Raw genomic sequence first — 119372 nt, 5'->3', positions numbered from 1 at the left:
TCAATAATAGATTAAGTTAAGTAGACTATATAGGTAGACATTCATAGGTTGGGAAGAAAGAAAAATTCTTTTTATAGATTTGTTCGATTAAATATGTTATTTTTTGAAGTAAAATTTTAATATGAGGTGTTATCTGAACATTTCTGGACTGTACTCTCAGCAACTGTACAGTTCTGTATGGGAACAGGAAGTCTTTACTTCCAAGCCTGCTGCTATGTCACTTTTCAGAGTGGTATCATATTGTGTGTCTGTGCTTAGTCTAGAGATTTGTGGTCAGTAAATTTGGACAGTAGGCCTGCAAAAAATTTTGTTTTAAATTTGGTTAATTAGCTACAGGTATGAGACTTCTGAAATCCTCTGTGAGGCTTTTAAAAAAGATTCACAAGATCAGACTAAGTTTTTTGAATCACATGCTCATTTCAAATCCAGCAGACTATTACAAAGATGATAATTGTTATGAAAAAAACATTGTCTGCAAATGACATAACAGTCTTTATAGTAATAACTTTAGTTGAACATCGGGTTATAACTATAATCTACAAGATAAAAAAACAGTCATCACAGTAGAAAAGTCCACATTAACAAAACCAAAGATGTGGCAGATTAGAAGGGCAGAAAGATGCATGATTGTATGTTCTTTGACTTCAAATTACATACAATTGGTCATTGTTCACTGAGAATTTGTTCCTGCTGGTGGTATGGTGAATTTTGACTTTCATTGTAATGTATCAAGGTTCTTGAGTAAAGATATATGGTGAAAATAAGTGGACTAAACATATTTTGGCTGTTGCACTGTAACACTGCCCACACTAGACCTTCCCAAAACTATACAATTATTTATGATTAACAAAATGGTAATCAGTCAATCCACACCTATACTTTCCAGATTTTTTGCATGCAATGTTGGTCTGTTTCTCAAACTAAAATTAAACCCACCATTGAAGACATCAAAAAATAATTACAAGGTGTGCTGGATAGCCTCCAATAAAGGATTTTTTTGAATGGTTTTGAGGGTTGGAATGCACTGAAATTTATTTTCACTCCCAAGAAGGCTATGGGCATTTGAAAAAAAGGTAAGTAAATTTTTTTAGGCTTGTTCCAGAAAATTTCCGATAACACCTTATATACGAACTGTCATTATATATTTTTTTAACTATCCACAATAAGTAACAAAATTTAAGAATAATGTAATTAAACAATTACTTTATGTAAGATAAACAATATAAATTGCATAAAATATGAAATATCTGTACCACATGTCAATTTTACTGTAATTTTTTTCTTTTTTTAAATAGTGAATAGTGTAGAGATGTTTTAAATATTCCATCAAAATTTTATTAAAATTACATTTATGTAATTTATCTTAAAACATTGGAGATTAAAGATTATGAGCAACTTCTTTTTCAGTTGTAAATTTAATTATGCAAGTGATAAAAAATCATAAACTCTGGTAAAATAATATTTCTTGTAGATTTATAACCAGTGTTACAAGTGCTGGAAGTGTCTTAAGTGCTATCTCACTGCATGCTATTATGTATTTGTAATTCTATTTGAGACTAATAGAAATACGGTTTCAAATTTTTTTACACAATTATTTTAGTTTATGAATATAATTTTAACAAATTCTTTTTTTCAAAAAGTTTCATTAACAAAAACTGGTATGAGTAATAACATTGAGATGTGCCACTAGAAACTTTTATAGGTCTTTGGTATTTCCAGAAACAAGTTTTGTAAAATTATTACTGAATTTTCTCTATGGGCTATTTCTCTGACTTGTTTCATTCAATTTGCAATTTCCTGATAGTCGGGTTAATTTGTTTATCTTTTAGAATAAAATTAAAACTGATAATTTTTTAGTCACGCAAAGAACATGTATATATTCTTCATTTACACTAATTGCAGTAGTTATTCATAGAGATATATGGATCTGAGAACTTATATATTATATGGCTTCTGTATCTATTACTTTTTTATTTTTTTACTTGTATGAAAGTTTTATAAATGGCGGCAGTTGGATTTGGCATTGGTTATAAATACAAACTGAAAACCTTTGTATTAGTAGTAGTAGTAAAAGTATTATATTGGTATAAATGTAAAATAATATATATAACTTATAGTACGTATTCTATAAACTTTTTTTATAAATTGTGTGAATTGTAAATTTAAGTGTAATTCATTAAATAATAATATGTGATTAGAACTCTCTGCACTATAACTTTCCTGTAACTGCTACAAGAAATTTCATCAAATCGGCTGATTTACCATATTTCTTACTTACTTTTATATTTACTTACTTAATACTTTTCGTGTATTTTGTTAATTGGAACCCAAGCTTCATTGGTAAAATAAATTTCATTAAAGTAGATATATCTATTAAACTATTCTCAATATTGTAGTTGTTTTTCATTAACGATTCCTGTAATAATAAATCATTGTATATATCTGTTGGATATGGATAAGTTTTACAGTATCTGTTTATACTTTTGTAAGTCATATTTATCTAAAATATTTTCAAGGAGACTTTAGGAGAACACAACTTGAGCAGAGTTTCATTATTTAAATGTTTATTTGAACAAATATGAGCCGAGGCATTTCCTTTCTCCCAAATATGGATTATTTAATGATATGTGGGTTTTTTTAGTGTATTAACTTGCCTTGAAACATATAAGTTTGTTTTTGTAATATTATGATTTTAAAAATAATTTTTAGTTGAATGTGCTTAGTTTTATGTTAAGACATTATTCTAATATGCATCTCATTGGCTAGTAAGATATACATTTTCTGACAATAATACCATGTATTCTTTCAATTCAGTTTTCCTGTTTAAAAACTAAATAAATGTATAAAATGATAAGTTTTTAAGGGTTGAAATATTTGGGCATCATTGACTTTTGTGTTACCATACATTTGTGATAATCCTGCTATACATACATTATTACTGATTTGAAGTACATTGTTGCAGTCATAACTACTTCTTCAATTTCAGCTCTTAGTATTACAGGGCTGAAGGACAAGGAATATTGTAAAAAAAGAGTTTTGTTTTTAGTTCATATTTAGGAAATTAAGAAATGTTATAACAATTATTATTTTGCAGCTAAATTTGACAACTCCAAGCTAAATTTGACAACTCCATTAATAAATGAAAGTCAGCCTGAATAGTTTTTGAAGTAGATTATTGGATTACATTTATATTTCTGGCCAAAATTTGGTAAGAAGAAAACATTTGCCAATCCATTTTAATGGCAATTGTATTGTGTACAAATATTTGTTTTATTTCTTTTTTTCTTACCAATGATGGGTTTTTGTTTCTATTAATTCCACTGAATGTAAGAGGTTGGTAGGATTGTAGATGTAGTGAAGGAATTGAATCTTATATATTCATGTTAGTCACTGTCAAGAACTCATTGTTGCACAAAATTATACCATCTAATATATATATATTAAATAAATATATATATATATAAATATATATATATTTAATATATATATATATAATATATATTTATTTAATATATATATATTAAATAAATATATATATATATTTATTTATATATAATCCAATAAGGTGAGCACTAATCATCTGTACCATATGACACTCAATTAACAGGGATTATGTTTATTGTGAAAAATCTTAACGTAGCCAATCAAATATTTGTTACTGTTTAAAATTTTATGAAAAATATGAGTAAGAATAGCTAGTAAAAAGTGCAGTTGAGAAGCTGGTTAAATATTTTTATGAAAAAGGTTCAATCTGATTAGAAACTTACCTCTAATAGACCTTGTATTCAGTTAGTTACAAAATCATCTCATAAGCTTTTGATGAAATTAAGTCAATTATTCTAAGTGGGGGTTCGTACCAAAACTACTTATGTTCCAACAGTATTCAACATATTTTTGTGCCTATAGCTCTTAAAATTGATTTTGCAAAAGTGTTTGAAATTGACAAAACTATTTAGCTTCATTGTAATCAATCAATTAAACTTAAAAATAATGAAATTCATGCCTACAGCACACAGTTGACAAATTCTATTTCTGTATAACTTAGACTAATTACTATTGCCAAATGGTTGATCCAGCATGTCGTATGTCCTGGAATAGCTACATAACCAGGTATCTTTCACAGATTATAATAAAAGAAGGTTTTAAATATTAAAAATGATTAGGTTTGGTTGACTCTGACCAAAGAAGCATACTAATAAGAAAGTAACCTTATAATATTTTGCAGTTCTTTCTTTAACTGCATTAACATGGTTGTCTGTACTGACCTAGTAAAGTAGGAGAAAAGAATTAAGTGTAGTACCTTGTTGGTAATAAAACACCTTGTCAAACTGCAAGGTGCATTCCACTGTCTATTGTGACATCTATCAGTAAAGTTACAGTGCTGTATTTCTGGAAAATATAATTTTTACATGCCCATGAATTCATTACTTTTAAATCTTAAAATCTTGAATTCTATAAATTCATGCACTCTTTTTCAATTACAACTTTCCAATAATAAATCATTTTCAATTTCTTATTACTAAAATTCTTTTAGTAAACCTACCTTGTCTTGTACCTGCTAATACAATTAGTCAATGGCATCTCAATTTAATGAAAGAAAAATTAGATTTTTTTAAAAATGTGTTCATTACATATGGATAGTGAGTGGTATTTGGTTTTAGAGAGTAGTTAAGTGTTTTTCTTAGAATTGGTGTTAGCATGTGTTGTAACATAAGCTAAAATTATACTTGTAATAAGGTTTATCATTAGTTTTACATTACTGGTAGTAATGTGTGACTGATAAAAATTGAAGGAAAATGGTTGAGCTGGTAGATATGTGCAATATAGAAAACAGATTAGTGAAATCTTGAAATTGTTGTAAATAACATATAAGAATTAATTAGTAATAAACTTTATTTGTATCTCATAAATCTCTAGAAGCTATTGTTGTTACTGTAGGTGTTCTTAGTTATCATCTATACATATTGAAATTAACTGAAGAACAAATTATTTTAATAATTCCTCTTAGCTTTACTAATGCTCATTTATTGATTTATAAGATTATTGTATTATTTTTTATGCAAATCAGAATTATAAATTTGTTATTTTCTAAAAGAATTTTATTTTTATTATGTTGATATAATAAAATATGTATTTTATTTGATCAAATATATTGTGTGATATAATTTTGTAGTGTAAATTTTTGTTTTTTAAATTGTTATATTTAATCAAAACATGATCATACCTAGAACTGTTTAAAAGATTAATGAATAATTGTAACTTTTTTCATTTGTATGATTTATTTTAATTTACGTTTCAATATTTGTTTTGTATGAATTTGATTTTAATGTATATCTATGACAAAGATAATGTCAACCATTCTTATAAAATTTTTTATTTATAATCTGATATCCACTCTTGTTTTACTGATTATGAATATTGGAAAGTGAACTGCCTATTAAAATAATAAAATTATTTTACCAAATTACATTGGACATCTTTTGGCTCTTAGTTTATCTTTCATTTTGATTCCTAATTATAAATCAGATTAAATAATTAAATTATTAGTACAATAATAATATTTTGTGTAAGAAGGAAAAAGAGAATGGAAACAAATTGCAGCTGTGACATCTCTACATATACTGAGAATTGTTACTTTTTTCATGGTTTGATTTTCAGATTTAAAAATTTAAAATAAATACATATGTTAGCTTTTTATTTCTAACTATACAGCTTTTTTTTTCACTACATACCTTTTTAATTTTAGCCATTATGGAGTAGGTTATTTCAACTAATTCACTTTGGAGTTTATTTTTCTTCCACCTCTCCTTCATTATTACCTGGTGTTTTTCTTTACTTCTTCTTTCCTAGTAACTTCTGTTGTTTTTGTTTTTTCCTGGTAATCTATGATATTTTGCATCTTTTTCTCAGTGGTGAGTGTTCTTTGACATCTTCTCGCGTTATTTTCAGTTCTTTCATGTGTTTCAGTTTATCTGATTCTGTTATTGGTTTTTAAATGTTTAATGTGTGTAAATAGCCTGTTTGCCAGTCCTGTTAGGATTCATTCTACAGGACTGGCAAACACAGTATAGTATTTATGCTTTGAACCTGGAATATTGAGAAAAAATTGAACCTTGAAAAAATTGGTTAAAAATCACGAAATTGATAACCCATGTTACACAAGCATGTGTAGATTTCTGATCTTAGTCTTTCATTTGTTAAGGTTCTGGCTATGAAAACCCAATCAGCTTTGAAACTTTTTTCACATGCTTCAAAAATTATTCCTTATTACAGAAAAATAGGAGTAGGGAATGTAGGTACAAAAATATAGGAATAGGCCTGAAGTTACTGGAGTAAGATAAGTGATTCACATGAAAATGTTTTTTCTTTATTTTTTTGATTTTGTTCCAGTCTCATAGGATAACATATAAAGCTTGCAGTTACAATTTCTTCTTGTGATATTGTACCTTTTATCTTTCTTCCCAATATTATCTCATTCCAAGTGCACGTGCTTTCTTTCTCTTTCTTGAATGTTGTTGATATTTTTTCTATTTTTTTATATAGGTCTTTATTGCTTCTTAATTAATTTCTCTTTGTTATTAACACTTTTTTAATGAAAGTTGTAAATAATATTAAAGATTATTGAAGAACTAAAAGATGTCACTCATTTGGTGAAATTTGTTTTTGCGAATGTATTCATTTATTAATACACTTACCAAAGTAGAAAATATAAAATTGTTAGTTTTTTGTACCTTAACTTTCTAAGAACTGATTTCATGTACTTTATATATTCTAAATAATGTGTAATATAGCTTTAGTTGTTATTTATTTAGTACTAGTTATTAAATTATTGTTTTATAAATTGTATTTGTTTTCTAAATTCTTTATTTCTTATGGTTATCGTACTTAATATAAGATCACAATTCAAATTAAGAGGTAAGTACAGTAAAAATCCCATCATTTAGGCTGCCAATCAAGATTAAGCATTATCCATTGCAGGAATAACTTTATGTGCTTTGTCATTATGTTGTGTGAATCAGACATCACTCTTTTAAGAGTGGTGTTTGTTTTTTATATAACTTAAGAAATACAAAGAACAGATGAAACACTTGAATTTTATTGAATAATATAAGCTCATTGCATGTATTGTGATATTATTCTCTACTTATGTGTAAGTACTAACTCAAACTCTTATTAAGCCATTTTATCATGCATTTTTACAACAAAGAAAGAAATGGTGGGCCTTATACTATTTCAGAAGCATATTTTTATGAATAGTTGGTTTAAATATAGATTAATTAAAAAATAATGATGCAGAAAACTTACAGCTGAAGATTGTTTTCTTATCTAAAGTGCATTTATGTGAGTAATTCTGGATGATTCTGATCCATTTTCAAATATTTTTAAATTCCAAAGATGTCTAATTAGCATTTCACATAATAAAAGTTTACACAAGTAACAAAGTATTATTTAAATGAGTAAAGCAAAGTTACAAAAAAAATTAATTAGTTTTTACTGCCATCAAAAGAAATGTAACCCTAATTGCTGCTATATATAAATCATTGTGCATTATTGCTTCAAAAATAGTTAGAGAATTAAAAATTGCTACAGTGACTTTTTAAAGTACATTTTAAAAATATCATACATAAACAAGTATTTGTGTATAAAAATTGCACTAAATTCAGTGATAGAGAAATGTTCCAAAGAGTAAAAGTTGTGCCATAATATTAGAATAACTTGAAGTAATGAAGTGTAAAGTTTATCTTCATTACAAATGAAAGTGGCATAACCTGTTGCTAGTGGATTGGATAATCATTAAACGTATTCATTATTATAGCATATCAATCTCTCATTTAATCGTGTTTTTGGTCATAATTTTTTTTTTACTCGAATAGATCGTAAAAATTTTCCCAGAACTCTTTTTTTAAGATTAACTGTTTTTTGGATTTTTTCTTTATTCAAATGCAGAAATTTATAACAAGGACAAATCAAAGATAACGATTTTAGGTCTTTTGGATTGTTCATGTATTTGTATAATATATTATATATATATATATATATATTAAAGTAAATAGAAAGATACATTGATCAACTTTTCAGTTATGTAAAAAGCTGATGGGCAGAAAAATAGACATAATGAAGAGCTATTCTTTTGGACTCTACGATCTCCAGTACATCAAAATTTGAAATTTATACCTTGTAAGATCACATTACTTTGTTACATAATTTGTGATAGAAAGTCATTTAGTAATGTAATAAACAATCATGACTTTGCTACACTGTGATCAAAAAGTAGTTATAGTATACTTGTATCAGACGAAGAAAATTCTGTATTATTGAAGAAACTGTTGGAAGGCAAAGTTATCTTAGTGATAAATTCATTTATCAGTTGGTAATTTACACTCCTGAATTTAATTTTATTGACAATTTTTTTTAATTTAATCATAATTGTTTAATTATCTGTCATTAATGGATAACAAAAATAATGAACGTAGTTATTTCTTTAAATTTTTATAATTATTTATTTTATAAATTAATGTGCATCTATTTCCGAATTGTATTTTTTTTGTTGTAATATCTATTAGTTAACCAAATTGGCCATCAGGTTTACCTATAATAATAAAATCCTTTTTAATAGCCAAATCATATGATTATGAGCAGTTGTTATCAGTTGTATTTTATGACTGAAAAGCAATTTTTTATACAGAATTTGCCATTGATTTTGTTTTGTATTTTATTGTTAAATGACTGTTTCCTACAGCTTCGCTTGTGTGAATTTTAGATTTATACCTAAAATAAGTTTTCAAAAAAAATTTTTATTAAATAAAATAATTTTTGAGCTTATTGGTCTGTTTACTTTGGTGAGGATTTTTTCTTGACGGATTATTTCTAAGGGTTGGGAATATTCATACATTGCAGCCTTTGTTGACCTATGATGTTTAGCATATGCAGGTGATGTGTTCTTTCAGGCAAGCAGAGAACGTTACAAAAAATAAGCACTTCATTGTAAATTTTATTAGCAATTTCCCCTTCAGGTACAAGAATGGTAAGAGTGTTAGTTGAGTTTACTTTGGAACAGACCATATAACTGTCCATAAAGAAGCAAAATTCCTGTAGAGCAATTCCTGCCATCTTCAGAGTTTGCCCTGTTAGACTTTTTGATAGGTGTGGTGAAACACAACTGTGGGGGAAATGAAATCTGTTAAAATCAAAAAGATATTATGGTTGTGTAAGAGCTATTTTTACAGCAAGTTAAATGACTAACTAACAACACTTTGCATTGAATTTAAACAATAAAACAATGGAAAAAGTGAACCAGAGTTGTCTTCTTGAATAGAATCATTTTTCATTTCATATTATTGGAATTTTAAATTTTCATAAAAAGTCTTGATCTACCTCCAGGCCCCCCAAACTTGATTTTTTAACTATCAATTTGTTTTTAAAGAAGTGTCTACAATTTTCACAATTGTAACATGTTAGATATAGAATCTATTTTTATTAAACAAATTTGCCCCTCCTTTCACCCCCTTATAGATGGAAATTTATTTAACTGGGTGTCTAATTTATAAAACCAATAGCCCTAAAAATTCACCTACCTAGGTTAAGCAGTTTGAGTTGTGTATCGAGTCAGTCAGGACATTATTAATATTAAAGCTTTCTGTCTAAATACTAGGCAGTTGTAAATATGCTTGATTATTTAGTATGCAGTGTATTTATTATCTGCTGTCTAATTATTCCCAGGATAAATGCAGTATGCTATATGACTGTTGCAATATGCTGTGTGCATTGCTGGTTAAGATATACTTAGGATGTATGGTATAGTATATTGCCAATTTATTAGTAATTATAGTGGGGGTGGCATTTTATATAAACACACTACAGTTTCAAGTGATTTTTACTTTTGAATTTTTACAATTTGTTCCATAGACTTCTGCAATATGTTCAAGGATATGTAGTTTCAAAATATTGCTAAATATAGTTTATTGTGACTTTTTATTGTCTAATGAATTTCAGTATTGCATTTTTTACGTCCTTGTACAAAGTAAAGAAAGTACTGTGATAGCGAAACATTTTGGTTTTCAGATTTCAACAGAAATATCCATTTTGACTAGTTTCGACGTGATGCCTATATATACATATGTATCTTGCATAACTCAAAAACGATTAGCCATAGGATGTTGAAATCTTGGATTTAGGACTGTTGTAACATCTATTTGTGAACCTCCCCTTCTGATAATAATCAACTGGAACAGAAGTGTCCAAAAAAATCCAAAACCCAAAAAAATTTGGATTTAACTTTGACTGCAGTAATAAGCCCTCATTGTAAGCTTTTCAACGATATTCATAAGTGGTACTTATTTTCATTGGTTTCAGAGTTATAGCCAAATAAAATTTTAATTAATGAAATATTTGGATCCTACAAGGGGAAGGCATATCGGTTCAAATCAGACTTCATCTCCTCTTTTTTTTAACTTTTTTTTTAAATTTAAATATATTGATTTATTAATAATTATTAACCTCTGAATGTAAAAAGATTTACAATAAATAATTCAACTGAAGAAAATATGAAAAAATATTTTAAGTTATTAATTAAATAAAATTTTATGTTCTTTTCATTTTAAAAAAATGTGCAAATGTTAATTTAATATGCGTGCAAGGAAGTCATGTGGTGTCCACAACAGATTTTTTTAATAATTAATTCAAAACTTAACTGATAAACATAACCTGAAAGAAATGTTTGCTGGGATTCAAACCCAAGATCTTCCAAATACAAGACAAAGACCCTACTACTACTATGCCATGGATATCAGCAATATTCCTTCATAAAAAATTTTTTTCTCCCTTTGATGCACTTGTATGGTGTAAAATAATTTAGAGTGTGGTAAACAATCATTTGTTGACTAACTCTTTATAATACAGTACTTACATAATTTATATATATATACAAAACAGGTTAGTCAGAACTAAAAAAGCACAATATGAAAAATGTAATGTAATATCAATTGAAGCAATTTTACTTTGCTATTCTTCATTTTATTTATTGTTACAATGTTATAAAAACACATTTCCCTATTTACAGTGTATTTAATTACACGTTCAAAATAATTATTCAAAACATGCTAACTGCATTGAATAGTTTTTTTGGCACAAGATTTTTAAAAAATTGTTTTTATCTTAGTTAATTATTAGGTTGTATATATTTTTTTTACAAATAATGAAACCCACAGTAACCAATCAAAATTTTAATTGCAGATTTAACGGTTAAATTTTTTAATATTGAAATCAAATATTCATCTGTCAAAACAAAAACATGTTATGTCCAAACAGTAAAAAATGTCCATAATTCTTCATTTTAAGGGTGATATTGATTAGAGACTAGGTGTTAACTAATGCAAAGCAAACAAAGGTAGAATTCAGAAGCAAGCTCTTCAAACCACTTGAAATCAAAACAGGACTGTGCCAAGGCGATGGACTCTCACTGCTGTTATTCAACTTCTCTCTACAAATATTAATGAGAGAATGGCTCAAAAAATGCCTCCTAAAGTAAAAATTTGTCAAAAAATCAAAAACTGTTTCGGTTTCACTAATGACTTGGCATTGCTTGCAAACTGCATCGATAACCTAAATCACAGTTATTAGAACTTCAAAACATTGCAACTAAAACTGGCCTCAAAATATCATTCAAAAGACAGAAATTATGTCCCCAAAACAAACACAATTATAAAAGTAAACATAAATGGTAATAAAATAAAAATAGTAACCCAGTTTAAATACCTCTGAGAAATGATAAATACCCTAATCGAAAAAACCTCAATCCAAATAAGAAAAAACTGGCTAAAGCTCAAAAATTGACCTGATATGCTTACAGTAAAAAATGCCTATCAAGAAACGCAAAAATAAGACACTACAATACAGTTATAAAACCAGAAGCCACTTATGCAGCAGAAACAAACTTCCACCTCCGTGAATAATCTCTAAGGCAGACTCCAGAAAATTGAAAGAACCCGCATCAATAAAAAGTACCAGAAAGGCGGGCAGTGGTGGATTGTGCCTAACGAAGTCGTGTACAAAGAGTTAGAACCCATCACTGACACCATCCATAAGGGAGGACTAGGATTCTTTGGATGTATGAGGATGGAAGATTCAAGACTTCTGAAATAGCTAGTACAGTACAATCTCGATTCAAAAAACACCAAACCAAGATGCTAATGGATCAGAAAAATAAGAAAAGATCTGAAGGAAATTGCCCTTACACCACAGATAAGATAAAATTGAACAGGAAAATTAAGAACAAATTCACTCAAAAGAAAAAACTCAACACAAAGTGATCCTGTGGAGTCATAAAAGATAATAATAATAAACAACTTTTTAAAACATTTAAATAATTTATTGTAAAATAATATTGATGTATATATAAAATATTAAATAATATCAACATATAAAAACAGAATTTGTTAACATTTTAAGAAATACATGGACCACTTATATTAATGCTTATCTATGTCGTGATGAAATACTGCACAAATCTTTTTTACCTGTAACAGAAAATCATTTGTTTAATGAACTTTTTCATTTTCAATTTTACCTTCAACATGTTTTTATTCTTTAATTTGATTTAAACAATTTAATAAAATTAAGAACTCGTAATGGTTGTAGGTAAAAATAATGAGCCACAAGTTGCTCCCAAAAACAATGTAGCTTTTCTAAAGAACAACAAACCTCTCATGCTTAGCTTACTAAGGAAAATTAGGTATTAAGTGGTTCCTGTTCCCATCTTTGTTGAGCTTAATATAATTTACTAATCTGCACAATAAGCCCACCAAAATTAAAGTGCTATTCAGCTGTATGTATGACATCATTCTGTACACCAAAGAAACTGGCTGTATAGCATATGCAACAAATTAGTATTGCTTTTTATCGTGAAACAATCAGTTGTAAGAAATGCTTTCAAAGAGTGTAATTTATAAAAACCTTAAACAACAGTAAAAATTTGGACAAAATTAAAACAAAAAATTGTTGTACAAATAATGAAGCATCAGCTCTTTTATTTTCTGGTCTTAAAAAAAAATGTACATCAATTTGTAGTAAATTATACGACATTTGGTTATTTAAAAATTACATTATTAAAAATATCAAAGAAAATGTATGGACACTGAAATTGGTCATTGGATTGACTATGACTACTAGGACCAAAGTTCCTTATTTAGTTCTAAAGGTACTAGTAGTGAGTATATTCCTCATTCAGAATTGAATAATGGAGAGAATTAACTTTTTAAATCAATAATTATAGATTTTGGAGTAGGCCTAAATCCAAATAGCCCCATGCCAGATGATTTAGATTTTGAGTTTGAAGTAAAAAATGATGACAGTGAATATCAAAAACATTGCTAATAATCAAAACATTCTGTTTGTTGTGGAACACATTATGATAATTACCAGAATTAACAAGCAATTTGATACAAATTGTGCTCCTCTCATCCACATTCTTTGCTGGACAACAAGAGGTACATTTTCAATCCTCAGATCCTATTGAAACTTTTTACAGTATTTTGATGAGCCCTTTTAACAAAATTTTAGCCTGATTAAATATTCTTGCCTTTTTAATCAAACATTCGATTATATGATTGTGGAAGCCTGTTACATCAGATGAGGTCAAAAAGTTCTTAAGCTTTTGCATGCTCATGGGCAACTTACATTTCCCCAGCATAAAAAAATCATGTCCAGAAATAGGTTTGAGACAATAGTCAGGTATCTCTGTTTTTATGATCCTGAGACTGATCCTCTAGATGAAAATTACACAAAGTAAATAATAATCTCCTGATGTATTTATTGGGAAATTTTACTAAATCTTATTGCCCTAGAAAGAATCTGTTTAGACGAGGCTATGGTTTTTTTAATAACTTCCACAATACTGTAGACCTAGCAGAGCACCTCATGCAAAACCAAATGAATATGTGTGGGACCTTACCGACAAATCAAGCTGGAAAACAGAAATGGTTATTAGCGCAAAGCTAAAGAAAAGAGAATTCATGAGCTACCACAAAAACTTTGTAACAATCATGCAGTGGAAAAGTAAGGGAAATGTTCTCACAACCCACAGACCTGGAATAGAAGAAGTAACTAACAAAAGAGGCCAAGTTGTAACTAAGCTCTCCATGGTTATTGCTTACAACAAAAACATGAGTGGAATTGATTGTAGTGATCAAATGATTTCTTACTGTACCATTCCTACAAAGTCACTTCAATGGGACACAAGATTGATGTTGCAGTTTTGAATAGTAAATTTTTATAGTCCAAGAATGTGGTAAATAAATGCACTTATTTGAAATTCAGAGATGTCATTATAGCACACTTACTTCAGGTGCCTAGACCTATAAATCCCCACCCTGTTCGGCCGAGGCAGGAGCAGCAACAACATGGACTCGTGAAGGGGAACTGAAGAGTAAGGTGTCGCCACTGCTACAAGATGAAAAAAAAAAGAAAAGCAACATATTAATATTATGTCACTTGCACAGGTGAGAAAGACAACAAGACTGGTCTTTGTTCAGCGCCATGTTTAAGATTGATACAAGGAATAATTAAGACCTGAAATAGACTTGTTTGTGTTTGATGTTTTAACAAACTGGGTTGTGTTTTTTTATCTTTCTGACACTTTGTTTATCCAATTTCAGGCTATGTTTGAAAAATTTTGGAAAACTGACCCCCAAAATTTTACCAAAAAATTGTTCTATATACAAGAGTAAAATTAGGGGGGGGGGGGTACAGAGAACTCTCACTTTTTTATTTTTTGAGATCCGATAGAAAAACCCATATCCTATTTTTTGACTGATTACCATTCTTTGCTTCTTACAGCATAGGTCTTGAGCTATGACACTAGGGAACTGACACTTAAATGTTTCAAATTTTAATAAAAGTGCTCAAATTTTCCTTAAAGTTTAGGTGCCACTAATTTCAGTTAATTTTGCTATTTATTACAAACTTATTAATCACAGACTTAAAAAAATAAAATCCAATAAAGTTAATTAATTAGTACTGGTATGTTATTATTAAATGACAAATATTATATTGGTTACATTCTCTTTTTATCTTTAAAGAATGGATCAAATCAGTAACTGGAGTCATATTTAACCAATTAATTATGTTGAACATAAAATTAACATTATGTACTTACACAACACTGAATGAAAAAATTATTAGTTTACTCTGGTTACTTGACTTGAAGCATGTTGTATTTATCTTTTAAGTCATTTACCTGGAAAAATTATTTATTAAAATTATCAAATTAAAAATTTAACAAAATTCATTAAATAAATTAATCTTTGCAAATCACTTCATAGAATTAGTACATATGCAAAGAAATGAACTGAAACAAATTTTATGTGTAAAATCAGCACTCTGTAGCAAAGTGGGGTAGTATCAGGCTTTATATTTTTACACCCTAAACAATACGAAGCATATTCATAAAATAAAGACCGTCGGCTTAATCTAAATATTAGTGGGTCTGAACGCAATTTCACAAATGCAGGGCCATCTTTCGGCTATTTATGAAGTCACTGAAGTTGTGGTTTTGATTTGAGTCATTTGTCTGCCGGTGAGGGAAGATCGCAATGTCCACGACAATCGTTTCTCTCGCCAGTTTTGAAGTGCGCGCCGTTATTTGATTTTTGTATGCAAAAATAAATTTTCTGCTGAAATTCATCGGGAGTTGTGCCCAGTGTATGGACCTACAGTAATAAGTAAAGGAAAGGTTAACAGTGGTGTCGAGACTTTAAAAATAGCCGTACAAATGTGCATAACGAAGAGCGGAGTGACAGGCCCAGTATTCAGAGCGATGAAATAGTTGAACAAGTGAACCGAAAACTGTGATGTGATCGGCGATTAGTGCTCTAGCTGATGAATTTCCGCATGTTAGATGTACCTCTATCTACACGTTTGTCACAGAAAAGCTCAGATGTCACAAATTATGTGCAAAGTGAGTACCGAAATTGCTCATGACCAACATAAAGAGCAAAGAATGTGCAGTAGACGAGTGTTTTTGGACTGCTATCCACAAGATGGAGATGATACATTGTTACCAGCGACGAGATATGGATATCCTACACCAACGCAGAATTGAAACAACAGTCAATGCAGTGGGGCCATACAAGTTCTCCAAAACCAAAAAAGTTTAAGCAATCTCCGTACTTGGGTCGAAAAATGTTAGCTACTGTTTTTGGGACGAAAAGGCCGTCATTTTGGTTGATTTCATGAAACGTGGATCAACAATTACAGCTGACTTGTACTGCGAAATGCTCACCAAACTGAGTCAGTGTGATCCAAAATCGACGACGCGGGAAACTGTCGTCCGTCGTAATCCTCCTTCACAACACGTCCTCACACCACTGCCTTGACCAAGAAGAAGATTCAAGATTTTCGTTGGGAACTTTTTGTTGACCATCCTCCATATAGTCCTGACCTTGCAACTAGCAACTACTTCCTCTTCTTGCATTTCAAAATGTGGGTTGGTGGACATTGGTTTGAAAATGATGATCTCAAGACTGTTATTGTCAACTGGTTCAATTCCCAGGTGGCAAACTTCTATGCAGAGGAGTAAAGAAACTGATGCAGTGTTGCAAAAAGTGCTTACAATTGAATGGCGATTATGAGGAAAAGTAAAGTAGATATGTAGTAAACTAAAACTGTAAGTAAAAAACTTTTCTCATGAGTTATGTTATGTTGCTTGTTTATTTCTTTTTGTTCATATTTTATTTGTGGTATGAAAATTGCAGTTTTGTATTTGTTAAGCAAAGTAATCTTTGCGTGTTATTTGATTGAAAACATACTACACCATACTATATGGAATTACCTGGAATGTAATTAGTAGTTTAATTTATACATTAGGTCAATTGTAGCTGTTTATAATGGGTCTTATAATGAGTTCATTTTACTCACTTAACATAGTTTTTTGTTTCTTCTTTTAGTATTATGTTGCATCAGGTTTTTTTCTTAACTAGACTATGAGCACTATAATCTTTTTTCCAATTTCCTATCTGAAAGTATAATAGCTTAAAAAGAGAATAGTGACCTTTAAGAGAAAATTACATGTAATTATTATAACTCTTACACCAAATGCTACAGTTTTAATCTTACCAAAAAAACAAGAAATCTGGAGGTGCATGAGGAGCACAATACCAGAGACTATTACCTTTCATTTTGATTCCCAATACCCAACATTACCAAAAAACTAAAGTTTTAGGGGAGTTTCATGTCATTGATACCTTGCTGGCAGTATCTCCAATACCCCCATGATAACTGGCAACACAATAATGTCTGTAGCTGATAAGAAGTAAAAGTAAAATTGACGCCAAGTATGATGAAACTAACAACCATATAAAAAAACAAAAAAAAATTGCTAAAAGTTTAACAAAATGGAGAGTTGGGAGAAAGAGAAATTTTAGTTATAGAAGCTAATGTAATTAGTAATTACTTGGATAAATAGAACTGGTTTTAGATTAAAAATGTTTTAAGGGAGGCAGCTGAATTATCACAGATTTATAACAGCTATTGATAGTATACAAAAATTTGTGAATCAAAGATGTCAGAAAAAAATACCATCTTGTATTTTAATTGTTGATTGACAACATTGCATTATGCAAAAAAGGAGTTTAGAATTAAGAAATTTAAAAAAAAGAATGAAGATTGGCCCAGTGAGAAGAAACAGGCATCAGAGCAACAGAAAACCATGTAAGAGAAGAACTAGAACTGGTTAAAGAATTCACATATTCGGGAACAGTGATAGCAGAAGTCTGTAGAATATATTAAGTTATGAGTGAAGATACAAAAGATAAGCCAGTTCAGACATTTTGTAAAAGGGTTGTTATGAGTAGGGAAAATCTTTAAGACAGAATGTAGTTTCTGAATATCAGATGCTATCTGGTTATCTTGACATGGGCTCTCTGAGATAGAAATTAGCTACAAGGAGCACAGACAAAATTTTTAAGTACTATTGAAAAAGTCAAAGTAATAAAATCAGAAATTAAAAGATGAGAGAGAAGTTGGATAATATCCATGTGTAGATTAATTATGTGTATCCAAAATTATGTATAGTTTGCTGGAGGGTATAGCAAGATCAAAATTTATGTGGTTTGGCACCAATGAACTAGGAGCGACAGAAACTGTGGTAACAAAAAAGAATCTGGGGTTAGAATAACAAGGCAAGAATAAGAATTATGAAGAGGATGGACTCATTCAAGGAAGAAGTAGGCAGAAGTGACTTTGAAAGACTATTTCAGAAGAAGAGGTTTCTTCACAGCAAACATGGAAGCACATTGGTGACAGGCTTACATGAGGATTTCAGAGAAAAAGAGAGACTGATAAAGAAGAAGGAATTCATCTTAGTTAACTACACTTATTGATCTCCATTTATAGCGAAAGTTTTGTAAAATATTTTTACCTTTGCCCAAACTAATTTTTTTTTATCATCACTGAATAACTGTACATTTTGCATGTATATAGTATAATCTATGTAAACTCATCTAAACTATGTTTCTATATAAAATTACTGATTGGATTTTGTTTAATTATTTGACTGGATGTAAATGATGCAATGGAATGACATGATGGTTGTATGAATTTACTAATGACTATAACAATTGTGTTTTATGTTTAAATGTTATGCAGTATGGAAGGAGAGCAGCATTCTCAGAAGCCCAATATTATTATTATTATTAGGAGAATTGGTGCACAGGACACTTACTGAAAAAAGTCAAGACAGAAATTGTATTAACCTTCTGATGCAGAGCAGTTATAATTCAAAGAAGAAATTACCTGGATTAATACTAAGTCCCAAAATCCTTCAAGATCATCTGATGTGATATTAACATCTCCTCTGCCACTTTCATAGTTTTTCAGTAGATCTCTAAATTGTTTCAATTTTTCATTCAGCAATAATTTTGTTTGCCCTGTGAATAGAGATTTCTAGTTTTTAAAAATAAAGTTACAATTTTTTTTATATTTATCATAGGATGAACACTTTTATCATAGGATAATAAAACTTATGTGGCACTGATGATTCTGGAAAGGTTTATAAGAATTGATCAAAACTATTTGCACTTAATAAAAGATTGGGTAGGCACCAACAGGTTGGTTTTTAGTGAATTTAGGAAATCCCCCAATCAACCAGTAACAGAACTGGGGATGGCTCGTAGAAAATATATCTTGTTTTATTTTTCTCATAAGAAAATGATTATAAAGTTAATTTTGATCTTGGAATACCAAAATGAATTATCCAATATAATCAATTTATTTTATTCCCGGTCCACTCATAGACTTGATTTTTGTTTGTCTTTATAAGCATAAATATAGTTTTTGTTTGTATTAGCTGATGATTTTCAATTTCACTAATAAAAGGAAGTGCATTATATAAACAGAATTTTTTTTTTAAAGTAGTTTTGCTGTTGATATAGATAATCTTTTAGTCATTTTTCTTGATAAAGTATGGGAACAGTTAACATATATGCTTTTTAATAAATTAATATTAGTTTTCTAAAGAAAAAATTTCAGGTGGCCTTTATGAAACTGTCAAAAATGGAGAGAAAAGTGGAGTTAAGATAAAACAGTAATAATATGCAATTATTAAATAATTACACTGAAATAAAATAAGTAACATATTAAATACTGAAATTATATAAATAATATTATTTAGGCTTGAGATTTTTCATATGCTACAAATCATATATTCCCAGCCTTGAATTTATAGGGTAAATAAATCATTGAAATAATAAAATAAACTATAATTACATCTGGGTATTAATACTACTCAACTGATAATGTAAATTATAGATTTTAATACTTTTTACTTTTAGAATAAAAATTCACTGAGAAGGCAGATTTTCAATTATCTTGAACACTTACCAACAACTGATCTTATTTGGTCTTTAATGTCTTCTGGAACATGTTTTGAGTTTTCAAGTATATTTTGCCATCTATTACTTAAAATTTCTAACTTGCTGACTTCTTCATTAAGTGCTATCTTAAAATGTTTTGCTATTTCCATTATAATTTGAATATTTTGTAGTAATTATGAATAAAAATTGATAACCGAGTTAGGATGGTGATCTGTAAAAATTACAAAATTATTTTTTTATGAAATGGTTACATATAAACTTAAAAAAAATTGTTTTTAACTTTTTAAAAATTGGAACCAAAAAATGGTTCAGAACTTATCTTTAAAATTGCCTCATAAACAATGGTAATACCAATCAACAACATTTACCTTCTTCTTGCTATGATAGAGGTGTCATGTTTGTAAAATGTGTTTTGACGAATGATAGTGGTAGAATAAAAATAATTAGGCATTCATATCAAATAAAATCTATGGTTAAATAAGGGTTACAATGAATGTTAAAATAAAATGTGAGGTTAGAATTTGTGAGATCAAGTAACGATATTTAGTCATCACTTAACAGCTGGTCGTAATTATGATTCGTTTATAACCTCTTTTAAACTGCGTGTTCGTTACACTTTTAAAGAAAAGTTCTGGTCTGGAATTAAATAAACATATTACAGTTTTTACATTAGTGTCAAATATTGTTTATGTGAGGTGTGTAGGTATAATAATGGGAAATATTCATTCGTATTATAGTTTGCATTTGCTGTAAAATAAGTTTTCAAACTTGTAAGGTACGTAGTGTATTTCTTGTACTATGGCTTTATTATTAATACAGACACTATATTAGCGACGCTCCTTTTTTGTAGTTATTTGTGCAATTACTTTGAGATAATAATAATAATGAATAACTGAGAAGATGAGAATTATTATTAAGTAATTTTATTCAAACAGAATTGCAAAAAATAATTATCTGTTATTTAAACAGAATTTATTTGGCAAAATTGAAACATATTACTCGTAATACCTTCTTAAAATGGACCCTTAACAAAACTGAACTGTGGTTAAACCCAAAAACATTATGAGAATTGGTAGTTATTTTGCATCTGTATTGTTTGTGTGTAGATTTTCTGGGGCAGATAAGTCTGTTGACTTGTAGGGGTATTGTTTTTTAGTTTGTTTACAAGGTCTGCACTTTTTACATCAGTTTAAAAGCCATCTATATTTCAAAATAAATAATACCTACAGCCTGATGGCTTTCCTTTGGGCTTCCCTGTTTATGAAATACTAACACAAATCTTTCTGAACGTAAATTAAAAAAATGCTCATCAAACAATACTGACAAAAATATATTAATGTTACCATCTTGTACCAAGGTAGCACAAGATAATTTGACCTTGGTTTTCTAATAGGTTTTTACCCCAAAACCTTGCCCTCAAATATATTTGTTAAGAACTGGTCATGTCATATTACATGTCCTATCAATTTCGCTCTTTTTCTTCTTATAACATTTAGTAAGTACCTCCTCTCACTCACTTCTGCTAACACTTGATCATTTCTTTTTTCATACACCCAGTTTGTTCTGTTATTCTCCTCCAAATTCACATTTCCATTGCTTCCAGTCTTCTTTCTGCTTTCTCAAGCATCCATGTTTCACACCCATAAGTTAGAACACTCCAGACAAGTTTTAGTGAACTGTTTCCTTATTTGCATACTCATATGATTGTCAGTCAGTATATTCTTTTTATCCAGGAAAGCTTGTTTTGCCAGCGCTATTCTTCTTTTTACTTCTGTGGCACATTTATTATCGTTAGATAACGAAAAATAACAAAAACTGTCAACCTTCTCTACCACAGTACCGTCTAATTTAAAAAAAACCTTTGTACCTTCCTCTGTTTTTTCTACAGTCATAATCTTTGTCTTCTCCTTATTAATTTTCAGTTTAAGTTTTGTTAGTACTTTAGATAATGTTTCTAACATAATCTCCATTCCTCTTGCTGATTCCGCCAGTAATACAATATCATCTGCAAAGTGGATACAATGTATGGATATTCCATTGATCCGGATTCCTTTTGTTTTTTCTTTCATTTCTACAATAGCTTTTTCAATAAACAAACTTTTTGACTTTATTTTATTCTCCTGACGATGGTCTAAAGAGTGAAAGATCTAGAGAGACATGTTTAATTTGCTGGTAAGGTGAATTTTCACTTTTTTAATAATTTATTAGATATATCAGCCACGTTTGAGAAATTGAAATACTTTTTACTGCCATGCACAAGGTACTAATCATTAAGTTACATTAGTCCTTCATTCATGACTACATTAATCACAGCATAGCTTTTACATATGAACATAAAGAAGCCATAAATGTAACTTTATTACATGATTCTTGAGCATTGACTTTTTCAGTACATTAGTCTGGTTGCCATCAATCAGCCTACCCTTATTATATTTTCTATGACCAATTTATTATAATTTCTATGGCAATATATATTATATCTTGCTTTGTCTATTTTTCTACAATTACTCCTATACCAATAATCACTGAAGACTCCTGTAATACAATGTTCACAAACTTCACAAAGGTATGAACTCCACACATTTAGTCTATGATGTCCTACACTATGATGTCCACAAATCTACAAGAAGATATGTCACTCTCATTTCATAGTAAATTTTTATGTGGTAGTCTTACTGTAATCCAAAATCCAAAAAATCAACAAACCTGTGTTTTAGTTAAATTATGATAGAAAATCCAAATATATTTATTTTGTGAGATTGTTTTTCTCACTTTTTTGTAATTGTTTTCTAGCGAGAATCAAGTGTATTAATTATTTTGTGACAATGAAATACAGACATTTCTTAGATTTTGGTAAAATACTGTGGTCATACAAAAACCTACATGAGGATTCACTATGATCCAATCATATCATAATGATATGATCATAAACGCAAGTATATTATCTTGAACATTAACAAATCTAGAGGTCATCTCATCTTGTGAGAAACTTCCAAAAACATGATTCAATAAAATGAAATTATTTTAAAGCAAGAAAAAATCTGGTTCCATATTGTACAATGAATTATTCGTAATATTTTTTTTCCAACCAAATTTAGTGTGATTCCATTAGCCAGTGACTCCAATAATTTTAATTTATAAAATAAATACCCAATTATATAGCTGATAGTGATAATCTATATAATCCATTCCCTTTCTGACTCTCAAGACCTCTTTCCTTATCGTTAGCAAATACTATATCATTAGCCTACTATATCATTCATACCTCCTTTCTGTCAACATTTCATCAAATATATTTCAATATCAAAGAGTTTTATAGCAACGGGGAGTGTTAAACAATTATAGACTCTATAAGCAAATACATTTTCTTGACCTCACCACCACAAAAATCTGCCAACAAAATCATTCTTTAAACACCCATTCACAACATTCCAAATCATTTAATCGCAATCTCAGATAAACTATCTGTTTTTATTTAAAAGTATAATCATTAGACTGGTTAACTCATTGATTTTACCTGAAGACTGAATGAAGAACTCAACACTAAAACACCTAGCACCCACAAGCAGATTAATAGTAAAATTTGGTTTGGATTGCCTTTTCAAAAGTTTACGGTTCAATACAAAAGTAATATGTATATATGTTACAAATTCAAATTATTGAAATCACTGGCTAATGGAATCACATTGAATTTAGTTGGAAAAAAATATGAATAATTTATTGTACAATACAGAACCAGAAATTCTCATGCTTTGAAATAATTTCTTCATTTTACTGAATCATATTTTTGGGAAGTTTTTCACAAGATGAGATCATAAATTTTTTGTTTTTTAACATTTTAAAGACTTCTTTATGAACAGTGTAAACATTTAATGATGTTGTGCCTAGTTAATGAACCAAGGTGTTAAGCACATGTGTTATAAACATTGCTTCTTTTATTGTAATGTAATTTTGTCATGATATCAGTCTGCATAATAATGCTGGTATTGTGGTTAGTAGATATATTTGTTATAGTAATTGGCTTCTTGATCAGCTAGCCTTTGTTGGTTAATTCTAGACAAGGGTCATAATTTTAAAACAATTTGTTGTGATATATTTTTTAACCACTCATTCATTTGTTTTTTCTGTTTTTTAGAAAATGTCATCTAATGTTATAACATGTTGCCAAAGGCTTTTAGGAAGTATTTTAAGATCACATATTTCATATAAACCACACGTTTTCCATCTGAATAAAAATGGACTTAACCTTTTTTTAAGGACAGTGTCAGATTCAGTAAACACTGATAAAGAAATGGTTAACAAAGTTGATGATAAGGGAAAAAATAAATATAATAAGTATTTTAAGGGAAAGAATGACTTCATTAAAGATGTAGAATTAAAGGAAAACCAAGATCCAGATGTCTTTGGTACTTTAAATAAAGATCTTGATCTTCAGAAAAAACTAGAGGAAATGCCAGAAGAGGAGGATGATGTTCATGAAACAGTAATATATAATGATACAGGAGGTAGAAGGCAATTAACTATTAATCAGTATGGAAAAATTATTAAGCGCTTTCTTGAAAAAAAGAAGGTGAGTAAAACGTTTTTGTTTCTTTGGTTGCAAATTTCTTGTTATAGATAAACATTAAGTGACATGCATATTTGTGGCTATTAATCTATGTTTATGTAAATACCAGCAATTACAAATCTGATTTGATTGACTTTATTGTTTTTCTCATTATACTTAATGAACTTTGGAGAAGGTTTAAGTATAAGTTTGTCTGGTAACTCCATTATTTGGATAATGATTATGATTTAAATCAGGAATTTGTCATATTTTATATTGATATTTCCTTTATAATATAGTGTTGAGCATCTAAAAAACAGTTATAGACTTCTGTAGGAGGTAACTCTAAGCCTCTTGTGAATTTATACTATGTATATATATATATATATATATGTAGGGGCTAATCACTCTTCATTTATCGATCTGGGGTCTCTCTTCTGAAGATAATGGGACTGTAATTCAATAAAAAATTATGTTATTTCATCTGTATTTTTTGTTCTCTTTGACTAATTTGCTTTATGATTTACCTAGTCAGGTTATTGTTGACAAGTAATTTCAGCAGACAAAATTAAAGGACATAAAATTTAATTAATTAGAAGCATTTAAAAAATAAATAATTAAAAATATTATTCAAGGGCTCCATCCCATTAAGGGAATCAGTTTTGTACAAAAGTTTATATGTGTATCAAATCATATGAAAATATTTATTGGAAACCTAGAAAGTGCTTAAAAAACATAACCTTTTTAATTCTTAAATAATTATCATTAGTAAACCCTGAGGAATTAATGTGTAAAAAATGATGAAAATAAAATTCATTTTCATACGAGAGCCATGAAGACACATATGAAAATTCCTTTTTATTGCTTTCTTATACTTTTATATTTTGATATTTTAGATTTCTAATTACAAATAAGTCTTTTTGAGATATTATTGGACTATTTATTACTTTAATAATATACATTTTTGATAAAAGTTACTTGTTGCATAATTTAATCATGCATTCATGATTTACACATTCATAATTGATGCTACTGCCCCTGGATTACATCTGGAATCCTAATAATGGGCATATTTTCAGTTTATTAAATGAAATAAAAAAAGAAAATTGTGACTTTTAGCAAAAAATAAATAAATATATGTTACATTGAATAAAATATCATCCCCTTTCTTATTATGTGTGCAGATACAATTCTTGTTTGAAATTATTAATAAATAAAAATCATAAGAAATTATTAATTACATACTCACAACCATGGTGTACACATCATGGTGTACACACCATGGTGTGTACAAAGCTCTTGAAGTTCAACGGACTTATTTTATCTGAGGTTAATGATGAGAGTCATTATGTACTACGATAATACATCATACATTCGGCTCGGTGATGAAGTTATGAAATCATTTCTCTTCCTACTTTCTATCCTATTCCTAGCATGGTATATTATGTTACTGAGTAAGCATTTTTAAGTGTGACATTTGTCACTTGTCAGGCTGCGTACAGTGGTGGTTGTAAATTATTATAATATATTATTAAGCAAACTAATATACTTGTATATTGTTTTCAGCTATGATTGGATTAATGAATCCTATCACTCTAAAAGTTATTTCGGTTTTGGCTTGATGAAGTAAGATTCAAAATTAATAACAAAGGATCCCTCATTACATAATAATTTAAAGGTACTTTTGCCTATTCAGTAAAGGGATGGGAGCTGGTGTGGTTTCGCGAGCTAAAGCACCAGTTACCTGACATACTGGCCGATCCAGTTTGAAACCTAGCCAATCTTGAGTTATTTTGCTGGTCTCCATGGTGCAAGTGTTAGCCTCGGCCTTTCATTTAGAGGTCCTGTGTTTGAATCCCAGTTAGGCGTGGCATTTTCACACGCTACAAAATTGTAATTTCATCTCATCCTCTGAAGCAGTGCCTAACGGTGGTCCTTGAGGCAAAAAAAAAAAAAAAATAATAATAATAATAATATTAATAATAAAAGGATGAGGTAGTTGAATGTAAGTTTACTTTGCAAGGATTTCTTTATGTAGTTTTTCACTTTGGTGCAGACCTGTGAGCTTCTTAATCTACTCTGAAGTTTGGTCTTGAATTGAGTAAAACGTTTCTTACAATGAATACTTATGGTTATGGATAAAATTTTAAACTATCTGATATTCTGAATCATCCCTCCATGGATCATGCTTTCCTATATATCCTTTGTCTTTCTTTATTATCCCTTCTCAGAATAATCTTGACATGATCTATATAATGTATTCTTATGTGCTAAATCAGATTAAAATATGTATTTAAATACCACAGAATTTTTTTTTCAGTAGCTACACATGTAATTTGTGCCATTATGCTGATAGTGTTTGGTATTTTGCTTCCTTAGTGGGATGATGATTCTTTCAGAATCATCATCAGATTTCAGAATCATTTGATACAGAATTGAATGGGGATGGAACTGTGTTTCTGGGAGTTGCACAGAAAATTAAGTATAATAATTGATATTCTTGTCAGTTAAAGTTAGCTCTCCAACTCTACCTGTAATCAATGAAATACTTTGTGTTCATGTTACAGTGTTCTCAATTAAAATTTTTTAATGTAATTGCCACCAATATTAAGAAAAATTTTACTTTTGGAATTTTTAATAGGTCTTTTAAAAAGTGAAAATTTACCCCTTCTTCTTCAGAAATAGATCACACAGTTTACTGTGTGGATTGATATATATATACTCGTGCGTGCACGTGTGTGTATAAATGAAGAGGAGACAATCCTCCTCTTCATTTAATACTCTGAAAATCTTCTACCATTTATTTGATATGGGTGATGAATCCAACATGCATTTAGTTCTAGCACTGTGTTTGTTTGTAGTAATTTCTTGGAAATTTTGATGTTTTAGATTAAAAAATGTTTGCGTCGAAGAAAAGTAGAAATAAATTTGTTAGTCTTTATTTTCCTCAGTGTCTTATTGTCACCTAAATTTTATTTCTTAATATTATAGTATGGGAAAATTACTGGGAAAATAAATGAAGTGACCATTTCATTTATATATATGACTTGTAGTTAATGATTTGATACCACACTAATAATAATTTTACTTAGTATAATACCGTTACGAAAAAGAAAATATGTGATAATAAAAATAATTAAATCCATATGATTTGTAAAATAGCAGAATTTTTATAAGATTTATTATAATGATTGTACATAATTAATTTTTTTTAATATAAAAATAAATGGTGGTTTAAAATTTACTTTAAATCTTCAGGAAGTTATTGTTTTATAGATAGATATTCATTTTATCATCTCTCCAAATTCAGAAAGTTGCAGTATTTATTCTTTTTTACTGAAAGATTTCCTTGGTATTGTTGTGGATAATTCAGTTTTATTGTTTATCTTTCAATTTTTTTTATTTTTTTTTTATATTTGGTAATTAAATTTTGTTCTTATTTTTAGCTAGGAAATGCTATTGCAGTACTTGAAAAAAGGATGCTTAAAGAAGATAAGGCTATGCCTGATAAGTATATTTATAATCTTCTTATTACTGGTTGTGCACATGCAGGATATACAAAAAAGGCATTTCAGCTTTATAATCAGGTAAGAAGTAGTTTTTTTGTGGGCGGTATTGGTGATATAAATTTATTATTATTTGTTGTATTGTTGAAAATCTTCTTTTTTTGTTTATCTTCAATATTTTATGTAGGATGTTAAACCATTACCTTTTTAAAATTTCATTTTTATTTGGTATTTTTTGTTATTAACTTAAAAACAACAAAAAGAGGTTAATTTTTATAAATGAGTTCTTGGTTTCTGTGATTATTTTTGAATAACTACTTCATAAAAAAATAATTCCAAAATTCCTGTAGATGTAGCAAGTTCAGAAAAATTTGTAATAGGTCATTAATAGTTTTGGTCAATGAATGGAAATATTTTCATTATAAATTATTTAATAAATGTGTACAGGTGATTAAAAATTGCACAAAAATCCTTCTGGTTTGAGAGATTAATATAGATTAAATTCCTATAAACATATGTCTGGAAATATTTTGTTTTCAAGTTACAGCAAACAAGATATTTGTCCTCATTGCTGCTTCAAGTGTATAATCAAGCCATAAAATAACTCAAACCAAGAGGAAAATTTGGTTGTTTTGTATGTCCCTTGACATGAAAAATATAATAAAACAGGTCCCAGGAGTCTGTATGTAGTGGTGAACTCGAAGTAGTAAACTCATCGCAATTATGCATATTTTGAAGTTGAGAGTTATCCTAGTAACGGCAGTTACTCTTATATTGATTTGAGTATTAGATCATGGATACCGATGTTCTTTAGTGGCTGGGTTTCAATTAATCATACATCTCAGGAATGTTCTAAAACTTCATTTATATTTGTAGATATCATCCTCTGAAGTAATACCTTAACATTGGTTCCAGAGGCTAAACAGAAAAAAAACAAAAAAGAAGAAATAGAAGTTTCAAAAATTTTATTTCAATGTAAAACAAAGCAGAGAGTTCCCGGAGGATCTCGCAGTATATATTTTTTCTTTTGGAGCTATTTTAAGAGGTAGAGTATTCAGTGAGTCACTCCCACAAATATTTAACAACTTAGTGGAAAAACTTGTCAGCAAGTTACTATAATCCTTGTCGATGTGTTACATCATATGATGGAAAACCTAAATATAGAATATATGAGTGGAAATGTTGGCCATCTTCAGGGTCTAGTATTCAGAACTTTGTGTGTTTTAAAGTTGAATTAAATGCTATTAAATCAACTGCCAATTTATAGTAAAAGTTCTTTTATAGATGTATAGATAAAAATATCACATTTTTAAAATGGCCAATTTTATTAGTTCACCTTTTATAAACTTATCATATTATATGGTTTAGATCTGAAACTATCTGGAGATTAGAGGAATCTGTTGGAATCCTGAGATCACAGAAAATAGAAATTTCTTAAAATTATTAATAAAAAAATTGTTAGTTTTGGATGATCAAAAATTTTGCTTGGGTGTTTTGTGGATATTTTATATTCATGTACCTGTTGCTTTAGAGTGACTATAATAATGTTATTTTTGATTGATTGTAGTAGAGAAAACTTAATGCTGCATCAGTATTAAATCTTTAAGACCAATGTTTTTAAAATGGTAGTTGATAATGTAAAGTTTAAAACATTGTTTCACTACAGAAAGGAGTAGATTAATTTATTGTTTACATGATCTACTTCAGTTTTTCTTGTGATTGTGTGCATGTGAACCATGTAAGGTTATGAGGCACTAATCAGAGTGGGTTTCTCTGAAAGTAAAGATGTTTATTATATAGCAACTCCTTTAGTGAACTGAGTGATTGTGTTATTTGCAGAACTGAATATTATCTGCATTGTAGTAGGCTAGACATGTCAGTTTACATCTGTATATTTGATTCAGTGAAGAAAGCAGTGCAACACTCTTCACTTTCTCTGATAAGTTTAGCAGTTTATTTATTCTGGTAAATGACTGTCTGGTGAACTGGAAGGTTTTTAAATTTCACTTTAGAGCAGGCACAGCCATTAAAAAAAGTTGGTAAAAATTATTTGGTGGTTTTAAAAATTTACAAATTTATTTTTAAACTTTATTTTTTAGTAAATCTGTAACAAGCAGTATTAAAAATATACCTTTTCTGTTATTCTTTATGTGCAGCATCAGAAGGAAATTGTAACCTTTTCTGCTATGCTTAAGACATTAACAAGGAAAAGGAGTAAGGACAGAGTTTTATTTAATTATTAATTCACTTGTTCACTTACTTGTTCAAAGTATAAATAAACTCACTGAAATTTAATGTGTAACTTCACTAGATTAAATAAATTCTTGATTTTATTAAAATATATGCTTAATTTATTTATTTATTTACAAGATAAAAAGTCACATAACATTTATTTCATAATTATTTTAAAAATTACAAAAAAAAATTACACTGTAAATCCTTGAACAGAGTGTGAAACTCTTGAATCTGGAGGTGTTAAATGACAACATGCTGATGTTAAAAATCCTAAGGTTGCCAATACAATTGATAAGGCTGCTAAACCACACACAGCTCCGCCTGCTACATCAACTACGTCTTTATCTATTTGTTTCATGTCCGATGCTAGTACTGCCAATACTCCACATTGTAACAGGCTAAATGTACTCAGTAGTATATAACCTGAAACAATATTTGCATTATTTTTTTATTTTTTACATTTATTTGCTTCATTAAAAACATAGATAAATATTTGTGTGTGATATCACTATTGAGAATAAAGTTAACATTTTATGGTTCTTTGATTACAATTAATAAACAATTTTTATTGTTAATGTTTATCATAATTTTTAATGTTATGCAGTAAATTGTTATTTGTAATCTGTATTTCTGTTTTTAGTTTCTTAATAGACCAAGTGAAAAATAACAATATTTAAAGAAATAAAGTATCATAATAAAATGTTTAACTTTTTTTTTTTTAAATTAAAATCTGAAAAAAGTTAGAGATATTAATGATTTAAAAATTAATATGGCTACCATTTTAAAATTTACTATTGAAAAATGTTCATTTTTATTATATATATATATATTTCACTTTCTTGTGGACAAGACAACTGCTGTAATTTTGTGTCAATCACTTTCAAATTGTTTCCTAAAAATAACTCAACCCAAAATCACAGTTGAGTTCATTTACAGCTAAAATCAGACCATGGGGTTGGAAATGGGATGGTTTTTTCGAAAAACAAAATATTGCTATAACTTTCTTATTAAGTAGAATATTGATTTCATTTAAAGTTCCTACTATTCTTTGGATAAGGGCCTAAAATTTATATAAGTAAAGTTTTTTTTTGATATAACCAACCATTGGCCCAGGGGGTGGAAAAAATAGGGTTTCAAAAAATATCATACCTTAAAAAAAACAAAACTTCATACTTAATAGGCACAGTATCGAATCATTTTAGTTTTAGTCCTCTAAACACTACTTAAAACCTTTGTCTATAACAATTTTTTAAATGACTGATCCTTATGGCAAGGGATGACCTAAACCAAAAAACAGAGAAAACAAAATATCACTACAACTTTCTTATTAAGTAAAATATCGAATTTGTTTAAAGTTATTATTATTCTTTTGATATAGGCCTAAAACTTATCAAAGTAAAGTTTTTTGATATAACCAACCATTGGCCCAGAGGATGAAAAATGGGATTTCAAAGACAAAAAAACCATACCTACCTTAATACGCACAGTATCAAATTGGTATAAGTTGGTCATTTTACTTCTAACTCTAAACATTACCTAAAGCTTTTGCGTGATACAACTTTTGATATGACCAACCCTTATGGCAAGGGATGACCAAAACATTGCTGGAATTGTAAGATGGGGCTTGTTATATGCTAAACATGTGAAACTTTTATTCATGTGCAACCATTTTCATATTGAGTAAATTTGAAGTTTTTCTTAACTTTAAGGTCAACATTTTTTTTATCCCCCTACATAGTACTGGTGAAATCTTCCTCCACCTTCTGGTGTGCCAAAAAGGATTTTTTTATCTTTATGAATGTCATCATACATACCAAATCTTATTAAAATATTTCATTCTGTTTTCGAGGTATGAATTTATATTTGTTGTAGGAAATTTTTTCTTATTTTAATGCGAGTTATTTTCTACCAGAATTTCTTCATGTATTTTATATATACAAAAAGGTATATATTTATATATACTATACTATATACTAGCATCTCCTTTGCAGCTTAGCCCACTCTATAAGATTACTTGTGTTTCCCTTTGAAGATTATTTCCAAGCCCAAATCTATTGAATATCTCATTTAGTATAGTTAGAAATGGGGAAATTTGCAGTCATTGTTTAAAATTTTTTTACCTTTCTTCAACTCGTTTAAGGTCGAATTTCAGAAAATCTAGAAATTATATTTAGGTATTCACATGAAGATTACACACCGCAAAAATCAAGTTGATATCTACATTTATTACCAAGAAATTAAAAAAAAATGTTAATTTAATTGTTACTTTGTTTTAACCCTTTAAACTCAGAATTTCAAAAAATCCTTTCTTATTGTGTGCATACATCATAAGAAGAATGTGTGTACAAATTTTCATCAATTTATCTTCATTCGTTTTTTGGGAATTGATTATGAATTGGTCACTGCATGTTATTTTATACATATTAAGGCAGTGTCTTGAGAGACAATTCTATAGACAAAAATACTTTTAAAAAAAAAAGTACATATAAACTTGGGTCAGAGAAGATTTGTTAGCGAGTTTTGACTCATGAAACATTTATCCCTGCTTTCTGCTCCCTCTGTGAAATTAAACCATACTAAAATTCTTTGGGTACAAATTGAGGGGTAAATAATGGGATAAAACATGTCGCAGACATGACCCTTTTTTAGGTTTGGAATAAAGTAACTTTGTTAATTTACAAATAAACAAATAAAAATTTCTATTTAACTTCGTAGAGAATTTAATTCTGAGAAAACTGATGTAAATAACATCTATTAAAATAAACTAAAATTTTAGAAGTTCATCTTTAATTAGTAATAAAACACATAAATTGGATCGGAAAAGTTATACAATTTTAAACAGAACAATTTTCACGAGTGTTTGACCAACATAATGTAAATGTAAACAAATAGAAAACTTATCAGTTACAGAAAAAAATGAATAAAACATAGATTTAAAAAAAATGAAAATCACGCAATTTTTGGTTTTTTTTTCTATAATTTATTAAGTACCAAAATGGTTACTTAATAAAGCTGCAAATATTTCTTCAAAGCAGTTTTTCAATGTGATCGCCATTCTGTTCAATGCATAGTTCAGCTTGGCAATTGCATACTAGCCGGGCACGTCTAATAGCATCATTATTACTCCTAATAGTAGCTCCAGCTTCCATTATACGATGTTTCAGTTCTTGTCTGCCAATGTGAGCAGAATAGACTAAAGTCTTCATCCTACCCCAAAGGTAAAAGTCCATTGGCATGAGAGTGGGACATCAAGGTGGCCATTTTATTGGTCCATTTTGACCATTCCATTGCTTACTAAATATGTTATTTAAATGTTTTACAATCCGATATGGTTCGATCTGAATAATTTTCCTAGAATTCATGCACAGCATCCAATTAATTTTTATTTACTTCATCATAAATTAACATGTCCATCAACTTTCAAAATGAAAACAAATTTGTGGTATCACCCACTGTGAATGACTGATGGAACAATAACAGCACAAACACCGCTCAAACAAATATTCAAGTGCTAGACACCAAACTTAAATCAGCTGTTATTGCTGACCTTTGAAAAAATAAAAATTTTTATGTTTTAGAAAGATGTCTTTCAGGTTTATTTTTATAATTTTTAGCATTTGTGTGTAAATTGCTCTGTTTATAATCATATCATTTTTCCGATCCAGTTTATGTTTTGTTTTTAATTAAAGTTGAACTTCTCAAATTTATTTTTAATTTTAGTAGATGTTATTTGCGTTGGTTTTCTCAGAATTAAATTCTCTACAAAGTTAACTAGAAATTTTTATTTATTTATTAGTAAATTAAAAAGTTATTTTATTGCAAATGTAAAATATGTATTTTCCATCAAAATGTTTTCATGTTTTACCCCATTTTTTAAAACCTAAGTGAGATAGAGGTCTGGCACCACTTTTATTCAATTTCTTAGATCAAGAACTCTAAGGAAGCACCAAATTTACCCCTCAAATTGTACCCTAAGAATTTTAGTATGGTTTAATTTCACACAGGGAGCAGAAAGCAGGGCTAATAAATGTTTTGTGTGCTGAAACTCAGTAACAAACTGTTTTCTGACCTATGTTTATATGAACTTTTTTCTTATTTTTGGTTAGAATCATCTCCTGAGAGATTGATGTGCAATTTAGAACCAACTGTTTATATATATATATATATATATATGTATATATTTTTTTTTAAATTTAAACTAATTCAATAACATATTGACCGCTGCTAATAAAATTGAAGATTAAATGAAATTGAAACCGCCAAAACACAGTAATTAGATAAGTTAAATTTATTATATTAATTTTCAACAATCGGTTTTTGTGGTATCCCGCATCTTCATTGGTGTTAAATTCTATATTTATTATATAAAAGTTGTTATTTTTAAGGATTTGTTATTTTTTCTGGAATTACAGTGTTTTCTATTTTCAAATTTTAAGACATTATATATTTATAAAATCATAAAAAAGTACCCGATAAAAAATTAAAATAAATAAAAAATTTATTTTTTTTATGATTAAATGAAAAATTAACATTTTCTCTTCTATCAATGTGCTGGCGTACATGTCATGTGTTTTACCTTGAGCTTACTGTATTGTTACTGCATAGCACACACCCATATGTGTACTTAAATTCATTGTTGCAAGTAATTGTTTAATATAAAGTTATTAAACATTTTCAAAGTGCTATCATAACTGGTGTTTTGGTTTTTCCTATTTCATTTGCTTTTTAATAAATTTAATTAAAGTCAATGTGTGTGGTCATTAGCTGCTAATAAACGCCAACAGTATGGAGGAAAACTAGATCCAATGTGTTTAATATTGGTAATTTTCAGCAAATCTTTCTGTTAAATATGATTTCAGATACTGGCATTTTGACAATCATTAGTTTCCACGGTGCTATTTCATTGAGATATTCTAGCTATTTGTTAAATGGAACCAGCAGTTTTTTTTAATTAATGCAGTTTAATATTTTATCCAGATTACACAGAATCTGATTTGATTAATAACCAGATAATCACCTGTAATATATATAAATTGTCAAATAATTTCAATTTTAATTTTTGTGTTCTGTAAGCAATTATCTATGTTATATTAGTAGAGTTTTAGGTTCTCTTTCTTATAAATTTATAATCAGCTAATTTACTTTTTCTAAGTGGTATATGTAAAAAAATAATTACCTGTAACGTAATGCCTGTGTGGTAACCACCTTGAAGTTCTGCAGCCTATCATACCAAGTATTAAACAAACAAATCCAGATATTGCTCCAAAATCCAGGTAATACTGTCGGCCATTCTGAAAATGTAATAGTATTATTTATATCACAGAAGGTAAAATATTCTGCATGCCATAAATTATCTGATTGATTTGCAATTTTTTTTTATTGTTATAAAAAATTTCTCAGTTTTTAGTTGTTATCTCATATTTTTGATTAATATTCTTTAAATGTTTTATTGTCAGTAATTTTTGTTTTAATATAATAGTCTGACAATTATTATGTAGTTGGAGAGGGTTGTTGAATTATAGTTTGTTTTTTCTATTTAAACTTTGAAATATGTATGATAAAGATAGTCTTAGCTTTTTTTTATTCATTTATTAAAATTATTAGATATCTAGAAACAGGATGCCCATTGCTTGCTTGAGTGGTTTCAAAATAGTGTATAAAGAAATAACTTACAATTCATTAGGTTTTATTTGTATATGTCTGTAAAATATTTGTTATAACAGTCGCATAACTTATCTGTTATGAAAAAAGTTTAACTGTGAAAACATTTATTTACCATTTGAATAAAGTTTTTTACTCTGGTAACTAAGGTCTTTGTCCTTGCAGACTATTATTTGATTGATGGAACATTAAAGTCGGTAAGTGTGCAAGTAAACAATTTATTCTTTTAGTAAAATTTTAAGATACAAGACACATGATTGTATCTCACCCACCCTGCTGACCAATTGCAACTAAAATTAAATATCAATGGCTCATATTCAGAAGTTATATAAAATTTCATAAAAATCATTCCATTTTTAAGATATCAAGCAAAACGATAACTGATGGAAAAAACAATAAAAAATTAGCTTGTTATTTCTCTACCTGAATGAAATCACCCAAATACATAACCTTAGTGATAACTAATGTAATGGAATTACCTAATTAGTACAAGAATGTGACTAGTCCATAAACAAAAAAAAAAAAAAATATGAAAGGATACTTGGATCATTCTTTTATGGAAGTTTTAATAAGATCAAACGCCATCAGAATGTGAAAACATTATTTATCTATACTTTGAGTAAAATTTTGAAATATAAGACACAAGTCTGTATCTCCCTGCCCTCTTGACGTTGACCAAATATAATGTCATCACTGTCCATGTATAGAAATCATCATGCTAATTTCTGCATATGGACTACCAGAATTTCCATCCATCCTGGAAATATTGAATAAAAATGAGACTAACATATGTACAGCCAAGACTAACATATAGCCAAGAAAGTAAAGATTATTATTTATTATTTAAAATATTAAATATTGTCATCAGTTTAGTTATTACAAGTTAATGTTAGTGTAAAATAATATTAAATGATGCCAAGAAAATCATTTTATAATAGATATAAAACAATTTGTCTCAGTCATCAGTTGACACTTGCTCTTGTAATGACTTTGAGAAAAGTCAGTTTTAATGGCAAATACGAAAAAAATGCAACCAGAATTATTTGAAAATCATCAAACAGGATATGAAACAAAATTGTACAGTTTATTAAAAATATTAGTAGAAATAAATTAAATAAATGTTCATGTAAAAGAGTAATAAATATGAATAGAAAGTTAGAAATATATTAAACCATTAAATTGATAAAAAAAAAAATAATTTTAAATTACTTCTATAAAAAAGGAAGACTACATTTATAAATTAAATTAATAAATATGATTAGAATATAAGTTTCATAATCTTTAAAAAAAATGTTTAATTGTTGTATCTTAAACTCTTTGTGTGTGTCATATGAGTAACAATGGGTAACGTTCCAATTAGAAAAATAAATATACATTGTTTATTTAGTATTAGCGAAGCTTATATCCATTTTCTTTTTGAAGAATTCCACTAACAGAAATTTTGTGTTTTACTAATTTTTTTTGTAATATAAATATATTTTCACCCCTTTGATTGATATATTAATGTAATTTTGGATAAATCTAATTTATTGTGGGATTTTATAGATATTTTTACAACATATTATATTGATATTCCTTTTTGTTAATTTTTAAGAACTAATTTGTTTTATATTTTCTCCGGATTCTAACATATGTAACATTGCATTGGTTTTAACTATTTCTATAATGTTTTACTTAAATTGTGCCTTACATACCTTTGATAATATATATAGACAAAGAAGGCAGGTGCCACCTCCACTAAAAAGAAGTATTAATCCTGCAAACCATAGCGGTTCTGATGGTAACCTTTGGCTGCTTATATTCATCCAAGAATTTGATTTATTTGGTGAATTACTCATAAATTGTAGTTTTACTGGAGAATTTGCCAGAAGTGGTATCGCAGATTGATTATCTTGTCTGTAGTTTGGTGAGATTATTGCAGTGTTTCTTTGGTTTGCTAGTGATTCGTTCTCTGTTAGGCTTGTCTCAGCTGGTGACATGAAGTGTGAATATGATTTTAATCTTATTGGAGCTGTATTCTGTCGTTGTATTCTGGGTGTTGAACATAATTGTGCTGTTCTTCGAAAATCTCTTACCTATGTAAATAAAAAAAAATTTTATTTCTTTTAAGTAAATTACAAAATGATTTTTAAAAAAATAAACATCTTATAGATTTATTTTCTTTTTAGTGATGATAATAATAAAAAAAAACCTCTATTTACAAACAATATAAAAAAATAGTTCTTATGGACACTTAAGTAAAGATATTATTGAATATTTATAGAAGGTTGAGTGCCTGATTAAGTGTTAATTAATCAGAACTTTTATTATAAATTAGATTAATATATTTTACTAGAGATTTTGAATTTGGGAATTTATTTCTTTGTAACTTTTTTCTATTTACTACTTCTGCTATCTTTAGTGACAGTTTCTAAAATTAGTTTCTTAAAATTTCAAAAATTTAGTAATCATCTAAAAGAAAAATCTAGTTTTGTTTAATTTAACTGGTTAATAGGAATCATTTTATTGAGACTGTTGTGATGATAGATGTTAGGTGATAGAAAAGCTAGAAAGAAATATGAATAACAGAGGGGTTTGAAAATTTTTGTCACAGGATAATGATGAGAATTGGAAGTTAATTAAAGTTAGAAGTCAAGTGTTTTTAAAATAAGTCAGAAAGAAATATTTATGGAAAAATATATTTTTTTTAAACACTAGAATTAGAATGTTTGAAGTAAATATTCAGATTTGTTGAATGTAGTAAATACATTAAGATAAGCAGATGGGCAGGAAGGAATTAAAAAATGTATCAAATCAGTCAAATATGTATTCAAACATTTTGATTAAAGCAAGCTTGATTTTTAAAACTATTCTGTAATGTTATATGGTTAAATCTGTATATTCTTATAATATTGAAATTTAGAATGTATATGAATGTTTTATAACTTAATTTGATTTAATTTTAATACTTACATTGTCAGCTTGTCGATGTCTGTTTGGTGGTAGTATTGTTGAATAAGATCTCCTTAATGTTTGTTGTCTGTCTACTTGGGCCATCATTGGTGCTAATACATTTGCAGCATGGGCATTACGTCGTCTTGATGGTACACTTGATGATCTTTGACGTGCTCTTATTACTTCGTAACGTTTTGATGGTTGCTGTTGCTGCTGCTGCTGTTGTTGTTGGTGGTAACGATCTCGGGAAAGATTATTTGGTGCTGTTGATTCAATATGCCTGTATGTTGGTCCCTCACCAATTGGTGATTCCCTCATAGATAAATTTAGATAATCAAGCCTATCATCATATCTGTCAGTACTTTGATAGTATCTTTGGTTATCATCACATCGTTCTGGATATTGTTGTTCTTCAATATTATCATTATTATCATCGACATCATCGTGCTGATTTTGAAAATATTGTGATGATTTTAACTCATTTTTGTATAATTGTAAACCTTCATCATCTACAAATGTTTCATTATATGCATAGTATGGATTATTTGGGTATTCGTAACGTGACATTCCAAATAATTTATTGTTAGAATATTTATTAAAAATATTACTAGACTGTTTTTAATTAAAATAAGAAATATTTTTCATTACTTTTAAACAGGTTTTTTCATTCAATTTAATATTATTTTAAATTTATTTTTCTGTTATATGAAATTGAATTATATACCAATAAATGTTAATATTTTACAAAATTTTCAGTTTTATAATTTTTTGTCAGTTGTATCTCTTTTATTAATTTTTGATCTATGCATCATATAAAATAAATGTGTCGATATTTTGTTTTATTTCTGTAGTAGGTCTTTTCTAATTCCTGTATAAAAAAAAAAATACTTTTATAATATTCTTATTATATCAGTATTAATGATGTAGTTATTTAGTAAATAGTAATAGATAGGACTATAAATAAGATTAATGAATTTTAACAAAAATATTTAATTCTCATGTCCCATACATGTGAAATGAAGTTGCATTCGTTATTATAATTATTGTTGATGTTATTAATAATAATAAAATAATATTGTACAGAAATAATATTGCAATGAAATTAAAAAAAAAAAAAAGACAATATATTAGTTTAGATTCATCAGTTTGACTGATAAAACGTAAACAAATAAGTTGTCTTATCAGTTTTATTTAGAATAGCTAGTTTGTACCTTTCAGTTTTATTAAACTTTTAAATTATATAATTGTAATAATACATAAGCAGTTAAAAAATAAACCATAGTTTTGTTTCCTTCCTTTTAATATATCTATAAAGCTGGTGCTTGTGAATATGTTAAGATATGTTGTTTGAAAGAGTGAGTCTCAGTCAGTGTTATTTGCACGGACAAAAAGTACCTAATAGTGTGGCATAAAAAAGGGGGTTCAAGGTGTCTTGAAACTTTCATTAAAGTTATAGCACAGTTCGGGGATGAATTTTTATCTTAAGGAATTAGAGTACTATCAGGAAAAATCGTTTTCTAAAAATAACATGTAGACTACTATATGTTATGAGGGCAAGTTAAAAATTATCTACACTTTTTATTCTATAATTTATTTACAGAAAGGTAGGGGTTCAACATGTACGTCATTTTTCTACATAGTCACCTGCCTTGTCAATGCACTCTGTCCAGCGGCCCACAAGCTGTTTGCGTATTCCTTCCAAGAACAAGATTTTTGGTTGGTCTCAAAGCCCTCTTGCGCCTGTTCCTGCACTTCTAAGTCTGTGGAAAATCAGCGACCTTGCTAAGCATCCTTGAGTGGCCCAAATAGATGAAAGTCAGATGGAGCAAGAGTTAGGCTTTAGGGAAGGTGTTCCAGCACCTCAAAATTCAATTTATTGATGGTTTGGACGTGTGGTGAACCACATGTGGATGAGCATTGTCGTGCAACACACTTTCTTTGACAATAGACTTTGGCAATTGTTATGAATTGCTGACTTCAGCTTGTTTTCCAACATTTCAGTTGCACTGTTGATTGAGGTCTCTTTTTCCATGAAGTCTTCCAGTGTCGGCCTTTTACGTTCCAAAAAAACAGTTATTGCCGATGGCTCAGTCTTGAAGTTTTTCTTCATCAGATATCCTGGGTGTTCCCACTCCATACTCTGCCAATTTGATTTTGGCTCATAAACCCGTGCTTCATCACCGGTGACTATTCTGCTCAAAAATATGTTGTCTCCCTTGTTGAAGTAATCAAGTAAGCGTTGGCAGATGTCAACACATATGAGCTTGTGTTCTGCAGTAAGCTATCCTGGTATCCATCGCGTACAGACTTTACGGAAGCCTAGATTGATGTGCAAAATCATGACTGGCGTTCAAAGAAGATGCTACTTCATCAGCGGTAACTTGCCAGAATAGCCGATCTCTCGAGCTTGCTGAATCTTGTATTTTTTTTGCAAAAAAATACTTTTGCATGATAAAACACTGTCTGTATTGTGATAAAAGTCTACATTGAATCTCAGTCCCTTTCACACTCTCTGACCAGAGAAATTAGATTACTGCTTACTGTTCCTTCTTGGTGCAAACTGCTAGCAGAGCAAACATGTGTACGCTGTTATAGCTGGAAGGTAAATGAGGCGATCGGGATCAAATTTTGCACACGTGACTGTAATCATACCAACTCTAAGCACGCATGTGCAGAAGGCAGTAAGACAACCTTGAAGGTGTGTTATGTAGAAGTGTAGATAATTTTTGACTCGTCCTTATATATTTCAAATTTAATATCTGTTTTTTTAATTAATGAAAAGACACCGTTAAAAAGCATTTGCCACACTCATATACAGATACATAGTAAAACTAAATTATATATCCAGATGACTAACAGAACATTGATTCTGTGAGGAATAGTCGTATAAAGAATGATACAGTTGCTTGTACTGCATGTGTATGGTGTATGAATTAGTTACATCATTATTGTTATTGCGTAGTAAAAACTATCCAAATTACTGTAATAAATGAAAATGTTATTATTATATTGAATTGATGATTAGAAAGTTGTAAATGATTAAATGTGAAAAGAACATACATTTCATAATATTAATACATGTTATATGTAATAGTACCAGTGACCATAAGGCCTGAGTGCGTGGAGCTCTTACTCTATGAATATTTTATTTTTATCAGTTCATAAATATGCATTATTTGAATAATGTCTTCATTTTAAGAAGTAAACATTCAAATTAGAACAAAAACAGTAATTTTTAATACTTGAATAGAACAGCACAATATTCAACAGTAACTAACATACCTCATTTTGTCATCTGGAAGTAGCTGTACTTGAAAACAGAGTAATAGCAGGTTGTATGTCTTGGGGAGAATTGCTGTTGTAGGTGGCAACATGGGTTGTAGTCAATACAGATTGTTTGAGCTTTTTTTCTGTATCCATGCATTTACCGTATGTTTTGAATTCATTGCACTACCGATTGATTGTTCATTTACCTTCTATGTCGTGAGGTTGTTTTAATTTTGTTTTATTTAAAGATTTATTTTATACAACAGATAAATAGTTATTACTTCCAAACGTTTCAGATTTTTTAAATTTTACATTTTTGTATTAATCATGTGGTACGTTACTTTTGAAACAAAGCTAGAATAAATTATATCCTAATTAAACGTTTACGGCTGGTTAGAGGTACTTTTACATTGTACACCTTTCATTGAGAAGCCAAAATGTAGTATTTCAGAGATAGAAAAACCCTGCAGGTTTTGAAGAAGTGTATGCAATGAATTGTTTCACTACAGAATGGGTATTGTGCAGTTTTGTTACTATATAACTACCTCCATTTTTTTACTTCTTTGTGTGAAGTAAAGGAAGTAGTATTGTGATCGCGAAAAATTTCGATTTTCAGATTTCAACGGAAATATTCATTTTGACCATCCCTGAATCCATTTTGACCAGTTTCGGCGTGACGTTTGTACGTACGTATCTCGCGTAATTCAAAAACGATTAGCCGTAGGATGTTGAAATTTTGGATTTAGGACTGTAGTAACGTCTAGTAGTACACCTCCCCTTTTCATTGCAATTGACCAAACCAAAAGTGTCCAAAAACGCCAAAAATCCAGAAAAAACTTGGATTTTGGCCTTTGAAAAAATATTAAAGATTATTAATGAAATACAATTTTATGTACTTTTCATTAAAAAAATGTGTATATGTAATTAAATAGGCGTACAGGGAATTCATGTGGTGTCCACATCAGTTTTTTTTAAAGAATGTGTAACTATTCTTTTTGGCAAAGATTTTACTTTAATGTATGTAAAAACAAGTATAAATTAACGTTTTTAATGTTCTAAATATAGATCTGTATGGTTCCTACTAATGGATGTCAAAAAAAAAATAATCTGACACCTCGTTTTTATAGCTTGAAAAGTCGTTCTGATTTTTTGAGTTATCCTCAGTTGATATATTTTAGACTGGAATATACGTAAGCATAATAAATATTTAATAATAATTACAAGAATAGTGTTTTATTAAGATGCTTTAAAGAGAACTGTGCGGTTTAGTCTTGTTGCAATTGATCATCCCGGAAAAAAATGTTATAAAGTACTTAAGAAAAATTTAGAAAAAAGTCTATAATTATATCCTTTCAATGGCTTTGGAACTAATCTTTTCTCTTTGGATCAGTGATTTTGCAGTTATTTATCATTTTTTAAGTAATAACGTGTTACAATTGGAAAACATATTTTTTGAAGTTAAAAAAAAAACTGGATTTGAGTAAAAATTAATATTGGCTTAAAACTATTTTCTGTAAAAAATAAAAATCCTATGACTTTTGATATTTTTTTTTGTAAGGGGGATAAAAATGTTACCTTTTTATTAAAAGTAGAGCGTTTTACATCTTTTTTACCCCTATTCTATTCGCCAAGGACCGAATATTTTTAAAGTTAATATTATCAAAAAGAAATAATTTATCTTTTGTTTATTAAGTTATTTAGTATTCAGTTTATAGTAAAGTTATTTTTTAAGTAAATATTTTTATCTACCTTAGTTTACGCGAAGTTTGTGTATTACGCAAAAGTTACAAAATTGCTTTGTTTCCGTATCGGTGTGCGCAGGATTATGAATAATCATTAAAGTAGGTGTTTGAAAAAAAAAAATTATAATAATTGAATATACAAGTAATAATTAGTTATAGTAATTGTAATTGAAAGCATTTTTAATTACACCGTTTACAAAACCTTTTACAGAATGGTATAAGATTGTTATCCGAGTTTATTTCGCATGGTACATTTTTTTTAGCGGCAATTCGTTTTTGCTTATTGTTTACAGTTTTGAAAATGTACGTTTAAACTATTTTACCAACTACTGTATTAAATTGTTTTTTAAGTTACTGCTGCGGTTATTTCTTTGTACTGTTTGTACTGTTAACAATATTATTATTGACTAATTAATTAATTATTGACTAATAGTAGTAAATAAAATATTTTATAGAAAATTTTAATTTTATTTTTTTCGTAAAATAACATCAATTATAAATATATATGTATGTATATATTTAATGAAATTTTATAATAAATTTTGCAGACTTACATAAAACGATATAAATGTATGTATATATATTTGACGTCGACTTGTGTTATTCCGACAGGATGTGAAGTTTAAAAGGCACTAGCTGAACTGCACTCTAACACACCTCTCTTTAGACTTACAGAAGTTTTTTATTCGTAAGAATCATGTTTCGATAGCTGACTGGGAAGGGGTTCTCTTGTAGGGAGGAAGTGGGTTTAACCGTCAGTTGTAAAGTCCTGTACGGGGGGAGGGGCTCTAACTCTACTGTTCTATTGTATATATAGTGAAACAAGGTGGTACTAGGTATGACGTCGGATTTGGGGGGGGGGGGGGACTACGAGCTTTTCAACGGCACGCGCCAAACGGTCGTGATGGCTGTAAGGTATAATGCAGGTCCGAACATCTGCTCTTATTGCTCATTTTGGCGATTTAAATGTAAACCAGTTGCTTCACAAAAATAATAGAATGCTTTTATATTTATTCCGTTTTTATCTAATTTTTTTAATATTTGGAAGCTATAAATATTACGTTTCCTGCCTTTTTTAACCGTGGAAAAATAATTAAAAAGACTCAGAACAATAGATTTTTATTACAGTAGTTAACAATAAAAACGGGTGAAATTTGCATACGTATGCATTAAATAATATGTATTATTTAATAAAAAGAATCGTTCCTATACAACTAAGAACCGTGCTTATATATAGTGAATTCCGGTTAATAGGACCTCCGGCTATTCAGGCCAAGCGTTTAATCGGGTCATTTTTGTAAAATTAGAAACATATTGGTATAATTGATGTAAACTTACGCCAGTTTAACGGTTTAAAATGCCATTATAATGCCTAATAGTTCGTTTATTTTTTTATTTTAAAAGTAAAATAACACAATTTTATTAGTGATGTAAGTCGTTTAACCGTTGTTTAAACGCTATAGGGAGGGAGTAATTCTCTTTAACTACTAGGAGAAAACTTTTGTTGGTTCTGCATTTTTCTGCATTGTACTTAATTCTTTGAAGTTGTTTGAAAGTGATGACAATACAATCGAAAAGCTTAATCACAACCGAACGAAGTTGAAGACGAACCGAAGTCAAACGCGTATCTATACACGATGCAAAAAGTTCATTGACGGACGTTAGCAGAATTTTATGCAAGAGGTAGTGAAAGAAGCCCGCTAGCGGAACTGCGAGTCTGTGCCAAATTTGTTGAACGCTAGGTAATGAAAGAACACGACAGAGCAAAGTAGAAAATTTGTTTTCAAGAAGTTTAACCAAGTAAGAGACATTAAAGGAGGAGATATTTTTGTATTTTACTGACCATAAAAGGCATTCATTATTTTGAGTTTCGTTTTGTTGATCAAGCTTTCTTTTTATTAAATATTTAAGACAGCGAAAACAATTTAATCCTTTTTTATTTAAAAAATGTCTTTTAAATAATTTTATATTGTTTTATAAATAACATTCCTAATAATAAGACGTTAAATCCTTTTTAATATTTAGTATGTACTTTACTGTACTTATGCATTTTTCGTTAATATCGCTTAATAGGGCCATATGATCCCAGTTACGATAATACGATAGTTATGTGTGTGTGTGTGCGCCCACACACGCACACACACAACACACCTATATACAGGTTTCCCGAAGAAAAACCTCAAACATCTGAAGGGAAAAATTGTTAGAAGTAAGGAAAAGCCTTTCCGAACGTATACGAGAACAATTACTGGAGAAAAATTGAAGGGAACAAAAAGAAAAAGAAATAGTCTATCTTTTTGTGGTCCATAATTGGCCGGCAATGAAAATAAATCAAAAAGATTGATAATTGTTTTTTTGAGTTTGGAAATTCCAACTTTACCTAAAATATTTATCGTGGTAGAGTTTTGTGTGTTAAGGACGGCTTGTTAAAAGAAAAAAAATCGTGTGATCTGGTAAAGATGTATTGAGGTGTGCTGTACCTAAAAAAGAATTGAAATTAATTTAAATTTGACTCGTGGCTGTTTTTAGTTTGTCATAAAAAATATACTTAAAAATATCACTGGAAATAAAACGAAAAAACTTTCAAAAGTAGTTTCATTAAGCCGCAAATCTTTAAACTGTGTCATTTTTAATTCTTTTAATTCTGTACTTTTTCAAATATCGATTTGACATGTATTCTTATTATGATTTTTAAATGAGGCTTCAGGGTGGAAGAAATAATTATTTCAGAAATAGAACAATTTTTAATTGCACCTCTTTAAAAATATACTTATGTGCAAATAACCAAAAATATTATTTGAGTTGATTTAAATTCTGCAGTTGGTTTAACAAGTAATTAAACATTTTTAAAAATTATTTTTCAGTTTATGAGAAAATAAGTATATAAAGTAGAAAGTGAGGCGATATAGTAATTTTCAATTTTATTACTTTAGGGATGGTTTAAAACTTTTAAGTTGTATGTAAATTTCGGGAAAATTCTGCAACCGTTACGAGTTTTATTTATTAATCTTTTCTTCCTTTTTCCGATAAGAAATTTACATCGTAAGCAGTAACAAATGATGTGTGAAGAATTGATGCGTTCAGGTATTCCAAATGGTTGGACAGACACACACACACACACACACACACACACCACAACATAGCATTACTAAAATAAATTTGTATCATGTTTTGTGACATTTTAAAAATTTTATTTTAATTTTACTTTCTCGTCTAGGTAGCGCTATAGTAGAGCTATTCCTGTAGAAGGGAAAGTATTGTAATCGATTCAATTTGGGCATATGCGGTTTTCACCGGATCTTGATGTTTTGACACCCCCTAAGGAACCCAAAAAACCGGATGGAAATTTTCCAGATGTTAATGTTCGGTTTCTGTATGACCTCTGATTGTTAATGTTAATGGCCAATGTTAGTTTAATGTTAACGGCCTCTAAATCATCTTATATCTCCAGAACTACTGGGCCGATGGTTCATTACTCCTTTGATATTGTCGGACAGTATTCTTCACAAGTCGGAGTTGATGATCGTTTCGTTTTTTTGTTTTTTGTTGCCAATCATTTAATCGCTGTTTGGTTCGATATAATTCTTTTGATCTTAATTTGTGCACACGTTGTCTAGTTTCAACAATCGTAACTGTCCACTTTATTAAAGAATTGGAGGATCGTATCTCACTTTCAAATGAAATAAGTTTAAATGAAGTGCAGTAAAAAATGTGTATGTAATTTAATAGGCGTACAAGGTAGTCATGTGGTGTACACATTAGATTTTTTCTATTGTATTTATTGATTTTCCTGCTTTTTCAATTTAAGTTTTTTTCATCCTTTTTTAATGATCTTTTTTTGGCGAATACTCGAATTTTTAATTTATTTTTGAAAATACTGTACTTGAAATGGTATAATGTAATCATTTTCTAATCAACATGATTCTCTGTTGTAGATAATTTATTCGTTAAGTAATATATTTGTTAAGAGTTTTTATTAATGTTTACTATTTATTTATCGATTAAGTTTATATTATTACTATTTCAAAATTTTGTAGACCCAACCGAAAAATTTTTAAATACTGCATGAACGCTATATTTATAATAACTAGAAATTATAGTGTATGATTTTTATCTATGTCCTTATGAGTTTCGTATTGTCTGGCAAATAAACATTTCCGTTAATTTCAATATAAGTATACATTGATGTATATTTTATTTAGAAAAGTAACATTCTTTCTGTGATATTTCCTTTCTTTTATTTAATTTAAAGATCTAATGATGTTGAAAGGTTTTTCGTCGAATGATATGTCCTAAAAGAATTTTGTATATATAATAGCGAGATGATTTGGTATTCTATGTAATATGTTAATAGTCGGTCGACTTGTGATCTGAAATACGCCGATGAGCAGCTGCTCTCTATCTGGCTTCTGGCAAACACAGCTGCTCCTTGTGTTCTTTCGCTCTCCAATAATTTCTCTCTTTCTTCTCCTACAATTTTTTTCTTTATATCGTTTTCTATTGAAACCACTCCTGAATATGCAACGGTATCGGAATCAATGGTAAACAAGTGTAAGGGTCATCAGGAAAAAAAAGACAAATGAAATACGTTTATATTTTCAACTTGTAATCTTTTATAATTCTAAAACGAGTTGAAAATTATTATCGGTGAATTTGGTTATATGTATATTAATTGAACTATTGTTATTTCTATTTCGTAATTCAACAGTTAATTATTAAATTTTATGATTTTATTTGAAACATTTAATTAAATTATATTTAGATTTTAGTAGTGATCTTCAAGTTATAAGATTTTATCAGTTTTATACAGTTTGGTATTTTTAGTATTTTGATCGATTGTCTTCTATTGAAAACTAAACAACTGAAGTGATTTTCATGAAATTTTATCTTTGTCGTTTTTCAAATTACGGGAATGTTTTAAAAAAGTCATCAAATTCAGATTGTTGAAACTTTAAAGTGTTGAAATTGATTGCAAAATTAACTGCAATAATTTTGCATCAAGGATTTGAAAACGATGTTTTTTTTTTATTTATATTAATTATTCACAATAATAATAAATGAACATTAATAAATTAATGTTAATTTATATATATATTTATTTACTTGTAAAAATAATTTATGAGGAGAATATATTTCTTGATCCTACAATATTTTTTTAGACTATGCTGGTTTTACGAATAGAATGGTTTGATTATTATCAGGTAATTTCATTTTAGAACTGGCTATTTAGAAATAGCTGTATGAAAAACCGTCTTAAACGTTTTTAACTTTAACTTTCCTAAGAAACGTTTTATTGTACATTTGAATAGGAAGTTATAGTTTTAAAAATATTTCATCGTACATTATTATTGTACATTATTAACATCGTACATCTGATTAACATCGTACATTATTATTGTACATTATTAATCAGACGCCTTATATGGAATACTTTGAAAAATTTCTCTTTTGTAGAATTAGGTTAGGGTGGTGTTTGGATTCTTGCTATTTCGTGTTATTGTACTTTTAAAGATTTTCGGTTGTAACGTTTTATTGAACGAAAGTTTTGTCGTTTTAAATTTTTTCTATATATCTTAGGATTGACAAAACTTGGCAAAAGATTTTCAGTTTTAAAGCGGGTAAGAAATGTGGAGCTTTTATTGCGAGGAGTTCAACCGGCCTTAAATTCTCTAGATATAGTTACTTACAATTATCCTTACAGAATAGTAACTGAATTGCACGATTTATATCTTCTGGTGAATGGGAGAATTCTTAATAATTCGATCAATCATTTTAACCCTTGTTTTTCATTCTTTGAAGAGTGACGATTTTCAAAGGTACCTGTTGAATCCTAGAAAAATTCCAGTTCTAGAACCAAGAGTATAGCAGAGTAATGAGTATAGTATTTTGCATATATATATATATGCAAAATATATATATATATACATAATATATATAAATATATATAAATATATATATATATATATATATATATATATATATATATATATATATATATATATAGTAAAGTAATCGGAGGCAGGTACAACCAGTTGCGTCGTACATACAGTAACAATGGCAATGGCTGTGTTGGTTGAGCCGTCGCGCCGTATACAATCGCACCCCTTAAAAATTGGAAATTCAAAAAACCTTGGTGTTTTGATGTTTATTTAAAGAGTATTTGCAAGCCCAAATCTACTGAATATCTCATTTAATGTAGTGGGAAACGGGGAAAAGTTGCAGTCATTTTCCAAAATTTTTTTACCTTTCTTCACCCCTTTCAAGGTTGAATTTCGAAAAGTCTAGATATTGGTTTTTGGATATTCACAAGAACATTACACATACCAAAAATCAGGTTGCTATCTTTATCAACCTGTTATTGAGAAATTAAAAAAAAAAAATAGTAAACTTCATTGTTACTCCATTTTAACCTTTGAACTTGGAATTACAAAAATCCCTTCCTTAGTGTGCACTTACACCGGAAGAAGAACGTGTATACAAAATTTCATCAATTTATCTTCAGTAGTTTTTGGTGGGCGTTGATTATCAATAGGTCACGACCTGTTGTTTTTTATCCTACCCTACTAAAGGGCATTTGTATGTGTGTGTGTGTGTGTGTGTGCATCCCCTTAGCTGAGAACATGCTTACATGATTATACATACTGCCCGTCAAAAAATCATTAGACTTTTTCTTAAATGTTTATAAACAATAAATAACAACAGTAATAATAAATTAAATTAATACATTTTGCTAAACTCATTCATTCAATATCGTAGTAGATCTTAAAACACAACTATTTTCAATAAAAATAAACCGATACTGAAAATACTATCGATTATCCATTTAGAATGCATTGGTATTTTGTTGGAAGGTTAGGTTTTTATTACGATAATTTGTTTCGTAAGAGGTTTCGCCTGGGTGATCCTATTAAATATCAAGAAATGCATTGGACGGAAGGTTATCTGCTTTCGCAACCAGCAAATTTTAGCCTCTTCTAAGCAAGGTGAGTATTCAGCGTCTTCCAAATTCATCCTTGCTCGGATACGGGTACAGCAGCAGATGGATACGTGGTCCACCTTGAATCGGAATGGTTTGTTGTAGAGTTGATGGCATCGTGCAGTAGAATTCCTATGATTGAAAACCCCGTAAATAAGGACAGCATCGATGAATACAGAATTGGATGTAAAAAAAAAAGACTTTTAAGGAAAATTACATAAATTTATCCAAGAATTTAGAAATAAACGAATGAGGCGTCAGATGAAGAAATCAAGGATAAAAAAAAGTATGGTTTCATGATAACTAACAACGCCGGGTACGTGGAGTAGCAAAGAAGTGGAAACAAATTGTTACATTCTATGTATAAAGTAAAAATTAAAAATAATACCGCGTAAATAGTTATTCTTAATTTGGTCACTACTTAAGAAAGTCAAAATTTTGAGAATAGAAAGAATACTTTATTGGCCGGATTTTGAAATTTGATTTATCCAAAATAAAATTTATTTTATTTTACATTTTTTTTGTATTATATTTATTTAAAATACGGTTAGGCCTAAAAAAGCTGACAGAAGAAAGTAAATTCTCAAGAAACGCAAATGAATCTTTGTTAAAAGTGAACCGAGAAACGACGAAAGGCTTCCGAGTGTGTGCTACGGCTCTCTGAAATAAAAGAACATGTATTATTTTATATAATAACTAACTATTGTTCACTTTGGTTTTGCTAATAATTTTGTTGAGTTCGTGTGAAAATACTTTGCAAATCGGATTAACATTATAATATCATTACGCTACAGCAATATCCAAGATGGTTTATGTAAAAAAAATATATTTTTAAATCGTTTATTTAGGTAATACACATTTTTGGTTAAAAAAAATTATTTAAAAATTAGTTTACGTTACTACATTTACATACGTTACTGTTTACATACTTTACGTTTAAAGTACGTTGTTTTTTTGCCAGACTAGTAAATGAATAATATAATAAGAAAAAGCTTTTGTTCGCATGAATTAATGGAGTTTTTTAAAAGTTACGATTTTCAGATATTTTTTATTTGTCGTTCCATTTCTAATTCATTATTTTTGTATTTTTAACGCTCATTTTTTTCGTTGTTGACTAGGTGTTTTGTTAAAAATAGTTCAAAAGTTTAAAATTTAAACCTTTAACTTAAAAATCTTGATTTTTAACTAATTTATAATGTTTGGAAATTCAAATTTTTTGGATTTCTTGATTGAAAAATTCGAAGTATGAATTTTATATTTTTGATCCGTTTGGAACAAAGGTTTGCCTTTAAAAGTTGGAAATCTGTTTTAAATTACCTCAGGAAGTGTTGCATTTATTTTCAGGGTTTTTTTTGTAGAGAAACGCAGGGCGTTTCTTGGCCTTTAAGTTTGCTGTGAACGGCATGCATTTTAACTTCTTTTAAAATATATTTTAGATAAAAATTAAAACCCTTTTAATAAAATAAACTTAAAAGTTATAAAAACTGCTTGTAAAAATTTACTAAAGAAAAAACTAATGCCATTCGTTTCTATAAATATTCAGTTTCTGAAGTCGTCGCGTAATTTAGATTAAAAGTTGCCGGTAATTTGTTTTTAATTTGGCACAATTTTTTTAAAAGAATTTATAGAGTAAATTTTACATGCTAGTGCGTTTTAGAAGTCCGTATTTTATTTTTAAAATACTTCGTCTATTCTTTTGTAATTTTGTTAGTTTTTAAAAATTGCAATCTATTTTTAATTTCAGTTATATAAATTTACCCTTGTTAATGATTAAATTTCCGTTAGTAAGTTTTATCTTTAAATATTTATTACACTTTAAACTCAAGACTTTTAAATATACGTTTTTACGGTTCTCTTTAAACAACAATGCATTACGTATTCAATCGAGGGGGGAGCTCTTTATGCTTTATGATTATAACCGTCGTTTTAATATTAGTCGTGGAGAGGGGAGAAAATTGTAACGGCCAGCACGCGTCAAATGAGTCATGGAGAGTTTCAACTGTAATGGTAGTTTACCACTTTACAAATACCAGGTGGTTCCCCTTCTCCTGTTACCCCTCTTATAAGAAGTAGCGATAATTTTATGAAAACTTTCTTTATTTGCTTGTCTTATTATTTGAACTGCCCAATGCCATTTATTATTTTTTTTAATTTTAGGGTCATGACTATTGTGGTCATTAGCTCCTTTCCAAAAAAAAAAAAAAAAATGTATATATCTCTAAAAGTATATTTTCCCTTGCTAATGAAAAACACAAGCGACTTAGTCAAAACACTAGTCTTGTCAGATAAATCATCCTTTAAAAAAAACTTGTCAAAGAATATTAAAACCTTGAAAGAAAATACAGGATGCCAAGGACGTAAAGGGCCATTGCCACTTAAAACATTTCAAACAAAATGTTCACATGTATCAAAGCAACTGCAAAGTCATACAATTACCAAAAATTTATCTTTCATTAAATTCGTCAAAATTTCTTAAAACTTATTACATTATTTATATTTATCGCCTAGTTTGCCCTTAGGCCATCCTTTCTTTCTTCTTTTTCCATCTTCCTGAAGTCCTCAATGTCGAATTCCATGGTATCTGAGGCCTCGGAGATGGAATATTATGATCCTTCGCAGTAAATTACGGAGGATGTCTTGCTGCCGGCATATGATAATGGCTCTGATAGTGCGGTTAGCAGTGCGTCTGAATCAAGACTCGGTACCTTCCCCGCTAATGCATGTGGGGCGGCTGAAGTGCTCGCCCTTTCATTTAATGGCCTCCGCGCTGCACGGTTGTTCTTTCAAAATCCTGTTCTTCTAGCATCTTTACTTCAGGCTTTACAGTTCCTCGAGAGGGAATTTTCTATATTTCAATAATATCAAGTGAAAACAGGGGGTGCTGCAGTTCCACAGTGCCTATACGCGAGCCGCCACTGCATTTAATAATAAAATCAGGGGTCTGATCCTCCGAGCTGGATATTCAGTTTGGTATTAATTACTTGATTGAATTAAAAGAAACTGACAACACAGTTGTAGGACTTTCCCGTTACGCGGCTAAAGCCGCGATCCTGGAAAGCCCTACTAGTGTGTTTTTTTTTTTTTTGATGGACGGCTTACACGCACTACTGATTTTAAAATATTTAAATATTTAATATTTTATTTAAATACAATACTTTTTGTTGTCAATTCAATGATTCTAACTAAAGCGCGCGCGCATACCGTATTTAATTCACGGGGGTGTGGCGTACTAGTGGCGACCGTCGACAGGCTGGTGTAGCCGCGAGGGTTAACCAGGTACCAAGTCAAACTGGCGATCGAGTTCGAGACCCAGCCAGACCGAGTACTTTTTTACACGTTAAATATTATTCATATATTTAATTCTACCGCTCACCTGTGACTTCACAACATAGTAGACGACTACAACATTTTTTGGGGTGGGGGTGCGATTTTGCGAAAACGTTTTTTGCAGATATTGTTATTTTTTAATCATTAACAAATGCGGCTAAGAAAAATATAACCTTAATTAGGCGAAATCTTGAGATACTGAGGGTGATATTTCTCTACAGCCTTACTACCTTGACCTTTTAAGTTAAAAATTTAATAGCATCAATGGCTCATATTGAAGTAATATGACAAAGTTTGGTCAAAATCGGTCCAGTAGTTCTGGAGATATAAGATGATTTAGAAGCCAACACTGAACACACACACACACACATACATGTGAACATTAACATCCAAAAAATTTCCATACATTTTTTTGGGTTCCTTAGGTGTCAAAACATCTAGATCCGTGAAAACTACATATGTTCAAATTGGACCGACTACAATACTTCCCCTTCTAGACTTACAGTGCTCTCTAGATGAGAAAGTAATTATCTACTTCAGATCAAAAATATACATGCCTCAGGTTTTAGATAGATATAAAGATAACAGTATTGAAATGAAACATTGAAATGGTCTTTGGGAACTGAATAAAATTTTGAAATTAAAATATATATATATATATATATATATATATATATATAACGTTCAAGTTATTACAGCCCAGAAAAATGACAGAGGTAGCAAACAAATGTAATAAATGTGAATATTTATGCTTTACAAAATGGCTGGGGGATAGAAGATTGTTACAGGATGTGAAGGAAGACCTGAACTATGTGTTTGAGAGATTGGAAAGGAGTTGTAGATGGGAGAGAAGAATGGAGACGTGTTATATAGGAACTGAAGGACCAGTAAAAAATATTGTAGTGGAATTATATATATATATTTGGAAAGTCGTGCAGTATGCTTAGAATTATGTGTGGTGCATTCTGTTTTTTTGGGATAGGGTTGGTTGCCCTGTGGGTTTGCTGGGGATTGCTCAATAATAAACCATGACATCAGATGTTGAATTGTGATTGAATGTGCTTCGTTTTGTTTCATCTCATTTCATTTATCGGAATCAGTATTTGGGAGAAACGTAATAGTTCTTACAGTAGATGAACTCATTTTCCTCGTTAAAAACATCTTTCATGAAGGTGACAAGTATACTGATTTAGTGAAGCACAAGTTTTCTGAAAAGTTTCCAAATACAGTGAGGAATGCAGGGTCAGTGAACCCTTATTGAAAAATTTCAGGCAACAGGCTCTGCTGAAGATGCTGATTGAAGTGGAGACTGATTGCGGAGATGCTGATTGAAGTGATTTGAAGTGGAAGACCACCTAAACTAAATGAGCTGTTTGATATTTTGGATGCTATGGCTGAAAGTCCGTCAAAGTCAATGTTTACACATTAAGTAAGTTAGTACAGCAGCAATATGTTGGACTTGTTACCACACATAAAGTTGCCCCTATAAAGGAATGTATGTTCAAGAACTGAAACCTACAGATCATGCCAAAATAATTAATTATTGTCAATGGTTTAAACATTTTATTGACCAAAATTCTGTAGTTATCCTTGGGGACATTATGTTATTTACAGAAGAAGCGTGGTTTCATCTGGGAGGGTATATTAATTCACAAAATACATGACTGTGGTCGAAAAATGACCCTCATGAATTACCCAAACAATCTTTACACGAAGTGAAAATTGGGGTCTGGGTCGGTGTGAGTAAAACATATGCACTGTGGATCCAATCTTTTTTGAAAATGTAGTTAATAGTGATCATTATTGTGGTGTTTTAACAAACTTCATTAGACCTTAACAGAAGTAGAAATCAATCATGGTTGGTTCCAACAAAATGGTTGCTTCCCACAATAGCCACAGTGCACACAGCTAATAGTTCAATGACTTTTTTATGAAATGTCTGCTGAATGAATCATTTTGGGAGGTTTATGGCCTGCACAGTCACCCTATCTGACACCTCCAGATTACTTTCTATGGGGGGACAGTAAAACAAGTAGTTTCATCAAGTTGGTTAAAGTATTTGAAAACAAATTGAAATGTGTGCAATGTTGTATTGATGTTGGTGGAGGTCATTTTCAAGTAGTTTCATTAAGTTGGTTAAAGCTGGTTAAAGTATTTGAAAACAAATTGAAATGTGTGCAGTGTTGTATTGATGTTGGTGGAGGTCATTTTCAACACTTTTTATAAGCTATTCAAGTTATTGTAATATTCGTTTCTATAAAATAATGAAATCAAAATACAAAGTAATAGTTAAGAAAGTTTTGTCATTACACTTCCATAATTCCAGCGCACAGTAATTTTCCGAACACTCTTTATGTATGTATATGTAATATATAAGCCTGGAGGTAAAGGACATCATCTCCATTTTACAATTTTATAGTAGAGCATTTTGAAGTTCTGAAATTTGCTTTTTTTAATTTCCTTTGCTCATCACCATCCTTCCATGATACTAAAATATCTTATCCAGGTCTACTTTTGTAGATGCTATTGCATATTTATTAATTTTTGTTTTATATTTTTAAAAAAATGGATATGGTGTCACCTCTATGTAGTTAACATTTTTTTTTTAAATGAATTTTAACATCATTTCAGTAAGTCTGGAGAAAATTACGTTTTATTTTGAAAAAAACATATTTTATAAAAATTCCATTCATAAAAGATAATATTAGTGCAACATAACCTCCTAATTGTTTTGTCCATGAAACAAAAAAATTGTGCAATAAAACGATTGTACAATATTGTACAATCGTTTTATTGTTAACAGTATTACAATATTGTAATACTGTTAACAATGAAAAGAAAAAGGTAATTAAAAGACTAATTATTATTATAAAATTATTTTGTTCATATAGAAAAATGTAATGCAATATAATATTATTGTTACAGACACTCAAAAAAAGTTTACAAAGAACTAAAAAATATAATCATTTCTTCATTAGTAATATTATCTACTGTATGATAAAAATTTGCAATAAGAAATTTTTAAAGAGCAGAAAATCTTCATGTTCAAATATAATTTATTAATAAAACCAATATTCTAAACTAAATCTTTCATTAAAAATAATTATTTCCTTTAGTCTTCATCACTTTCTTCTTCAGGAAAATCATTTACTTTCCTGCAGTTACATGTGTTTTGATAAAATGAACTGTGATGGTAGATACTTAAGTAGAATTAACAGGTCTTTGTATTTTAATAGCGATATCGGTTTTGGATCGACTCTAATGACATCAAGTACATTTGGAAACTTGATGTCATTATTTCCAAAATTACTTCATAAATTAACTAAAAGAAATTCTTTGTCGACGTCAGTTTCATATTTATAAAATAATTCACCAATATTTTCTTGCCCAACTTTAAGATGAACAAATTGTGACAGGAGTATTGGCTGCTTTTTAAAAGCTTTCCTGTAAATAAACGAAGATTCTGTACAGTGATTTAAAATGTTTGAAATCATGTTGCTCCATATCAGTATTCAGTATTTCAGTATATCAGCATTTTGTATTTTACTTAATACATTTCTCGTAGGTTTATGCATTTCATTCTCTGATTCAGAGCTTATGTCTAAAGCTGGTTCATAATCCTCATCCTCTGAAGTATTTTAAAAGTCATGTAAATACAAATCTTTTTCTAACAAATCTAAGTCTGCAACTTGATCATTTGAGAGCAATTGGGAGAAGCTGAGGTTCCCTCATGGGCTTGTTCATTTGAAAATAAAGGATATGGTTCATTTACATAATTTTCTGCAGTAATATTTTTTCTCTGTTGTTTTTGCACAATTACAGTTTCTGCAAATAAAACGAAACCTTGATAATTGTGCAGCTAGTTGAAAAGTTGAATATTTTAACATGTTTGTTAATTAGAATTAATTATTACAAATGTACAAAATATTGTAAGCCTTAAAAAAAAAACAAGAATAATTAATATAGGCTCACATTAAAGATCAATACAAAGCATTTACAGTAAGATTTTTCTCAAATGCCAGGATAAAATAACCCATATTAAAGCAGGAAAATATATAATTGTTATTGTAGCGCCCGCTGTGACCCAGAAAACTATAACGTAATTTCCGTAAAAAAATTTTCTCAGATTTCTTTATTAACTTACTAAAGGTTCTGAAGATATATTTACTTTTTTGTCTAAAAACTGTTTTTTTTAATTTCAATAACTCGGCAATTAATTTCATGATTACTGAACAATCATGAGGAAAGTTTCTTATTGTTACGGTCTCTTAATCTAAAAGCCAAAGCTACATGTACTCTCCAAGATGGCCTTGCAATGGGTCAAAGGCTGAATAGGTGACCTAAAGAAAGTGGCAGTAAGATTTTCATAATCTTCAGTATAAGCCAGAGTACAGTTGCAATTAGTATGTAAAATATCATGTTGAGCAACCCGCTGGAACTCTGGCATATCATGAAACTACTTACATTATTCTAGTTACTAAGTAAGAAAATTAGCACATTTAAGAGTTTGTTTGAACAGCTATTGAAACCATTGTGTTAACTGAAGACTAAACCTAAAGGTAGAATATGTTACTCACTTTCATCCTGATTTGAAGTTATCTGATTTGTTATTAACATGGATATAACTTTTCCAGCCCGTGATATTACAATTTTTTATCATATTTTAAACACTAATTAAAAACTATTATTTTAACGCAACAAATCCCATTCAAGAGAATAAATATGAATACTAATAATAACTGAATAAAAGGTTTATTTAGAAAAAACTTCTACTGAGTTATTAGAGTTGCTAAACTAGAAAGTTAAGATGGGCACATATGAAATGAATACAATTATAATTGATGTGAAAATAATTACTTTATTAATATGACTTTAAAATATGTTAAAATAAAATAATATTGCATGTTATCTTTTGACATATTCACTTTGTCTCTTCTCACATTAGCCACATCAAAATTTTAAGTACGAGTTAGAGGTATAAAACATCATGAGCATATGATATACTTCAGTCAAATTGTTCAAAAAGAGGTATACAATGATATCTGCACTTGGTGTTGATACCCCAGTAAAATTTGTGCTTGTAATCATTTTAAAAGTAGCTATCTTGTTTATTATCCACAGCTGAGGATAATGTTTTATACCAGTGGAAGAGCACAAAAAATACTATATGATTCGTTCATAAACCCATTTTTGACAGAAATGGAAATGGTGTCCTTCAGGCTACAGATTTATATTGACTGATTTATTAAACCAGGTTACATGGTAACAATACAATATGAAGTAATTATATATTGCTGTTTGGAGCGATACTACAAACATCTAACCAGTCTGGTACAAAAAAAATACTTACAAACTAACACTTATGATGTTAAAAAATAAAGACACAATACTGATAAATAAATAACAAGCAGGTTTACGTTATTCATTCACACATCTCAAATATATTGTTAATGCGCGATTTCAGTTTTTAGTATTTATAATTTTCAGTTCATTCAGTAGTTTATTGAAAAAGTATATTCCATTTTAGTAATAATTTTTATTTCCAATAATGGAATTATCATATTTCTAGTATTGCTTGTGCTATTTGTATATGTTAAGCGGAGATTTTTGTAGTAGTGTGAAATATATGTTTCTCTAATATCTATTGGTTTTACACAATTTCTCTAATTTTTCTTTTATCTATTTTCATTATTTTGTTGTGAATGTTTTGATTCAAGATAAGAGTAATTTTGTTTGAAGATCCTCATGCTATTATTCTGTTTATTACCACACTGCAATATAATCCATATAAAACCGTTTGACATTTTTAGGGGAAAGCAAATGACTCAACTTTGAAAATATATCTATTAGATACTTAGTCCTATTGTCAATTTAAATAATTTGATGGTCGCATTTCACGTGGCAATCAATAAATAGATCAAGATATTTTGTTTTTTTTCAACCCTTTGGATTATTTGATAATCTATTTGTAAATCAAAATGATCAGGTAAAATATTAGTATAAAGCCCTAAAGTAATGGGTACTGTTTTATCTATCTTTAATGTTAAATTATTATTAATTAACCATGCATCAATTAAATTTACTAAAGTTTGCATTTGTATTAACATTCATAACTGTTTTCTTTGGCACCTAATAATACTGTATCATCAGAAAAAGATATGATTATGCTGTCAGCTAAGCATAAGTCAAATATATTATTTATGTAGACAATAAACAATAAAGGCCATTACTATATTACCATAATTACTCTTTACAGTATATTTTAATTTTACTAGTTGTTTCCGATTGCTTAAATAACTTATTAACTTTGCTAAATAGCTTATTAACTTTGCTAAAAGACCTCTTTTACTGACACTTTCAAGTTTATTTAACAGAATCTCATGATCATCTTATCAAACATCTGTAAATCAAGGAATCCATTTGCTACTGAAAAACGTTTGTTTATTTTTCCTTAGATGTACCCAGTGACCTTAGCTAGTAAAAATCTTATTTGTACACTGATGTGATATCTTATACTATTTATAATGTTTTTAATACAGATGAAAAAGAGAGGTTTGGAACCATCTGCATCTACATACACAAGTCTTTTTAATGCTTGTTCAGCTAGTCCTTGGCGTAGTGATGGATTAAAACGTTTGAAAAGACTAAGAGAAATTATGTTAGAAAAAGGTTATATACCAAATCAGTCAAACTACCATGCCATGATAAAAGGTAAATTAATTTGTTTTTTATTTTATATTAATTATTACTTAAGTCGTAGCTTCAGTTATTTTCATTTTCATTGATGTTGAAACTACAAGTTATGTTAGTAGTACTCTTGCATTAAATGGACTATTATTAATTCATATTCTTTTTCAACTAATCTTAAAACAATAGAAATTAATGTATTAATGATTTATTCTCAAATGTTACATTTATACATTAGGATGGTAATTTGTAATTATTTCAGCAATTTTATTAGGCTGTGTTTGGCTCCTCCAAATAAAAGTTAAAGAATCTCTCACCTGATATCCAGTTCAGAATCATATATTGTTAGGTTGCTTTCTGTTCATAACCATTGTAAAGTATACTGCTTAAAGGAAGGTTAGCTGATACATGACAGGCTCGTGTATCAATGGTAGGCCATCCAATCAGGTGTGCCCTGCTTCAAAGATATCTAAAATCTTTGATTCAAGGAGCACTTTCAAAATATTGCCAAAAAGGCAGGTGATGCTTTCTTTGGTGTTTGTAGAATAGTCTATCTCAATTGGTGTTTAAATTTCAGAACTGTGCATGTTCTTTATAAAGGCATTTGTCAGGCGGTAATGCTGTATGCTGCACCTGTTTGGCTCAATGAATGGGATATAAAGGTTATGGGAATATTTTGTTGAAAGCCCAGCACCCTTCTACTACTGTCAATGATAGGTGGCTGTAAAACTGTTTCTCAAGAGGCAGTCCTTGTTATTGGAGGTGTTAAGCCAATCGATATCCTTGCCACTGACTGCCAATTGTGATACAATGCCAAAAAAATAGGCAAACTTATCTCTGGACACATGTGAGAGATCGAGGACCAAGGCTTCCATTTATGGCAGGTTAGGTGGAAAGAATTTTCTGATGGTTGTTACATGCATTGTATTTTCCTGGATATGATAGCTTTATGAGTTACTAGATGGATTTTCCTTTGTCAGAATATTACTCGGTTTCCTTCTGGATATGGTGTTTTTAGAGATAAGGTGGCTAGGTTTGGTTTGCTTGTCTCAGGTTTATGCCCAGAATGTAGAGTTGATAGTAGTGTGCACCAAGTCCTGTATGTTTGGCCAAAGTACGAAGCTGAACATACTAGAAAGTTAAAGAACTTGGGAGAGAATTAATTATCTCTTAGATTTGCAAACCAGTTGGAATACTTGAAAAGAATGTTTTGTAGTTGCTGGCTTCCTAAGATTTCTGGCTCTGCAGAGGATGGCTGAAGGGGTTTGTTGCTCTAATAGCAGAGTTGCTACCTGGGTGGCTAAGGACTTGCTTGGGCACTTGTTAGCCACGAAAGGCAGTTTGGCATCCAGCCCCGGTTAGTTTAGCTGCTTGTTTAATTCTCTGTGATAGAGCTATGAGTGGAAGGGTGAAGACATTGACCTCACTTCCAGGAGCAGATCAGATCAGAAGCATGTTCTGTTAGGGACTCTGTGATGGAGCTGTATTTAGAAGGGTAAAGACTTTGACCTTGCTTCTGAGTGTGGACTGGATCGAGGTAGAATGTGTAAGGAACATGTGATGTGGGAGAGTGGAAACATTGACCTCACTCTTAGATGTTTATAATAGACTCAAATTAATTTATATATTTGATAGTGCTACCTAGTTTTGAAATTTATTTGGTGAATGATTATTTTGTGTCATTTGGTGTTAAGAGTGAGACACAGGGATTGTGCTTCTATGAAATGTTTAAATATTGAGTGAACTACAAATTAGCAAAATGTTTTTGGAAAAGCTTGCAGCGATGGCAATAGCAAAGTTGAGTTAAAACATCAATGGAAATGTTTACTGAAGCATTTAAGATGACTTCTGGTAAAGCCCATTTGAGCTAAGAACAGAAGGGGTGGTGCCTCAACCAGAATCGTCACAAGATGGGTCTCTTCCAGTGCAGGAGTCAGGATTTGAAGTATGCTTTTGAATTGGATAAATGATCAAGCAGTTATTTATTTATTGATAATGTAATATTTGCCATTTTGTAAAAAGGCTTCTGTAAAATAACAAACTGACAATAAAACAAAAGCTTTATTTTGTTCAAGTTCTTTATTTTATTTCAGTTGATCTGGACACTTGTGAGCTTAGTATATTCACACTCTTACAATAAAAGGTTGGAAGATAATAGTTTTAATTGGAACTAAAACATCATAGTAGAACACATTAGAGGAATGTTTTGCAGATTTCATTTAACAAAAGTTCATCTTAGATGTGATCCTATTGAATCTAATTTGGAAAAAGATATTGAGATTCTCCCATTTTACTGTTTAAATGTGTCACATTTAAATCATGATTATTTATTTATTTCTATTCTTTTAAAGTGCATATAAAAAAAAAATCACCAAATATGTAATATATGTGGACAATTATTCTATACATGTGTTTTTATGGCGTTGAGACATAATACTATATTATTATGTAAGTTTGATCATCAGAATTCATGTTCTTTATCATTCCTCTTTACTCAATTAACAAATAATTGTATTTTCTTCATTTTTGTGTCAACTACTAAAGCTTTTGTCCCAGAAATCTTTTTGTAGAGCATGTACAGAACGATTGCTAACAGGAATTGATAAAGTGCTCAGTATAACAGCTGTAACTAACGTTAAGAACTAATGAAGCTTTATTATTTTAACTACTATCTGATTAAATGGTATGTGTGATTGAATTTGAGGATAAATATCTCAGAAATGGATTATCAGAATTTTTTAAAGTGTACATAAAATTTAGCTTCTTTAATTTTATCTATGTTGATTGTCTTTATACCAGGGTTGTTCAGAAATTTCTTGGCCTGGCACAGAGTTAGCGCAAGTATGAAAAAATGGCTAGAGATTTGTTAAGTATGATCCTTTAGATGGTGTGGTGCAAGGTTTCACATGTGTGCATCAAGTTACTTGTTTATAGCGATGAATAAAGCAAACAAGTTTATCATTTTCTGAAAAAAAGGATAACATTGAGGTTTGAGCAGTACAAAGTACTTTGTTTAAAAAGGTTTAACCTTGATAGTCTTACGAAAAAAAATAAATTGCCCCTAAAGAATTCTTCTCCTTTGTTTCTGACCTACTGCCTAGTGAGCTGTCAAATTTAAATGTATGCTCACACATCAATGTAAGATGATGGACTTTCAGTATATCCAGTACTGCTAAGATGGATGGAATTGCCACAAAAATCCATAATGTCACATTAAATGATTGCCAGCTGAAGGTATGCAAATGGCAAATATCTTGATAGGTATGCTATTACAAACATCTTGATAGATTATGTCCACTACATTTTACGTGATAGTTTGGGTATGATAAAGTTTTCTGCCCAAAGGGTTCCATATTTGTTATCAGTCAACCAAAAATGCATTTGATTGAACAATTCTCATAGGTACTTAGACTTACTGAAACACAGTTTTGCTGAGTTTTGTTTGACATTTTGTAACAGTTAATGAAATGTGGATTTACCATTACTTGCCAGAGTCCAACAGCGGTCCAAACATTGGGTAGGAGAAGGTAAAATTGCTTCAAAGATATCGTAAATTTAAAGCCATGGGTATGGTTTTTTTTTGGGATTCTTGTGGTGTGATGCTCATAAAGTACCTGGAAAAAGACAGGACCATCGCCAGAGAGTATTACCTTCACTATTTAAGTCTGTAGTCCAAAGTCATTGGTCTAAATGTATTGAATTGTAAGGTGATATATTGATGCTCTTTTTTAGAGAATTTAAGTAAATTTGAGAAGATTCTACTTCAGAACCTCAATTCCAAAGCACTTTGGCTGATTAAAATCGTTATCCAGTTTACGACAAGTTTAAATCATAAAATGATTGTAAATCACTAAAGTTATGCTTTTTTTAATACTTTTTGTGAATGTCTTATTATGTTCTTTACAACTGCAACTCCAAATTTGAAACACATTGGTTTGGTTTTATCATAAATTCTACTGTAGTACAACATTAAATAAAACTTATGAAGAGCAGCTTTTTTTAAAGTTTTTAAAAATTTATTGTTATGTGATGATGTGATAGCAAAGAAAACTCAACATTTACTGCGTTCTTTCAGATAATGAACTGACATCATTGAGCCTCTTGATTATGGGTTTTTGTAGTGAAGATATTAGGTCTTCATAAAAAGCTTAAAAATTGAAAAAGATGTAAAGTTATTGATTTAAGATTTAGCAGATCCATCTAAAATACTATAGTAAATAATGCTGGCTAGGGTGAAGCCATTTTGGCTATGGATTTGCAAGTTTTAATCTATAAATTTAGGCTTTCAAAATTCTTCTTTTTTCAGATTTACAAAAAAAAAAAAATGAAATAAAGTATATAAAGAATATATTAAGATAATTAATGGTGATATAACTGAACAGGCTAAATGGTTTATTTTTTTTTCAGAATAGTTCATCTTGGATTATTTATTTATTTGTGTTGTGTTGTGGTTTTTTCTGTTTTTCTGTCTGCCCAGTACCTCTCTCTTCATTCTTTCTGATATCTCTTACCTTCCTTCTTCAGAAAGTTCAGCTGTGTTTGGCGCTTCTTGGAACGTTTTATTTTCATCTATTAATATTCTCTTTAAAATTTTTCTTTCCATTATAATTTCTTCAATTATCTTCAATTCTAAACTTCTATTTCTATTTCTGGCTAAACTTTTATTTATACTTAATGAAAATCTTTTAGTCCATGAAGAGACTATTCTTTTAGTACCGAATATGTCTTCAAACTTGACTAAGAGTGATATGTATTTGGACAGTAGGTCTCATGAGTTCTAAAGGAGAATTTTAAAGTACACAAGTATCTTAATGAGTACCATGTTAGAAATAACAGTTGCACACATTTAATAAAGTACAGGTTTTGGATTTTGCAGTAGAATATTTGTTACAAAATCATTTGAATCTTTGTGATTGTTTAATCTGTAGTACATCAAAGTTAAACTAAAAGTAAGTATAAATAAAGAAAGCTTCCCTTCTCTACCTTGCTACATTAGTTTATTTAAATAACAACTTTCTGGTAATGTAATGTGACCCAGCAAAACTAATCAGCCTTTTTGTGTTTTGAAATCTATGTATTTTTTTTGTATTATGAAATTATAATGTTTTAAATTATGAACATAAACATAATTAAGTTATCTACAATTATTATCCAGAAAGTAGTGACTTTTTTGATATTAAAGCCAGAAATTGAATACTATTTATTTATTTAGTATTTTATTTTATTACATAATACTTTATTTTGCACCGTTTTAAATTAAATTCAACACATCATGCCACTAGTTTTGCTATCCCACCAAATTAAAAATACCAATTTTTTCTAGTCACTGAGTGTTTTGACCTCATCACCACTTCCAAAATGATCTCCTAAAAACTGTCTGAAAAATTGCTGGTTCAGATCAGGACTCAAAATTGTAAGGGGTACTAGGGTTTCAAACAGTTCTCCATGAAATTTTTGAACTAGAATGTGTGTTATAGAGTGGACAATCTGAGTTTTAGCGTGCACATGAGCACTAACATGAAACAATGCAGTGTTGGTTGATAACGGGCTGTACCATTTGTTTGGAGTTTTCATTGTAGAGCTAGTTAATTATTTCATTAGTCTGTGAATTTATTGTTAATTCATTTAGAATGGAATCAACAAGTAAAAAGCCTTTCTACTATCAGAAAATTTGTGCCTTAATTTTTCCATGCGGTCAGAGATTGCTTGATTTTTGTTGGTTTTTTGAAGGAATTCTAGAATATGCCTCTCCATAAATAGGCACTTATTGTGTTTCACCATCAGTAAGATTTGATTAAACAATTCATAGTTCTCTCACCATTTATATCAGTAAAAAAATTAAACAATTCTCCATCTGCATATTCTTGTCTTCTTCAAATAATAGTAAAAGGTACGTACTTGGCATACATTTTTGCACTCAAAATTTCATGTAGAAAAGATCTTGAAATTGTAGGAAATTAGCTATATAATCCATCAACAGTGAATCATTTAAATGTTTAAACTTCAGAGTTGATTTTTCCTTCTGTTTTTTAATTACGGTTGAGAGTTATCCAGAACTATCTTCATCACATAAATTTGATCTTTATTGAACATGATTTATGATTTTCTCATAATCAATTTTTTTTTGACCACATCAGCACATACTTCCTTTATTTGCCTTTAAATTCTTAATGCTTGTATGAACCTTTCTGCCAATTGTTTAAAAACCAAATCAAGCTTCTAAGATCACATTTTGCAAGACATGTTATTTTTTCATGTTTATAATTGTATAGAAAAACATTAATAACATATTTACGTAATGATAAAGTTGACTTATATACTGGGTGTATTGCCAATTTGAGAGCACTGCAAGGTCTGCAATGTTCTTTATTTTTGAGTGGGTCATGCATTTTTTAACAATCAATAATTATTAATCACTCTAGTAATCAAACAAAGCATGTGGAATGGATATTGTTGTTTGGTAAGCAGTGGCTAAGCATTACTGCAAAACTCTGACACTGTTATTTGCATTAAATTTATCAGTGTTCTATTATGGTTTTTTAAGTTATTTTAATTTGTATTTTTTTTTTAGCATATGGTCGTTGCAATGATTTAGAAAGTGCTTTTAATGCTGTTGATGAAATGATTGAAAACAATGTTAATGTTACAACTGGGACATTCAACTTCCTTCTTCAGGCATGTATAACCGATAGTGAAGCCGGTCTTCGTCATGGTTTATTGGTAAGTGTCCTCTTCTATATCAGTTTGTTTTTTTTTAGACAGCCAAGAATTGAAAAAGTGTTTTTTTTTACTTTTTAGGACAGTTTCACCTTTTATGACTTTTCAGTTCGTCTTTATTTTATTATGAATTTAGTAGGATTATGTATTTTACCAAATTTTTATATGACATCTTTAGTATGGAAGAACTGAAGTAGGATAATAAAGTGATTAATGTAGTAGCCCTCTCCCTGTTGTCATACTGACTCACAGGGTTTGACATACCTATGAACTTTTTTTTTATACTGCTTCGTTTTTAGTTGATAAGAAAAGAATTATAGATTTTCTTTTGGCTTTCTTGTAAGTTTTCCAGTTTTGTAAATACCATATTTATTTGCATAAGCCCTGCAGCATTTTTCATGATTTACTTTCTAAAATTCCAAGGTACAGATCTTATTTGCTTTATTATAAAAATTGAGTGAATATTACTAAATGAACGTTTATTATATTTTACAAGCCAGTGTTTTATATGACTGTGACTATAAAAGGTTATACAAAAATAGATACAATACGTCAATGAAGATGAATTTTATTATAATACCTATCTTTGCCACTAGAAGAAGAATGGAAAGGTTGATCTTGTTATGACTATTATTAGTTCTTTATTCTTTAACAAAATTCGTAGAATGAAATGAGTCTCTGGAAATACGTTAAATTCCAGTTTTTAGTTTTATTTATTTCAAGTGAATTTTCTTCTTGCTTTTCACTTACCTTTCAGTACTCAGTTGATTTCAAACTTGTAAATGTGTCAGATCTTGGTCACATTATTTTCCTTTTTTTAAAAACTACTTTTTAATTAAAAGTTATGTTTTCAAACTAATAAAAATTTTGTTTGTTTACTTTTTGCTGAAAAACTAAGAGTTGTGTCAGAAGATGGAATTATAAACGAGCAGCCAGTAAAAAATATGATATCGATGAGTTGTGTATCAACATCGGCGAAAGAAAAAGATTGCTTGGTGCTTCTTCTAAAATAAGATCTTTTCATGGACCAAAGTCTGGAAAATTCCTTGAATTAGAGCAAGAAATAATTATCTTTAATGCTTGCAGAAATTGGTTTCGAAGATTAGATCTGGTTTGACTATAAGAAGATGGACCACTGTTTGTCAAAGATTTCCAGACGCATATGAAGAAAAATTTATGTAATTTCAGCTATGTGTTATTGGCTTGCGCAAAAAGTTTTATTTCAAACTATCACAAATAGGTAACACTAATCAGATGTCTGTATACTTTGAATGCCACAGAATTCAACTATAATAAGTCTGATCAGTGAAAGAAGTGTTCCTGTTTGAACTGGTGGCTGTAAAAAACAAAGGTGTACAGTTATGATTGCCATTTTAGTATATGGAACAAAACTTCCAACTTCTGCTATTTTCAAGTGAAAGACTTTGCCCAAAGAAAATTTCCCAAAAGGTTTAATTGTTCGATCTAATGAAAATGGATGGATGAATAGTTAAAATTTATATGGCTTTATAGATCAAAAAGCTTGGGAAAGGAAAAATATATGCTTGGTTCCATGATAGCTTTCGGAGATGTTTGACTGAAAATATAACAAATTCATTATAAAAAAAGAATTCTGAATTAGTAAATATTCCAGGAGGATTAACTTCTCTCTTTCAACCTTTAGATGTATGTATTAAACTTTCTGAAGACAGATTGAAAGAATTTTATTCTTCTTGGTTGGCAAACAATGATGATTCATTTATATTCACTGGATGAATTAAAAGACTATCTCTTTCCTTGGTCTGTGAATAGATATTGACTGCATGGGAAAATATATCTTCAGAGCTTATGATTAAAAACTTAATTTTAAATAATATGGATGGGGCAGAAGATGATATGCTCTGGGAAAACTACTGATTCTGGATCTGAAAATGAATATGAAAGTGAAGAAGAAAGTGACTAACTGGAAAGCTTAGCAATTGTAAATAGTTATTTATCCATTTATAATAATATTAATAAATAAAACTGTGAAACTGAGTGTTGTTTATTTTTTACTAATATCAGATCTTCCACTTATTGAAGTGTCTAGGTGTAAATGAATATATATTTTTTTAAGTAGTGTTTCTCAATCTGTGGGGCACATTCCCCTAGGGGGGTGTCATAAGACTAAGTGGAGGATGCGAGCATGTCAAAAAGAAAATAATATTAAAAGAATTAGTAATTTACTGGAAGGAAAGCAAAACAAATTACATTCTGATATAATAAATAATAAAGTACACATTTACATTGATGTAATAATACACTTATAAATAGTCTTGCATCAGTACTGTACAATGTATTTAATAATAACTTATATTAACTTTAATAATTTAAACTTTGTACTTATTTATTTTTACTTTAAAAATTTATTTTAACTTTAATAATATTAACTTAATAGTACTAAATTAAAAAAAACTTAATAATTATTAATGATTCTGTTGGGCCTGTCTTACAGAGCAAAGTTTTTCAAAGTAAGGTTTAATATTACAAATAGACACTCTGAGTTCTTTTTCTATATTTAGCTAAGATCTATATTTTGTCCTCAAAGCACCCAGAAAATCCGATTTCACAAAGGTAGGATGTTGAAAATTGTAATAGTATACGAAATGCTTTTGTTTTAACTGTGGAAAACTCATCATTCCCCCCTGCTTAAAATTCAAAGAGTGATTTATTACTAAATTGTCTTTTGATTTTGCCATTTGCTGTGAACTCTATGAAGAATTCTTCTTTGGTAGTTGAGAGTCCTTCTGGAGTATTTTGAAATACTCCCTAGGTGAAATACTCCCTAGAAGTGGGATCCCTAACCCACTTCTAACTTGCTATCAAGTTGTTGTCAGCAAGAAAATACTTTTTTAAATTCTTCCAGCATGGCTAAATGATTTTCAATGGTTACAAAAACAACTATCACATGTTGCTCTTCAGCCTTGTAAGTTTTAACATATTGATCCACATTTGCAAACATTTCTAGTTTTTTGCTTTAAATTTCTGCTCCATAATTCCAATTTTCTACAAAAAGAACATTAACTTTATCACTCATATCTAACATACATGTATTTGCTCCTTGGAATTGAAGATTCAAAGCATTTTATTTCTCGAATATGTCAACCAAGTAGCCCAATTCCATCACAAATAAACCATCTCGAAATTTCTTGGTTTCCAGTCAGCTTTCCTCTTCTAGAAAAATTGTGATTTCATCTCTTAACTCATAAACACATTGCAAAAATTACCCACATGATAACCATCTTGCCTCGCAATAAAATAGTAATGCTGAATTTACTGCACCCATGGCTTTATAAAGTGCAGGAAAGATTCTTAGTTTTTGGGGTCTCATTTTTATATAATTTACAACAGTTACAACCATCATTAGCACAATATTCAGACCAGGACTCATTTCTTTGGAAACCAGAGCTTCTCTGTAGATCATGCAATGTGCCCAGACACACTATGGAGATTTTTGTTTCACGCTTGTATACTTTGGAATCTTCAAGATATTGAACATGCACTATCAGTGCATATTCCAACGCAATCTTTCCATTCTATGTTTGTCTCATTTATAAACTCATTTAAGATAGCAAATAATGCAAGTGCTGTTGCTTTGAGTTGTGTTAGTTTGCAGAAAAGTAGTTCTTCTACTGCTGACATACTATCACAAAATCGAATATAAGCAATGAAATGAACATTTTTATTGCTATCTGTCTTATCAAGCTGAATTGAAAACAATTTTTTCACACGACTTCCCGATAAGCTGATGCTGTACATCTTCAACTATGTCACCAATATGATGGGAACAGTATCATTTGATAGAGATATGGACTGCAATTGTTTAGAAAAATTATCTCCAAACATAGTTTCTACAATCTCAATTGCAGCTGGCAAAATACGCTCTTCACCAATGGTGTGAGGCTTCTTACATCTGGCTATTATATATAAAACTTTGTGAGAGGCAAGTAAAGTTTTTTCATTCAAAGAGAAAGTTTTTTTAAAAAATGATGTTTTATTTCTTATGATATTAATTTTAATTCAAAGAATTCTTGGGATTTGTTAATATACTCACTATGAAACATTTCCAAATATTTAAATTTATTTGGTTTCATACTGTCTGCTGCCAAAATTTTTGAGCAAATGATACACAGGGGTCTTTCTTCTTCATTTATTTCAGTACTGATAAGCCCAAAATTTAAGTATTTTTGAGAATATCTTCTTGATTTTATTTTCGGAACTACACTCATCTGTGCACTTGTTGATGCTTCATTATCGTGTAATGCTAGCTTACACCCACTTAAAAATTTATCCATGATTCTGTATAAATCTACTGCCATGAATATTTAATACTGTGAATTACAATTAACGCACAAATTACAACATACACATTCACAGTAGATTCGATAGCAATAGAAGGATAGACTCGACTGAAACTGGCAGGAATTGAATGAGATGCAGCATTTATACATGTTTACGCAGACACTCTAGACTGCTTGAGACAAATTGGAACTTCTTGTGAAGATGCAAGAATGTCCAGTGTGGTGGACATAAGAGTGCAACAGAGAGGTATTGATTCTGGTTTTGTCAATGCAGGGGGTGGTGATGCCAAAATCAATAAATTTACTTATTCTTAGTAATTTGTAAGTTTGTAATTAAGGTTGTAGTGTAGCTTTAGCATCAAAATATATTATTATTGTATGAGATGGGGAACGTGATAAAAATTATGATTAAAAATTGGGTCACAAATACTGAAAGGTTGAGAAACGCTGTTTTAAAGTTTTTCTTTCTTATTAATCTTAAAAGTAACTTATGTGTCTTATGTGGTGGTGGGGCTTATGTGGGAAATTCAGTATTTTGTTGCTTGTTTGTAGTTTGACAAGGATATTGAGAGATACCACTAAGAAAGTTTTACAAATACAATTTATTTACTCTTAAATAAATTACTATGTACAAAAGAGATCAGTTTTAAATCACAAAATACAATTCTGATTTTACTGTAAACTTTACGATAGCTAATAAAAATTAATACAAAATTGAAAGTGCATGTATTACAATAACAAGCAAGATAACAATTACAAAATCAATTATTAACTTTGTAGAAGAACTATTTTCTTCTAATATTTAGAAAAGGAAACTAGCTCACACTTTATCAATAAATTAAGTTTACTTAAACCCTGTTCACAATGAGCTCACTGAACAGCTTCCCATATACTTAACTGCAGACAAGAACACTATCACAAAACAGAATACTCTAGTGACCACTCCCCACTCAACTGATATCGTACAATCACTTTGAATAGTCTCACATATTGTCCTCGAATTCATTGCACACTGAACTAAAGTTTGCTGTTCCTTGGCAGTATTAATATCTAACCTACCCTTTTGTTCATTCAAGCATATATGCAATATGGTCTATTTTTTCTTGAAAGAAATTTCCCTGTTTCTGGGTTTTTCTTTTTAATGTGTTTGTCAATTTCCATTCTTCAATTTTTCTCTAACCAATACAATTTTTTTTTCATTACATACAAGAACAATAAAGTATTTTCAAGTAGTGCTGGGTTTGTTGTGATTATTTCTCCAAGAAATAAATAATTTTTTCCCCTTTTATTATCTATATATATATAATATATTTATCTGTACATTTTGGTTTTATATTTAAATGTATGAAGTCTTTTTAGTAGTTATATCATAATAATAATATTTAATTTTTTTGTGTTTAGGTGTGGAACAAGATGTTGAAAAAAGGAATAAGACCAGATTATTATAGTTTTAATTTAATACTCCGTTGTGCTCGTGATTGTGGTCTTGGCAGTTTAGAGGCTACCACTGATGTTATACAGACTATAACTGGATCATCAGAAGTATGTTTGAATTGTAATAATTTTATTATTTTGTTTACGTATATGATATACGTTTTGTTTACGTATATGTTATATTACTGTTATTTTAATTCAGATTTTTTTTCTTTCATTTATTTTGGTATCAATGGCAGTCGGTGATAATTATTTAAAACTAAACTTTTAAACAAACAACTGTATTGAATTTAACATACAACATTTTGAAAACATAGAGTCACTGAAGAAAGTAACAAAAACAACTGAAAATGTTATATTTACTAAATTTGGTTCAGCTTGTCATTTAAAACTTTTTAAAAAGTATTGATTATAAAGAGGAAACTTGTACTTGACAGTGAACTTTTTATCATATTAATCTTCTTCTTTCTTGCATTATTGTTGTAAGTTAGGGTCTATGTCACAAGTAGGAATTGACAAATCATGCATAAAAGTACTCCATTTTTTACGGTTTTCCTTTATTCTATAACTTGGAGATTAAATAAATCAGATTAGAGTATTTGCATATTTAAGTACTAGTTTATCTGTTCATTAAATATTTCTGATGGTGTGTTTCATGCAGCAGCAATTCAAGAAAAAAAAGCTTTTTTCTCCTTTTTATTTTGTTTTCGTTGAACTCTGTTTTAAGAATACCATTTAAATACGAATTTTTTTTAGCTTCAATTAAGTGGAAAAAGGATTGTGAAGAAAAAAAAATTTCTTTATAACTAAGCAACTTACTGGCAACCTCAGCCGTCTGTTAGAAAAGAATAAACAAATTTTGGCATATAATGCGTGGGTGCAGTCTTAAGTACTTTGATTTCATTATCTAATTGCTTTCACATAAGAACCGTATTTACGGATATGTCATTAGTAGTCATAATTACCGAGTACAATATTATCACTTTTTTATTTCCTCCTTTCTATAAATTTAAAGCTGTTAAATCTCTTCTCCTGAGTTAGAATTTCTGTTAGTTGGGATGCATGTTTTTGTTAAAGAGTGAATATAATGTGTTTTTTAAATTCAATTTTATTTATTTATTTTAATAAATAATTCTGATCATAAAAAAAATAATTTAAAAACTGCTAATTATTTGCTTCAAGATTATTAGTAGTTAACCATACGTTGAAAGAATCTGTTGTTTCTAGAACAATTTTTAATATTTATGGCATTAAGTATAGAAATTAAATCTCTGGGTACAGTCTACGGCATTTACTCAGATCATAAATGACTTAGAAACTACTTCACAATTTCCATGAATTTTTCAACAATCAATGCTAAATAACTCTTCAACTTGTATAAATCAGTCTTTTTTTTTTTTTTTTAGCAAACTATTTGACAAATCTAGAATTATTTATTTATCTGAAATTCATGTTTGTATATTGTTTTTCAACAGTATAAATCACTGAAGTGATTTTTCTTGTCCTGAAAAATTCCTGTGCCATCTGAATCACAATTAAGATGTATTCAGCTTTTATTTTTGTTAAAGATATTTATTAAATAAAGTGTTTTGTATAACATATTTTATTTAATTCCAGGGAAATAAAATGCTCTTGGAAAATGATAAACCTAATGAGAATTTAGTTGATAATAGAAATCTTACTGTACCTACTGTGGAAAGTAGTATAAGTAATAATTCTTTAGAAGGCATAGAGAATCGTCCTAATTTGATATCAAAAAGACCTCATCTTGGTAATATTATTGGTCTTGGTGATATTACACAACGAGAACATAGGTAATCTACCTTTGTTTTAATATTTGTTTATTAATATTAATGTTATCAGATTAATCCCATCTTTGTATATTTTATTTTATACATTAATTTGTAAGACTTTTGTTATTGTAAACTTCAGTACTAAATGTAGAAAATTTATTTTAAGAGCATAATAAACGTTAAAATGAATCTCAACATGCACCCTAATATCATCTAATAAAATCTACACCATAATAAATGCCTATGCCCCCACTAATAATAAAAAACAAATCTCCAAAACACCGTAAAGAAACAGAAAAATTCTGGGACCTAGTTGACCATATCATAAATAACATCCCCAAAAATCACATTAAACAACTAATCGGAAACTTCTAGGCCCAACTAGAGAAAGAAAGAAGATACTGCGACATCATCAGAAAATGACCCACTAAGTCAAAAGTGAAATTCACAGGCAAACTTTCAGAACCATTTGAGATCAAAACAGGAGTCAAGGTGATGATACCTTGCGTAAGAGAAGTCTAAGATTCTTTGGACACATCATGAGGATTCAAGATTCGAGACTTCTAAAACAGGTTGTACAGTACAATCTCGACTTGAAAACAAAGATAGGATGCAGATGGATCAGAGAAATAAAATAGGATCTGAAGAAAAAATGGCCTTACACCAGAAGACATCACAGATAAAATAAAATTAAATGAAAAAATCAAGGACAAAAATACTCGCTTCATACTTAGAAGAAAGAAACTCACAACATGAACATTTTCAACACCAGAAGGGGCATGGAGATCAGAACATATGAAAAAATACTGGGAGGACCACAAAGCCTGAACAGTCCCTTCGAAGAGACTTAGATAATGGACTGGCTAAAGTAATCCTATGCAGACATAAAAGATGAAAAAAACATAAAAATTTATAAGAAAATTTAGTCAAAAAAAAAATTTTATATGCAAAAATCACACTTCTTCGTCCAGAAGAAGTCACGTTGAAAGCTATTCAAGATATCTTTCAAACCATTCCCAGATTATTTTTGAATTACTATTATTTTTGTCTGTACATTTTTTTCTTGCATATCAATTGAAATAATTTGAAGCAAAAAAATATTTTTTTTTCAGGATATTTGTAACAAGTATGACAAAGTAACCAATTTAAATTGTAGATGTTTATTACATTAAAAGGTACATCTTATATTTTAGAAATGCTTAAGAAGTAAGTAACTTAAAAATTTGGAATTTGGGGAGATTCTTCAGAAAACATTGATTGAAATTAAACATCATTTGCTTTTAACAAAAATAAATGCAAAGTATTGCCAGATTATGGTGCAAAAGAAAAAGCAATTCAAATCATAGTATAAAACTGTTTACTATCAACAATAACTTGTGTGATGAAGGCGATAATCAGCATTGGGAGTGTAGGCAATGTGAGGAAAATGTGTAACCTTTAGCCACTTTTGATTTTAAAAGACTAAAGTTGAGATTTTCGAATGATTGTTTTATAAGTTTAGTTTAAAAAAGTATTTTATTTAATTATTTAAGTAGCACTAATAATTCTTTTTTCTACTTAAAGCCAGTGTTTGCAATAAATAATGTAATGTAAGTTTATGTTTTAAATTTATAAAATTTCTTGATGTAAATTTTACTCATTCATCTGATGATCTGATTTTATATGATGAAGAGATAATCATATAGAATATTATCTAAAATGGTAAATGGTAAAGAAGTAAATCTGGTTTAATTTTGTGCATTGTTGAGCGTTAGATTATTTTTACATTTATGTATAATGAAGTTTTAATTTCTTGTAGGTTGCTTTTATTAGGTGGATGTGAAGGGTTTTTACAAGAAATGAAATTAAATGGTGCAGAACCTGATATAAAAACATTTTCCCAACTTTTAGAAACAATACCTTCAACTCTTACAGCTGAAAAGGTTTGTTATTATTATTAATTTTATATTTTTCATGTGTAAAGTATTTTTAGTGTTATGTTTATTTATATTTTGTACCACAACAGCGTGGTATAAAATTTGCAACAGCTTTATGTCGGATTATAGGTTTATACGGGCTTATACTTTTGTTCTGTGATTTGGTTTTTGCTCCTCGTACATAGTTTTTGTGGATATGTATACTATGGATCTGATTTGCAAGCATTATCAAGCAAGCTTGTGATTCATTTGACCTTTGTGGAGCATGTAATCAATTCTGATTAATATACTTTGTGAACATTGCTTGAAAGTAGTATAGAAAAGTCATTGTTATTAACAGTAACCCATGACACATTAAGAAAACATATAATATAATTGTGAAGAAGTCATACTTTGTTGTTTGTACTTAATGCACACCAGGTTAATACATGGATTTCTTATTTCATTTGGTGATTCTTCCATATGTCTCGTAGATAACTGCCATATTATAATTCATCATATTCATTATCATGTTGCATTGTGTTACAAATTTGGATTAGAAAACAGAAATGGCAGTAGTGGTTTTCAAAACAGGAAAATTGTCCAACAATGTCAAAAACTGTTAAGAATATCATTAGATTCTGCTCAAGTTTTTTTAAATGCAGTACATTCAAAAAGTAATTTTACTTCCCTATGCACTCACTGGGAAGATAGGAAATATCGACTTAGAATAGCTAATGGAAAAAGTCCTCATAAATATCCAGTCTAACTGTATGTGTTTCTTCTTGTTCTCAAAGACTCCCACAAGTTCATGTGAAATTTTCTTGGTGAAATCAAGAGTAACAGTTTTAAGTTCCTGGAGGCTGTGGGGGGTTTCCTTGATAAAAATTACTTTTTGCTTAACCTCAGAAGTAAAAACCCAGTAAGCTTAAATTCAGAGAATGAGGTGACCCACAAGCAAAGGTAATCTGGTTATCTAATGGAAAACTGGTCTTCTTTCATTGTGCTCACGGAACAATATTTGACAAGAAATATTTGTTGTTCTAAAGTTAACACCGGGATTCTAAAGTTGATAGTGTTCATGGAAAGTCGTAGTCTCAACCATTCAAAGGGGACAAAACAGATAACAAAAACCCAGACAATCTTGTCTTAAAATCAGCAGCCTGATTGGCTTACAAAAGCAAACTGCACACAATGCAGGATTACCAATCTTTGCAGAAAACATTACTCACAGTCTCAAATACAATCTCAAATATTTACTCAATCTTGTTTATATAGGTGTATAGTTAATTTTTGAATGCATTGTAGATATATAAAAAACAGATTTTTTTATAATTTGTGATAATTTTCTAGACTGATATCACATATCTAGATAACTTGGTGATAATTTCTTAAATTAATACAAAAATTAAAGGGCACTCATCAGTCTATATAAATCTGAAATCACAAATGAATATAAAATATGGATACTTATATGCACTAAAATTATGGTAGTGCTATAATGAATAAATGGTTTATCAGACTACACATGTGAACAAGTAATAAACAAGTAATTTAAAATACCATTGTAAACTAGTTAAAATTATCTGTTGTGTTATTCCTTTTTAATTTTTTTACAAGAAAAGCAATGTCTTGCATATCAAATGGAACTGAAAAAATCAATGACATTATTTATAATTCATGTATAACAGCTATGACCAAGTTAAATTTGTATATATTTATTTGTTGTATAAAAAAATATTTTCAAGCAAATTTAAATCATACAAATGTAAACAGTGGAAGAAAATTTGTAAAATGTTGCTATACTTCTGGTATAAAGTTATAGTTAGAAGTATATATATAAATTCTGTTATGTAAAAGAGAATATTGAGATAATATAGTACAGAATATTGAGATAAGAAGGACATATATTAATTTTACCATGGGATCTTGCATGCTCAGTCATGATTGAAATGTTTAATTAATACATATAAATATATTAATAGATATTTAATATTCAAGGAATTGCTTGAGATGGAAAAACAAGTGGTAGTCACTCAGTGTCAAGTCAAGACTGTAAAGTGAGTACTTCAGTTGCTGATCTCAGCCAAATTTTTCAATGAATTTTGATTACACCATCAAAATGTGGACAAGCATTATCATGAAGCAAGGGAAAACTCATGACTGAGTTTGTTGTGGATTACACAACACAATTTTTTGAGTCACAATAAAGCGAAGTATTTATATAGTCTCACCTTTTGGCATGAAGTCAGCCAACAAAACTTCTTTCTTATCCCAGAAGACAGTGCACATGATTTTTTTTTTTATGTTGAAATGGTGGTTTTGTACTTCTGTTTTTTTCAGAAATGTTCTGTTGTCATTCCATAGACCGCTGCTATTTGGATTCTGTGGTGATGTGAGAGACCCAAGTCTTGTTACCAGTCACTACGGTAACAAGACTTATGATTAACAAAAAAATTATTAATTGTCAACCTAATTTTCATGTTGGGTAAGAAAAAACTGAACAGAGTCTGATCGCTTGGTTTTGTGAACTTCTGTCAACATTTTCAGCACCCAACAAGAGCAGAGTTTGTGATGGCTTAGATTTTATGTTACGATTTCATGCAAAACTGTTGATTTTCAACACTTTCGATTAAATCATTATTCATATCAGAAGGGTGCTCACTCCTTTGCCTTCACATACATCACTGCAACCCTAGTTGAACTGCCACACTGAATTTCTAGCCATTCCATCACTTATAGCTTTTTAACTATACACTTCACTAATTTGTCTACGAATATAAGCTGGTTTGACATTTCTTGCATTTAAAAATCAGATAACTGCCCTAGTTTCATAATTGGTAGGGTTCTTGATTGACTTGAAGATTTTAAATAATGTTTTAGCAACTGTAAACAAATGTTGCTGTACTTGTAATGGTGTCTATCAAAAGCCAACAAATGAGAGATTGTGGAATATCCAGAAACAATACTTTGTTTTCAAATACATCTTGTATGTATAATATAATCAAATATTTTGTTGATATTTATAATATATCTATATGAATATTTAATCTAATTTTTGTGGGAATTTTTATTTGATGTGTTTTTGTTTCTTTTAATATTTGTTATTGATAAAGGAAATTATTTTTTACAGAGCTTACTTAATAATCTTTCAAAATATAATGTGGAACCTGATGTAGATTTCTTTAATATTCTTGTCAAGAAAAGAAGTATGAGATGTGATTATACGAATGCAAGAGTAAGTATTTAATTCTTTTATTATAAAAATAAATTACTATTATTATTATTTTGTTATTAATAATTTTTGGTTCTAGATGAAGAATTTTGATGTTACTTTGTTTATGCAAAGATGTTTAAAAAGGTAGCTGCAGTACTGTGAAAAACATTTTTTATTCTACCTTTTAAAATTAAACTCGTTTTTATTAATAAAGTTTTGAAAAGTATTATAGCATACTACTGTTATTTTACTACTGTTGTATAATTTCCAGTTTTTAAAAATCTTTTAACAGCAATTTTTAACAATAAATTTTGTGTTTACAAATTTTCACCTCCCCAAAAAAGGATTTGGTTTTTGTTTACATTAAATACGTACTTTTCTGTCAAATATAGTAATGTACCATTTCTAAATCAAATTCTAATTTTTCTAACTTTTCTCTGTTTTATTCAAGTTATGTTATACCATTTTGTTCAGAACTAAATTCTCTACAAATTTTGTTTATGTTTATTACCCATTTATCAAAGTTATTGTACATCAAATATAAAAAGCATAGTTTTTTTATCTCAGTTTATTGGTTTTCACCTCAGATTTTAAAAATCTATTGCAAACACAGTTCTGGCACCTATCTTATTTGATTTTTCAGGTCAACAACCATAAGAAATCACTCATTGTGATCCTTAATTAACATCCTAAAAATTTCAATACCATCTGTTTTCACAGAGTTTGCTGAAATCCGAGTGAAATCTTTCACCAGCTGTAACTTGCAAACAAAGCATTTTAGAACATATGTTTATATAAACTTTTTCCATTATTTTCACAAGTAGAATAGGTTATGAAAGCCCCAGGAGAACTTCGTGATACATCCTGTACATCTATTATTTTAAAAACAAATATTTAAATCCACCAGATCCAATTCAAATAAAAGTAAGAACACTCACTTATATGTGTTACTCCATCACCAGCAGACAAATTTTATCAAGTTACAAAAAATTATAAATTAAAATATATATATAGTTGAAAATTTAAAAGACTCATAGTATTTATGTGCTAGTGTTATGGTTAAAACTTCTACCATGGTAAATCAGTGAAAAGTATTTATCAAAATATTTAATTGTTATGTCAAGTTATCAATTTAAAAATTGTATTATCATATTTAATTTTGTTATGTTGTTCATAAAAAGGTTTTCAGAGCACTGTAATAATTATAAAAAAGGAAATGTTAAATTTTCAAATGTTATTGAACATCTATTGAAAAATAAATATAAAATTACTGATATTAGTAATAATAATTTAGAATTATTAGATATAAATAATAATTATGGGGTGTATTAGAGAAATATTATATTAGTAAATATAACTTTCTCAACTCCTCTACTTTATTGTCACTTGAAATGTATATTCTCTCAGTACCTCCTCCAATGACCCAAGCAAAAAGAAATTGCAAGGGGGTAAATCTGGACTTTATAGCAGTTCTAAAATTTTCCAATAAATTTCTTCCACTTTATCCCAAATGCTAATGGCTGTATGAGGCCTTGCATTATTGTGAAGAAGAATCATAAGTCTGATCAGCTGATGACACTTCTTATTCCTGTAGGTAACTTTCAATTTGCGCAAGACCTGACAATAGTACACAGATTCACAGTGTGACATTTGTGGAAAAAATTGACAATTAATACATCTTTCTGGTTTCAAAAAACGATTGCAAGGATTTTACTAACTTATGCATGCGTTTTTATCTTTATATGGCAAAGCTCTCTGTTCCTACACTTCAGTATATTTGATGATTTCAATTCAGGAGTGCAATGATGGAGTAGTGTCTCATCAGATGTGACCATATAATGGCAAAAATTACTTCACTCTCATCAAAATCAATTCAGGAGACTTTGAAAAACCTCGTTTCATACCTCTTTCTAATTTTGTGTTCAAAGTCTTGGAGCTTACCTGACACAGACTTTATGGAACCCAAGATGTGATAATGAAATGAGCATTTCCATAATTAATATCCACTTCTGAAGCAATCATTAACCATAAATTGCTGATTATTTTTAATGAGGCCATGGATCAATGGAATGTTGTCATCTATTATACTTGTTTTTGAACACTTATTGTGACATCATTTTCTACAGCTTCATGTCCTCTTTTAAATTTGCTGACCCTATCATACACTTGGGTATATAACAACTTCATATCCACAAACTGTACACACAATCTTGACAGAATTTAATTTCAGAATGCTTGAAGCCCTCTTTCATGAGAAACTTTATGATAATATGTAACTCATTCTATAATGGAACCTCTTGCTCTGACATGACTATCTAAAGAGATGCGAATACCAAGGCAGCTGGAGAACCCATGTGTGCGAGTCGTGAAGACAGAAGTATGGTTTATAGTTGTTTAACCCTTGAATGAAAGGATGAACATTTTAAGGATTCAAGAATTTGTTTACTTTCTGATAATGTGTTGAGAAATTAAATTATTACAACTGTTGAAATTTGCAGTAAGGATACCATGGAAAGTGATTCATTGTTCATTGTTTTTTAGTCTGTTAAACATTAGCAAACATTATTAATTTATGATATTTTTTCATTCCCTTTATTTATTTGTTGATTTATTTATATAATTTATTTTGCTGTTTTACGATATGCTTCTGTTTTGTTCAGGATGTTCTAAAATTGATTCAACGCCATAGATTTAGTCCGGATATTGTTACTTTTGGTGTTATGGCTTTAACTTGTCACACTATTGAGGAAGCAACTCAGTTAAAAACAGATATAGATGAAGCTGGATATAGGCAAGTTAAAAATTTTATTTCTTTTTTTTGTATTTGTGTTAATTTTAAATTCAGATGGTTTTATTAACTTAAATAATTAATTTTGTCATTTATTTTCCTACATTCATCCTAAAAATAAGTGGAATAATACTTATATATATAATACTAGGTAGATTTTCTTTTCTGATTATTTAGTTGTTTTTGATTGCATTTTTGCAATAACATTACCAAATGTTAATATGTCCCTTGGGTGATTGTTGCATCGTATTGAACCACAGTCTCCTTTATTATCTTATTATACAACATTGCTTGAAATGGTACTGCATAAAAAAGAAAATAATATACAAAATGAATGAATGAATAATGATGAAAAAATTAATATGTAAATAAAAGGTCATACTTGTGTTAGAGAATAAAAATATGCACAATTAATTGAGATGAAGAGTATGTAAACAAACAAAAGTTATGCATATGTTACCCAAAAATTTAAATGATCTGTACAAAATATTTACTACGGAACATTTATGGAATTAAGTACCTCAAACCCAGAACTAAGAATACAATCATTTTATAAAAAATACATAAAAAACTGTGGATAATGCTTTACAGCTTGAAAATAAAGACATTGGATGTTACCTTCTGATAAGGTTTTTGTTTGTTTGGGGTAAACAAAAATACTACTTGATTAATTGCAACCAAATTTTTACCCATGTTTCTTGGCATAATTGAGAAGGTTTTAGGTATATTTTATCTCAAAAAGAAAAAAAAAATATATATATAGTAGTGGAGATTTGCCGGCTGATGCACAAATTTTAATGAATTGAACTGTTAACTGTGAGTCTGACCTGGGTTTGAACTGAATGATTTGAATCAATCTAATGAATAATATTACCAAAAATAATAGAATTAAATTTACGTTAAATAAAATAATATTAAATAAATATTAAAAAAATTTGTTTAACAATAACCGGCTTCCTGTGGGGACTGTGTGTGAGGCTAAAGTGGTGAGGTATGCGAGCACCTCGTGGTAGACTGGCCCAATCATAACCATCAACTGGTAACAAACAATGTGCCCTTGGGTCACTGTTTTGGGAGGGTCTGTGGGCACTGTTATAATATCAAGCAATCGTTCGATCTTCAAAATTCAAATAGGGTATTTGTTAGTGGTAGGTTGAAGACTAGGTTTTGCACGCATCAGGTAATCTCTCGATCTAACAAATCATGGTTACTTGGAAATATTATGTAAGAATGAAAGATTGTTTATTAAAACATGTAAGTAATAAATAATCTGTTATGGTTCTGCACTTCTCATTCGGGCCACTAGGTGGCAAGCCACTAAATTATCATGCTCCTGTCTTACAGTGAGCCACTCCTAAGATATTTTTCAGCAGAAATATTTTCATTAGAGGTCTTATTGAAATTGAAGACAACATATTGCAACTGATTCATAATCAATGCCAAGCAAAAATTATTGAAGATAAATTGATGAAAATTTGTATACATGTTCTTATTCAATTATGGTGTAGCTGTACACTAAGAAAGGATTTTTTGAAATTCTGCATTTAAAGGGGTAAAATGGCGTAACAATGAGATTTACTGTTTTTTTTTAATTTCTCGATAACAAATGAAGAAATCAACCTAATTTTTGGTGAGTGTATTCTTTCTGTGAATAAATCAGTTTTTAGATTTTTGAAATTTGACAATTAAAGGGATGAAGAAAGGTAAAAAAATTTTGAACAATGATGGTAAATTTTCCCAATACTGACTACTTGAACGAGATATTCAGTAGATTTGGGCTTGCAAATACTCTTCAGATAAATATTTAAAAACCATTTTCGGGGGTTTTTTGAATTCCAATTTTTTTAAGGGACGCGAAGCTATAAGGTTCTGTGGCATAACCAACACAGCCACTGTTACTGTTATTGTATGTGTTACTGGCTGCACCTGCCTCCAGTTACTTGACTAAAAAATATAAAATAAAAAATAAAGCTGTATTTAGATTCACTTATTTATTATTTTGAAAATAGTATTTACATTACTTAAGATAAACAAAAAGAGAGAATTTATTTACATTCCAGTTTGAAAAGAAATTTCAATATCAACAAAATTAAATAACCATTCTTTTGAATAAAGAAACAGTTTACTCATTGTCTTACTTTCCTTAATCATTTGTTGCAGCTTGTTATAGAAATTAGGAGAAAAAATAACAACAATTCCTTTTAAATATTTCACTTCTAAGTTTTGATGAAGGATAATTTCTTGTTGTGCGTTTGCAGCTCAATCAGGATATTGAGAGACAGACGATTGAAAATGTTTATATAATTACAATTTATTAGTTTAAGAACATAAATAAAATAAGACACATCAATAATAACAATGATAATAAGAATAATAAACAAACAATAATCACAATAGTAACAATAATGACAGCAACAAAGAATAATAATAATAGTAAATATTAATAATAAACAAATATTAATCATAGTAATCACAACCACCACCAACTGCATTTAAAGCAGTTGTCAGGATTTATTTACATGTAGTTATAGAGTATGAAGTATAAAGTTAAATGTATAAACAATTATAAAGTTCTTTAACTTCAAATAACTTGGCTGTTCACAAATAAAATTACCGTAACAATTCATGAATGAAACTTTAGTATATTATTTGTAACAGTAACTCACCAAACCATTTCTTGTTTTCATATACTGTTCACACTGGAATTACTTGTGACATCACCTTAGTCGAACTTGTACACCCTAAGAATTCGCTCCTTCACTGACTTCCTCTTGCTGAATACTTGCTTCAAACTCACATAATCACTACTCGCTTAGAACTCTATTGTAGCACTCTTGCAGACTCTCCTCACAGACTGATTATCAACTGGTCTTCCCCGTAGTATATATACTTCTATCCTCTTTACTTTCAGGACCAGACCCCAGTTGGGTGAGAGCTGAGCCCTTTAAGTTTCCCATGCATTCCTAACCTGGGTTGGTAACTTTTCTCATGGAACAACATCTGTTTAGGTACGTCAGTGAGCAGTATTACAAAGGTCGATTGTTAAATGAACCTGTTAGCTTTACTAAAAGGGTTTCTTTTAGCTCCTTTCTGAATTCCTCCCATTATTATATTTCTACTACTTTCTTTTTAACTGGTTGGAATCCGTTACTCAGGTCCATTATACTGGTTTTTTTACTATATCATATATAATTGTATGTTATACATGAATTACTTTGTGCTTTAGTTTTGCTTTTACATCTGTTTTAAAATTATTGTTTAATTACTTTCTTGTACTATTTTATAATTATTATTTATTTGTTAATTTTTTGTGTAACACATTCTTGTTCTCATCTTTATATAATATTTTTTTCTGTTTGCAGGGTCCCTTTATAACTTGTTAATTTTTGCCTGTGTGTTGCTACTTGCAAGCTGTTTAGTATTATTTTTAAAGCCATAATAAAAATGCAGTAAAAATGTTATACATATCACTATAATTTATGTTATACGAGTGATTCATATAAACAAAATATTTTAATGACATGTTTATTATTTGTATACATTGATCATAAACAAGTGGCAAGAAAAGCAATTCATATATATTTAATTCATATCCAGTAAACAATATGTTATCAAATTTTTCTTCAAGGGGATAAATGTTCTTTCTGATATAAACAGTTGGATGATGATATAGACAATGGTACTTATATATGTACAGTAAATTTTATATGATTTTGATTAGCAAATATGTATGTATGTGGTCTTATTTATTTTAGAAATATATTAATTTTATTTTAATTTACAGATTAAACAATGAAATATTGGGTGCATTGTTAAGAAATGCAGTTGTAACTTGGGATTGTAAATACGTTATTGAAGTGATGAGGACAGTAATAGATGAATGTATAACACCTTGCCCTAAGTTTATGTCTTACTTGCAACAATTCTATTCATCTGTAAATAAATATAAGAAAATGAATGTAAGTTGATTGATTTTTTTAAAATTATTTAATATTTGAAAAAATCTGTTTGTACCACATTGATATACCTGGTCTTATTTCTTCATTACAAGCATGTTTGATAGCTCCTATACTGTCAAGGGCTGGTGGTCAATGGAGTTTATTGATGACCTTTTGCAGGGTAGTAAAAGTGGGGGGTGGTCCCTGCTTTAAATACAAAATAGCAGCTTCCAACTTAGCTCCATTTTGGTGTAAACTCCATTTAAAAATGGAGTTTAAATTTTTTAATTGGTTAAGTAGCTTGTTCGTATATCCACAGTCACAGCAGCAGCAAGTGGCAAGCATTCTAGTATCATAATAGAAAGGCATAGAGTTTATGTCCTATGTTAATTTTTTTACTTTTATTTTTTTTCTTGCATATATACTTACACAAATGATTTTTTAAAAATTTATTTTTAAGCGCCCTACTAGGGATCATACTAATATTTCTTTTTTCCATGTTTACTTCTTTTTTTTTAACCTTCGGAACCACTGTTAGATATTGCTTCAGAGGGCGAGATGAATGATTTGTAACGTGTGTGAAAATGCCATGCCTGACTGGAATTCAAACCCTGGACGTCCGGATGAAAGGCCAAGATGTTACCACTTGTGCCATGGAGGCTGGCTTTCCATTCTTACTTAATTTTCTCGGAGTGCACTCATTTTTCTTCTGTCTGCTTTACTATATACTTAAGTCTTTATTATAAGTTATTTATAATAATAAAAATTGTTATAAAAATCTGGAAAAAACTACATGAATTTCATTTTATGGTTGCTGATTATTATTTTATTTGAATATAAAAGTCATTAACCTAAAATCTTCATTAACATTTGGGAGTAGGAGTCACATGGGGAATGAAAGATTAGGTCACAGGTAGATTATATACAGTTATATAATATTATATATACAGTTTTATAAACTTTAAAAAATTAAATAAATGTATTTTAATTTTCAACATGTCTGTTAGAATCCATTGGATAATAATTTAAAAAATAAAACCTGTATTATTATTTTTGGATTGAAGCAGATTTATTTAGGATTTTCAGCTTGCCTACTACAACAATCCGAAAATAATTACAAATTTTTTTCTATATTTTTTTTGTAATTATCATCTTGTGAATTGTAAAAGGCGTTTCAAAAATTTAAATAAATTTATTTAGTTTAGTTTTTAAATTTTATAAAACAAATTTTTTTTTTATTGTCTATTTGTCAATCCTTCATTTCCCATGTGACCTTTATTCCCACATCTTAATAAAAAATTTAGATTAATTATTGTTACATTCAAATATGATAATAATCAGCAAATATGAAATTCATGTAATTTTTCCCAGATTCTTTTTATTATAGTTATAAATAATAATGTATAATAAAAAACCATCTGCACTGATGTTTGTGTAAGAAAAAAAAATAAATAAAATGATAGACTTGACCTTGAGATCTCTTAATTGTGAAACTGGAACACTCATCACTTGACTTCCACAGCTGGCGTGACTGCAGAAAAATTAGGTGTATGAACCGCTTGAAAATTTGTAAATGAGTTATTCCAAATTGAAGTCTGGTAGCAGTCATTTTGGATTTAAATCATAGATCCCTGTTGTACCACCATACAAAAGTGCAACAATTAACTCTGTTGTAATCTGAAACTGTCATGAGTGTAATATATACTACAAACATGTTTGAACAAAGATTCTCCACATCTCAGAAAAGCTGATCCAGTGATGACAATAACCATTTTCTGCTGTGTGTGTATACATACATATATATATATATATATATATATATATATATATATATATACAGCAGTATAGCTGCATTTATATATACAGCATTGTATATATATATATATATATATATATACACACCTGCAAGAACTGAATCTTTTTCATTGAAAATCATTTTTTAATTTCATCCTTTAAAAACTATTTTTTTTAAATCGATAAGAACTTAAACAATATTAATGAATATTTTTTATTAGTTTTGCCATTTGGCATATGCTAGATGGTAAACAATTTTATTCTTTTAAATTACATTTTTAATGTTGTATATCTCCTTGTGGTTTTATTTTGCTTTTAGCATAAGTCATAGGTGTTTACCATCTATGCTGTGTGTTTATATTACAGGATTTTAGTTTTTAATTGTTAATTTTTAATATTTATTTGCTTACTATAAAAATATCGTGTCCAGGTGTTGATGATGAGACTTTGTTGTGTCACAAAAAAAAATGATTAGTTTGTCCGTGATGATTGATAATGAAAATTATTTTAAATAATAAACTTTTGAAATGACAAACCAAATCAAATTTTATAAATACCACATTTTAAATAACTTACTTCAACCTTTTTAGTCATTGTATGACCATCGTCATTGTGTCATTGAAGATTTATCACATCCAGAGATACCGAACAATTTTAGTTTGATTTGTTATTTCAAAAGTTTGTGTGGTTTTAATAAATATTAAGAAATGTAAAATATTTTCAATAATCTGTATAAAAGTATAATATTTATTACATAGATTATTGAAAATATATGACATCATATAGGTAAAATCATATGATTTTTTTTGTTTGTAAAGAATGTTGATGAATGGTGAAGAATTCACAGTCACTTTTACTTGCAATTGAAAAGAGATAGTCAGATGAAACAAATATTGCTTAAAAGTGAGTTCTATATGTACAAAAACTTACATTAGTTTTTCCATGTAATTCTCATTTACAACTACACATTTCTCCCAATGATGAATCAGTTTTTTTATTGCACCCTTCAGTTCACAAACATGGTGAAATGAATACCCTTAATATCCCTGTGGAAAGACATAAAATCACAGAGTACCAAATCCATGACTGTGGATGGTGGGGAATAAGTACAAATTTCAACTTAACAAAAGTCTCAATGGTTGCATGCAGTGGGTATAGCTGAACATTATTGTGGTCAATTATCAGCTTCATAGACTGTTGAACATGTCCCACGTATCTCCTGAGGTGTTTTAACATCCCTGTGAGTCGCACAGAATTCACATTTGAGACCCGGGTTCCAGGTAGTCAGGCACATACACATGTTTGGAATTCCAGAATACTGTCAAGTAAATTTTTTTGCAAATGTTTGTATTTTTATTTTTTTATTTGGGCTAACCATAGTGCTGGTATCCATGTTGTGCCGTTTGTCTTTTGGGGCATAATGATGCACCCTAGTTTCATCTCCTGTAACAATATCGTAAAAGAAGTCATCTCCCTTGTCAATAATGTTTCAGTAGTAGTATTCCTTTCATTCTTGTTTGTTCTTTTCTGTAAGCTTGTGCTAAACCTGCTGTGAAAAGATTTTATGGTAGTCCAGTTATTCAGTAAAGTATTTGATTTTCAGTATCTCTATTTGGGTTGTGATGCATTTTCATGTGATGCAAAAGTCATTTTGAAGTTTGAATTTTTGATTCAGCTACTTTCTTTTGGTGATTCTCATTGGTCATAGGAACTGGTCTATCACTTCCAGGTTTATCCTCAATATTCACTTCACCAGCTTCTGATGCACAAAATTTTATTGCCTACCCATTCAAAATATTTTGATGAACAGCTTCATCATAAACAACTTTTTGACAATAATGAATGTCACTAGTGTTCACTTTTTCCATTATTAAAAATTCAATCGCTGTTTTACACTCATTGATATAGCTGGCATACTTGCTTCCATAATAGTGGCAACTGACACAAAATGAGTGGGCGTGGGTTAAGGAGTTCTGGAATATTAATAGTAAGGGAATGAATTTACAAGATGGCAGTCCTGTCGCTTTGTGTGAACACTTTTGCTCTCTCATTGTATTACAATGTGAATTACATTTCAGCTTCCCCTCATATTTATTAATAAGATATATTAACATTAACCAGCTGAATGCTTGCTGATATTTAGGATGGATTGTTATTCATCTTAGTGTATAGTAGGGTGAGTATTTTTGAGAGCTTTGTTTTTAACAAGGATATCATTACTACTGTTAAAAGTAAGATAATTTTTTATTTGTATTATTCATGTAAATTAATACTTATCAAATAAATATTACGTTAAACGTTGTTTTAAAAGTAATTGTGTTTACTTAGTCATTGCCTTTAAAGATAAAGTTTTTAGTTACTAGGTCTGATATGTTATTTATGAAAATTCATGGGTAATATTATCACAGAACTCTATTCATCTGTTTATCCTTTTGTAGTTACTTATTTACTGTTATGCTATTTACTTAATGGTTTATTTTAATTAGAATGTTGCTTTTATATTATGTTGCTTTATTTTTGTTTTAAATTAACACATTTTTGTTATTTACAGGAGAATAAAAGTATGAAAGAATTAAGTGATACAGATAAAACATTTATCAGTAAAATAAATGATGAAGAATTTATTAAATTGTTTAATAACTATTGCGTATTTTTCAAAAAATGGAGAAAGAAGGTGATACCAGCAGAGCCAGTACATCCTTATGCTCAATTTCAAATTCATAATGAACCAGAAGATATTGAAATTATGAATACCGGTAGAGGATAAAAATTAGTTTTAAGTCATTCATATATTTATAATTTTTATACTTCGAGTCATAAAATATAGTTGTAGTAATAAAATTTGTTATTATTCTTGTACGTCTGATAATGGGATTATTTTATTACCTTTTTGAGTTATCTGATATTCCTGTTTTCCCCTCTTTTTAATCGGTAAATTTTGGTTGTTGGTACCAATTTATTGAGTAATTATTTTATATGTAAATATATTAAATTAAAATTACATTACCAGGTTTAATAAAATTAACAGGTTAGAAACCTTATGTTGACCACCAGGCTGAGTGAGGCTTGTTAATATATTCAGAGTTTTACGGAGACTTAATGATTAAGATAATTTTATTGTTTATTATTACATATTTAATCATCATTAAATAACTCTCTTATCAACTTACTAAAGTTGATTATTGAGAACATTAAATAAAAATAAGTTGTTTTTTTAGTTAGAAAATTATGAATGTAATTTTGACACCCCATTTTGTTGGTTTGTTGGATAACTTACACAATGTTCTCTTTCTAAATTACTAAACTAACATTACAGCCTCACAAAAAAAAAATCTACCTCACTGTCATTTAATTCTGAGAAATACACTTCTACAAAATATAATAAAAATAATTTAATATTAATAAGCAATCTACTTGATGATATTTATAAAAGGTAGTTGGTTATTGAGCAATTACTAAGAAATCACTAGATTTTATCAGACGCAGAAATAAAGATATTCAAATATATCAGATCTTATTTTTGTTTTATAAAATACTCTTTGCAAAGCTTGTAGCAGCTGGGTATTCAGACTTTCACTACACTCAAACCCTAAACTTAGTTTTAGCATGCTGTAACAAAAAATATTAACCAAGCAAAATCAGTTTGACTTGTTATCAGTAAAAAAGTATATTCACATTTAGCAGTTTAAGGGTTAATTTAATTAAAATTTTGTGGATGATTGCTGCATGTTGAATATTCAAGAACATACTTTTTTTAAATAATTAATTTACTAAAAACTCATTTTTGTCATGAAAGTACATATTTTTATACAGTTTAATGTGACTATTTTGCACCCAGTTTATGCACCCTTGTTCCAGCAATAAGGTGCTACAATTAATATTGCTCTTGTGTCAAAAGTATGACTTGTAAATTAAAGTATTAAGAGAACCAAACCATATCACATCCAAAAATGGGGTCATTGTTTGATTGGGTAGATATCCTGATATGTCTGCATGGGACTTTTTTCTTTGCGATTTTCTCGAGAAAAGCTGAATATTGTGAATATTGAGTGCAAACATTAGCGGAACTAAAATTAAAAATTCAAGAAGTTCCATGCGTTAAGCCGGCCATGTTACGGTGAGTAATGGGAAATTCTCAATTAAGACTACAAGAGTTCATAGGTCTTAATGGTGTCCACCTGTCAAGCGTTATTTTTAAAAATTACAATGGCATTTATTACATAACTAATACAAGAGTTTTAAATTTTCCTGTTTCATTTACGTACTCTATAAATATTGCAAATCTTTAGTCTATTATGTATGACAAATCATATGTTTTTCAGATTTTCAATTATAAATATTGAATTTATTTTATGAAATTTTAACTATAATAGTTGCATTACATCTTTTTGAGCATTGCTCAAAAAGTGAGTTAAAATTCAATTTAGATTAATAATAATAGTAAAACATTATGTCAGGTCTTCATTTGTTTACAAATTAATTTTTCTGTTAATCTATCAAATTAATTTCATTACTGAGATTTGTCATAAAAATTGAGGAAAATACTTCTGTTTTATTGTTTAACTAAACTAAACTTAAACCTGCATAAAAAATATTATTTGCTGTTTTAAAAGCAATGATCTTTTTCAACCATAACTCTCATAAATAAATGTATATTTATGAGTTCATTATAGAAGCAGTGGGGGTTGTTTACGGACTGGAAATTGCTGTTGGTGTTATCTATCAAAAGTATTTGGGACTGCTTGGACCGTCAGCTACTTTTGACAAAGTTTGTACTTTATGGATTATCATTAATAGTTAAGTTGTATTTAAATGATAGGAAAAAAATACTAATTTTTTTTTTTAATATCAGAGCCTTTCTGTTATTGAAATTACAAATTGGTATGTCCCAGCACTTGATCTTGGAGAATTTTTATTTCTTGCATATGTAAATGGCCTTCAGACTCATAACTGCACCTTATTTATTCTTAGTTCTATACCGATGTAAACAGAACAAGGTTATAAAACGTTTTCTAAGTAAAGTTTATCAAAGATAGTGAATGACAAACAAAGAGAAAACACAATGCATGTAGAAAAATCATATTTTGGAAATGAACTAGCACTATCAAGCTCACAGAATCAACAATTCAGTTGTGTGTTAACACTTTGTGCTCTGCATTATTATTGCTCATTGTTTAGTATTTTTATGTCGTTTTATCTTGTTGTTTTTATTATTACCTGCAGTTTAATCAGTAATTTATTTTCCTTTTGTCTTTTTTTTATAATTTTATTAATGCTATAATAATGTTATGTTTTAATTGAGGTAAATTCTGTGTTTTAGTTTTATTTTTTTTTTATGTGATTATTTATTCTATTTTTTTATATTAATAATGATGGCCACTATAAAAGGTAAAGTCAATGAGAAGTGGGTAAAATTTATAGTACTTATGTTTTTTGCTCAAAAAACATCCATCAGTTCCTATAAACCAGGTGTGAAAAATGAATGAAGTGCTCACCAGAATTTAACATTGAGTGAACATAAAATCGGAGATGAGAAGTAGATGTGAAAAGAAAGTTGATACAGCTGATTTTAAAAAAAATGTGAGGAATTTGTTAAAAATTATAGAATTTTTACAATAATGAACCACTAACTTTGGTTAAAATGTTAAAAGTAGTAAATGATGAGCCAGATTTGCCTATTTTTTTTTAAATGCATTTTGAAAAATTTTTAAATCATTAGATTAGCATATTTGGTCCAGAAATTGGGAAATATGATTACTGACAGAGAAGAAATTACTATCAAAAAGAGTACTTGAGCATAGTTAAACAACACAGAAAGAAAGACAAAACATAATCCTATCAGGAGAAAACATTTACAGTTTTACATCAACATTTTACAGTTGGGTTTTCGCCCAACTGTAAAATGTTGGTGTGATACAACAATTACATCAGCCAAGCAGGTATTTTTTACCACTGAATTAAAATCTAATTTTGCCAAAGGCAGACTGATCATTTCTGTTCACATTGTAAGTGATTTTGTTGAAAGTGGGCTTTTAGTTTTTGGTGTGAAGAGAATTTCTGCTGACAGTCATGAGACATTGAGAAATGCAAAAATCCATATTCCATTTTTTGGCTGATTACTTTACTTTCCTAATTGCAGCATAGCTATAGAGCTATTGATGCCAGGAAAGTAAAAATATTATAGTAATGTATACGCTGTTTATTCCTCTTTCCTTATGCATTTTATTTATTCCTATTAAAATATTAGAAATGCTTCCTGACAGCTGAAAGGTATTTCTGTCTCGAATGGAATCTATTTAAAGGCTAGAATGACTGGGTTACAGAGGAAATCTTGTAAACCAAATTAAATTTCTTGAAAATTTTCTTTGAAAATGACTAAATCTAAAATGAATTCCAAGTTTACAAGTACTGTGTAATGCCTCAGTGTGAAAGTACTACCATTAAAACTCCAAAAAAATTGTTTATTTAACTGTATACATGTTTATTTAACAGTGTATATAATTTCACTTGAACTTTATGTTCCGGTCATATTTTGCATTTGATTGTACATGTTTTGCAATCACACTTTAGCTGTATGTAGCTTACAGCATCATCTCCATACGATGCTCTTGAGGACCTAAAATCAAATTTAGCCATTATTATATCTGTTTAATTATGAGATACGTTTTTCTTCTGACAACTAACCTCAAGACCAATATGGTCTTGAGGTTGTGGCTTGGTCGGCAATGTGTATAGTTGTGTACTTACATAGAAGTATTGATATTTTGGAATTCCACTAAGCAGAAATCATTATTTGATGCCAAAAAAATTCCCATCATAACCACATCAATTTTGGGCAAGTTACTGTTGTTGGCTTTTGCGAACCTTGCTTCCATTGCAAAGACTTGTTGTAGTTGTCGTACTATTACAGAAAATCGTATAACACCTGAAAAAATATGTTTTAAAGCAGAAAATCAATAAACCACATAGACCACCCTAAACAACAATCTGACGTTTTGCAAGACATGACGTCCTCGCAGACTCACATCATAACATCTTTCTTAGATTGATTTCGCAGAACTCATATCACACCTGGTCTTCCCTGGAGTATTTATACCCCTACCTTCTTTACCTGCCAGACTGGACCCAACTCGAAGCATGAGAATGATTGCCCACCCTTACACTTTCCCATTTCCATGAAATTCCTACCCTGATCCAGTAACTCTTCTCATGGAACAAACATTTGTTTAATTGTGTCAGTGGTTACAAATGATGATTGTTAAACAGACCTGTTACCTTTACTAAAAGGTTTCTTTAGCCCCTTTTTGGATTCTCCCATTATTATGTTTTCTACTACTTTCTTCTTAATTGGCAGGAATCCATTACTCAGGTCTGTTATACTGGTTTTGTTATAATAGATATCCTGCAGCATTACTAAACAGATCTGTTCAGGATGATATCAACCAGTTATTCTACTGACGGTATCAGTTCTATAATTTCAGAAGTGAAGAGAACAACAGTATTATAAAAAATATAATAGAAATATTCACAACATTTTTTTTTATTACAAAATTTTACTATACCCAGTACTATTTGACCAAAGTTGATATGAGGAGAAGGACATTAAAAATTTTCTAATTTAGGTTGCAGCAGATTAAATCATTAATCTGAACCTGCTGTACAAGTTATAGCATAAAAAGATTAATGCTTCATGTTATATCATAACTGTTTTATTTTAAATTAAGGGGCATTGACTGTTGCAGTCATTAATATCAATAGCACAGAACTTATCCATCAAAGGTTAATCGTTCCTAGCAGTTTTAACTCTAACCATTTGAAAGCTGTTTTCTTTTTTTAAGCTTTGACAGTAAGTATTAATTCTTAATACTATATGAAGATGTTCCGGTTTTCAAATCATTAAGTTGATAGATTCAGTTTACTATCTTACTCAGGACCCTGTGATTGATGTGAATGCCATGTTGCAAATACTATAAAAATTATATGTATGTTGTTATAAACATATGGTGCTGGTAAGTTGTGTGATTTTTTACTTGTTTTTGTTTTTTTATACAACAAGAAAGAACCGTGTTGAATGTTTTTCCAACAATTTACATAATTAGAAGCTCATTCAATTGTTATAAAGTTTTTTTATAAAACAATTTCTTAGTTCTGTTTAAAGATGACTTAGATTGGATTTACTTGACTTATAATTTTTTATATAATTTTCACGTATTTGTTTAATTAACTTAAAAAAACCATATTTAATAACAAAACATTAATCGAAAGAATGCATATAATTTATTTTTAAGTTTGTGATCAGTTCATATTCAGTAACAGTTATAGTGTCTGTGATTAAAGTCTAGATTAAATTATAGATTTTATTCATGGTTTGAATAACTAATTTAGATTTAAAGATTTATAAAACATAATTATATTTAACAGTACAGTCTAATTTTCATAAGTAGGTTTGAAATTAATGAAACACTCAATTTTTTCTGGAGTTGTATCACTGTAGGTAATGAAAGTTTGAATAACTAATTTAGATTTAAAGATTTATAAAACATAATTATATTTAACAGTACAGTCTAATTTTCATAAGTAGGTTTGAAATTAATGAAACACTCAATTTTTTCTGGAGTTGTATCACTGTAGGTAATGAAAGTTTGAATAACTAATTTAGATTTAAAGATTTATAAAACATAATTATATTTAACAGTACAGTCTAATTTTCATAAGTAGGTTTGAAATTAATGAAACACTCAATTTTTTCTGGAGTTGTATCACTGTAGGTAATGAAAGTGTATTCTAATTTGAAAAATAGTAATTCAGTTAGAAAGAAATTGAAGAAAAAATTTATTTTCTAATTAAAATTCATTAATATTAATGTTATTATTAATTGCTAGTAGAGTGGAAACCATCATTGGCTTTTTTTTGTTTTTGTTAAAAGAGGTGAAGAAACTCCATTTACTGGCGCCAAGGCAGTGTTAGGCTCGCTAACAGGTTCCACAAGATGTTATTAGGTGTGTATATGTTCCTGTGCACTACCGACTAAACCTCCACCCCTCCTGGAAACTGCATATGTGGCACTACTTCAAGAAGGGACAAACGCCCACTCACACAATCCGTCACCGCAAGTACAACAGGGAACATCCAAACAAATTCACTACAAAAAGAAAGACATAAGTCACACACACATAACAAATTAAGCCAAAAAGATCAACAATCATGCACACAAACACCAAACACACAAACAAATCAAGGAACAACCAAAAACACACACAAAACGCAATAAAGCTACAAGAAACACCCAACAATACTGTCAAAACATAGTATTTACCAAACGGAGACTATCTTTCTCCAATAACAGCAAGAGACGCCATCGGGCACCACGAACGAAGTCCCCACGGCTTTGTTGCACCAAGGCGACCTCCAGATGATCAGGAGACCCCCCAAGGCACTGAGCCGCGAGCTTGTTCGACCCGGCACCCTTCGACGTCTCCTCCCCTTTGCAGCATAGCATATAGTTTCGTCATCACCTTCCTAGTGAAATTTTCCACAGCTTTCCAGCTCTCCTCATCTTCCAACAGGATCCCTTGCGTTTCATTCGGCGTGAACATACGGTCACGATCTTGCGTGTCTAAAATTTCCAAGCGATCTGTGTGAAAAGAGGGCACCAGAAATATACGGGCTCTGGGGTCTCATCTTCCTCACACTTTGGGCAAATATCCGACTGGTCCAAGTTAAACCTATAGAGATATACGAGGGTAAGTCAATTATTATCAATGTAATTATAAATTTTATTGCAATACAAATAGGAAACTTACATGTACATAATTTTTCATCATAGTCCCCGTGCATTTCAATGCACTTGGCCCATCGTTGCACAAGCTTCCTGATGCCCTCATAAAAAAACGTTTTCGATTGAGTTACGAGCCAGGAATGCACCGCTTCTTTAACTATTTCGTCCGAGGTAAATCGACGGCCCCTTAATGCCTCTTTGAGTGGACCAAACAAGTGGTAGTCAGAAGGGGCAAGATCAGGACTATACGGAGGATGAGCCAGTACTTCAAAGTTGAGTTTCAGCAGTGTGGACGTGCATTGTCGTGCAACAACACAACACCTTTCGACAGCAGTCCTCGGCGTTTGCTTCGAATTGCAGGCTTCAGCTTGGCAGCATCTCATTGTAACGCGCACTGATTATTGTCGTGCCTCTTTCCTCATAATGTTCCAGTACTGGGCCTTGTGAGTCCCAAAAAATCGTAAGCATCAGTTTTCCTGCGGACGGTTGATCACAGAACGTTGCTCTTGTTTGGCGCAAACAGAAAGCAGAGCAGCCATGGTTAACGGCAAGAAAGAGATAATGAATCTAATCTAGCAGCATCAAACCAGCACAAACATAACAATTAAACCACGCATGAGTCATCTACGCAACACGACAGTATTATCAACATAAACAAAAATATAACTAAATTGGGGATAATAATTGACTTACTAATTAATTAGTAAGACTAATTGGTAGACTTAATTGGTGACTATATAGCCACCATGGCCTGCCAGGAACTGCATAAGACTTTATCCCAGCGAACCATGCACCCTTTCACACCACCCCTTCAAGAGGCAATGTGTCCACCGACCCCTCATGCTTTGGTCCCCTCTCTCTTGCCACAATTCCATGAGCGTACCTGTTATTATCTTAATTGTCAATCTCCTGTCTACAGGCTGCAAATCTCCCATCTCGCTTATTCTCTTCCGTTGCAGCAATACTAAGTCTATCGGCATATGTCCGGCCAGCACTTCCACCGCCACTAACGATACTTTTCTATATGCTGATATAGCCCGCAAATAGCACCTCCTGTAAGGGATTCCATTATCCCTCTATGTTTACGGTTTCTAGCTCCTCCCGACCACAACTCGGCTCCATACAGAAGAGAGGAATAAGCAACTCCGACTAGCAACCTCCTTCTCTGTTGCTGAGGTCCACCTCTATGTGGCACCTGATTGGCTTAGTGAGTGTATTAAATATCTGTTTCTCTTTTGTTTACATAAACTATTTTAAGTATGTTGCAGTCCTTCAAATACCTGAGGAACATGCATGTACCTTGTATGATACCCCAGGATCATGATTTAAGACCTAACATCAAATTTTTTGACGCTAAAAAATATTACTATTCATACAACATGAGCAAAATAAACAAAAGGGTACTCGAGGATCATTTACATAAAATAAAAATCTAGAAGTAAATACACATTTCAGTTTTTTAAAAATCTTCAGGGAATTATTGTAAAGAGATTATTAAAGATTTAAATGCAAAAAAAGCACAAGAAACAATATCTGTGAAGCAGTAGACAAGAATTATCTTCGAGTATTCATGAAATAAATAAAAAAAAACATTGAAAATGATAAAAATGCTGCAACCTAGCTGTGAAAGCCAGGCTAAAATTGGAAGGTCCACTTACAATATGATCTGTATAGACTGACCTCTCCATCTTGACTAGTTACTCAATTCCTCTTGTATAAAATAACAAAATATAATGGCTTATCTCAAGAAAAAATGAGAATATTATTTTTTAAATATTATGAAAATTTCTCTTTTTATTACAAGATGTACAAGGCTATAAAATTTCATTAAGATTAGTTACAAAATTAAGTGATTATAAAAATATGTTAAAAATATATTGTAATTAATTGATGTTCTGATTAAGCTAAATACTATTTATATATTAAATAGTATAACTATAATTGTTGTAAGTGACTTGACATGAGTCATCAGTTATTTACTTCTAAAAGTAACAAACATCCAATTCCAAACTTATTAGAAAAATTAAGTAAAGGTAGGTACCTCCCTATACACCTTCCAATCCAATCTGATCTGATGCCCTAAATGTAGGATGGCAAATTGTGTAGTGTGTATATTGATCGTCCTAACCAAAAAGTTGGAATCCGATTTAGGATTCAGTATTCCCCATTTGACTAGCTGACTTAGGACAGACCTCCTCCACTTTCCTTAATAGATCGGATAGTGTATAGCCCAGTCGGGCGTTGGTTCCGATTATTAGTTTGTTTTCTTTTCAACGGACAGCAAGTTGTTGTCCACCTGGACCGGTCTAGTGGTTAACACGTCATCTCAAATCAGCTGATTTTGAAGTGATTTTGAAGAGATTTTAAGGTTCAATTCTTAGTAAAGGCAGTTACTTTTATACAGATTTGAATACTAGATCGTGGATATCGATGTTCTTTGGTGGTTGGGTTTCAATTAACCACACATCTCAGGAACGGTCGACCTGAGACAGTACAAGACTACACTTCATTTACATTCATTCATATCATCCTCTGAAGTAATACACCATAAGGTATTACTTCAGAGAATGATATGTGATATATGAGGTTCTGGAGGCTAAACAGAAAAATAAAAAAAGAAAGCAAGTTTTGATGTGGGCTTCCTAAAAAATGATATCAAGACTGGGATGATTGCCTTTTTGAGTAAGCAGTTTGAACCTCGACCATATTAAGAGATGTTTTTGTCATATTGCTATTAAACTTGAAATTTCTAACCCAAAAACTTATGGGACAAATATTAAAAATTTTATTAAATAAATTTAATGTTCATCTTTAATTTTTAACAACAATGACATAAAAAATAACAATTTTCTTCATGAAACTTTATACTGTATTACTTAGCTTAATGATTATACTAAAAATCAAAAAGCATTTTTAACTAGGGAGCAGCATTTAATATATGACATGACACTTTCAATTGTTAATCAAAATGCTTCACCTGCTTTATTTTAAGTGTGTCAGGATATACCGGTAAAATATTTTACATAACCCATTTCTCTTAAAAATTCAGTTTGAAAAAACTATATTACCAGTGGCGTCATCTGAAACACCAGCTACTTAATTGCAAGGAGGAAAGACACTTAATGTTTAAATTACCTTAAAAATTATATATATATATATATATATATATATATATATATATATAAATGATATATCGTGTAACACGACATATACAGATCGTGTAACACGACATATACAGAGTCATTCACGGGAACCGGATGTTTTTGAAGTGGATTGTACTCGGGCGTTCGTGGTGGGAGGGGCACGTGGCTGGTGTCTGACGTTTCCTTTGTTCATAGCATTTACATTTTAGTCGTTGAGATGGAGCCGTGGACGCGTTGGTCAAGTTGCGTATTACAGTTTTGTGCGAAATGACGAATCCGTAACTGCTGTTCAGCGAGATTTCCGCCGTCAGTTTAATATCCATCGTAATGCAAGTGTCCCGTCTCGTAACACAATATTGCGATGGGTAAACAACCTTCGAACAAGCGGTTCAATATTGAAGAAAAAACCACCGGGTCCCCGACGAACTGCTAGCACTCCGGAGAACATCGAACGAGTAAGGGAAGCCATTGTCAGAAGCCCACGCCGCTCTATTCAGAGGCATTCAGCAGCGCTTCAAATGAGCACAAGTACGGTAAGACGAATTCTGCATACAGACCTGCATTTCCATCCTTACAAGATAGCCGTCGTGCAGCAGTTAAACGAGCAAGATTTCGCGCAGCGATTACAATTTTGTCGATAAATGCTTGCCATTTTTGAAGAAAATGAAAATTTGTTATTGTTAATGAGTGACGAAGCCCATTTTCATTTGAATGGCTTCGTCAACAAACAGAATTACCGGTATCGGTCAGAAAGAAACCCACATCAGCTTCACGAGAGACCACTTCATAGCCCAAAGATGACTGGTGTGCAATAGGAAAGGTCGGTGTTATTGGACCGTATTTTTTTGAAGAAAATACGCTGCCGTAACTGTAACAGCTGATCGTTACATTGCGATGTTGAATACGTTTTTCATCCGTGAGTTACGAAACTGGGGAATCGATTTTCAAAATGTGTTATTCCAGCAGGATGGAGCTACAGCGCACACAGCGAGGGCAACGATGGCTGTTCTCCGTAACTTGTTTCCGGGACGGATCGTTTCCACATTCGGCGACATTCCTTGGCCCCCTCGGTCCCCCGACTTGAGTAGTTGTGATTTTTTCTGTGGGGGTTTCTGAAATCGCGTGTGTACGGCAATAAACCGCGTACATTGGAGGACCTAAAGATCGCAATTCGTCATCACGTCACCCAGATTGATGTAGACATGCTGCAAAGAATTGAGGCCAGTTACCGTGAAAGGCTACAACAATGTATTGCCCAAAATGGACATCACTTGCCGGACATAATTTTTCGTTCATGAGTAAGTAACAAATGCTTTGATTTAACAAGTGTTTCAGTATTTTTCAATTGTAGAGGAGAATGTCCTCTACATTTTGTGTTTGAAAAACTTTTCTCTAAAACCAATAGATTGAGAGAAAAACGCATTTCAAAAACTTTTTCAGTTTTTAAAAAATCTATGGGAAGGAGGATGTTAAAAATCTGGAGTTAAGCTTTCCTCGTCACTCCTAACATATGAAAAAACATCAATCGGTAGATAAGGATTTTCAAATAAAAATACAAATTGACTGTACTTGTGTTATCACTGCAGCCAAAACATTAATGTTTTGCTTTGTATGCCGATGCCGACGTTATAATTCATTGGCCGAGTCATTCATTCACTGTCATAAATTAGTGAAGTTCTACTTTACCCTCATTGTGAAAATATTGCGACATATATTCACAATAACTATCAAAAAAAGTTTACTGATGTTTCATTATTGACCAGGATTTCAATAATTTTTAAAAAACAAAATAATTTTCACATACTTTAATGTATTTCTACAAAAAAAATGCATATAGCCTCGAAGGTTTCAGGTACGATTTATGATAATTGGAGGGATATGGCTGCACTTAACTGCAGGTTAGCGTACTTTCGTACAGCAACTAAAAATGGTGGTGTGGTAATTAAGCTTTCTTTTACACTAATGGATTCTCCCAAAATGGTATTACGTTTTTCTTTGAACGGTTTTACCATTCTCAGCAATTCCGTAAAACATTGTTCATTCTTTCGTAAAAACGTTTGGAAATCGTCCGAGTTCAATCGATTCAACAATATCGAATGTATAAATTTCTTTCTTTCCTTTAACCAATTTTTTGCTCATAATTTTCATTCTGGTGGGTTCTTTTGGAGGATTAACACTGTTCCTGTAAGAGCAACGCCAATTTTTTGATTTTTCAACAAAAACAGTGCCATTACGAGGGTGTGAGGTCAGGAGTCTCAGTGATACTGACTAATGATGTAAGTCATTAGTCAGTATCACTGACTATGTCAACTATGACTATGACAATTTCTTTCTTCCCAGAAGAAAGAAATTGTAGTGCAGATAGCCATTTCCTTCCTAAATTGGAGATCGGATCCGAAGGTGTGTAAGGGCCTTAAGTAGTAAAGTAGTCTTCCCTTACCTTCTTTACTGCACCAAATATATGTTTGTATGTAGGATGCTAAACCTACTTAAATTAGCCCTACAAGTAACATCTTCATTCCATTTACCACAGCTGCTGGCTGAATTATAAACATCATTACTCTCAGAGTAAGCAATTTCTTTTTTTTCAATATACAATGCATTATAGCATGCTGCTAATCACATTTAATATATATATATATATATTTTTAATTCATTCAGAACTATTGTTACGTTTTTGATTAATTCAATGAAGTTACTAATGAAATTATGAATTATTTTTTATAAAGTGAAAGCAATATTTTAAGGAAATGTAACATTATGTATATTATCCACATTAGATTTTTAATTTTCTGCTTCTAAGCCCATTTTTCAGGTTTTACGGAGTACAGCTAAGAGATATTTTACGTTGTTTACATTGTTGCAGCCATTTTATAACTGTAAAGGTTTTCCAAATATATACACATACATATGTTTCAAAATAATGATATTGTTTAAAAATATATTTAATTCATTAAAATTTGCATATAAAAATCTACATCTCAGTTGTTATGCCGAGGAAAATGTTAAAAATTAAGCAGTTAGATTTATACTTAAGCTAAAATTTTTCTCATTTTGGGTGACTCAGATTTTATAAATATATATATTTTTTTTAAATTTAATTTTCAAAATAAAATAAAAAGCAATCAGTAATGCATTCCATTTTGATGTCAGGATTACTTTCCTCTATATTTTTTGTAACTGATTTTCTGTTGTATAAATTGGATCAATTGGAAGTCCAAATCTTTACATGTTATAACTTAAATGCTATAACTTAAATCCTTACATGTTATGAGTGAAATCTAATCTTTATTTTTCTTACAGTTTCTCATGCCATCATTAATTATTTTCTCACTTGGTAACTCTTTATTAAGAATTTAGACCACCAAAAACACTTTTTGGCACACAAATCTGTAATAAATTATTAAATGATTCTGTAGGTTTTTGGTTAAATGTTGCTGTTATAAAAGCTTCAGCCAAATTTATGAAAGTCAGTGTAATTATTTTAGCATTCGCAGGAGATATACTGATTTCTTTGGAGCAATAAATATCTAAATTAATTTTAAAATCTGTGAAATTCAAAATTTGAATCTTTTCATCAAGCAGAAGTTGAGAACCCTTAATTTTAAAATTTATAAGATTTTTTTTGGAGTTTGAATTGGATAAAAAGGTTTATAATTGATCATTAATCTATTGTCATTAGCTAAATTATTATTATTTTTTCTCGATGAGTCAGAGAAATATCATTTACATAGCCCCCATAAATGGGGGAGTGTTGGACTCGCATGGGTTTGGCTATATGTAACTAAAGGTCTGTGTGTACCCGTACCCTACCAATTAAAACTTCTTTCTCACCGTTCCTCCACTCCCATGGCCTGACCCGCAGTCAAGCATAGGCTTCGAGAGGTGCCTTTGAGTTCAGGGGTTTGGGAGTCCCCGTGCTTCATTGCTGCCGCCCATCTATGCAAGCACAGATGAATGGCGACTCCACAGAGGACTGCCCTTCTTCCCCTCGCTCCCCGGTCAGTTTCTTCACCTCGATGTTAGAGGTCTTTTGACAAGTAAAAAGTCATTATGACTCATCAATCCTCTCCATTATTCTATATTAGTCTGCACCCCACTCTCAGAGCTCAGCTTTCTTCTTTTTGATAATATAGTAGGCAAGCTGCTCAACCGCATTCTTCTTTCCCATGTAACATGATGTTAATAGTATTATCTGGTGTAATTCCTGTAAATCCCAATTATTGCTTTATGCTCAACCACCGTGGGCACACATAGAATGTGTGTTTGCATATATCCAAGTCACCAAAATACACGCATAGGGATAAATTCCTCCTTTTAAATCTATGGAGATTTTAACACTCCACGGCTAAATTATATTTACAATCAACTCAAATCATAGGTAGTGTTCTTTTTCTTGGTTGTTGTTGAAATTTGTTATTATTCTCTTTCAGTCACAATTATGATAAATGTTTTCAGTAACTTAGAACATCCCTTCTTAATAATTTTGTAACTGCCCTTCTCTCATTGTTTATAAAGTTATCTATCAAACTGTATGATTTTTAAAAATCCTAATAGAATGCAATAAATCTTGAGTTCGTTACTCTCAGTATATTAAACATATTGTTTCAAAACATATTGATCTGAATGAATGTGTTTTTCTCAGAAAACATCTTTTTGTCTTTTAATTATTAATCATACATTGATAAGTTAATGTTGAGATAGCTTTTTATTGTCATTATCATTTCCATTCAAACTACAATTTAATAGAATTTTTTACTAATTTATTTTTGTACAACATTGTTTATTATGGTTATTTATCAGTATGACAAAATGCCTTTAAACTTAAAAAAATTATTTAAAACATTACCCATTTTCATAAAAAAATCTACATGAAACTAAACTTACAAAAGATTTTTCAGAATTATTTTTCAGCTTGATTCAAACATTTTACTGTATACTAAATACAGAACAGATTTACTAATTTATTCTACAACAATGACTTTTACAAAATGTCATCTTTAATACCACTGATAAAAGAAAAAAGCCAGCAATAAATTGCATAACTTTCCAGGCTACACAGGTTAAGTTAACAATTCATTTTTAAAACTTTGACACAGATGAACATAGAAATATCTGTAGTTATCAATATTATTTGGCTGTTCCAAAGTTAAATCAAATAAAATATGTATGGCAATTTTCAAATTGCCATTTCTTGCTTAATTATGTATACTGATTTTTATTTATTTTTTAGGTTATTGATAACGTGCTGACCAGCGTGGTGAAGTGTTAATGTCCTGCCTTTCATTTGGAAGATTTCAATTCCAGTCAGGCTTAAGATTTTTACAAATGCTACAAAACTAATTTTTTTATCATAAAATAGTAGGACTACTGTAACTTGGCATACACCCATTTTTATTACACAGTGAATAAATACAGAGCAACTCAGAAGTAAAGGTAAGTAATTTGGGAACAACAAGTATTCGAAAACGGTCTGTTTTCGAGTTACGGGGAGTAACAAATTTTTCCCGGATTTCATTTGCAAGGTAAAATGTCATACTGGAATTTTTAAAGCGTTAAATAAAGGGTAAACTTGATGGTTTCTTATGTTTTTTGCCCTAAAAAATTGAATAAAGCAGATTCCAGAACTGCATCTCGCGTAGTTTTCAAGATATCCAACTAAAAATTCGGTGACGAAAAACAAGTTTCGTTTTTTTTTTAGATTTGAAGTACAATAGCTTTGTTAAATGACTTATAAATGCATAAAATTTATTACTAAACTTGGAGAGAATTTAATTCTAAGAAAATTAATGTAATAAGTCTATGAAAAAAAAATCGGCTTTTATTATTAAAAACATTACAGAATTAAACCTAACAAAAAAATGTTATGAATTTGTAAAAATTAAAAACAACTGTTTTTAGCAGGTATAATAAAATAAATTAACATACATTCAAACATACATTAAGGTTCAACAAAACCTTTGAAAAAGGTTTTTTAATAATAAAAATCGTAATTTTTATTTTTCACTGACTTTAGTAGATCAATCTTCTCAAAATTAAATTTTATACAAGTTTTGCTAACGAAATTTACTATCTTTTAATCGTTTAACAAAGTTATTTTACTTCGAACCTAAAAACACGTGTTTTTCGTCGTTGAATTTTTCCGGTTTACTTTGGATATCATGAAAACTACGTGACACAGTTCTAGGACCTGTTTAATTTTTGAATGCAAAAAGCATAACAAATCCCTTATATACCTCCTTAAAAATTTCAGTATAACCTCATTTCATTGGGGACTGAAATCCGGGAGAAAAGTTTCACTAGCTGTAACTCGAAAATAAAGCGTTTTTGGATGTATGAAATATTCTACGTACTTAAAGCTCTAGAATCAGTTACCAGTTTATTTCCTTTTCGTCCTTAATCACCGTGTATATAAAATTATTATTTTTTACAAGTTGCATTATTATGCAATGTTTTAAAACCTCTTGAAAGAAATATTTTTGTACCCGTCTGTTTAAAAAAAAAAGAAGTTGAAAAATATTTATAGATTTATCAATATTACTTAGCTATTCCAAAGCTAAGTGAGATTTTTCACACTTATATAAGAAAGGTTGAATTTGACAATATTACCAGAATTATTTGCGAATTGTTTTACTACATAAATTATACAGAACAGCATGTTAACACTTGAATATTATTAATTAGTAATGACGTGCTTACAAATTTTTGGAACTTTTTCTACCAAAGGTCTTTGGAGCTAATTGCCTCTCTTAAACTTCAGAGAACTACAAAACTGGTAGTCATGTTGTAGTTATAAAGTGGAACGTAGGAGGAGAATGCAGTACTACCAGATACTCCTGAACAAGGAGCTGATAATTAATTACATAAGACTTTTGGGAAAAAAGTCCCGTAATTTGAAAGTTATTTGTATAATAATTAATAAATCTAAAGTGTTATCATGATTTAGTCGTGCTGTTTAATCTAATTTTTATAGTAAAACAATCATTACACAATTGCTCTGTTAATATTACTAAAGTAGAGATCGTGTGTTTAAGTTGGTCTGACATAGAAGTGTGAGAAATCCCACTTATTTGTGGAGTAGCAAAGTGCTATTATTAAAACAGATTGTATTTAATATATTTTTAAAATTTTTAAGAGAATGAGATGGATCTTAAAAATTTATTTTTAAGTTCCTCTACTTCTTAAAAATGTTATTCTTTGAATTAATTGATGACGTTTGCTTATGTTTACAAAATATTGTATATTTAATTTTTTTGTAACCTATTTGTCTGATCCATTTTATTCCATTGGATGATTTTCTATTGTTCAGTTATACAATAACTATGTAGGATTTTAGAAAATTAATTGCTAAAACAAATGAATTAATATATACTTATATTTGAATTATTATGTACTTATATTTCACAATATCTGTGTTTATCAAAGGTGCGATTAATAGATTAAGAAACGATTGGTAATTTATTAATATTTACTTTTTCAGATGTATTTAAACTCTGAATGAATATAAAACAAATGCTCTTTTGTTTAAATATTTTTTATTTTCTCTATTATTTGCTATAAGAATAGATACAAGATTTTGCATATTAAACTCTACGTAGTAACATATGTGAAATGTAATATAAATTCTATAATCGTATTATAACTTATTATTTCTTTTAATTTATTTATTTTTTTATATTACACATGTATACTGATACCTTACGTCATTATAAGGTTTGTGGTGTCAATACTCTTTAATTCAATTACTTCGGTATAAAAACTCTGTATATATTGTTATCATTCTTAATGCATTAAAATTATTGCACAAGTGATAACAAAATGAGGAATATTTATACTTTGTTCATTTTTTCTACTGTTCTGGTAATATATATGCTTTTTTTTGTATTCTATTAAAAAGTAAAATTAGGAACCAGTTAAAAGAATTAACAGAATAATATTTTAGTTTAAGATTATTATTTCTTTAAATAAAAAATATCTTTATTTCTAATAATGAGACTTTATTACATTTTACATCAATTTTACATTACAATTTTTTTAAATTGTAAACATATGAATTGTCAAATTGAACAAAATTTATAAATAAAATGTTTTTAATAACCTAATTCAAAACTTTTTTAGATGCCTTTGTGACCCTCTTCAGTGATCACACTAGGTTCAAAGAAATCTAAAAAATTTTTGAACTGAGTTATAAAATATGTAAAATTTGGTTTGGGTTATTTAAAGTTCATACTTTTTAATAATTTTTATTACCAACCGTCATGGACAAAAGCATAGTAGATTTTTATTAATAATTATTAATATTTCTGAGACAAGCATCAGTTAGTTTCATTTAAGATCTAAACATTTTAGGAATACTGACTTTTCTATGAGATTTACAACTTTTTCTTCTCTCATCAAATAGGGCAAGGCGTAAATAAATGTTAAGTAGTTCAGAACAAAAATAAAACAGGAAAAATAGATTCTTACCAATGTTATATAAATTTTTGTCTAAAAAAATGCATGCCATTAATACAAAAAAATGTAATTAAGATGTGGAAATCTTGATTTTTGTTTAAAATTATGTCTGAAAATCTGAAGAAGAGCAACAATTGGTCATAATCTAATATAAAATTAACTTAAAATATAAATATATTATTAATATTAAATAATTTTTAACCTAACCTCTGGCTTAACAATTAATCTTGTCGCCAACAAGGTGATCAAATGTAATTGAAGTACATATTCTCAAAGTCTTTTCATATTTTTATTAAAATAATTACTATTTATCACTTTTTATGGAGTACTAATCATTCTTCAAATGAGATAATAATACATTTTTAAGATTATGAATAATACTCTTTTTAATCCTCTAGGGAATGTTAAACAGAAATTTTTGTATATGTTTCCTAAAGATGCCGTTAGGATCAACTATGCCGCATTTCAGGTTTCTGGCTCTTTATGTGATGGGAGTATTGTCATTGAGTAAATTAACAAGTGCTATTACTCAATTTTATTAATTTATAGATTAGGTTGCCACAATCCATACTGCACAGTATCAGCTACTCACTTCAGTGAAATAAGAGACCAGTCCTGAGGGTATCATGAAAATAAATTCAATTTGCAACTAACAGCAATGTCCTTTTGGGTGTTCATATATATTTATTTAGGTATTAATATTTATTATTATTACTGTTTATGTGTGGTTTTTTAAGTTTAACAATGCTAAATTACTATTGATTATAAGTCTGTAATTACTGACCTTTGTGTAACATTGTCAGCAGAATATCCATAGATACGAAGGTAAAGTGATCAATTTTCTCCCTTCAAGGAGTATATCAATTCTATCTATTATATAGCATTGTTAGTAGTTGTAGGGTAGTTTATGTAGCCTCAGTCTACCCTATTAGATTAGTCCTGTAGATTTACACTGGATAAAGTTTTATGGTAAATGATGGATCTCCATCCAATCAAGTTGATACATCCATTACTACTTTATTTTATCATTAACTGGTTATAATTAAAATTTTTGAATGTCTTCATTCCTTAAATGGTTCGTTCTTGTCTCTCCTTTTAGCTTTCTAAGGAAATGCATCTCAACAGTCTTAATGTAATATGCTCCTATTTACTATAGACATGGTCCATGTTTCTGACATAAATAAAATCATTGGTAGTACTCTAGTTTTAGCAATTTAATAATTGTTTCAACTCAGCCTTTATTTCTTCTATATCTATTGGTGGTCCTACATAATTACTGTAAGCTTGTTATCTATTTTTATATCTATTATGTAGATGCAAGATATTACCACCTCAAAAAATTAAATTAACGACTTGTTCTAGACTTTTATCATTCAGTATTATCTTTTTCATAACAATTTCCTTGCCATAAAAAGCTATATTTTTTATTTTTTCTAAAGATATTTTTCAATCATATGTTTTTGCAGCTTCATTTTGTTTGTGTATTGGCATATGTTCAAATTCTGAGACACACCAACCAAAATAAAGTCGTAATTTTGTAAAAGAATAGATTATTATTAAAATAGTTTTAATTTCAAATAACTTTATATATTTAAACTATAGGCTGCAAATATGTTACTCGTAATGAGTGTAATATAACTTTAAAACCTAAGAGTTTTTTACAAACACTGTTATACTTTTGATTATGTAATATATTATCCATAATTTGGTAGTGTTTGATTATAAAAAAGAAAGGAATTGATTAATTAGTGATTGTAGGTTTTGTACAACTTATTTCTGCTAGGTTTTATATAAAATTTCCTAGTTGTATTGGTAAGGAACAAATCAGCCTTCATACTGTTAACATATGCTCTATTCTACAGTTTTTACTCTAACCAGTGATTCCAGGCATTGCTTAATATTTTATGATTACATTGAGCTTTAAATCAGCCACTGGGCTGTGTTAAATTATTTATTGAAAAGATATGCATTTTACCTTTATTTCTTTGTGTAAGTATAGTAGTTATCCACTAATCAATGTATTTTATTTGATTAGTGCATTGTAGTCTAACATAAATTCTAACTCCTGTATAACAAAACACTATGATGTTTCAGTGTTAGGCAGTTTAATTTATCATATCATCATGTTATGTTCAGCCTGATGGCAAGTCCCTGATACCACTGTTGTTTCTATCTATCATCTATCTCATGCTTTTCTTCTCATCTCAGATAATTTTCACTATCCTTTTGACATTTATTAACTTAAGCCTCATTCTTCCTCTTCTCTCTTTACCTTTAACGGAGCCTTCAAGAACTGTATTTATTAATCCTTTTCCCCAAATTATACGCCCGATCCAGTTTCCTTTCCTACTTTTTCATCAATATTGTTCTATCTTCATTTATCCTTCTTAATACTTGTACATTTCTTACTCTGTCTATCCATTTTATCTTCTCCACTTTCTTCCAGACCCATATCTCTAAAGCCTTGATCGTATCTTTTTCCTTTTTCACTGGTAACCATGTTTCACTGCCATACAGAAGTATACTCCAAACATAGCATTTTACCATTCTCTTCTTCAGGTTCAGATTGATGTTGCTGCAGAGTAGGTTTTTCTTTCTATAAAAGGCTTCCTTTGCCATTGCAATTCTCATATTAATCTTCTGAGAGATCTGTCCCGAGATATTTGTTTATTTTTACTTGTTCAAGTTTACTTCTGCTGTTACAACATCCACATCTTCTCTCTCATTCACCTTCATAACTTTTGTTTTCCTCACACTGATTTTCATCCCTTCTCAATCCTAATTCTAACTAATTTGTGAGATTCATTTATTTTTACAGCTGCTTTTTACTTCATGTACAATTCTCTGATCAGTTTCCTATCCTTCCAATAAACTCTCTTTTCTTTCAGAATCTCAAATAAGTTTTCCCACTGTACTTGTCTAATGCCCTTTCCATATCTATAAAACACAAGCTCAGACCTCTTCCTCTTTCAAAACATCTTTCTCCAATCATTCTAACTAGTTCTACAGCTTCTCTTGTTCCTTTTCCTTTTCTGAATCCAAACTGTTATTCTATAGCAATTTCCTCAATTTTTGTAATTAACCTTATTCATAACTCTTAGTATTATTTTTGCAACATATGATATATATGATATTAAGCTTATTATTCTATGTTCTCATTTTTTGGTTCCAACCTTTTTAGGTATCGGTATCGTTATTGTTTTAACAAAATCTTCTGGCCATACTCCTGTATCATAAATTGTATTGCACACTAAAAGAATTTTATCTACTCCTTCATCTTCTAAACATTTAAAGAGTTCTATTTGAAGTTCATCTACTCCTGTTGATGTCCTGTTCTTCATATCTTTAATAGCTTATACAATTTCAGATGTTAAATTTGGTGAGCCTTTCTCCTCTTCCATAACTTCTTCCACTTCAGCTTCTCATTTCCTTCCCCCTATATACTACATACAGATCCTCTATACACTCTTCCCATTGTTTCTTTATCTTATCTTCTTTATAAACATTTTTACCATCTTTCTTCTCAATTTCTCTCATTTTATAAGTAGGATTTCTTCTATTCCATATGGCGTTTTATACTTTCTAATACAACTTCTTTTTCTTTTCTAAATCTTCTATGTCCTGTCCTTTTAGCCACCTTTCCCCAGCTTCATATGTTTTTTTCCTTAATTCGTTATTCAACCTTTGATAGATTGTTCTGCTGTATTCTGCTTCTTTATTTTTATATTTTCTTCTTTCTGTCATTTTTCATATTATTTTTTGCGTTACCCAAGGCTTCTTTCATAGAAACCAATTCCTTTTTTTGCAGCTTCCTTCACAGATGATTTAATCCTTGAGCATGTTTCCTCTGTTGGTTCATTTTCCCTTTAATCTTGAATAATTGCCTATGTCAGAATTTCACCCACTTTTACTCTCCCTATGCCCTCTGGCACTTTTATATTCTATCTCTTTACCTTCATTGCAGTCTGAATTCTTTTTAATCTTATTTTCATTTCCATCATTAACAAAATATGATCATTTCCTGTGTTGGCTCCTGGAAGCCCATTTGCCTTCTTAACAGCATTCCTGTATCTATATTCAACCAAAAAATGAACTGTCTAAAAGCGAGATTCATCTGTTGGTCTTGTCCAAATATATCTTTTATTCGTTTCTATTCTTAAAAACCATATTTGTAATGAACAAATCCTTCTCTTGAAAAAATTCAATCAGCTTGTCTCCTCTTTCATTTCGCATTCCCAATCCAAACTTGCCCACTGTTTTTCCATCTTTGCCTACCTCCACCACTGAGTTCCAGTCCCCCATAATTATTTTACAGCAATCCTGCTCATTTTCTAATAACTTCTCAATGTTATTGTACAACTTTTCAATTCAACTACAACAATGTACAATGTTATTGTACAACTTTTATATTCATCCTTATACTCCGATGCTGGCATGTACACCTGAACTATTACTAGATCTTAGGCATCATTCCAGTCCTTAAAGCCATTACTCTATCATCCAGATATATTACTTTTTGTACTCTTTTTGCTACACTATTTTTTGCAGTTATTACTACTCTATTTTTTCCTCTTTCAATTCCTGAGTAATATAAGGTAACTTTACCACTTCTCAATTCTCCTCTTCCCTCCTGTCTAAGCTTGCTTATCCCTATTATATCCATTTTATGTATTTTTATTTCTTTCTTCAAGTTTTCCAACTTACCTGAAGACAATAATGTCCTCACTTTCCATGTACCTACTCTCACTTCTTTGACTTTTCTATGACACTGCTGTTGCTTCTACTAGATATCTGAAGGGGAAGTCATTTACCTCCAGAATATTTAACAAAAGAAGACAACATCATAATGCCTGACTAGGAAAAAGTAACACAGTGGTATTCTGTTGCCTTCTGTATCCTAATTCCATTGACGTCCTATAGAAGTTTATTCTGCTTTTGGTGGAAAATTCTCACCCCGGGACAATAGAATGCCCCAAATCCCTACTGCTCATCTGCCCTTCAAAAAGGCCACTGCCACTTGTAGGACTGGAGCTCCTTACCTTGGGAGCTGTTCAGTCCATTAGCTGCTTGTATATACCAACCAACTTTAATATATATAATCATTGCCCTCTCTCTACCACAGAAAGGTGAATTTCTCTTTATGAAATCTAAGAACTAACTGGCATTTCTTATATTCTGTAGTACTTTTAGAGAGGGCAGTTTCATTAAACATTTGTAAATGTGAGTTTAACTATTTATTTGCGCAAAGTAGTAAATATACAAATTTATTTATATACATATTTAAATAGTTGTTAATGTTTAGTGATGTAAAGTAAACAACAATTATATATTTATAATAATAGTGCTAAAAAAGAAAGTTTTTCTTCCAATCTTTGCTGTAATTTTTTCCTAGTTCAATGTTATGAGTGGTGCTGTTGCCTTGTCAAATCCTGTTGATGTAACTGATACAGAGATTAGAATTAATGTTCCAAATGCTCCTTTAAATATGGTTAAAGGAATGAAACCTCCTAAACTCGGAATACAAAGAAGGAAAAATGTTGGTGAATATATAAGTGACATTGAAGTTGACTCGGTAAGTTCATTCTTTTTTTTGACTTTTATATCAATATATCTTGTAAAATAGTAAAAAAAATCATTATTACAGAAAACTAACTGTAATAAACAAGTCTGTTATGTCTTAACAATTGTATTTTATTTTACCAAATTATAAAATTATTTTTAAGCTGAATTGTATTACATTTCTTTACTTATTCCATATTGTTTTGAACTACGCAAGCGTAAGATTCATTAAACTAAGATTGTCATTGATGTCTTAATTATTACAATATGATAACAGTTAAAGTTATTGTTAGGCTAGTTTTATCAAATATGGCAATCCCTATAATTCGGTAGATAAATAAAAGTAGAAATTTAAAAAATGATTTATATTTTCAATTTTTCTAGCATATCTAACATTTGATGCTGTTCATTGGTTTTATTTATTTTATAACATGTGTTTGAGTTGAAATATTCCCTATTCCCTAATAAAATTAAGTAAATAAAAATATATAAAAAGGAAACTTTATATTAGAAGAAATTTGATTAGGTATGCATTGTAAAATGAAAAAATTAGGAAACATAATCCTGATAATTAAGGAATTAGAATGTAACAAGATAGATGAAATTAAAATATTAAATTAAAATTGTACAGGCAGATAAAGTTTAACAAATCATTCAAACGTAGTCAAAATTGATAAAATGTATTTAGTTTTTACGCTGAATGGTTAACAAAATTATATACAAATTAACAAATCATTCCGCCCCTTGTATGTGTGTGTGTGTGTGTGTGTGTGTGTGTGTGTGTGTGTGTGTGTGTGTGTGTGTGTGTGTGTGTGTGTGTGTGTGTGCACGTGCGCATGTGTGAAAGTTTATGAGCACTCACATGCATATATGTGTTTTATAAGTGAGATCAATTCTATGATTATCAGCCATTAACAATTGTCAAAAATATGTGGTAAATTTGCACCCAATGTTGTATAAGTTTGGAAGAGATACATTAAATCAAGATTGGGCTGTTGACATTTTATCCTTAGGCTATACATTCAATTATCAAAATGCTACTACATGAGATGTTATAGGTGATATGGAACTATCAGGTTGTAAGGGGTGAAGTTAACCTTTCCTCCTGTGTCCCTTCTTCATCATTATATCTAGCGCCTTTAAATTATCCTCTGCAATAGTTAAATTACTCATTTCTTAATTAAAAAAAACAACAATAATAGTTATGTTGAAGAATTGATTACTTCCTTTATTATAATAAGCAAACTGTTCCTGAAATCTCTTTTTGAAGAATCTGGGTTTTTTAACAGCAAAAAGTTTTAATTCAATCATTTGCTTTTTATTTTACAAATTACAAAATTACACTTATGCTCCAATATCCAACCACATATGGTTCACATGCCCCAACCCACCTACCCGTACATAAATATACATATATATATATATATATGTGATGTGTATGTGTGTGTGTGTGTGTGTGTGTGTGTGTGTGTAAGAGAGTAAGAGAGAGAGAGAGAGAGAGAGAGAGAGAGAGAGAGAGGAGCATTATAACTTGTTAATATATATCCCATGAAAATCAAGAGAGTTGTTTTAGATCACTACACAGATGTTTTTATTTTGCATACTAGTACAAGGACATCTCATATTCCCCATTACTTTAATCAGATATTAATTAGTACTTAGTGTAATAATAAAATATGTTCTTGTATAAGTCTGTTAGGTATTTACCACTATTAAAAAGCATTTTTACTCATATCACAGGAGGAAGAAATAGATATGTACTATTCTAATATGTATAATCTTAACTAGAAGTTTTTATGGTTTTTATTTAATTTTTTTCCTTTTTTTGTAGGATTTTAAAACAGAGACTGTAGAGACTTTAAAAGAAGAAAAGCTTGTTAAGGAAGGTGACACTCATAAAATTAAAAAACCATTTCAAGGAAACTTAAAGAAAGATTTTGTAAGATATTCTTATTTTTTTAAACTTTTTGAAATAAATGTAACATTTAAATATTAATTTCTTTATATAAATCTTTAATGTAATCAGAACATAATAATACATTATATAGATCATGTCAATATAAGATAGATTATAAATATAAAACACATTATAACATAAAAAATAGGCGTGTTTAAAAATCATATTTATTATTTAAATACAAACACAAAAAATAATGTTAAGATAAATAAATAAATTAAATAGAAAAATTATTACAAAATAAATCACAATTCAAAAGCTGCTATTGAAAATTATTTTGAGCACGTTTTTATAAACATGTTGAATGAGATGCAGGCAAATTGTGTTTTGTTTTTTAATTATTATTATAAAAATTCATCAACAGGATAATATTGTTTCCGTAAAAGAAAATTTTTTAATCATCTTTTAATAAATTGGTGGTAAGATTTTTCAGATGTTCAGAAATTTATTAAAAATTGGGTTGAGGTGTATGAAAATGGTTCTGTTGTCCAATTTGGTAAAGGAGGATATTATTATTTTCTATTTTTAAAATAAGGACCATTATTTTTAGCAAAGATTACACTTTCATAATTTTAAACACAAGGATAAGTTAACAAATTTAATTTTCTAAATATAGGTCTATACAAGCCGTATTTGTGGGTCCAGATAAGTCTTAATAGCCTTGTCCAATAAAAGGATTATCTTCCTGAGTCCCTTTGTTCTTTCATAAGGACAAAGATACCGATTGATTTTAATATCTAAAATGATAAAAATTTATAGTTAGTTGTAGATGCCTGATATCCTTCTATAAAAACAATATTTACTTAAGTCTTGAAAACTTTTTTCTGTTTTATTTTCATTATTGCAGTTGAAAATAAAATTAAAAAATGATAAATTGAGTAGAAAAAAATAATGAAAAATTATTATGACTATTTTAAACATATTTTATTCATGTTCTTATAAAAGGATGTTTTGTCTTTGGAAGGTATGAAATAAAACTGATTGTTCTTTCCAAAAAAAAAATTAAACCTATAAAAAGAATAGGAAACTTAATAAAATGTATTACAGTTATAAAAATGTACATAATAATATTTGCATATGATATCTCATTTAAATATTGTTTAACATAATTTACAAAAAATGAAATACTACTTAAAGTTTCACAAATTTATACAAAACTACTAAAATAAGATAAGTTTCACAGTTTATAATATTGTTAATAATATTACAAAATAAAGAAAACTAGAATTATAAAAGAATATGAAATCTGATTTTAGATTATAAGAATTGCAGGCATACTAACTAACTAAAATATAAAGGCTGCATACAAAATAAATAAATACAAAAATAAGTACAGCAATACAAAATCATTACAAATTAAAATTAGATAAGTTTCACAGTTTATAATATTGTTAATAATATTACAAAATAAAGTAACTAGAATTATAAAAGAATATGAAATCTGATTTTAGATTATGATAACAATTGCAGGCATACTAACAAACTAAAATATAAAGGCTGCATACAAAATAAATAAATACAAAAATAAGTACAGCAATACAAAATCATTACAAATTAAAATATACTTACATGGATTTAGTTTTAAAAAGATTTAGAACCCTATCAAGAGTTAATGTTTATTATATAGGCCTATTCTTTAAAGATAATTTTAACATCAGTTTAATTTACTCTTAGTTTACTACTTATTATGTGTGGAATTTAACAAAATAGTTTCTGTTTTCCATTAGAAACAAGTAAATGTTACACATAAAAGAAAATATCAATATTTTTTTTGCAATTTTTCTGTCTACATCTTTGTAGGATGCTGGTTGTCACCTGAGATAGATGTACAGCTTCTCTT

The 119372-nt window shown here is 29.5% G+C and overlaps 4 protein-coding genes across 27 annotated transcripts in view; 2 read left to right on the top strand and 2 right to left on the bottom strand.

Moving 5' to 3' along the window:
• Positions 1-12362: 12362 nt before the first annotated feature.
• Positions 12363-20347, bottom strand: LOC142326831 (disks large-associated protein 5-like). Of its 2 annotated transcripts, XM_075369555.1 has the most exons (5): positions 20234-20347; positions 19873-20076; positions 18787-18920; positions 15152-15232; positions 12363-12515 (listed from the first exon to the last, which is right to left on the bottom strand). In XM_075369555.1, the coding sequence occupies exons 2-4, from the start codon at positions 20012-20014 to the stop codon at positions 15188-15190; spliced, it is 321 nt and encodes a 106-aa protein (XP_075225670.1). In that variant the 5' UTR covers positions 20015-20076; positions 20234-20347; the 3' UTR covers positions 12363-12515; positions 15152-15187. The 2 variants fall into 2 exon arrangements, with proteins under 2 accessions (XP_075225670.1, XP_075225671.1); XM_075369556.1 differs by lacking the exon at positions 12363-12515 and having other exon boundaries at positions 15148-15232.
• A 95-nt stretch (positions 20348-20442) lies between these two features.
• Positions 20443-91500, top strand: LOC142327076 (pentatricopeptide repeat-containing protein 1, mitochondrial). The gene is made up of 12 exons (XM_075369908.1): positions 20443-20640; positions 24001-24435; positions 27858-27998; positions 60599-60770; positions 67318-67466; positions 73184-73324; positions 74834-75030; positions 76808-76931; positions 80038-80142; positions 82782-82912; positions 86694-86868; positions 91193-91500. Exons 2-12 carry the CDS (start codon positions 24004-24006, stop codon positions 91406-91408), a joined length of 1983 nt encoding a protein of 660 aa, XP_075226023.1. The 5' UTR covers positions 20443-20640; positions 24001-24003; the 3' UTR covers positions 91409-91500.
• spdo (sanpodo) lies at positions 30223-39314 on the bottom strand. Its single transcript, XM_075369087.1, has 5 exons — positions 39248-39314; positions 38766-39157; positions 37508-37888; positions 35329-35443; positions 30223-30575 (listed from the first exon to the last, which is right to left on the bottom strand). Exons 1-5 carry the CDS (start codon positions 39312-39314, stop codon positions 30343-30345), a joined length of 1188 nt encoding a protein of 395 aa, XP_075225202.1. The 3' UTR covers positions 30223-30342.
• Positions 91501-109263: 17763 nt separating the features above from the next.
• The window catches only part of LOC142327075 (uncharacterized), a 24598-nt gene continuing 14489 nt past the window's right edge, over positions 109264-119372 (top strand). For 21 of the 23 annotated variants that reach the window (XM_075369902.1, XM_075369887.1, XM_075369896.1 and 18 more), the window contains exons 1-3: positions 109265-109422; positions 115409-115588; positions 117407-117514. In XM_075369902.1, coding sequence (XP_075226017.1) covers positions 109381-109422; positions 115409-115588; positions 117407-117514 — 330 coding nt within the window. In that variant the 5' untranslated portion in view covers positions 109265-109380. Of the gene's footprint in view, positions 109423-115408; positions 115589-117406; positions 117515-119372 lie in introns of all 23 variants that reach the window. The other 2 variants (XM_075369905.1, XM_075369894.1) reach the window with 1 other exon arrangement.

Source organism: Lycorma delicatula, chromosome 6 (assembly GCF_047948215.1).
Source record: "Lycorma delicatula isolate Av1 chromosome 6, ASM4794821v1, whole genome shotgun sequence".
NCBI classification, from domain to species: domain Eukaryota; kingdom Metazoa; phylum Arthropoda; class Insecta; order Hemiptera; family Fulgoridae; genus Lycorma; species Lycorma delicatula.
Note: the sequence above shows the minus strand (reverse complement) of the source record. Positions and strands in the feature narration are given on the sequence as shown.

Excerpts from the sequence above, each read along its gene's own strand:
- LOC142326831 (XM_075369555.1), bottom strand. The coding sequence starts at position 20,014 with ATGGAAATAGCAAAACATTTTAAGATAGCACTTAATGAAGAAGTCAGC. Across the intron at positions 18,921-19,872 it reads CCAAATAAGATCAGTTGTTG|GGCAAACAAAATTATTGCTG; the intron begins GTAAGTGTTCAA and ends CTCTATTCACAG. Across the intron at positions 15,233-18,786 it reads GGGACTTAGTATTAATCCAG|GTAAATGACTTAAAAGATAA; the intron begins GTAATTTCTTCT and ends TAATTTTTCCAG.
- LOC142327076 (XM_075369908.1), top strand. The coding sequence starts at position 24,004 with ATGTCATCTAATGTTATAACATGTTGCCAAAGGCTTTTAGGAAGTATT. Across the intron at positions 60,771-67,317 it reads CTACCATGCCATGATAAAAG|CATATGGTCGTTGCAATGAT; the intron begins GTAAATTAATTT and ends TTTTTTTTTTAG. Across the intron at positions 67,467-73,183 it reads GTCTTCGTCATGGTTTATTG|GTGTGGAACAAGATGTTGAA; the intron begins GTAAGTGTCCTC and ends TTTTGTGTTTAG.
- spdo (XM_075369087.1), bottom strand. The coding sequence starts at position 39,314 with ATGTCACGTTACGAATACCCAAATAATCCATACTATGCATATAATGAA. Across the intron at positions 39,158-39,247 it reads AACATTTGTAGATGATGAAG|AACAACAATATCCAGAACGA; the intron begins GTTTACAATTAT and ends ATAATATTGAAG. Across the intron at positions 30,576-35,328 it reads ACACAGGCATTACGTTACAG|GTTATATACTACTGAGTACA; the intron begins GTAATTATTTTT and ends ATATTGTTTCAG.